The sequence below is a fragment of the Musa acuminata genome, chromosome BXJ3-7 (assembly GCF_036884655.1).
Source record: "Musa acuminata AAA Group cultivar baxijiao chromosome BXJ3-7, Cavendish_Baxijiao_AAA, whole genome shotgun sequence".
NCBI classification, from domain to species: Eukaryota; Viridiplantae; Streptophyta; class Magnoliopsida; order Zingiberales; family Musaceae; genus Musa; species Musa acuminata.
Genome location: NC_088355.1, coordinates 912,503 through 1,028,547, shown reverse-complemented (window position 1 = coordinate 1,028,547; position 116,045 = coordinate 912,503). Strand labels below are relative to the sequence as shown.

General features: G+C 39.1%; 13 protein-coding genes and 1 pseudogene across 19 annotated transcripts; 8 read left to right on the top strand and 6 right to left on the bottom strand.

Annotated features, from left to right (window-relative positions):
- Window positions 1-2,543: 2,543 nt before the first annotated feature.
- LOC103990942 (cullin-4) lies at window positions 2,544-15,100 on the bottom strand. Its single transcript, XM_009410250.3, has 17 exons — window positions 14,534-15,100; window positions 11,250-11,365; window positions 10,813-11,159; window positions 7,802-7,982; window positions 7,577-7,699; window positions 7,184-7,471; window positions 5,928-6,053; window positions 5,705-5,806; window positions 5,573-5,626; window positions 5,186-5,292; window positions 5,009-5,069; window positions 4,789-4,920; window positions 4,561-4,698; window positions 4,409-4,489; window positions 4,256-4,336; window positions 3,014-3,094; window positions 2,544-2,935 (listed from the first exon to the last, which is right to left on the bottom strand). The coding sequence occupies exons 1-17, from the start codon at window positions 14,940-14,942 to the stop codon at window positions 2,822-2,824; spliced, it is 2,541 nt and encodes an 846-aa protein (XP_009408525.2). The 5' UTR covers window positions 14,943-15,100; the 3' UTR covers window positions 2,544-2,821.
- Window positions 15,101-19,212: 4,112 nt separating this feature from the next.
- Window positions 19,213-19,739, bottom strand: LOC103990943 (outer envelope membrane protein 7). The gene has a single exon (XM_009410252.3). The coding sequence runs from the start codon at window positions 19,610-19,612 to the stop codon at window positions 19,376-19,378; it is 237 nt and encodes a 78-aa protein (XP_009408527.2). The 5' UTR covers window positions 19,613-19,739; the 3' UTR covers window positions 19,213-19,375.
- Window positions 19,740-21,447: 1,708 nt separating this feature from the next.
- LOC103990944 (9-cis-epoxycarotenoid dioxygenase, chloroplastic-like) lies at window positions 21,448-23,979 on the bottom strand. The gene has a single exon (XM_009410253.3). It carries the CDS (start codon window positions 23,924-23,926, stop codon window positions 22,115-22,117), a length of 1,812 nt encoding a protein of 603 aa, XP_009408528.2. The 5' UTR covers window positions 23,927-23,979; the 3' UTR covers window positions 21,448-22,114.
- A 5,490-nt stretch (window positions 23,980-29,469) lies between these two features.
- On the top strand, window positions 29,470-45,711 carry LOC103990945 (uncharacterized). Of its 3 annotated transcripts, XR_010498247.1 has the most exons (9): window positions 29,470-30,097; window positions 34,024-34,164; window positions 38,369-38,742; window positions 39,324-40,068; window positions 40,175-40,271; window positions 40,350-40,404; window positions 42,083-42,174; window positions 45,469-45,558; window positions 45,642-45,711. XR_010498247.1 is itself a non-coding variant. In XM_009410255.3 (8 exons), exons 1-7 carry the CDS (start codon window positions 29,566-29,568, stop codon window positions 42,143-42,145), a joined length of 2,007 nt encoding a protein of 668 aa, XP_009408530.2. In that variant the 5' UTR covers window positions 29,470-29,565; the 3' UTR covers window positions 42,146-42,174; window positions 45,469-45,711. The 3 variants fall into 3 exon arrangements, 2 of the variants coding, with proteins under 2 accessions (XP_009408530.2, XP_009408529.2); XM_009410255.3 differs by having other exon boundaries at window positions 45,469-45,711; XM_009410254.3 differs by lacking the exons at window positions 45,469-45,558; window positions 45,642-45,711 and adding an exon at window positions 45,029-45,269.
- Window positions 45,712-45,870: 159 nt separating this feature from the next.
- On the top strand, window positions 45,871-47,972 carry LOC103990946 (zinc finger protein 6-like). Its single transcript, XM_065160371.1, has 3 exons — window positions 45,871-46,089; window positions 46,157-46,314; window positions 46,415-47,972. Exon 3 carries the CDS (start codon window positions 46,662-46,664, stop codon window positions 47,256-47,258), a length of 597 nt encoding a protein of 198 aa, XP_065016443.1. The 5' UTR covers window positions 45,871-46,089; window positions 46,157-46,314; window positions 46,415-46,661; the 3' UTR covers window positions 47,259-47,972.
- A 5,959-nt stretch (window positions 47,973-53,931) lies between these two features.
- LOC103991150 (protein TIFY 5A) lies at window positions 53,932-54,836 on the top strand. The gene is made up of 3 exons (XM_009410510.3): window positions 53,932-54,092; window positions 54,186-54,297; window positions 54,426-54,836. The coding sequence occupies exons 1-3, from the start codon at window positions 53,995-53,997 to the stop codon at window positions 54,693-54,695; spliced, it is 480 nt and encodes a 159-aa protein (XP_009408785.2). The 5' UTR covers window positions 53,932-53,994; the 3' UTR covers window positions 54,696-54,836.
- A 4,180-nt stretch (window positions 54,837-59,016) lies between these two features.
- On the top strand, window positions 59,017-59,921 carry LOC103991151 (protein TIFY 5A). The gene is made up of 3 exons (XM_009410511.3): window positions 59,017-59,195; window positions 59,267-59,366; window positions 59,467-59,921. The coding sequence occupies exons 1-3, from the start codon at window positions 59,089-59,091 to the stop codon at window positions 59,692-59,694; spliced, it is 435 nt and encodes a 144-aa protein (XP_009408786.2). The 5' UTR covers window positions 59,017-59,088; the 3' UTR covers window positions 59,695-59,921.
- Window positions 59,922-60,225: 304 nt separating this feature from the next.
- LOC103991152 (uncharacterized) lies at window positions 60,226-66,109 on the bottom strand (annotated as a pseudogene).
- Window positions 66,110-67,288: 1,179 nt separating this feature from the next.
- On the top strand, window positions 67,289-71,712 carry LOC135643441 (uncharacterized). Its single transcript, XM_065160395.1, has 4 exons — window positions 67,289-67,722; window positions 67,845-68,015; window positions 68,778-68,849; window positions 70,972-71,712. The coding sequence occupies exons 1-4, from the start codon at window positions 67,495-67,497 to the stop codon at window positions 71,638-71,640; spliced, it is 1,140 nt and encodes a 379-aa protein (XP_065016467.1). The 5' UTR covers window positions 67,289-67,494; the 3' UTR covers window positions 71,641-71,712.
- A 3,207-nt stretch (window positions 71,713-74,919) lies between these two features.
- Window positions 74,920-78,034, top strand: LOC103990948 (F-box protein At5g46170). The gene is made up of 2 exons (XM_009410258.3): window positions 74,920-76,344; window positions 77,585-78,034. Exon 1 carries the CDS (start codon window positions 74,935-74,937, stop codon window positions 76,306-76,308), a length of 1,374 nt encoding a protein of 457 aa, XP_009408533.2. The 5' UTR covers window positions 74,920-74,934; the 3' UTR covers window positions 76,309-76,344; window positions 77,585-78,034.
- A 3,408-nt stretch (window positions 78,035-81,442) lies between these two features.
- Window positions 81,443-93,389, bottom strand: LOC135586466 (transcription factor PCF6-like). Of its 3 annotated transcripts, XM_065159133.1 has the most exons (4): window positions 92,826-93,389; window positions 92,385-92,563; window positions 90,771-92,268; window positions 81,443-81,736 (listed from the first exon to the last, which is right to left on the bottom strand). In XM_065159133.1, exon 3 carries the CDS (start codon window positions 92,134-92,136, stop codon window positions 90,817-90,819), a length of 1,320 nt encoding a protein of 439 aa, XP_065015205.1. In that variant the 5' UTR covers window positions 92,137-92,268; window positions 92,385-92,563; window positions 92,826-93,389; the 3' UTR covers window positions 81,443-81,736; window positions 90,771-90,816. The 3 variants fall into 3 exon arrangements, with proteins under 3 accessions (XP_065015205.1, XP_065015203.1, XP_065015204.1); XM_065159131.1 differs by having other exon boundaries at window positions 90,771-92,563; XM_065159132.1 differs by having other exon boundaries at window positions 90,771-92,528.
- Window positions 93,390-100,460: 7,071 nt separating this feature from the next.
- LOC135642737 (glutaredoxin-C9-like) lies at window positions 100,461-100,970 on the top strand. Its single transcript, XM_065159134.1, has one exon. It carries the CDS (start codon window positions 100,539-100,541, stop codon window positions 100,938-100,940), a length of 402 nt encoding a protein of 133 aa, XP_065015206.1. The 5' UTR covers window positions 100,461-100,538; the 3' UTR covers window positions 100,941-100,970.
- A 1,462-nt stretch (window positions 100,971-102,432) lies between these two features.
- On the bottom strand, window positions 102,433-106,853 carry LOC135642371 (putative ALA-interacting subunit 2). 2 transcript variants are annotated; one of them, XM_065158482.1, is made up of 9 exons: window positions 106,623-106,853; window positions 105,395-105,456; window positions 105,239-105,313; window positions 105,013-105,129; window positions 104,088-104,158; window positions 103,690-103,987; window positions 103,246-103,535; window positions 102,905-102,967; window positions 102,433-102,795 (listed from the first exon to the last, which is right to left on the bottom strand). In XM_065158482.1, the coding sequence occupies exons 1-8, from the start codon at window positions 106,699-106,701 to the stop codon at window positions 102,913-102,915; spliced, it is 1,047 nt and encodes a 348-aa protein (XP_065014554.1). In that variant the 5' UTR covers window positions 106,702-106,853; the 3' UTR covers window positions 102,433-102,795; window positions 102,905-102,912. The 2 variants fall into 2 exon arrangements, with proteins under 2 accessions (XP_065014554.1, XP_065014553.1); XM_065158481.1 differs by having other exon boundaries at window positions 102,433-102,752.
- Window positions 106,854-108,348: 1,495 nt separating this feature from the next.
- Window positions 108,349-114,723, top strand: LOC135643055 (kinesin-like protein KIN-14R). 2 transcript variants are annotated; one of them, XM_065159594.1, is made up of 17 exons: window positions 108,349-108,535; window positions 108,632-108,691; window positions 108,857-109,440; window positions 109,522-109,690; window positions 109,772-109,827; window positions 109,902-110,097; window positions 110,177-110,253; window positions 110,462-110,561; window positions 110,706-110,813; window positions 110,897-111,073; window positions 111,165-111,450; window positions 111,529-111,690; window positions 111,780-111,995; window positions 112,082-112,119; window positions 112,231-112,394; window positions 112,498-112,623; window positions 113,748-114,723. In XM_065159594.1, exons 2-17 carry the CDS (start codon window positions 108,676-108,678, stop codon window positions 114,582-114,584), a joined length of 3,312 nt encoding a protein of 1,103 aa, XP_065015666.1. In that variant the 5' UTR covers window positions 108,349-108,535; window positions 108,632-108,675; the 3' UTR covers window positions 114,585-114,723. The 2 variants fall into 2 exon arrangements, with proteins under 2 accessions (XP_065015666.1, XP_065015665.1); XM_065159593.1 differs by having other exon boundaries at window positions 108,349-108,691.
- The last annotated feature ends 1,322 nt before the right edge of the window (window positions 114,724-116,045 follow it).

Genomic DNA, 116,045 nt, shown 5'->3' with positions numbered 1-116,045 from the left:
ACACTAAAATTATGGCAGTAAAATGTATAAAATAAATGAGTCTGGATGCATATACAGCAACCAAATTAATTATTTATAATTAGAAATTTGTAAGATGACATTTAAAAGCTACAACCTACTACTATATAGTAAGTACATTATGGATTCTCTTGAAGTTCTCATTAATATCTCCCTTAGGATGATTGAAGAAAAAGTGGAAGGTGGGGCCATTGGATGGATCACTTCCATCTTTTGGAATGAGAGCAAACAAAAAGGGTGTGTGTGACTTTTGATCCCTATCTGATTCAGGGGGACATTCAACTTGCACTCTTCCAATGGATATTTTTGCTCTTGCTGTTGTTGGCTTGTTGAGCAATGGAGTGAGGTAGATTTCTCCTTGAATGATCAATAAATGTGAGGCCGGAAGCCAATCTGGTCATATAAATCTTATATGAAGGGCTATGCAGTTGAGTGCAGATGGCACAGTTCTTTACAGCATAAAAACTTGGGCATATCTTTGTCATTTACTACCAGTTGAAATTAATTTATATTTATATTCATTAAGAACTCATTATGATGTTAAAAATTAATTTATGGCTACTCTTAATATTTTATATTATATATAACTCAAATAAATAAATGCTAATCATGTTTAGAAGCGGATACATAGAGATTATTGTGATACAAGATATAAAGATTTAAGTTTTTTGCACTAACTAATAACTAAATGTTTCCTATGCATGCTTGTGCTGCTCATCCAATTGATGTACAAAAGCTGCTTACTATATAACAGTGAGAAGTTCCCAACAATGGTGGAGGGATATTATTACACCATGTTTGTTCTTTGGGAAGCATTCACAATGAAATCTGAGCCTGTCTTCATGCCAAGATCAGCTAAAACTAGTCTTGGTATCCCTCACCAAGAACAACTGGCTCTTTCTTTGAGGCTTTGTCCACCTACCGACTAATCTTTGTTGGCCAAAGAGGAGGACTTTGGGGAATAAGTAATGGCCGATGGATCACTCCAACGCCACTAGTTTGGTACTACATCATCATCTAGTCAAAGGATGAAAGCTGAAACAACTGGTAGAGGAATCAAATTGGACTCGAAGGAACCACTTGGCAAGTGCCAAATTAATATGTTTCCACTTCTATCAAGAACATGTTCTGAATTCAGACTTGGATCTAGTTTAACAAAAAATATATTATGATGATGTAAGCGGGATAAATGTCTCTTGTGTGCACCTCATTCGGCACGCGATTCGATCGATCGGCCGGTTTATTCTACTTAATGAGTTGGCAGGTTCATGATCTGGAGATGTTTTGATATGCTTCCATGAAGTAAATGTCAATGAGTTCCAAGCTGTTTGGAGTACTTAAGCCTGTCCTGTCTTCTTTTGGCCAACTTAGTTTTGTGTTGGCTGCAAGAAGAAAGAAAAGAAAGTGATGTCTGCCAAGCAACTCTTGATGGAGCAAAGGCAATTGCTGGGAATGAAATGTTAGAAGAAAAGTTTCAGCATTTGGAAACTAAACTTTGTTGTGGAAATATGGGAATGAGGGTGGAGGTTTTAAAGAAGAAGAAGAGTGTTTGATTTAGTTTATTCATAGTGTTTTTTTTTTCTTTCTTTCTTTCATGTAAATTTTGTCTTGTGATTTATTTAGTATTTTATCATTAATCTGATTGATATGTATGGTTAAATTATTTATGATATATTTAATGTTAAATTATATTTTATTTGATTCATAAAAAAAAAATTATGGTATTTATTTATCACTTTCATATATTCAAGATTTTATCCAACGAACAAACGCTATATGTCTCGAGGTTACATGTGATATGTCGGCTTCCCTTCAAGTCACCAACGAGAGGGTGATACTTACAGTTCTCGAGGACTTGGGAGTCATCGACTGCCAACAGATGGAGATTAATGGCGGCCTGAAACGTAGCTCGAGGCCATGGCTGCTGCTCTTGCTCTTGCTCTTGCCGACCACCACATGGACAAGCAATTCGCCATCTTCATCAACAGCTAGCCTTGTGGAAGATGGATGGATTGATCACATATGCCGATACCGTGAATCATTCTCCTTTCGCTTTGAGGTCGAAGAAAACGAAAGGCTGCAAAGTCGACGAGCAATTCAGCATCTCCATCGACAGCCTTTCGGAAGATTCGAGTACTGATCATGCGATGCAGGTAGCGGTCGACTTCGTTGCCGCGGTTGCACGCTGAGCTCCTTCTTCTGCGACCTCAAAGTGCCGTGGCATCGATCATTTCTCTTCAGGAAAGAAGAGAAGAAATTGCTGATCCTCTTCGGCAATCGCAATCGGGAGTAGAAGAAATCAATTATAATGAGCCTCATGTGCATGATCATGATAACATGATACCTTCAAAAAATAAATTGTTCCCAAGGGTTCATTTTGGCAGTCTCACTTCCGCAAACAAAGAGATTATTTTGGACTTTTGACTCCGATAACCTAAATCACAAAGGATATATTCATGCATCAGATAGAAGCCCAGGAAAAAAAGACACGTTTGACTGATCCTGTTGATACTAAGGATTCCATCTGCAATATACAACTGTATATTCTCCCCAAATATAGGCTGCAAAACTGTAAATGGATCACCTCATTATTCTGGAGTGATTAATCCCAAAGAAGAAATGGAACATGATAATTTCTAGTAAGTTATCACAGCTGATCGAAAAAAATGAAAAGAAAAGAAAAGAAAATATGACGGTTTTCTGTACAAAGTTGGTATTTGGGATATGGTAAAAGAAGCCTCTCCCGAACATGTTTCTAAAGGAAAAGTTCCCTAACCGTAGACACAACCGGCCAAATGATGGATCATGCCAGATAGTTGTAAATCTGGGGATTGTTCTTGTCCCTGTCCAAGTACTCCCTGTCGATCAGGCTCTCTATCCTTTTCTTCAGGTCCACAGGTTTTATTGGAAATTTAAGCTACAAGAGACGACATGCAGAAGAATTAGATAATTTAACAGGCAAAGATACATGAATGCAGGATGGTCTGTCAGTCACCTGCTGAAATAGTTCAGTTATCAAAAGTGTGTGGCTTAGCACTTTCCTCGTCTTCATAATACGCACAATAGCCGCATCAACCTGCGATGAAAACGGGAGGCCATCAAGGAATATTGCTACTTGGAAGACCTTCTTGATCTAGGTCTCTTGGGACCTACCACCTACTATAGATAACTAAGAAAGTATAGGCATTCAGGTGATAGATCAAACAAAGAAATGCTGACTGGCAAAATTATCGGCAACTTAAAAAGATATGGATTATCACAAACATCATCCAAGTTGATGATAACAAAAGATTTTTCACTAGATTGGTGCCCAAATTCCATCTGCCATGTGATCTCGCAACCTGTAAACATGACTATAACCTCCCACCGACTCTAATCTCTATTCCCTAACTTCCTCCAATTGCAACTCTACCCTCATTGACCGTGCAATTTTAGATTAATATCCTTTACCATGTGAATGTTTGCTTGCCAGCTATCTTGCCAACCAAATTTCAGACATGAAACCAAGTAACATTACAATATCCAAAATCTTGACACATTGAGGATCAGTCATGGTCTTATAGACTCCACCAATGGTCAGGACAAATTTGTTGAGTCCCCATATATTCTGAACATGGCATTGTTTCACTTTGTCAACAACACTTGTAGGCCAGCTTGGCCAGCAATCTAGGTTCAGTCAGTGAACGGACTAACATTTTAACATGTGAACCTCATCTACTTGATCCATATTAGTTCACTGGTGGTTTAATTGAAGATTCAGTTAATGCTCAAAGGAGCATTAACTTGGATATAGCTTGTAAAATAACACATCTATGCAAATAGAACAAGTGGTGGGTAACACTATTGTAGCTACCACTGCCAGATACAGTTGGAAAAGGGGCATTCTCCTAAACATGTACTCCTGGCAACACTATTTTACCCCTTCAATATTCATCTCTTTCGACCCCAGTATTGTTTCAAGGCATTCATCTTCAATTTCACTACTCCCATACTCCAAATCTGATAATCTTTCAAGCATGAATGCAAATTGCTAAAGTAAAGTGCCCTTATAATTTTTTTTCCTCCATTACTATGCATTTTTTAATCATAAGGCCAACTTTAGATCTTGTATGAAACCAATTGCAAATACTACCAGCTATTACATAAGAATTATTCATTTGATTCAGGAGCTAAAATCTTCACTCATTTGTTTGGTTAAGAACAGTGAGATGGTTGGCAATCTGCATATAGAACAGACCTGATACTGACGATCCTGGAATACTCTTTCAGTGGTGCTTGTGTTCTCCTCCACTGTCTCCTTCATCTGGATTGCATTGACCTGTAAAAAGCACATCTCAGCTCTACTGCTGGTAACCAAAATTTATTTTGATTTCCCAAAGGCAAAGTTTACCTTTATACGATACAGAGGAGCTGTGAATTCTTCATTGAATACAAAAGAATCCTCATCTTCTATCTCTCTTCCTTTTGGGGTCTGCAGAGCAAAGAGCATTTAAAAATAAATAGATGTACCAATAAGAAGGAACATTTGCCACAAGGATTTACCTTCTGTAAAACTCGAACTTTGCCGCATGCAAGTGACTGTAAAGTCCTCCTCAGCTCTCTATCATCAATGCCAGTAGAGTCCTTAATATCTTGCAAACTAAGCCTTTGAGTGTCATTGAAAAGCATTAAAACAACAGCCTGAAGACATGAAAAACCCCAAAAGAAATTCAGGTGCAGGTTAACTTCGATCAGCACTGGAATTTATCGATAAATCAGTGAGAGACCCACCTGGAATAACGATACTGATAATTCTTTTTTACCTCTCGGAAATTCTGCTTTTAGAACACAGTGACCTAATGAACTTTGCCACATCAAACGCCTCCCATGGTACTTACTCAAATAGAACTCTTTAAATATATCCTATTATGATTTAAACAAAAAGAACAATATTACAAGCAACAGGATGCAGGTAAACATAATTTTATTGTACTAATTGTCATGATCAAACCTGATAAACATTCAGCTCATGCGGAAGCCGGACATCCATAGGTGGATATGTTGGCCAATACCTATACGCACCAGGAGAGGGGAAGTTAATGTTAAAAGGCACAATCTAGTCTAACCCAAAGCACAGACTCAAAACCTAAATGATTAAACTGAGACAAAAGAAACAGGCAACACCCACCCGGTTGTCAGGACATGAACACTCATTTCGATACCAGTTGGAAGTTTTGTCCTGGCTTGGGACGATTGTTTAAAAGAGTCATTAATTTCTTTGGATAACTCGATATCCTGAGCAAAATCAGCATGAAACAATTACTTGAAACCAAAGAAGAAAGTGATGGATAATTTGTCATACTAAATCAAGAAACTCAAATGCTTAAAAAACTAATCTGTCATCAAGTACTTGCACTTCTTTAACAGGAAAATTTATTAAATTTAATTGCAATAACCATGTACAAATGAAAAATATGCTATGTACCAATTTTCTTCCAAGAATAACAGAATTTAGGGTTTGTATCTTCAAAAAAAATTGGAATCACTAAACAATTATATATATGTGATTACATACCTTAAACATCCCTTCGAGTTTATTTGTAAATTGACTACCACACTCGGTTTTCAGCTGAAAAGGCAAGAAAAATTTTAGATGTAAAATTTTAGATGAAATATAGCAGCAAGCTTTGGCAATATTTATTATTACCTTTGTGATCATTGACTTCTCAGCATCTATTGATGCACTCTTCCCCAACAACAGCCTCTTTGCAAGATCTTTCTTGTAAAATGCCTCAAAAACATCTTTCCCCTGAATCAATATAAAAGAGAAGAATGCTTATAATAGAACTTCTATAAATATTCTCTAACATGTATCCTTAAGCAGAGAACCAAAGAAGAAGAGCATTTACTGGTAGATATGCATAGCTTACTTGTATAAATCTGAATAATACCAAAACTTTGTCAAGCATGCTCTCCAACTCTTCTTCAGATGTACCCTTGTTGCCAGCACGAAGCTTCTCGTCCACAAACTTGGCAATCAATTCGGCTGGTCTATTCTGTTTTTTGACAATGGAAAGGAAAATTCTATATTAAAAAATCAAGCAGTCTGTTTCTCTCCAACAACATATCCCCCAGATCGAAATCTTATGAAGAAAAAAGGTTTAAAATAAGAACAGTTCATGGAAGAAAGTTTTCTTTTTTCTGGGAACTTGTAATAGCATAAGTCCACCTAAAAAAGCGTCTGAAACTCATTGAAATTTTACTAAATAAACTCCCAACCCAAGAAATACTTAAATTTCGGAATCTTATCAAGCCAAAAGATTTAAAATAAGAAAATTTCATGGAATACAATTTTCCTTTTCAGGGAAGTCGCACTAGCACAAGTCCACCAAAAAAAAGCATCCAAAACTCATTGAAATTTTACTAAATAAATCCCAACCCAAGAAATACTCAAATTTCAAAATCTTGTCAAGTCAAAAGGTTTAAAATAAGAAAAGTTCATGGAATACAATTTTCTTTTTCAGGGAACTCATAATAGCACAAGTCCACCAAAAAAAGCATCTGAAACTCATTGAAATTTAACTAAATAAACTCCCAACCAAAAACTATTTAAATTAGAAAAAAAGTACTTAAATGAGGACTTATAAGCACCAATAGGACTCCAAAAAACTCACAAAAACAGGTACTAAAAAAGTTTGACCAAAGTTTACTTACCTTGGACTTGTAATCCACACAAAATGCATTCTATACAATCACCTTATCTTGGAAAACTTGGTGTTTGTCTTTTGAATTGTGCTATACAATCACCTTTTCTTGATACTTTCAAAATCCCAAATTTGAAATGGTAAAAAAGAGTCCAGTAGACCAAGGACACCAAAAGAAAAAGAAACTTGCGCATCCAGAACCCTTACCAGTCTGGGCTGAGACCCGGACTGATCCGGTATCTGAAACTAAAACCCTTGTCTTTAACAGTATCTTCTTCCACAATAATGGAAGTGATCAACCAATAAAACAAAAGACAAATTAATATATTTTACTTATGCACCAATACTGATGGTCTTCAAGATTGACCAAGGTATTTGGGGATTCGAGAATATGCAAATACAATAGTTTCAGTAATAAATTTTCATGCCTATAAAGATAAAGCACCTAAATGCTGCAATCAACCTAGAAATTATAGCATTACCTGACGAAGATTAATGAGATGCTCAAACGAATCCTTTATGGTATTTGAAAAAGCTTCATTTTTGAAGAAACTTTCTTCCAATATCTTGTCAAGAGATGCTTTAAACTCTAGGAGAAATGAAACCAGATCTTTGTCTTTCTCTTCATCCATGATAATTACTTGCCCAGTACCACGAATATATGAGCTAAGAGCTTGCCTTATTAGCTCGAGAGCATTAACCCTTTGAAAAAGGGTATACATTCTTTGAAGGTCATCAACACGATTGGCTTCCATGAGCATTGTGAATCCCTGGTCAATGAGATCAGAACAGTACACTAAGTACTGATTAGTGATTATGAGATTAGTAAACTAGATGTTGCAACATAATTAAGCAGGATGTATGAACAAAGTCACCTTGTCAAGAATTGCAGATGTATGGCGCTCAAGAAGTTGCTTTTCTGCAGTTGCTACAAGTGGCTTCCTTGTATTCACATCCAAATATAGAAAGCATCTTTCATTCTCCTCGTGTAACCTTGACTGCAAGTTTAAACCAAAGAAAATATGAAAATATAGAAAGAAATCAGAAACACAAACAAAATAGAACAAATCGTAGTGGAATGCAGGGGAAAAGGATCTCACCTCCACATGTTTCAAATAATCTGGAACATCTGACTGCTGCATATATTTAACACCTTCAGCAGCATAAAACTCAGAAGTGCATTCAAGAAAGAGTTTCTCAAAGCTCTCCATGTAAATTCCAAGTGCAGTAAACATCTTTAAAAGATGGCTTAGGACAGTCTTATCAATAGCTTCACCTTGTCTGGTCAGCAAATAAACAGTTCAATTAAAAAAATTCCATAAAGATCCACATATTTAAGTAGGATGGTACACTATCATCATGAATTATGCTTTATTTGATATACCTGGGGCTTCCACATAGTAAATTCATTGTTTTGTGTTTCAATCCATGCAAGGATGATACTAGCACAAGGTTTGCAGCATATCAGAGCACACCGACACACCCTATGCAATTGTTTTGGCATATGCTGGCCAGCACACACCACAATAGCAAGCACAAAAAAAAAATATTTTTTGTTTCAAGAAAGAAGTATTATATAGTCATGTTACATGCATGATATCTGCATTCGTGCTATTGTGTAAAAGTTCACAATTTGAAATAGAAAAAGACAGCTAACAAGAAATTAATATGATACTCTAGTCTACAAGATACAATATCCTAGTCTAACTTATGTGATTTACTTTTAAAAAAACAATATAGCATCGAGACAATGCCAGAAAAACATAAAGGGATAACTATATCTCATGTTAGACAACATAAACGGACAACTAAGACGACGTATTCTTATGCTTAATGCCCTTGTAATGGACATTGGCATGATACCTTTGTTCAGGAAAACACATTCATCTACATCAATTGTCATGTCTACCAGCACTTCCCAATGTCCAAACAACTGCCTTTAACAATGATAAAAGAAGCAATTTTCAATTTTGTGCAAATAACTAGTTAGCTAAATATGAGCCACCAGTTGTGCATCATTAACTACTGTATATTTATAGGACAAAAGAGTATTGAAATCTATCAGAAAATATGACACAAGATTTAAGAGTTCTATAATTAAAATGTGTGGTAAATGGAATCTCTGCCTGCACTTAGATTGTGATGAATTATAAATCTGAGGGTAGAAAACTAACTAGAAAGGGTGCAAATTAATCTAACAACCAAAGATTTAAATTTAGCATGCTGAATACTGACAAAATTGAAAACCGAAAGAAAAAGAATAGTAACTGTAGCAGCAGCTCTGGTAGGGTTTTGAATGTGCTATGATGCAAGCTATGGCTAGTATGAAAGGAAAGGTACAAATTAAAAAGAATTCAAGATTATGTACAAGGGAACAAATGTCTACAAAAGTTTTTCCAATAATCACCTTTTTCATCTCTCATAAAAGAAGGAAAAAAAGCAGGGATTTTAAAGAGGTACTTAATTCCTCATTCTACATCACAAATAACGAGTAATCAAAATGTGACCACTCTATGAACAAAACACTAAAAAGAATAACAAGGAACTCATTTAAATTGGAAATAGGAGAAAAAAATATAGCTAGCAAATTTAGTTTGTTCTCAATTTCGATCAGTATAGGTCGTAGTCTAAATTACTAAAGTATTATCAGTTAGTCTTCATCATTCTTCTTAGTGTGGTTTTGGAGTCATATTCATCTGGAAACCATATGGGTGAACTTATTTTTATTTCAAATGGGGCTAGGAAGTTCTAAGTTATTAGGATTTGATTAGGGTATATGTACACGTCTGTAGGATTATGTAGGGCAACAATTTTCTAATTTAAACTACTCCTCAACTTCTCATAGGCTTCATAATTATACGTTAACCAATGTACCTTCAATGCCCGATTTATTCTCTAATCTCTATATACCACTTCCACAGTATAATTTGAATGAACTTGCAGGGTCTTCATTGCTATATGTCAATCATTGGATCATGAGTTCAAGAGACGAATTGGCTAATCGCTTTAAAGGGACATGAACTAACTGATCTCTGAAATCTCAGCGACCCAGTTTGCAACCAATTATGGCCAATCCAAGGGTAATTTCATCTCATCCAAATCCAATTGAAGATCCCAGACAGATTCCAGCTGATGCGAGGTGACTCAAATGCATTAAGTCCAAATAGAGAGATACTGTCAGTCCGGACGGAATTCCACCGATCCAGATAGATAATATGGATCCTAGACCATTTTAGCCAATTCCAATTTGACAATTTGCTTCGATATGATCTTATTAATATGGTCCAAGCCGGATACCTGAGTTTTTGAACCTTGTTTTAAACAGAGGGTGATCAGAGATTGAATGTGAATCTCCTTTCTTCAATGGCCCTACCTCTAAATCCTCTTTCTGTTATCTCATATGCTATTGTTCTTCTGCATACATCAAAATAATGAAAATTCATTCAATGGTTGCTTATCTCCTATTTCAACCAAAATCAAGACACAAATGTATTAAGATTGATTTATATCCTTCTGGTGTAAACTCCAGATGGTAAGGTTATGTCAAAAATCTTACATGTGCAGGCCTCAGCTATCATTTCTATGTTCCAGGACAATGTCTTTTCTTAAAGCTTAAGTCATCTCCTGAGAATCTCGGAACTAACGCATGAAAAAATCAGGCATTTTATGCCATATACCATGTTTACTCTACTACTGAAGCTAGTATTTTCAAACTTAGTTAATATTTTTCAAATGTTATTCCGAAAACAGTTAAATGTATCACAGATGATTTAAGGCATTAAACAACCTCTGTTCAAACACTCGAGTCCAAATGCAACAGAAAGATACCAACATAGAAATCAACAAGAGCCATTTTCCATTTATAGCTTTAACCCGATATTCTCAGTTGCTGGTTCTCAGTCTTAAGGATGATAAATTGTTGATGCTACACATGGTAAAAGCTAACAGGTAAACTCAAGAAATCAGAACACGAGAAACCAGACACAAAGATGTAAATGAATCAAATAAAAAAAGAATCATAGTGGGTTTCAAACACATCGAAGTAAACAAATGAATATTCTAAAGATAAGAATCTATCATAGTGATTTAAAATACAAAACATAAAACACACCTCTCCTTTTCAATTAGTCTCAGAAGTCCTGTGACAACTTTGTGCTCTACTTCTGAAGATAAAGCAAGATGCTTTCGGAAAAGCTGCAATCCCATGTCCCACAGCGAGCGAACATTTGGAGTTTGCTTAACATATGTTCTATCAAGAACCAAAGCTATACCACGTATTGTTAACATCTGGTCACAAAAATCCTGCCAGCATTTCTCTACCAATGACAAAAATACCACCAAATCAGGGCTCTGGCCAACTAATGATGACAATGCCCTAGATATATGTATTTCACATTCTCTCTGTACACGCTGGTAAAGATTCCCTCCCATCTTGTGCAGGCAAAGATCATCGACAGCCTGTAGGCCAAAAAAATAGTACTCTCATAATCCATCAAATTAATCACAACTGGAGGCACCAAGGCTTAGAAATTGATTAGCAAAAAACACCTGATAGAGCTTTTCAGAGTCACAGGGATCTCGTCGCTTCAAAAATATAGCATTAATAGCAGACTTCAATGTTGCCCATGTATCCTCCTCAAAGTTTGCAGGAACTGAAGGTTTACCTAAGGAAGGAACAGGAGAACAAGTAACATGTAACTGCTTTATTTTAAGAACTAACTTTCTTAATTTTTTCTATGAAGAAAATTCTAAGCCTGTGCTAGAAAAGCAAGATAAAACTTGAAAGTTGATAGTTTATGTAAAAGAATAAGTCCTCGATATTCTTTTTATCTATAACTTTCTTTGTAAAGTTTGCTTCCTCTGTTACCATCATTGATATAATTGACAGGAAACATCACATGGACAATTGATAAGACAAAAGCCAATTTCTTAGTATATATATCAGTCACAAATGAAAGGTGATGGCCAGTGAACTACACATAAACTCCGGTATTTATGTTTCTTGCAGGACATCAATACTAGGATTCATCGCATCGACAATTGATAAGACAAAAGCCGATTTCTTAGTAAATACATCAATTGCTAGTGAAGTACATGTAAATTCTGGAATTTATGTTTCTTGCAGGACATTAGTACTAGGTACATGTATTATATGTGTATATATATCTATGTTTGTTACATGTAGCCATGTACGTACATTTGAAAATTTTCGAATGTCTAAACTTCACCAGCCATTTTACGTGACTTTCAGTCTTAAGAGAAAAAAAATGCTTTCTCTTATGACTAAATTCAATACCATGTTTCTACATATATAAATAAATATAGCACAATTATGTAAATACCTAGGCAGCATGCCTTACTCCAACATTTTAGGTGCGCTGCGTCGTTCTTTTCTACATATGTTCTTGACATGATATCTTTTCTTTAATAACTTAATTTTGCACTGAAGTAATGCATAATAATCTTTCATATAAAAAAATGATAATTGCACAATAAAATAAAGGCTAACAATAGTTTACACATATAGACATTTACATTGGATCCACAAACCAATTCACAAATATATTATGACATGACCTCAAAAGCCACCGAGCAACTATCTCTAGTTTCTCTAAAAGAATCATACTTTTTGTGCTTATCTTTGGAGCAGATTATTGAGGTAGGTTACATGCCCATATTTCACATATTAAGATTTGATCTAAGTGTTCTTAAAAATACCCCCTTTCTGTGCAAATGTACCAAAAAACTGATAAAAGCAATTTTTTAAGGAAAAAAAAAAAGCAAACACATGATGTTACATATCATATATATGTGGGCCTTCTCCAGCTTAAGCTTTAAATGAATTAGTAGCGTTCAAAAATTACATGGTAGTGAAGCAAGTAGTGTTTGAATCCTGGCTCCTTTTTCTCTCACCCCATTCCTTTAAGCTGCACCCAGTGTCTTACCTCATATGCGTCTTTCTGCAGAGACCGTTCAACTTTGGCTTGCACCATGGTCTTATGCTTAGAACAATGCGCCAAGCACACCAATCTTTCAACAAGCATCATGTGGGTGAGGTAGAGTCATTATAGACCATATCTATTGTTGGGACCCTTCCTACTTGCTTGGTATTTAGATGAGTTAGCAGCCACTAAAAAGTTTAAAACAATAAGTACCATAATTTCACACTTGATCATATTTTAACTATGCAGAGATAGAGTTTGGTCTAATGCACCAAAACTAAAATATTCATACATGATGGTTATCTATAATCTGATAGAGAAAATAATGGTCAGAAGCAAGCACTTGTGCATTGGAATACTTAGGCAACATGCCTTGCTCCAACAGTTTCTTTTCCACACATGTTTAAAATGATGGCCTAAAGAATGATTATTGATGATATGGAAAAAGGATAAAATAATAGATATTAAAAAAAATGAAATGTTTATCATATGTAATATGTAATATATATGGTGCAGGAACAGGCAGTTGCCTATGCAATGCTTATTGCTAACATGGAAAAAAAGATAAAAAAGTAAAATAATAGATTAAAAAAATCAAATAAATAAAATGCAGAAAGATCATATTGAACCATAGGGAACCAGTCAGGACTCGGGATTCATTTCCTAAATTTCAAATTTCATTATGCAGTTTAGCAAAATTATACTTCCATACTGAGCTTCTTCAGAGTATACTAGAACCACCAAATGGTGCTCTATCAGTATGGCAAGTTACAGCAGTTGGACTTCCCATAAAAGCCCATTCAAAAGAAAAAGTTTATCAATATATATTTTTCCTTTCAATTGCATTATCAATTGGGATAGTAATGAAAATAGGATAATCACATGCAATAGCATCATTGATCATAGTGTACAAACAGTGACAAGCTACAATAAGGAAAAACTTATTCTCTAGATCTTGAGATTCACAATGGTTGGGTTTGCATTTTCTTTTATTTGGAACTACATTGCCGAAATAAACCTGCTCCCAAAACTTGAGAGACATGTCCTGAAAAGTCCAGTATGAGGATCTGCAACATTTGTGTTAAGATATCACACCAGATTTAACTGTGAATCATCATAGAGAACGGGTAATCTGATTCAAGTTAATTAAATCAACTTATGCACTTGAAGTAACCATAATGGTTGACCTCCTTCGACCAGTACAATAAGTTCTCTGAATAACCTAAACACTAAGCAAACCATTTTCAACTCCTTTGATTTATTTAAACCAAATTTACATGTTCAGGGAAAACCATTTACATCTGACAATACACATTAGGGCAATAAGCCTGTGCCATAAAAATTTCTCCTAAAATCAACTAATTGAAAATAAATCTAACAGCATCAAGCAAAAGTCCAATCAATTAATCAATTTTATTATTGATATAATGACTTATATCTGGAAGAATGGAACCACTGTTCCTTTGATGAGAAGGATGTAACACTGTTAATAATCCAACCCTAAGGTGGAAAAAGTTTTGACCACTTTTCATGACGTGGGTGGAGTACAGTGAATCAATTTCATTGAATAATATTCTCATTTGCTAAAGAAAGACAGAAGGAAAGGGATGATGAAGATGGCAGTATGATTCTTGATAAACATTGGAAATGAGTCATGCAATCCTCTAAGTGCCGACACAATGATAAATCAGTGATGACACCAAGACTTTCGGTATCATGATTCCATGACAAATTGGTCTTTAGCAATAAATGAAAGCATTGAAGGAAACTCAGGAATCAACCAAAGACTAACCACGATGATATGACCACGAGGGCTACAACCAAGAAATTTGCATATCGTGCCCAACCCAGACAGCAATTTAACAGAGGAAAATTGCAAAACGGAGGTACCTTTAACAAATTTGATGACGAGTTGCTTCTTGGCTGACGGCTGCGGCGGTGTGGCCTTCTTCCTGGACAGGTTGGCAGCAACCCCCGTCATGGCGACGGGGACGGACGCCCCAGGTTTCAGCTCCTCCTGGTCCACGAGCATCGCGTCTTCCTCCTTCCCAGGTCGAGCAGCCACGGCCGCCGCCGCCGCGGTGTCGAAGTGGTGGTGGAGGCCGTTCTTCTCCTTTTCCAAGGAGCAAGCGGCCGCCGGCAGGGGCTTCGCCTTCTTCATGGAGGAGGATGAATCGGGGGAGAGAAGGGTGGATCCTCCGGATGCGCCGCTGCTGTTGCTGTTGGTGGTGGTGGTCCCACCGTCGCCGCCGCCGCCGCCGCTTCTGCTGCAGGAAAAGGGCCGCTTGTGTTGAGTCATCAATCGATATCAATCGGAGAAGTGCATGGCGGAGGCGAAGGGAATTGGGGGGAGATCGGGCGGCTATTGAGAAGCGGCAATGGGAGGAGAGGGAGCGGAGAACGCAGGGCACAGAAGGGGGGGGGGGAGAGCGAGCGAGAGGCAAGTAGGCGAGATGGATTCGATCTCGGTTTTATTGGAGTCAATTTAGGGGAAAGCGTCGAAGATTTGAGCCGGCCCGGGTTCACGGCACGGTCCGGTCCAATGGATTCGGATCGTCTCCATCTCCTTCCAGTCGAGCCGTCCATTAGCGCGGGTTCCACCAATCGTTGCGGGGCCTGGACGATACCGGCCATTGATTCATGTCCCGGCTCGAGGATATCTGGAAACGGGATGGGTCCAAGGATGGTGATTGGGTTTAGATGACTCAAGACATGATTTTTCTGCAGGTAATTTATTGATGTTAAGACATGGTCGGCGTGCAGGAATTGTCAGGATGAGAAAACGATGCTTATTGCCTTGTAATTACTCTCTATTGGATTATGCTGGATATAAAGACTTTTGTGTTAGTAACTAACAAAAAGTCATAATTAACGAGCAAAACGACATATATTCTTTTAATATATTAAAAATAAATATATTATTATAGTTAATATTATAATAAAATATAACAATGATGATAATTCAAGTTTTAAATGAATATAATGAATAGAAAAGTATTCATATCGCAATTTGGACTAAAAATATATTTTAAAAAATAGTTGAATTTTCATTCAAATAGAGTGAAATTCGAAATCACATATTCCGCGCCGCTGCCATCACCGCATCCAAGGCAGCGCCAAAGCGAGCGAGGAGGAGGCGAACGAGATGGCGACGATCGGCACGCGCCGCGATGGTTGCTCCGCTTGCAGAGCCGCATGCACCATCCGCGACCCTCACGGCGGCTTCCGTCCCTTCCCTGCTCAATCCCTCCCCCCAGCCGGTCGGTGATTTCCCCTTTCTCATCCCCTTCCACCCGCCATTTTCTGTTATTCAACGAGGGTCAGACTAGTTTATTTTCTTGATCCAGGGTTTCGATTCCAGCATATCGTCGCCCTAAAAGAGGCTTGGCTCGGATATCCAATCTCGGTTTCTGCAGCGATAATGGCGATGTGTCACTGAAGGGCGATACCTCATTATAAACCAGTTTAGGTGGCTGATGAAGACCCCTCTCCGTATTACCTCCCCAGTTGCACAAGGAGATTGTTGGCTCTCTCCCTGACTTCACTGGGGATCAGAGCAATCGCACACTGGTTGCTGCTCTCGTTGCTGTAGGCCTTCGAGGTCACTGTGCCTATGTCGGATTCCTTCTCCAACTTGAACTTGGTGAGTTGAATGGTTACATCGTTTTTTTTCTGTAGTAATTTTTTTAGAGTTTCAAAAATTTTCAAAAAAACATATTATATAATTGCTTAGATCCTCGATAGCATTAATATGTTGCAAGTAATTCTAATTGGAGGGCTCCTTTCATAACATTATAAAATGGATGTGTTTTTAGAGTTGCTCTCATGTAATTGCTTAGATCATAGATAGCACTAATATGTTGCAAGTAATTCTAATTAGAGGGCTCCTTTCATAACATCATACCTAACATTATATAATGGATGCGTTCGTAGAGTTGAGTGGTTGTACCACATGTATTTTTTTTTCTGTAGTAATTATCTTAGAGTTATTATGTTTGCTTCATGTCATATTATGTAAGGTATGTGCTTTTAGAGTTACTCTCATATAATTGCTTAGATCACAGATGGCATTAATATTTTGCAAGTAATTCTAGCTGGAGTGCTCCTTTCATAACATCATATCTAAAAGTACTGCAGCATAATCCTGCCATAAGAGATCTACCGGAGGCTTAGAGTAGCATCAAGAATGTTTTAGGAATAGTTGACAGTGAAGATGTTTCACCTATGAAACTCCTTGATCTTTTAAAGATAAATCTTCATGCTAGTGGATGATATTATTTTTCCTTTCTTCATTGGTCTTTCAGAAGAGTTCAGAAGAACCACACCTTAGATCAAGTCTACTCCACTAAACATACATGCTTTGCATACTTGCTTTGGACAACTGAACTTTTGAAGATGTTACTGAAATTGATAATGTTGATTTTTTTTCACTTTAAATTTTCTCCAACAATATAAGTGTATGGCCCTTAAAAATAAATTCACATCAAATGGTGGTCAGGGCTAGAATTTAATGGGTAGAGAAAGGGGATGAAAATGCTTAATATGGTCAGAGTGAGGAAAAGATTAAACACGATTAGGATCCTAAAATTGGACAATGGAAACATATTCATGATCAAAAAAATTTTAGTATTTTACTTTTCCAACTGGATTTTGATATATCATTGTGCCAGCAATTGCCGTACAATATTGATTAGTCTATTTGCCTTATTGTTTTTCAAATAATAAAAGATGAGATTGTTTGACTGAAGAGTTCTCCTGATGAATGTACAATGGAATTTTATCTTCACTTCCGGGAAACTCATAGGTAGTCGATTTCCAGAAGTATGTCATTCTGCCTAAGGGCTGGAAGAAAACTATTCTTATCTTTATCGTTAACAAACATAATCCTGCTAAAATCCCTTATTTTCGACCCATAACCTTATGTAATGGGGGTTTTTTTGTCTTTCTAATGCAATGTTATATATAAGTTACTGACTAAAGCCTTCTGCTTGTGCGGTCTAAACCATCTCTTCATTTCTTCTTTAAGCTAGCTGTCATGAAACATTGAAAATAAATAGGTCATGCAATTTTCCTGGCTACATGTTTTTCTATTAAAATAGAGTGCTTCACTCAGTCATATCTTCACTTTTGGAATGGAATTTGAACTTCACTTTTGCCCAACTCTTAGGAATGTCTTTCTCAGAGTTGGAACAAAACCAATTTTATCTTATCCTCCAGATAATCCTTATCCATCTAATCTACCCATAAGCATGTCATATACAAGCTACTGACCAAAGTTCTTTCCTTGTGTGACTTGAACCATCTCTTCATTTTGGGACGGAATTTTGAGATGTTTTTCTATTAAAATAGAGTACTGCACTTGGCCTTATCTTCACTTTTGAGATGAAATTCTATTTTCAGTTTTGGTAAACTCTTAGCCTGTCTTTGTCGTACGATTTTCATAATTTCCATGAAAATGTCTTTCTGAGATTTGGAAGAAACCACTCTTATCTTACTGATCATAGATCTCCAGTTTTTCTTTAAACTAGCTGTCATGAAACATTGAAAATAAATAGGTTATGCATTTTTCCTAAACTAGAGATGGATACATGTGTTTTTCTATCAGATTACAGGACTGCACTCGGTCTTTCATGCAACGAGAACAGATGGAAGTGTTTGCATTTTCCTTCGTATGAAGTTTGTTGTTTTATATGTTCATAAGATTGATGCATCTACCAATTTTTTTGGAGCCTTTTCCTAACAACTGATCTTAAAAGGTCCAAATGTATGATTAGAGGTTCCATCTAATGATATTTCATTACCGATAAGCTCCATCCAAGTTCGTTTCTGGTTGACTTAAATCAATCTTCTATTGTAAGTTCTCTTATTAACTCCTAATTATTGATCAACTTAGATTGACCAATAATTACTCTCCATTTTGACCAATTAACTCCTCGTCGTTTAGGGTTTATGGATTGCTTCTTGTTCCATGCTAATGCTCTTCTTAACATTAGGTGCTTTGTGCTTCTCAAGAACTCCAGTAATATGTCTTCCTCAGTGGACTTTCTCTGCCGAGTTCGAGTAAGCTGCTGCAGCTTGACCGTTCTAAATCCTAACAGGATCTGAAACACAGGGAACTTGGATCTTGGAGAGGATGACATGGGTCGAGAACTCAGCGCACAAACCCTTGGAAGGTTGAAGATGTTGATGAGTGCCGACCGCGGTGTGCTTTGTTCTGCTCCAGGTACAAATCTATCCAAATAATTGCTCACCATACATGCTGGGCCTTAACCACTGGAATTTCTCCTTAGAGATGAAACCCATGGATTGATAGGGATATAGAAATCCTTGGCACTCCAATGGGAACCCTGGTGATGCCAAATGGATTTCAAGGAAAAAGAATCTCGTCTTTAACATAGTTTTCTAAAGTAGAAAGAAGATTTCGAAGAGATGCACCCACACAATAAAAACACAATCTTGGATTCTTGCTTGTGCGCCAGCAACACCGTGTTTCTTAATACAAACTCATAGGAAATAGTGACAGATAAAATTCAGAATAGAGAACAAGTAAGGATAAAAGAAGAAGAAGATAGATCAACACCCAGCTATTATAATTCATTAGGCAGAACGCCTGTCAATCCTCGAGAAGAAAGAAAAGGGGCAACAAACATGTAGAACAGATGGGTACAAAGACGGTCATCCAAAGATCGATCGGCAACGTTACCCGGTCAAGAAGGAGAGGCGAGGCGCGGATCACTTGATACTCGAGGCGGGCGTGGCGGAAGGGGCGGGGCCGAGGAGGGGTTCTTCGGTGGCGGCGGTGGGGCGGTTCTGGGACACGAGGGAGGAGTCCGGATCGTAGTTGGGGTCGAGGGCGCGGTCGATGGCTTCGCGGCCCTGCTCGAGGCAGGGCTTGCAGGCGATCTCGATGGTGATCCACCCCAGGATCACCACCACCATGGCCACCACCGCGCTCGTTATTGCTCCCATCTCAACCCTCTGCTGCTTTCCCTTGCGAACTGGGAATATGAGAAAGGAAGCTATTGGGTCGGATCGAAAACAGCTAGGTCATGATCCTGTCATATGTTTGATGGATCCCATTCTTATGGCAACCGGGAATATTCATCCAAGGAAGACGCAACTAGGTACCCTCGTCCACGATCGATGATTTCGGTTTTTATTTCGACAGTTAATTAAATTAGAATTATTTATTTTAATTTTAAAAAATTAGGAATCATAATTGAATTGTCTAGATTCAGATCCGATTCGATTTGAAATCGTCAGATTAATTCAATTTTGATTCAAGATTAATTCGGTTTGATTCTAATTCGAATCGAACCTTGGTTCGACAAGTCTTAAATCATAATCGGAGAGAATCCTCGAACCTGGACCTTAATGAAAAGTGCAACATTGACATGTGTGCTATTTAATTTTTTTTAATAGTTGTTTCGCATCTTATGTCCCTACCTAATAATTTTTTTATTTTTAAAAATAAAAAATTAGAAATTATAATGACATAATCATTTTACGATATTAGCGAGAAGGTTTCATCTTAATCATTTACGTGATTTTTGAAAATTAAAAATTATATTGACATGATTATTATCACGACTTGTGTTTGACATAAGTCACTAGTCATTTAAACTGAAGTTGATAGTAATACATTCAATAAATTTTTATAAGTTAATTTTAATTTTATTCATTTGTGATATGAGGTTAATCTCAATCTTATTTATTTTTGATGTGAAATTAATTAGGATGTTATAATCTTACCTAGTAAGATTATGTACGTGATTTTTTTCCTCAAAAGATATAAGATTTGAGTGAGAGTAGATAATTATAAGGTAGACATATTGATAAAATTCATATGATTTTATAATTATTTTGCTGATCATCCAACATTTCAAGCTTTAATTCACTTTTTTATTTTTTTTTTCCCTCTTTCAATGATGAAAGATGTAAGACTTGGATGCAAAATCTATATTCCTAAGCATTTTGTGTGATGTTTGTCTAACGGCTTCTTCTTCTTTAAATTTTAAAAATGGATATTTAAAAAAAAATGACAAGAAAAGTGGAGCAAAGTAATAAAAGCATTCGTATTCTTTATATTTTTAAGGATTTAAAAAAAATGAAGAACAAATATTGTTAAAATTCACTTGCATTGCTTCACTTACTTATCATGTCACTGCTTTTTTTTCTTTAATTTCTATTTTTTAAAAATAGAATCAATCCAATTCATTGCGTGTAGCTTCCTGCATACGAGATGTAAGTGACTTTGAAAGCTCTTAGAAAGAAATGCAACATGAAGGCTACATAAGTGATCCCAGGATAACATCCATCAAGAATCTGATCTATCGTGATCAACGTGTGACCCAAAGAGTTACATGTCCCCTATGTCTTCAATTTATAATCACATTTCAAATCTCCATCATATCACTTTAAGGATTTGATCGGATGGCTGTTGCACAAATATTTTAAACCAAACATGAGAAGCTCATGGCGTATTCTGATATCATCTTCAACATTGGGTTAGCACAGATCCCAAAAGCCTAAATTATTAGGCAATGTTGATCGAAACCTATGAACTACCATACAACAAAAGAGGAATCCTGGTGATTAGAACTTCTCTGTCGATTTGAAGAAGCAATATCTTCGGGCAGCTTCGGTTTGTGATCATGGATTTGAAGTTAGACGAGGAGATTGGTTCCGAGGAATGTTCCTTTTTACGTAATTTACAGTGATGAATGCGACACATTTCCATCTCTGCGAGGAGGAATCCCCTACTATATGGGGAGGTCACCAACCATGCGTCGGTGGCACTTCATTGTCGGCTGGGAAAATGGTTTCTCCACAGTGTTATATATGGCAGGTTGTGCCCATAAGGGCCACCATCAGATAGAGAGAGAGAGAGAGAGAGAGAGAGAGCTCCATGCCATCCTCACTGCAGGCCTCGCCGTTGTTGCCATGGAGGCAACAGTTGTTTTCTGTTCTCTTCCTCGGAGTCCTTTTCCATTCGCGAAGGTAAGAGAAAGGAAATGGATTGCGTGCAGGAACGGTAGACACTCATGCATACATCCAGTACAGCATCCAAAACAGAGGAAACATATCAACGTATGAATCCCTCACACGGTGGACAAGGGCATGTTGGTGTGGGGAATTATGGTAGCAGGTCGAGTGGTGTATGTTTGCTGTTGTCTGCGAAGGAGAAAAGGTAAAGGAGACAAGTCAATGACAGAAGAAACCAGCTGAGCTTGACAGAAGAAACCAGCTGAGCTTGACACTATACCGACAGTCTCAGAAGCTCCGAGCTTCTCTCTTCCCTCTCTCTCTCTCTCTCTCTCTCTCTCTCTTTCATGTCTTATCTACCACTAACTGAGAGTACATCAAATATGTATGTGAAGAAGCAACAGCAGGGGAGGGAGGAGATATCTCCCACCAACCGTGGGCGGGGATGAAGAAGAAGAAGAAGGAGAAGAAGAAGAAGTGCGCTTGCTAGGCCTGTGACTCCAAGTCGCTTGAGGTGATGAAGGTGCCATGGAAGCCGTAGGGAACACGCGACGGCAGCTTCACCGTGGCCTCCAGCCGCATGTTGGCCGCGTTCACTATCAGCAGCTCCGACTCCAACGTCTCCTCGTCATGCATGAAGGTAAGCACGTAGCCGTCGTCCTCGCTGCATGCGTCGGAGTCGTTGCTCGGCACGAAGTAGGGCTCGCCGCCGTACCGCCCGTCGCCGAAGATGAACTGCTTTGTCTCTCCCGTGAACAGGTCGATCTTGGTGAAGCCGGACACCTTCGGCCATGGCTCGGCGACGGCCAGATAGGCATACCGTGTCTTCCTCCCCAGCATGTTCCGGTTCGCCGTTCCGGCTTCGAGGTTGACTTGGTCGGCCGGGGACAAAATCGGGCGCCGTCTGGACTCCCCGGTGTGGAGATCGAGCCGGATCTCGGAGAGGACGCTCCTGAGGTTCTCCTCGCGTTCGTTGAACACGGAGTCCGGCGGCGTCATGCAGGAGCCTATCACCACCACCTCGCCGGTCGCCGGCTCCTCCCACGCGTTCCACAGGTGGAAGCAGAAGCAGTCGGGCACGTCGACCCACCTCATCTCGGATGCGTCGGCAGCGTACTTGGGCAGCACGCCGAAGCGGGCGGTCTTGGCCGTGTCGTAGACGACGGGGGAGCCACCCCGGACCATCTCCTGCAGCTTGAACACCACCTGTTGGTCCGGCACCACCACGTAGTTCTCGGTGATGGCGAAGTCGTGCGTCATGGTGGGCTGCTCCAGGGGGATCTCCACGTCGGCGGACTTCTCTCCGTCGGGGGAGAAGTAGAAGTACTTGAGGTAAGGCCTGTGGATGACGTCGTAGCTGAGCGCGAAGAGCTCTCGCGAGACCGGGTCGAGCTTCGGGTGCGCAATCATGGATGACCCAAGCTGGCCGCCGAAGTCGTACCGTTCGACCGTCTCGAGATCGCCGGAGGGAGTGATGCGGACGTGGTAGGGGACGTCGTCCTCGGACATGGCGAGGAGGCGGTCGTTGAAGTACACGAGGCCGGCGTTGGCGACGCCCATCCCGCGGCTTCCGTCGACGAGGCCGAACAGGCTCCGCGCGTAGAACAGCAGCAGGCGCGCCACGCCCGAGTGGCCGTGGAGCTCGCCTATCGCCTTGGGGAAGACGGGCTTCCCGATGGCGCGCTCCTGCCGGAGCCGCTCCGTTTCAGTGTACCGGCAGGAATAAGCGGCGGCGCCGTTGCAGAGGCGGACGGCGTGCACCATGCCGTCGCCGTCGAAGAAGTGGTGCCCGGCCACCGGTTCAAACAGGGGATTCGCTCCGTTGCGAACGTACACCCCATCGATTGACACCGGGATGCGGCCTTCGACAGGGAGGCCATGACAAGGCGGCCGCTCGTCGACGGGGGCAAAATTTCCGGCGATCTGGACGGCGGGGTCAGCAGTCTTCGGCAAAGGGTGACCACGCTCAAGCACGTTCGACACGAACGCCTGCTCGACTGTGTCCAGCGCCGCGGCGGCAACCCACTGGAGCAAGTTCCACGAGGTCCTCGCTGCGCCGTCGTCCCCGCCGCTTTGCGCGGGCCGACGGGACTTGCTCGCGACGGAAGTCGCGGCCTCTTTGTGAAAAGGTATCGGGAAGTATGCCGGGGTAGCGTTGGTGGCCAAATTAAGCAGCGAGTTGGAGGAGGCAGAGCAGTGCACTCTCGTGGTGGTCGCAGAAGCCTGCTTCCTCGTAAGCTTCACGGGATTAGGCGGCAATTGCAGAGTAGAAGTCATGGCGGTGGTGGCAGAAGCCATATATCCTTCTCTGCTACTGCTGTCGAAGCTTGGAGATGAAGAGAGCGAGAGAGAGAGAGAGGGGGGGGGGGGGGGGGGGCGAATGTGACGAAGTGTTTGATCCGAGACCTGCGTGTTTGTGTTGGGGTGGGGGGGGAGAGAGGGATGAGGGGCTATATATGGTAAGCGAGACAGGGAGGAGGCAGACTCCGCGCCTGGAGGGAGCCCACGTGGTCGATGGTCGCATGAGGACACCACGTGGTGACATTGAATTCGTCGGCTCATGGAGCCCGTCGGAAGAGAAGGGAGATCATATGCTGTGTCTCCAAACTCCACAAGCGACAGTGTCCGTTTTGTAGGAGGCAAAAATACTCGTGTCTATATCACTTCATGAATTCTTATGTTGGGATCTTTCCATGGGAGTCCGATTAGGTGTGAAAGGAAGAACTGTGGGCAGTGTCTTCACCACGTAATCCTTGTCAACACCTTTGCTGATGAGTCCGTGTTTCAACGCGGTGTTGACCTTAAGTCAACGGAAGGTAGAGAGACATAGGAATCACACCAGTCTCGTTAGAGGGTAGGAATCAACGAGCCATGCAAGCTAATGTTCCTTTCCTCTTGGTAGAACCTCAACGCATCCCCAACCACTGGTCTGTTGGCCGTGAGAAGGGGCCGCCTCGGCGAGACACGGCACCGCCCACCCACCCGCGCACAGACCACACGATGGGTGGAGTGCACATGAATCCATGGGCGAGCAAAAGCCAAGCCGAGTCTGGGCTTTTGGTCCATGCCGGCGGAGCCACCGCACGATGGGCGGGCAACGGCCGACAGACCACCGACTGGCCGGTCCACCCGGCCGTGGCGGACGCCGAGCACGTGGGCCACTGCCGCGTCCTCGCCCGGGTCGTGGTGGTCGCTGCGCGGCGGAGCAGGTGGGGGCCTGCCCATGCACACCTGCCGGAAAACGGTACCCGACCCACCGCACGGCCATGACCATGTTGATAAGGCCAATCCCCCCGCCCCCACTCCGCTTACACTACACGACAGCGTGCATCAAAATCCCCAACGCCGCCGGACACCGCCGTGAGTCTCCCAGGCGTCTCGGCGCGCACGTGGCGGCGCCTGTCGGAGCTCCGCAGAGACTATGGCGGGTTCTGATCTTTCCGATCCGTTTATACGGATGACGACATCATCAATCGGAGCATTAAAAAGAATTATAGAATAATTCTATATTGCTGAAGATTTAAAGACTCTGATACTATCTATATATTAAGTTTTTTAAGTAATAATTTAATAGTTTAATATTTTAGAATGCATTTTTTGTCTCATATATGCTAGTAATGATTCATGAGACTTTTTATTTGTGATATAGTAATTTATCACAATAATAATGTATTTGTCAAAAATAAGTTCTGATCTCCAACACGTTGGATCTAACAATCCACTCTCTCTCTCTCTCTCGCTCCTAATTTGAGGTTAAGATAGAAGTTGATTTAGTAGAATATCCTACGTTTGATTAGATATCTATGGTAGAATCTTAATAATCGTTGGATTTAAATAAAAGAGTTAATTCATTAAAATAGTTTTATGAGATTATTATCCATTATTAGGATACAAGAAATCATCTTACGATTCAAGCATTACTAACAATACTATGCTAATCATATCGATCACTCGATCGATCGATGTGTGTGGTATTTGACTAGACATCGAGTGTCAGGCTAACGAAGGTATATCCGAATAAGTGTCAAGTTGATAATAATATATGGTCTTTCATTTCATATTAATTATATATTAGTTTTCATAACTATAAGTTATCAGAGAATATTTACGTGTTTATTTTAAATAATAATAATAAAAATAATAAATATAAAGGTATCGAGATTGATGTAAATAGCAAGATGGAATATCATATAGCAACACTAAATTTTACTTTCACTTAACACTAAATTCATTAAGTCATTTTCTATTCGAACCCTTCGTCATACTCAAATACCAAATGTCATCACTCAGGTTTAATCGGTTAATTGGCTTATCAATTTTATTTGACCCAAATTATTGATTAAAATATTTAAGTTAAAATTATTATTATTATTATTAATCGGGATATTATTATTATTAATATATATAACAAAATCTTTATTTTGATCGGAAGCTTATGGCTTTACTTCTTCTTTCCCATATAACATATTTTTATTAAAAAATCAAAATATTTAGTTCTTTTAAAATGTATAATTTTAATTGGGTGTCGCTTCTTATTATTTTTTATAAAAAAAGATATTTCTTTTCCCTCGTAACTCTTTAAAACGAATTTACTTTAAAAGATTATGGATCCTAAGTTGGCCATCCATACACGAGTAAAGCATTTGGCAATTCCTACATGCATATTTCATGCGCTTTCTTTTCTTTTAATTACCATCATCATGTTTCATTGCACATTCCTACTTTCCTAGGAAAGTAAATGTTTGATCATATGCTTTGTGTTTTGTGTCACAATCAAATGCGTCAACAACACCTGTTTTTAAATATGTTTCTCATTCTTTAAACCAAACACCTAAAATGTTATTCTCGTGTTTTTTACCATTCTTTAAACCATATCAAATCAAATCAAATCCCAAACACATCCCATCTTAAATTTGTATTCGAATATAAGAACTTAATGGGCTTGCGCATGATACATATTGTTAGGCCTAATTCATTCTTAATATCATGAATAATGGATACAAATTTATATATTTTTTTAATATTAGTAACATTATGAATAACTAAAATAAATTTTATTATAAGAAATTTGAAAAAAGTACCATCTTACTAAATTATTTTATAAAAAGATGAATCATGGTAAACTGAAATATTTTTTTTTCGATCGAAGAATCTCTTTTTTTTTTTTTTAAATATTATCGGGTGGTGGTTTCGCTTATAGAGTCAAATCAATACGTCGTAAGAAAAAAATATTTAAATACCAATCTCATTAATATCATAAGTATCTATCATACCAAATCTCATAAATATTATACGAAATCTCATCAATCAAATTATTTTTTTGAGAAATAACTAGTGATCTAGATAACCAATATTTAAATTATGAAAATAAACATCTACATTAAAGAATAAAGCCTTCCTAATGTGTTTAATGTCAATTCATGTCTTAGTCATCACATATGTGGGACATCGATTTGAAAGTGACTTTGATAAGGGTCGTCATTGATTCTTTGACAACCTTATGTTAGTTTTGGCACATTGGCAATGTGAAGGCCATGCTTAAGCATGCACTAACTACTTTAGAGAGGATAAGATAAGTGTCCATGTCGGAAAGTTGGATTTCATGAAAAGCAAGCAAGTAGCCACCAAGTCATCATACATAGCAATTCAAACAGTCGATGGGTAGGTAAGAGAAACATCGATGACAATTTGGATGGCATCGATGGAAAAGATGGAGCAATATATTTATGATTCCTACATGTAATCGAGTAGTGGATATTGAGTGGGTGGAATTCATCTTTCAATGCCTAACATTCCACCTTTGACGTCGCATGTGATAAAAGCAATGCAAAGATCTACCTATAGCCATTGCCACTCAATGGCCAAGCAATATGTTGTCTTAGGGTTTTAGTTGTTTTACCCATTCTTGTTCTAAAAGGTTAAATGTGAAGTTGTTTGATGGCTCATAAAAATATAAGTCGATATTTTTCGTCACTAAATGATGAAGATTCTCTCTCTCTCTCTCTCTATCTATCTATCTATGATTGTCATATGTGCCATTTTTTTTGTGAGTTTTTTAGTTACTCACAAAAAAATTGGCTTTGAACAGCACTTCTTCTCATTAGTCTTCTTATTCTCATCATTTTCCTTGATTTTGAGTGTAACTGTTGACTTCTAGCTAAAGAAAGACTTTGTAAACATGTTTTTTTCTAGAAAATGAGATTAAAAATTTTTTTTTTTTCTTTTTGCCCTGTTTTTACTTTTTGACCTATCTTTCATGAACGTAGAATTTTGAACGTAATAACTTGAATTATCTCATAGTTATTAGGGGTGTGATGACATTATAAATACTTTTGTAAGTGATTGATTGATACCTTAGTACTAGAAGATCGATGCCTCGATATCATATGGTTAATATCTCAGCGTAAGATGATCGACTTCTTGGTGCAAATATCTGAGCCTCAAGTAGTCGACTCGTCACCATCCGATTAATACTATGTGATCGAATGTTATCACGTTTTGAGTTCGATGTGATACGATAAAACTCAAGAGAGACTTACGATATTCTTTGTGATTAGCATTCACTACGAAGGTTAAATATCACTATAAAAGAGTTCCGAAAGTATATTCCTAATACACAACAACTTTTTATATAAGAAGCTAGTTGAATTGTTCGAAACTCTTATTAACTTCAGCATCAAAAAGGTATTATCGGAACGACGTAATCTTTTTAATCTTTCATGGATCGTTATGGATTCACTAGTAACTTAGTTCAGAATCAATTCTCAGCTAGTATGACCAAAATCTTACGTAGCAATAGTGACTTAGTTGACTTTGACTTTTTTCCTTTACATCTCAAAATTTATTAGTTGTATAATGAAACATGCGTGATGGTTTTTCTTTGTTCTAACATCAATAGTCTAATGTATGCTTGAATTATACATACTTGTGACGCAGTTGACACTCCAAAAGTGTGTTGACTTTTGGTTAAAGTTGATGAAACCTAATCCATTAAGTCGTACTAGATTCTAATGTCAATCATTTTGAGTATGATGGCATGAGTTGTGAATTTATCTCAATTCCTATATAGGAATAACATCAACATCATGTAATTGAGCTTATCCACTAATTCTTTTTTGTTTTTAACACTAATTAAAAATAAAAAAAACCATGACACCCCAATTGACCTCTCTCTCTCTCTATCTCTTACAATTTGTTTACCTCCCAATAATTAATTGCTCATTAGTCATTGCTACCTTATCAATCCAGTCGATATTCTTCGATCTCATTCTCCTTCTATTTTTTTCTTTTATTGCTACCTAAACATGTTATGAGTTCTAATCCATTATTTGTCTCTCCCTCTAATTTCATCCAATATTTGATTAATATTTACTCAATAACTTTCTCTCAATTTCAATCTAATTAGAAGATAAATATGATAGAAAGATCTACAGTGACATTGGATCTCAACTTATTGGGCCGGCCCAACCCACAACACAATTTTTCGTATTTTTTTTATTTATTTTTATTAAAAATATAAATATGTTTTCATCTATTACAATACCTTTTATGAAGAAATGTGTAACATTATAATGTAATCTAATATATATTTTTATTAATTATGTTAGTAAAATAATAGAATAAATTAATTAAATGATTTTTCTTTAGATTTATTGATATGTAGTCTTATTTTTAAATATTTTTTTTTTAAAAAATAATTATTCGAATGTCTCTCACCGATAATTTTACGAAAATTATTAAATTATATATATATATATATTAAAAAAATTGTAAAAAAAAAAGAAAAAAAAATGTCATTTATTCGTGATGCGGCTCGCCACCCCATCGCGTTGCCCATCGCCGGAAGACCTTAAAAACCTAGCAAACCCCACATCCCTCCCTCTCGCCCTCATCCCCCATCCCCCATCCCCCATCCGCTGCCCGTCGTCGGCGTTAGGATGGACAACCGACGGCCACCCCGGACGGTCAGCGACCCCAAGGTCCGGCAAGTGGGCTTCGTCACCCCTGGCGCCGCCCCGCCCGCCCGCTACCTCTCCGAAGCCCCCACCGCCGCGGCTGCCTCTTCCCCTCCCTCCGGAGACATCGGCCCCCCTGCTATCTCCACCTCCCCGGTCATGATCCCCCCGCCACGCCACTCCCCCTCCGCTCCCCTCGCCGTCCCCAACCCCGCCCGCCGCGACAGCCTTCAGATCCAGGTCGGCGGATATAACCCGCCGGAAGTCCTCCTTGAGTCGCCCCCCTTGACGTCGCCGTCCAGCCGGATGGACGACGCGGTCTCCCAGTTCTCCGAGGATCCTTCTATGTCTCCATGTAATGGTCGGAGTGAGGCGGCAAAGGTTGCGTCTTCCTTCCCTGGGAGTAGCGGTGAAATGATGGTGACGAAGGCTGGTATTGTTGGTGGCGGCAGCAATACTCCGAAGAGCTCGTGGACGACTGCATCGGTGGCGAAGACACGGCCCGGTATTTCAGGTACGACGTTATTGTTTAGTGATACCTTTTATTTAGCCTGGCTCCTACATAGTTCACTTCGACGATTGAGCAATATATATGTACAACATGCAATTGGCTTTTAATTTCATCTGTAATTTGCAAGGAAGTTCTTGTCAAGTGGCCAGGAATAAAATCTGATGGTATCTTCTTGTTTTGGATGTTGTTTATGATTGTTTCATGGAATTAGCATGTAAGGAATTAGATTTTAGAGCATCTCGGGATTGGTGTGCGGAGGAAGACTTGGAGTGTGTTTGTTGGATTAAATATTCTGCATGGTGGTGCTACTTGTGAGAAGGTGAAAACAATGCAATAAGTCTGCGCATCATAATGATGAACCCTACATATTTAACGCTTGTTAATGGACATGAACATCAAACAGAGTTGTATTATCCTTTTTAGATTCAGCCAAATAGCCTTTACGGGAAGCTGGCTGAAATCAGAGCCTCTCAGATTGAGTTGATGGGTGGATGTTGAAATGGAGGGATGTGTGGACGCTTATGTCAGGTGTATACATCACATGTGTGGTTTAGATTACATATCTTTTTACTGGTGGATTTCTCAATTTAACTATGAATTCTACGCACTGGGAGAAGTTTCCTAAATTTGTCTACCTCTGTATGACACCATTATAAAATGTCATCTTGCACCTTCTATTCATTAAGATTTTGTGTATATGCTTCCTTCATTTGAACCAATGGCTAAAATATGTCATCCATAATCTGTTTGTTCAAAAAAATTTCACAAAGGCAGAAGCACTACGTGGTCTATGATTTACCAATGGAAGCACTACATATGGTGTATGATTTACCTCTAGAATTGATGTTTAATGAATGATTCTTAAAGATTTAGATCATTGATCCTCAAGAGATATGGGTACTTCTGAAAGCGGAACGTAGTGCTCTGTATTATATCTCCGTTATCATAGCAATTTTGTGAATGTACCTGTTATGTCTAAAGTGTCATATCAGATGATTTAAGGTTGTGTGCCCTTGTTCTAGCAAAGGCAGTAGAGTCTACATTTTACAATTTTAGTATTGTGGTAGGGTGAAATCCACATTTAATAGGTACTATATGTGAATCCTGTCTATAGACGGTGCAATTATGCCTTGAAATTTAAGGTACTTCTTTGGGATTCAGTAGTGAATGGCTAGTGTTGGGTTATGTATTGTATAATAGATTTTTTTTATATCAATAATTTTATTTTCTTTCGGTTGTCTAAGTTTTTTCCGACCATATGAACAAGTGGAATTCATCTTTCTTATTGAAATTGAGAGTGATCAGTATTATACTGGATTGGTATTGTGTGCAACCAAACAAAACTAATTGGCTAGTTTTTGGTCTCCTTTAATAATTCTTCAAAAAATTGAATAAAACCAACTGAACAAATATAATAACAAAGTTGTTCGACAATGTCATATTTAATCGTAACAGCAATCAGACGCATTTCAAAAAAGAAAGAAAATTCTAAAACTAAAAATGGCCAGACCTAAACATTCATGGCTTTATTTTATACCTTAGCTAATTCATCTTGAATATAGTTTGAAACATTGTTTGCATCAATCACTTTGATTCTTTGATAGTGTTGCCCATACATATTCAGGTTGAAAGTGTTTTATCAGTTTTTAGCGCTTTAGGATTTGATGATGTGTATAACCTTGTGGTCTATTTTCTCCTCTAATAAAATTATTTTGTGATTTTTAATATTTGAAGGATACTACACATATGAAGCATGGTCACACAAACGGGATGTGGACAAACACAATATGTGGACATACATGGAAAGTTTTTTAAAAGTAGGGGCAACATAATTTGGGCATGACAATTAATGTACAAAACATTGTATAGTAGGATTAAAGGCTAAATTATGTACATATTTGCAACATTCAGTGTGTCTTGAAGATGTTATGCATATAAATTAATATGGAAAAAAAACAAATGCTAGCATGAATATGTAGATGTTCATATGTCCTGGTTTATTTTTAAGTGTATGTGTTTGACATGACAAGCCTTTTAAAGTATCTGTGTTTCGTAGCTTATGGAAAGGGTTTGCACATTTGAATTCACAAAATTTGCAAAAAGACAAGCATCACAAGAACCTAACATTTTTTAACTTGAGGAAAAATTTCAAAAGATGATGATCGGTATGTAGGCTTCTAATATTGTTCAGAACCTTCTTCAGCATGGTGACTATGACGATCTTCAGTTTCTGAACTTCCGACTATAGGCCTTTGGATGCACAAGATATTTGTGTCATAGTAATTTATGAATGATTGTCATGTCCTTAATTTGAAATTGCATTGGCTTTGCTCCTAAAAACTGTTCAATATTTGTTGTTGGGGCACATAATGACCTTAACAGTAGAGGAAAACAGATAAAGAACACAATTGTAAAGAAAAAAAGATTAACTGTTTCATGGGTTTTAAGCTTCCACTTCCATTGACCCAATTGGATGCATAATACTTGTTTTGTAAGATATTTTATCTGATGTAGCAAACTACCTACATAAATGATCTTTTGTTTCGTGAGCCAACAAAATAATGAAGCAACTATCATGAACTAAGAGATATGGTGTTCCCAGTGCTGTGATCTTGAATATTTCATGTTCCCAGTGTCATGATTTTGAATGTTTCAGCTATTTTAATTACAAAACCTTCTCTGATGTGTCATGATGGGTACTATCTCTTCAGTTATTATAAAAATCAAATATCTTGGTTGTTTTCGTGGACTAGGTTAGAGATGAGTATATAAATAAATGTTGGAAAATGTCCTGCTTTTTGTGAACCAATGAGAATATCTTTCCCATTTTATTTGCTAAAGCTTTTGATAATTTATCTGTATCTATAGGGACCGAATATACCATTAGTTGAAAAGTAACTATATGCTATAAACTTGTTAAGAAAAATGACTTGGTATTAGATTCTTGTTCGTGGAACTTCTGAAGTCATGTTTAAAGCATTGATTTGATATTAAATATCTAGCTTGTAGTCTTTCTTAAAAATCATAAATGAAGATAAAGACAGCTAATTGTTCTATATACAATAAATTTGTGTCTGGTTCATTTGTGGAAACTCATATCATGTGTTCAATTGAAGAGAACTTCTCAAATAGATGGTGCAGCTTCTACTTGCTTATCATTGTATTAGATAATCAGATGTGTATGGATCAGCTTTATGATTACTTTTGTAGTACTGAAATATGGGACAGTAGGCTTTTGATGTAGTATTGTTATCATACTGATAGATTGAAAGCTTTAATTTATCTTGTGGAACTGCTGGATAACTTTTGCAGTTTGCTCTTTTAAGCTTCTATGGTATCATTTGACATAAGAAATAATTTTGGCATGGAAATATTCCAATAATTTATAATCATGTACTCATGGATGCAACTTCTTAAGTAATAACTGCTCAGCTTCCGATTGGTTCTCTAGGAGGTAAAATTTAAAAGAATGGCTTTTGTATAACTTTACTGAATCCTATTTCAATTGTCTGTGTATTTCTAAGTTGTCATGTTGATGAAATGAGAGAAAGCACTATAAAATTATAAATTTTAGAATTGTAATTATAATTTGAGTCTGCACCAAAACTTTTTAGAAAACCTTACTATGTTGATCTGTGATTCTCCAAGTTAATCTTCTTTAGATTGAGTGGCATCTTGCAGAAAAAGAAAGAGGAGCTGTTGTGGGGATGCAAAAGAATGGCTTTTGTATAACTTTACTGAATCCTATTTCAATTGTCTGTGTATTTCCAAGTTGTCATGTTGATGAAATGAGAGAAAGCACTATAAAATTATAAATTTTAGAATTGTAATTATAATTTGAGTCTGCACCAAAACTTTTTAGAAAACCTTACTATGTTGATCTGTGATTCTCCAAGTTAATCTTCTTTAGATTGAGTGGCATCTTGCAGAAAAAGAAAGAGGAGCTGTTGTGGGGATGCAAAATGATGGGGCAGGGGTATCAAAGACACTCAAGGAGAAAACAACAAAAGCTGAGAGGCGTGCCCTCCAAGAGGCCCAACGTTCTGCAAAAGCTGCAGCAAAGGAATCTGGTAAAGAATTAGTTCATCTTTCTTGAATGTGTAGTGACTAATGTGTAAATAAAATTTATATTTATTGCTGTAAATTGCTTTTCAATATCATGTTATTTTGTGCAGCAAGGTGTTCTCTCTCTAGGAAGTGGTTTATGCAGCAAGATAGTCTCTCTCAAGTTTACGCTTTGTGCTTATTGTGATTTATTGCTTAATGATTCTTTAACATCAAGACCTGTTCGTAAGATGCCCTTTTTATGGTAAATGATGCATGAGTCATTAAAAATCCATAACTTATCAACTTCTATCCCTGTTTGAGAAATTGTTTGAGAAATGAGGACTAGTGTAGTCGAGGTGAGGATCAACCTTTGTGGCTGTAGTTGTAGTTGTGGCCTGTTGCCGAGGATGTTGATTGAGTGAAATGTGACAATATGTGATTGGTTGAGTGAAAGAAGCCATTCCTCTACCCTATCAATACTAAGTTAGATCATTTTTTTATTATTTTAAATTGTGGATTGTTGATTTGTTTTAACCTTACGTGATGGCCAATTTAAGGGGCAAGGGCCAATAAGATGCACTTAATGACATATTTTGGTGTTTTAATGAATGTTATTATTGCAAAATTCTATGAAAATATTTTTATGGTCTTATTTTCCTATTTTTTATTTTTTTATTACTCTCCTAATTTCTGTTTTTATGATTATTATTTTAATATATTTTCGTGCTAATTACATATTACCCTATATAGTTAGTTATGTTTAGTATTTCAGTCCATATACTTTCAAAAGTTACTTTGGGATCCCTATACTTACGAAAGTGAAACATTTAACCTTGTTGCTCCTCATGCCGTCAATTTTATTGACAGAAATATCGCATGTGCTGTCACGTGTGAAAAATAACCCAAAAATAGGGTTAAAAAGGTAATTTCACAACCCTTGTGTGCCATTGCCAACTTTTCCCTACTTACCGACATCTCCCTACACCTAATATCTATCCGATATAGCTTCCCACCACTAACATGAGACGGTTGCGCCTTTGCCGCCTCTCCCGCAACCCAAACGACGACTGTCGACGAACACCACCAGAAGGACGTGGAGGAGCATCATGTAGTTGGTTGTTAGCCTTGCGATCTCGAATTTTGCAGCAAGTTTGATTTCCACGATGTAGTAGGCGTCGCCCTTGGCGATCACGTCGATGTACTTGTTGTAACTGCTAGGGAATCTGTCAGGTCTCACCGACCCGCCATCGAGTCACCCTTCGACTCGGCCGGCATGGCCTCAAGTGAGCGCCACTAATCTTCGCCCCGGAGGCCCTTCTCCCTCCACGATCGCAACCTACTCCAATTTGATCATGGCTTTCGATCGTCCCTCGCTTCCGGATCCTGCTCGACGTCGTAGAACGAGTCAACGAGGTTGGCCAGCACGGCGGCTGAGTCGAGGACTCAACCGGCTCCCCTCCTGCTGAATCCCAAAGTCGCGCCCTGGTTGTCTCGTCCAGTGGCGCTATTGCCTCCTGTCCAATTGCCACCAGTCTTTGCCCTGGCTGGACGTGATCCAAGTGTTGTTGTCGGGGCGGAGACTGGTGGCGATTCAGCAGGAGGTGATAACGTCGCTAGATGAGACAACCAGGACGCGACTTTGAGATTCAACGGGAGGCGAGTCGGCAAAGGAGTCCCCCAACTCGGTCGTCGAGTTGGCTGACCTCGTTGACTCGTTCTATGACGTCAAGTAGGATTCGAAAGCGAGGGATGACCAAAAGCCACGATCATATGGGAGTAGGTTGCGGTCGTGGAGGGAGGAAGGGCTCCGGGGCGGAGACTGGTGGCGCTCGCTCAAGGTCGTGCTAGTCGAGTCGGAGAGCGACTCAATGGCGAGTTGGTGAGAGCTGACAAAGTCCATGGCGGCTACCACGAGTACATCGATGTGATCGCTAGGGGCGACGCTTGCTACATTGTGGACATCAACCTTGTCGTAGAATTCAAGATTCCTAGGCCAATCATCGACTACGTGATAGTCCTCATCGTCCTTCCAGCGGTGTTCGTCGGTAGTCGAGACTTGCTTGAGCGCATCGTGAAGCTAATTTGTGCCGCCATAGTGGAGTCATCAGAGGCGCGAGCATGCATGTGCCGTCGCGGAGGTGGAGGGAGTATATGCGAGCAAAATGGTTTAGCTCCTACGGGAGGAACGTCGGCGGCATGCTCACAAAGGAGGGTGCTGTTTGGGTTGTGGGAGAGGCGGCAGGGGCGCAACGGTCTCATGTTGGTTGTGGGAAGCTATGTAGGGTAGATGTTGGGTGCAGGGAGATACCGATGAGCAAGGAAATGTTGGCAATAACATATAGGGGGATGAAATTATTTTTTTAACCTTATTTTAGGGTCATTTTTTGCATGTGAAAACACGTGCAGTATTTTCGTAACAGAATTAACTGTGTGAGGAGAAACAGGGTTAAATGTTTCACTTTCGTAAGTATAAGGATTCTAATGTATTTTTTGAAAGTGTAAGGACCGAAATACTAAACATAATTAGCTACAGAGGTAATATGTAATTAGCCCTGTATTTTCTCAATTTATTTCTATATTGTTGGTCCAGTTTAGTTGAACCCTCTTCTCCTGATTCGATCTTCATAGGATAATCTTGATACCAATTCTGGTCTTACAAGCTACAGAATATAAGTGATTGTCATTGTCTTTTTAATGCTTAGCATCAGTGTTTAGTGAATTTTAGGCAGCCTCACAGTTCAGGTAGTTGACATATGCCGGTCCATAGGTGGATTGGTATGGGCCCAGTTCATATCAGCATATGACACTGTATGCTAGTATATGTACCGTGATACCAGTACATAGAGAGGAGGAGGAGAAGAAGAAAAGGAAACAGCAAAGGACGAAGGGGAGAAGAGTACCGGTCATACCAACATGCTGACAAGAGTGGGCGACGGGCGGCTAGCGCTAAAGAATTCGTGAGAGTAAGGCATATGGGAGACATAGGGCATTAGGATTTTTTCCTTACTAAAAATTAAAAGAGACAGAAGCAGTTCTTTTTCAATATTAGGATAAAAAAAAAGTGGGCTTTCCTTCTAGTTCACAAGGCTTACTAGGTTTTAAGCCTTGTACTACACCTTAACCCTGTAAAAGGAGTGGATTCGTGTTCTGATCCAGTCTATGGCAGATATGTACCATCTGGTACATTTCGACATGGAATTAAATGTTGAATAGGTACTAACTGGTCTGGGCGTCAACCCCTATGTGGACCACCTCATTTTGGGTGGTCCAGTTTTAAAAAATAACATCTTTTTGTTAACCCTTATATCGCTCCATGTCAGCATGAAATGTGAACCCGATCTGCATGGCTTGACCACTGCTGCTTGTTGCTTCCTGTGAACTCGTTGGCTACTGCCCACCTCTTTGTTGACACCTCTCCTTTTCCTCCTCTTCCTTCTTCCTCCCCCTCTCCCTCCCCCAGCAAATGGGTACAGCAGTACATCTCAGTGTACCCACACAGTATGTCGGAATGAACAAAAACCTTGATTTAAGTCTTGTTTCTTTATATTAAAAACTTTACTTGGAACTGGCTTTTGGATAACTTGATTGACAGTTTGCTATCTGCTTGGGATATTGCATGAAAGCCTCCTGTTTCTTCAGTTGTTAACTTCAGCATGTCTATTGTATATATCAGTCCAAAGAATTCTTTGATAGTCAAATTTCTACTGTAGATCTGGAACTTGTGGAGAGTTAAGTGCAGATTTTTAGGCTAATGCCAAAGAACAGAGAGCTAAATGTGTGACAGTGGTTTGGATAGTTGTTGCATTCCCCTGAAAAACGTCATGCATTTATCCAACATTCTTAGGCCTTATCCTCCCATAATCAAAATTGATTCCTGTATCTTAGTATTCGAGTTTGCCTGCCTTGATAAATGAATAATGTGAGTCAATTTCTTTTAGGAGCTCTCCTATAATTCTTGATAGTCAGTGTTACCATTTTTTTACTTTTAATTAGAACTGCCAAAATTTATACACCAGGAATTCTTTATCTTTGTACTGCCATAACTTTGTTCTTTAACCATATCTCTTTGGTTTTTTCTTATCTGTCACTATTTGGCTGCCTAAAATCACAATTTCTTGTTAGAAAACACTTTCTGTATTGGATTGTATACATATTCATTTTGTTATGACCTGTACCTCAGATTCAGTTAATATAGTATTGCATTGGTTTGCATGATTATATTTATAGGTGCTGGAGTCAAGCTTTCAGCTGCACCAGGAGGTGCAGTTCCTGCAAACACAAAGCAGGGTAAAGTTGTCAAGCCTCCTGCACAAAAGAAAGATGGGCCTCAAGTTGCAAATCCATCTGTATCTTCCGAAAAGAAGGTCGTTGATCGACCTCCTGAAAAGGATCGGAAGAAGGACGTTCCTCCTCCACGTATGCAATTTGATGATATCCATAGGGTTGAAAAGGCAAAACGACGTGCAGTGGTTTATCAATTTGAAGCTAAAAACAGAGTTGAATTGTTCCGGCATTTACCTCAATATATACATGGAACTCAGCTTCCAGATCTTGAAACAAAGTTCTTTCAACTTGATCCAATGCATCCTTCTGTTTACAAGGTGCCTATCGATGATGCTATTTTTTCCCCCTTAACTTGGTCTGCAAGCATTATATCCCTTATCGTTGGTTTTGATGCTTTGGCACATATATGAAATATGTTCCACTATGCTGGTTTAGAAAACTAACAGATATTCTCCTGGTCTGATGGTCTGATATACCTATAGTCAGGTAACAAAGCCTATTTTGGTAGGAGACATCAGGAATTATTTGGGCAAAGGTTTCTGAAACAGGCTTGTGTTAAGTCGACCAATGATATGCAAATTAGATCTTATGTAGGTGGATCTCGAGTTTGATCATGAGTAACCAAGTAACAGGGTGACCAAGTAATGGACTTATTGCATCTACTGCAAGTTCTGTACTATGTTCTCTGCAGATATGTTCAGATATGCATAAATTCAAAGAAGAATTATTTGCGTCCAACACAACAATGTGAATCTTTTAATTAATTATGCCGAGTTTATGTAATTGTCTCCTGTTTAAGTCAAAATGATCAAAGATTTTGATTTCTATTATCTGCTACGAACATATTATGTGTTAAAATATCATTTTGTCTAATGTGACTGCTTGATCTTGTCATCAGGTTGGACTTCAGTACTTGTCTGGTAATATATCAGGTGGCAATGCTCGTTGTATTGCAATGCTTCTTGCATTCCGAGAGGCAATCCGAGATTACTCTACACCCCCTGAAAAGGCACTTGTTCGAGATTTGACTGCAAAAATAAGTAGTTATGTGTCATTTCTAATTGAGTGTAGACCTCTTTCAATTAGCATGGGAAATGCTATCAGGTTTTTAAAAAATAGAATTGCTAAATTACCAGATACAATGCCGGAATCAGAAGTGAAATCTAGTCTTCAATCTGACATTGATCGTTTCATAAATGAGAAAATAGTGATTGCTGATAAGGTTATAATTAGGCATGCTGTTACCAAGATCAGAGATGGGGATGTTCTCCTAACATATGGATTATCTTGTGTTGTTGAGATGCTATTAGTATACGCCCACGAGGTTGGGAAACAGTTCCGTGTTGTTATAGTTGATTCTCGCCCAAAGCTTGAAGGGCAGGTATTGCTCCATAGATTGGTGGCCAAGGGCATTAACTGCACATACACACATGTAAATGCAATTTCATACATCATGCATGAAGTCACACTGGTTTTTCTAGGAGCTGCATCAGTGCTGTCCAATGGAACTGTTTACTCAAGAGTTGGTACAGCTTGTGTAGCTATGGTTGCAAATGCTTTCCGGGTTCCCGTTCTAATATGCTGTGAGGCTTATAAGTTTCATGAAAGGGTACAACTTGATTCTATATGTTCAAACGAGCTAGGTATACATGTAGTGCTGTGTATTTAATTTTTTTTACCTTCTTTTTTTTTTTGCTAGGCAACCTTCTGCCACATATCTTATAAAATTGTGTTTGTGCTACTTTTCAGGTGATCCAGATGTCATTTCAAAAGTTCCTGGACGGAAAGATTTAAACCATCTGGATAATCGGGCTGACATTGAGAATCTGCAGCTTTTAAATCTTACGTAAGAGTGCTCTTTGTGATAAACAATCGATCATCTGTTATTTCCAGATTGATAAATTTTGATTTCCTGCATTTACAGTTATGATGCAACACCTTCTGATTTTGTGTCAATGATTATCACGGATTATGGGATGGTGAGTTGTGAAATTGACTGCTAAGTTTTTGGTGTTAGTTTCTTTAAATTAGTGCGAGCAATGCAAGAACTTTATGTTTGTTTCTTTCACGTTGATTTCATTTTCCCCATTTAGTTGCTGCTATCACAAGTTGCAGGTTACATATCTCATACATGCCTAAAGCAAAAAAGTTTTATATATTTGCTATATGAAATTACCACTAGGTTTGATTGGATAATGCTTTAGTTTGTTTTGTTTTCCTATGTTCAACACTTCCAGTAAATCTAGAGGATTTGAAATGGGTCTAAGACTCTTTTCTTTCTAGACTTCCTTTTAATACCATTATAACTTCTTTTGGCTCTTTCTGAACTTTCTAAAAGTGGTTGGGAACATTTCCCTCGGTACATGCTTTCCGGGCATAAGTTCACCGATGACACTGTGTTGTCTTGCACAGCATAAGCTGACCGTTTACCATGGTCATGCCATCCACCTTTTGATCAATCAATGCCTAAAAGTGATTGTAAGACATCTACTCTTCCATCTACCTTTGATCAATCAATGCCTAACAAAATTCTTGGGCTGTATTGACCTCCTTTCTTTTATTGGGAGAGTAAATTGTGCTTCAGTGTCACAAACTTTTAGTGGTGATTGTCATCAAAAAGTACATCATGGAGGAATGTAATGAATCATCATGTTTTCTTTTGCTTATGTGGATTTAACTTGCCATTTAATTCATCTGGCATCATGCATTTAGTTTAAGTATGTGACTTTCAGTCGAGTATGGGGCTGATACCAGTTTAGGTAAGCAAATGATCTTTATGAAACTGGTCATTTGAGTAATGGAACCATGATTTATTTTCCGTGGTTGCACGACTTTTAATACATTTTGTTTTAACCAAACCAAGACCTCAGTAACTTTTGAATTTTATCATCTGTGGCAAGAACTTTCATAGTAAAGTACTTTATGGCCTTGTGGCACAGAGTTTTCAGCATACACTATTCAGATATAATAAACTTTCCTCAGGGCTCCTCAGAAGATCTGCAACCCTGAAATGTTTCCAAGGATTTTCTTCTCATGTTTTCAGACAGTTTAATATGTATTGAGGCACAGCCAAGCTGCAATTTTTATATTCTTTTATTCATATTTTTAATATTTTTTATATATACTATTAGTAGATTTACTTTTGGTTCCATCTAACTAACTTTTTCTCTTTTGCAAGTTAAAAGATGCATTTTTGTTCTTTTTTATTATTGGTTGGAGAACTCTATAATCATTTTGAACTTTCTAAGCATCCTTTGATTCCTTTCTGTGCATTGTTCTGATTCCATTAATGTTCTCTCTGTTATAAGATTGAACTTTTAGATCCTGAATCCTTGCATTTTCTACTACACTAACAGTTTTGATGACTTTCAAGATGCCTGCATTTTCTAAATTGTTGTATTATTATATGATTTTATGCCAGTGTCTTTGAGATAATAATTGGGTTTTACATGATTGTATTTCTATGATTTCTGCAACCATGAAGGATACTTCTTTATATGTTTGCCTCATTTTATGTGTGGAAGATATGTTGGGTTCAATTTTGCTTTCATTGGAACAAGCTGGGTGGTGATGATCTACCTTTTATCTTTGCTTCCAATTGTAATTTGAAAACATTTTATTTTTTGGCCATCTGTTACTAGTGGTTGTTTATTGCAGCTCCCACCTTCCAGTGTGCCAGTCATCGTGCGAGAATACCGCAGGGAGAACTTATGGATTTAGAGGCCTCCTCATTCCAATTGCCAATGCAGGTTGGAAACTGCTTAGTTTGGAGTATGCTGTTTTTTTGGTGTTCGTTTCTTCTCAACAGTTTATACTTGTGGGAAAATATTAGTCAAAGTCGGCTTGACTGGGCTGATATTTTTAGTTTCCAAGGTTTTGCTCATTCAGTTACGTGACTTGTTTCTCCTTTTCATTTTATTTGCTGGTCATTGATATCATGCTAATATGAATCTGTGAAGAGTACAATCTCTCTCCTCTCCAAATACAGTAGAGGTTTTTTCGCTTTTTTTTTTGTGGGATTTTTGAGTCTTTGGAAATGTTGGAGCTGAGAGGGATACATACACACAAGGTATATTACTGAAAATTATACTGGTTTTGACTGGAATTATTTGAAGTAAGACTGGTCATGAAACAAGTTAGAAAGACTCATTTCTATGATATTTGTTGTTCACTATTGACCATGGCTATTTCTGTGCTGTGATGTTTGATTTTAGTGGTAATAATTGTACATTGGAAAGAATATTATATATGGCTTACATGGTTCAGTCCATATGGCTAGGCTCATTCAAGAAAAGGGTAATTGGTTACTTTGGTCATTACATAGTTCACTGACATTTGCCATGCTGATGCTCAAAATTTATACTGGCCACACCATTTGCTGTAATGAACTTACTGTTATATTGTTAGGAATCTTCTTACTAGCATGAATTAGCTAAGTTATGCAATTGCAACAACAAAATGTAACAGCTCAACTATGTGAGGTTGGCTACATAAATTTTGCCCCATCATTGAGCTTTGTTGAGGGCAATATCAGTAAAAATAAGAACCAACAAATCACATTATGAATCCTAATTGACTTATCTCACTTAAACAGTGGATCTATAATTCTCTCTTAAATATGTGATCATACCATCTTAAATATTTTAAGTTTTATCATAATCAAAAGCTATTCCTACTTATTCACATATACAAATATTTCTTATTCTATCTTTTCCAGAAATTTCATACATTTATCTCTATGCTTGTTAGGAAATTTTCTGTCACATGGACGGTACCCAATTTTGTACTTGTAAATTAAATGATTTTCAAACTCTGAGGATAACCACGATCAAAGTTGGAGCATTGTATCCTGCCTTTTGACATATTGTTTGTTTGACAAGGAGCCCGTTTATGGCTCTTATAGGTTATTTCTTTTATGTTGTACCTAGAGGCAGTGAGACTAACAACCTCTTGGACAGATGTATGAAGTGAAATTATGAATTAGACTGTGCACCCTTGTTCGGTTGAGATCGTTTCTTGAGTGGATTGGCTAGGTTGAGTGGATTGTGACTGCAATGAGGAGGGGCCAACTTTTGGAAGCAGAAAGTATATAGGTTATGGTATGCTGATGTAAATAGTTATCCGGATAGGAAACCAATTTAAGAAATGATACATGCCGGAAGATGACAGCTAAAAACTGTTTGAAACAAGAAATGAGAAATTAATACAAGTAGATAAACATCTATGCATTTTTAAATGTGATAAAAATGTTGGATGACGTTATTCTCATGTGATGATTCATCTCTCCCCTGTAAATCAATAATCACAGAATTATATATGTGAAAGAGGAAGGTACACATTTGCAACATGTTAGCTATTGGATTTCCGGATACTATTGGAATCTGGATTGAACAAGTGTCAAGTTTCCTACAAGTCTTGGAAAATGAATTGAATGGTTACTAAATTGGGTTCCTGGAGAAATGGCAAGTTTTGGGAGAACAGGCTCTTTGTGACTTGGCTTATCTGGAGGCTAGTGTATATTCTAAATGTCTGGACAACAAGGACTAAAATCTGAAAGGGTCATAGTGGCTATGGTTAACAAAGTATTACAGTTCTGTGAACTTACCTCATCAAAATGCCTAATCTCAGGCAGGAAAGTTCTCTATTAGGTTAGTAGTTATGATTCACAGCTAACTCTGTGTAGATTGGCACTTGTCTTTCTGGATTCATTGCCACATTATGTCAATAATGCTATTGCTTATTCATTTTGGAAAGGTACTGGTATTTAGAACATAGTTCTTATTGTGACATGCTATTGATCCAGTTGATTTTTGGATCTGCTTACATCAATTATCTATTGCCTCATTAATATAGTTGACATTTCATTACCTCTTGGTACTGTGACTTAAAGTTTGTCTTTTTATCATCCACATGGTTTGCCCAATTAGTGTGTTCCTGTTGTGGAGGCACCTCCATAGTTGAGATGGTTGTTTCTTGTTGGATCCTTTTTTGTGTTTTTTGGAAATCAAAGATGCAGTCTATGGAATATTTAATGATTAGACCATTTTCCTTATCAGCTATTGCCCCTGTTCATCGTCTCGTTTTTCATATTTCCTCGGTGTGGATTTTGTTGCCAATAATTTTTTTCTTATTTGTTGGCCAATAAGAGTATTTGCTGCCTGCCACCCCTTGGTATAGTGGTCACCATGTTTGTTTACTAATTTTTTTTGTTGTTGGTGTGCTTAGCATATACAACAACAACAAAATCGTGAGTCCCAACTATTTGGGATCGGCTATATGGATCTTTTATCATTATTGAGATTTGTAAGAAATTATATGTTTAATTAAATTCAAAATATTTAAATCTTTATTTATAGTTTCTATTAAATTTTTTTAGATTTTTCTTTTTCTCTTTTCATGCCATTAATAATAATTTTATCTCTTTTGATTATCGCATCCGGATGTCTCCTAAGTACATTGATATGTTTTGCATATGCTGGTAGTTATTTCTGTGGATAAGCTGCCACAAACAATTAAAATAGACTGCCTTTAGAAATTTTTTGCTGGAATATAGACAGAGAACCAGCTCATCTGTAAACAGTAGTTCCATTGTTTGCCTTCCAGATGCAGTTGCCTATATCCATGATGAGGATCTTGGGGAAGCAAGTAGAAGATAGTCTATTGAACAATTTGTGCCCCCTCAAATTTTTACCAAATTGCGTCTCAAATATCTCTGTTAACTTGTGGCTGTGTAATAAAAGATGCAAGCTTATTTGTTCACATAAAGCCTGGGATTTCATAGTTGGTAAATTGTCATTTGAATTTCATTTGGTGATATAAATATGCAGAATGCTTTAGACTTTTATTTTGTCAGTATAATTTTTATAGACTAGTTTTGGGTTGGTACTTGAAGAAACGGTCTGAAGACCTTCACATTTCCATAATCCAATTGATATTTTCCCTTCTCTTAAAAGAACTTGTGATGCACAGCATACTTACAGATATTGTTTAGAGGTGCAATGTCTATCTGGGCCGTGTCTGATGGTTCCAGTTCATCTTTACAGATCGAACAGAGACTCCGCAAAGATCTGCAAAAGCATTATTATTGTTCAAGCAGGACCACCTGTTGCAGTAAAATAGCGACAAAGTGTTTGGTGTGTTTGCAGCTAGTGTCCTCTTTAAGTACTGCAATAGCTTTTTCCTGCTATATAATGGCCATAGTCAATCTAATTTACAGATCCATCTTAATCTTCATAGCTGAGAATCCGACTGCAGCATATTGATCAATTATTGGGGTTTCAGTAGTCGATCGTACTCTTGAAGTTCCAACATGTTCCAATATGTTCGATGTTACATAATTCTGGTGTGGTGTAGTTTCAGCATGTTGATTGTTTTATTACCTCTTGGAATCATTATGATGGTACGACGTAAAGAATCAACTTGTGATTGCTCTGCCCCCCATCCAGGCAATATTTACTCACAGGTGACTGTTGTCCCACCGAAGACTGGACATTTGTTGGTGGGCAACTTTTGTCCGAACACGAAGGGTGGGTCCATAGCCATCAAATGTTGCCGTCTCTCAAGTTCTCATCCTACTTGTGGGGTTCACTGTAACCTATACTGTTGCAGGTCTGACTTGGTATAGCTGAGTCCCACTCCCCAATAGCTTTTAACCCAATGACAAGGTACTCATTCTCTCTCTCTCTCTCTCTCTCTCTCTCAACTCATTTGGTATACTCACTGTTGTTTAAGGAACATGGTGAAATTGAAGAATAATGGAAAGTTATATTGAGTGCTGCTACAAACCTTCAAGGGCTTTCAGGTACTTGAAAAGCTACATGTATGCAAGAATCCAACGGTAGAGTTTGTTGGCTACAACTCAAGGTTTCTAATGGCCACCCCAGGAGAAGGTACATTCCTTATTCCTTTCTCCTTCGTTGCTCACTTGCTTTCGTTTCCTTAAATGCTTGGGAATAAAGCGGGTGTTCTTATCCTGATGACCTATTTCAGCCTCTTTGAGATGCACAGCATGTGTTTGTTGGAAAGTTCAGCAACTGTTGCCCCTCAGAAAAGGCATTTTGGCCGTGTAGATGTCATCATCTTTTGACACGATTGTCCAACCCATGAGTGACCCCTTTGGCATTTTAGGAAGCGGCTTGCTCTTCTGTCGCTCGCTTGCCTTAAAAACTGATAAGAGAGCGTGCCGACTCCCATCCCAACAAGACTTGGAAGCTGAAAGCTGAAGAAGAAGAAGAAGATGGAAACTCCTCCGTCAGAGCTGCTGCCGCCGCAACCTGGTGTCGATCTCTCCCTCACCTTGGCTCAGTCTTCGACCAGCGGCGCTGACAGTGGCAGTGGCAGTGGCAGTGGCCATGACCGTGACGCAAGGGACGTCAGGCTCTTCCCTTGCCTCTTCTGCAACAAGAAGTTCCTCAAGTCCCAGGCTCTTGGCGGCCACCAGAACGCCCACAAGAAGGAGCGAAGCGTGGGGTGGAGCTCCCACCTCTACCTCCCACCCCCCGCCACCGTCGCCGTCCCTCCTCACCACCTTAACCCCTATTCCTTCCCCATCGCCTCCCACTCGTGCAAGCCTGCTGCCTGCACCAGCCACGGCCTGTCTGACGGCTATGGTGCCCCCCGCTTGGTGGCCGACCGCGGTGGCCTCGCGTTCCCACCGCCACCGATGAGCTGCTCCGCCTGGTGCAACGAGACCATCGACCTCCTGAATTGGCAGCGGGCTTCCCACCCCCACCGGCCATCATCACCACACCTCCCTTCTCCTCCTCCTCCTACTCCTCCCGTTTCATCCCATGGTGACGACAAGGCCATGCTCGATCTCTCCCTAAAGCTCTAATCCTTAAGGACAGTGTTTGCTGCAGTACGAAGTCAGTAGCCGATTACTACTTGTTTTCTGCTCCGTGTCGTCTTCCGTAAGTGGCTCTGCTGCAGCCCATGGAAAGAAGTCTGTGCATGATACGTCCATAAGCTTCTTCTGTGCATGGTGGGTGGTGGGACGTCGACACAACGTGGAGGTCACATCATGTTCCCTTCCACTCAAGTTATTCATCACCTTTGTTTGAAAAGTTAAGCCCATCAATCAACCTGCGTTTGGGCCATCCTGCGTCTTTTCAAGAGCATGATGGAGCTGACGACATGATTGGGATCCCCTCTCTTTCTCTCTCTCTCTCTCCCTCCCTCGATGGACGTGCAGTTTGGGCGCCCTGCCATGGCCGTGTGGTGTGGGATTAGCACATTACCGAGTGTTTTGATGTAACACCGAGTGATTGATTTGAGGTCTCAAACAGTGTGATGCATCATGCCTAACACGGTTGATTGCCATTCCAAACTCGAGGAATCTTCTGCTGTTGTTGCTAAACCCTGTGCTTGTGATTTGATCGCTTTGTGTTGCGTCGTCGGAGTAGCCCAAGTTTAGGTATCTAATCTACATTTAGCAAGTCCCTAGATATACCTCGGTAGCATGTATTTAATGATGTTGAAACCTATATTTATATTGGTCAAATATAAGAAATCATTTACTCCATAAGAATGATAGAACATATATTTTAGATATTTCAAATTTTAGTGCTTTTCATATTCAGTGAAAACATATGCAGTTCCCCAACTTCAAGAGCATACATGTGTTCCTTCTCTCTTGGTTCCCATGCAGTCTCGCCGTTGACTCATGCGGTCCACACATGTCCATCTTGGTCGACACAGCGACCTATGGACCGCGAGTTACTGTGTTGGCTGTGGAATTGGAAGTGGCCATCATCGACAACTCCTAACAGGATAGAAGCACAACCCGATGTTGTTGTTGGTGTAAAGGTTGGATCTTTCCGCACCACCGAAGGCCGTGGAATTGCAAGTGGCTCCAACCTATAACCCCTTCTGAGAGAGAGAGAGAGAGAGAGAGAGAGAGAGAGAGAGGTTGTGCTAGCTACAGGAGATGGAGGAACATGAGTGCGTTTCGGATATGCTGTGCCGGTGAAGGTGGACGACATGTTACAGAATAGTGGACAGTCTCGAGTGGGGGAGGAGAGGAGCGCAGAAGAAAAGAAAGCTGCAGACGTGGTGGGCTTTGGATTTGGATAATATCTAAAGCACTGGCGATAGATTCTCATGTCGTACGTACCCCATCTTCGTTACCACCGCGCAACTCCACAATCTCTCACAATCCCACCCACCCTCCTTTTCCTGACTCACCAAATTAAACTTATTTAATTGTTTACTTACTTTCAATGATGCAACAAAGTACACCTCTATTTGTTCTATTTAAATCAGTTTCATTCATCTCAGTTCCTCATCATAGCTAGTCGAGTTAAGAACATTAATCTCGTGTCACCTCTGTTTAAAATCGACTTGTTCTCACAACTTCCTTTTCAGTGGCACAGACAGCCACAGGAAAAAAAGATAAATGGTTTGAGAGATGGAAAGAGAGGTTAGAACACTTGTTTTATATGATATAGGTGTCCAATATGGGTGAATAGTTCTCGTGCATCAGATGTGGGTGGGATGAAGTGAATTGGACACCAATGCATCAACAAACAATTGGGCATCTATTACTCTGCACAAACAAGACATAGAAGAAGCTATCAATGGGTCACCTAACATAGAAGAAGTGCAATCGGTCACATAAGAGTACAATGTCTTATCAACCAAAACCTCACCGTATCTGAAGAACACATCGAGAACTGCTGTGATGAACCTCTTCCACAGTACCTCACCCTCCCTGTCTCAGCTTCTGCTCCTGATGCAATTGTCTGTCGGCAAGCTTTTCCCACATCTTTATCCTCAAACCATTGTCCTCTTACCAAACATTAGCATCCACGTTGTGCTTTCTCTAATGAATTAGTGGTCTTTAATCGTTGGACCCCCGCGCCCCCCCAACCCTTGCTTTCAGCATCGACTCTTCTTCGAACACACACTTCTTCTCTCTCAGCAGTGACACAGACTCTTCTGCTTTGGTCCTTGTGCATGATGTTGTGTCGATTGTCATGTCTCATCATGTTGATGGTTCCTTTTCTTTCGTGACAGATGCAGATGAGAGGAATATTTGGTACATTACGGTGTTCGTGTGGTTAATCCTGGTTTTGCCAGTGTTAATGGTGGATTCTGAGTGGTAGGACCTTAAAACCTTGTCCTGTGATTAGATTAGCTTTATGATACTATTAAGTTTGATTAATCATGAAATAGACTGCCTCGTTTAGCATATATAATTAGTTCATCTGACAGTTCTTGGATCCAATCGAGTGATGAGATCAATGAGAGCAGACTTGAAACAGTAAGAAATCTACATAGATAGATAGAGAGATAGAGAGAGAGAGAGAGAGGAAGTTTGAAGTTTGGGTATAGGGGTCTGTAGATTTAGGACATGGATGATCATAATTCCAAGATTTTGTAGGAACATGAGACAAATATTTCTAAGTTGTCTTTGGAAGTCCAACAATTCTAGAAGACCACCCTCCTCTGATGGAGCTCAAGGCACTGAAACTCCCATACAAGTCCAATAAGGAACACCATTGTTGTCAGTGTTTTAGCTTACTTCAGGTATACAGCGAAGACCTGAAAGGATACATTTGGAGCCATTGCCTCATCAAACAAAGGTCAACCATTGATGCTCTTCTCTCTGAGCTCTTGATCCAATCCTCAATGCCAACCACCATCTTACAGTCAAAGCATTATTAATAGAGCATGCATCCAGAAAAAAAGCAACAGCAAAGGAGAAACATAGCAAGAGAGACGATCTTAATATGATATATCATTTCAAAGTTTTGGATTGAAATAGTGTGATTTTGATCTAGCATATGTATATATATATATATATATATATATATATATATATATATATACAACAGCAAAGTATAATCGAAAAATTCGAAGAAAATAAGTGACAGCTCTCACTAGAACTAATTAATGTAGGTGATAAGGAAACGATCTTAATATGATATATCATTTCAAAGTTTTGGATTGAAATAGTGTGATTTTGATATAGCATATGTATATATATATATATATATATATATATATATATATATATATATATATATATATATATATACACACTCCTTCAAATATATAACTTCTCCATATTGTCACTTGCAATAGTATTATTCCAATAAACTTAACCACTACTAATTGTGTAGATGCTTGATTTAAAAAAAAATTAATATTTTAAATATCTAAAAATATTTCTTATCATTTTATTTGATTATTTGACTCCCCAATTCATAAACTTAAATTTAGAGTAACAAATATGAAAAAAAATATACTATTTCAAAAGATATACAATGTTTTCTAAAGTTCAATAATATCAATTGAAAATTTAACATTATTATAGTATGCAGCAATTATCAGGAAAATTTTTAGTTTTTAAAAATTCTTGTAGAGCATCTTATTACTAAATTTTTTTTGTAATATACTCCTTTTCAAAAAAATAATTTTTTCCCGTACTTCTATCAGGAAAAATTTTTCCCCTACCCACCTCCACCCACACCCTCGACCGCCCTCTTATTAGCCACCTTCAGGCATGGGCCTTTGGTTGCCTTCACACTCAAGGTTTTCATCCTTTACCTATCACCCTCATCCTCTCTTGGCTATGTCCACCTCCACCGTATTAGTTCCCTCGACAAATGGGGGAAAGAGGTGCACATCCTCACCCTGATCTATAATGCCCTTTGTTGAGATGACAAAGAGGACAATAAAGATGGCGAGACGAGGATAACGATCGATGGGGGTGGGATCAGTTATGTGAAGCTTATCAACGATAGAAAAGAGTTGAGTGAAGTTTAGGGTAAAATCACTTTTTAAAAAATAAAATATATTTTGTACGAATTTTTTAAAAATTAAAGACTTTTGTAAAAATTAAGAATTTTTTTCAAAAATTTTACATATATATACATATTTGTGTAGCAATTATTAAGACAATTTTTAGTTTTTAAAAATTATTATAGAGTGTCTTATTGATTAAAATTTTTGTAATAGCATTTCTTTCCTAAAAGATAATTTTTCCCTTGTGCCTCCACCCTTGGTTGCCTAAGCCTATGCTCATACTCACCTCCACCCCCACGCTTGAGTGTCCTCGTGCATAGGTTATTGGTCACCTTTATGCATGGGCCTTTGGTTGCCTTTGCACTCGAGACCGTTACCCTTTGCCCATCACCCTCATCCACTCGGTAATGTCTGTCTTCGCCCTATTGTCCTCATATTTTATTGACAACTGTCTTCACTTTGCGTTGCCATCCTCACCTCTCTTCCCCTCTTTCTCTAGCCTTATCGTCATCCTCACTTGTAGCCCCCTCAAGCAAAGTCGACGACAAGGAAGATAGAGACGATGAGTGGAGAAGGGGAGGTGCACATCCTCGCCCTGAACTATAATCCTCATTATTAAGGTGACAAATAGGATAATAGATATGACGATACATGGATAGCGATTGATGGAGGTGGGATCAGTGGTGCAAAGCTTATCGATGATAGAGAATAGTGGAGTGAAGTTTAGGGTAAAATGATATTTTAAAAAAGAAAATATGTTTTGTATGAATTTTTAGAAAATTAAAGACTTTTGCAAAAAATTAAGAATTTTTTTCTTCAAAAATTTACCTATATATATGTATATATATACATATATAAAAATATATACATATATATATACATATATATACATATACATACATACATACATATATATATACATATATATATACATATATTTATACATATATATATATATATATATACATATATATATATATATACATATACATATATATATATATATATACATACATATATATACATATATATATATACATATATATATATATATATACATACATATATATATATACATACATATATATATATACATACATATATATATACATACATATATATATATATACATACATATATATATATATACATATATATATTCCTCCCCCTTAAAAGACATATAGAAGACTTTGACTGAAGCACTGAGTTAGGGGTAAACCTGAAGACTTTGACCGAAACAATCAGACCAAACACGTTGCGGGGTAATCCAGGGACACTTTGACTCGTCGTGCTAAATTCGGTTGACCTTTGCTTGCAGCTGCATGTGGCGGCGGCGCAGCTATGGTCTTCGTCCCCCACTCTCAAGCACGTGTTACTTGTGTTTATTTTGCCAGGAAGTCAATTTCCAAATTAATTTGAGCTCTTGTCTCTAATTTTCTTTTCGAAAAGAACCTAACTTCAGAGGATGAAGTCATTTAAGGGAATGTTTGGTTAGCCAATTTTGTATTTATCAAACAATTTTGAGTTCTTTGACGAAGTTGTTGGCTTATGTATTAGAATCACTTTATAATATTATTTATTATAAATCATTCATGAGTGACCAACCAATTAGAGATGAGATCGATAATAAAGATGAAATAAAAAAATATTTATATGCAAGTTAAAATTATAATTATGCAATAGATAAGTATTAAAATATCAAGATGTTGTTCGATAGAATAATTGGTCTATTAACTTTGTTAAGCTCTATGTTACAATTTCATTCGTCTAAGGACTTGATATACTCTTTAAAGATCAATATAATATTAGAATAAAACTTTAATATGATGTATGTAAGACATAGTTCGATGATATCATACCTCGATATTAGGTTAACTTTTGATATTATTTGTCAAGATTAATTCTAACGGGATAATTGATCTATTAACTTCGTTGACTTATTAATTGATCTATAAAGGTATTTCGATTAGTGATCTATTAACTATTTAATATTATCTCTTTTATCGATAATAAAATTAATTTTGTTTCCACGCTCTTTTTCTATTATCTCTCAATCTTTTCTTAAACGGATTTGATCGTGGAAGAAAAAAATAATAAGATATTCTCGATGATACCTCTCTACAATGTGCCGACCTCTATTTCAACACACATTATTCAATCGAAGCCCATATTACCAAAACTAGACGACATCGCCCGTCGGTCGGCGACACCGACGTCAAACCCACACCAATCGAATCCTAAGATGCATGAATGGATGCTAAGCTTAGTCGGATGTCATGTTTCATATTGATGAAATGATAGCCGGCGAGTTACATTGAATCATGTCTCCCCTCGACACGTGTTCAATCGATTGGTCCTCCGCTATTCTTAAAGAATCCTAAAATAGAAAATAAAATATGATCACATATCTATAATTATATATATATATATATATATATATCATAATTAAAAATAGAGGGATAAATATGAAAAAGAATTTGCATGGAAGCATGATTTTAGTGTGGCTGACCCATTCAAACCACCGGCAACTTTTGAATGTTCCAGCTAATAATGGCCACCCTTGTCGGCTGGCCCACCCCTCTCCGCCAATAGCAACGCGTACCCTGCCGACGAAGCAACCGTACCCACACGACGAGCAGATGTTTCACGTGGTGAGACGCAGTCGGCCTTCCGCCAACCCACAGCCGACCCGTCTTCATACATCTCCTCGCCTCTCTTCTCCGTTGGAATATAAGGCCCTCAGTCCAAGCTTCCTTCCTTGCTCCACCAGCTTCAAACACCATACACTTCCTGTGATCTTCCAGCCTTCTTCTCGAGAAGAAATGGTGGGGAGTCGTTGCGATCCCGACCTTCGTCTTCGCCTCGGCATTAATGGAGGTGGCGATGGCGGCCACTGCAGCACCGAGTCCAGCCCTAGCAGGTATTTGATTCTACTGTGTCCTTGCTGCTTGCATTTCTGGCTTTGTTATCGAGCATGGGTATTCATTCATTCATCTCCGGATGCACTACGTAGGGTGGAGGAAGCATCAGGCAGCTCAAGATCAGAGTACCGGCAGCAGCAGCAGCAGCAGCTTACCATCTGTTACAACGGAAGAATCTGCGTGTGCGACGTAACTGAGATTGAGGTTTGTCTTCTTCCCTTTTGTTCTGTGCATATTTGACTGGTTCTTCCTCTGTCATCCCATTACAACCATCGTCTTCTGTTGATATATTCCTCTGCGAATTGCTCCTTATATATGTTTGCAAACTGCAGGCAGAAGCCATAATCGCCATGGCCAGGCAAGAGACGGATGATCAAACGAGGAAGAAGAGGCAAGAACAGCAGCCAAAGGAGTCATCCACAACTTCATCATCATCACCACCACCTCTGCCTCCTCCTCGTTTTCTGCAGCATCTCCACATCGATCCGGAGCTCTCAAGGAAGCGATCGCTGCAGCGATTCCTTCAGAAGCGCAAGTCCAGAATGAACGCCGTCTCCCCTTACTGTCACCCACCGCAACTCTTCTTCTCTATCAAATCATAGTCCTTCCTTCTCGTTTCTAAGCCACACTGTGGTGTTGCTGCATGCGTGCGTGCATGCATGCATGCAGCAATCTGTGGTGGACGCTTCTTTGATGTAATTGCTTTAGAGTTTCCTTCCGAGAACAATTCCAATGTATACGGATAATGTTAATTACCGATTAAAATTTGAGTTAATTAGGGTATTGGACAACCAAAATCTTGTGCCCTGAGATCCTCGTAAGTACATCTAACTAAGCATCGCTTCTTTAATTACTCAAATTGCACTCTTCCAATCAAGCAAGCGGGTTTGAACCACTTTGATCGGGTAATAATGTCTTCAACACTCGTTATTCCATGCTTACCTTTGCCACCCCTCAAAAACCTATAAATATTTTTATCATATTACAAATACAATTGATGTGGATGAATAATTTATGCCTAATAGAATGTTGACACGTGGATGACACCTCATTCCTTTAATCAGCTCGGCATCAATTCAGTCCGAGAAACATGATCTAAGTCGACGTGATTTCACCAAGATGCAAATCGAAAATGTAATTCAACTTAAAGACAAGTGTCTCTTCTACTCAACAAAATCGAGCTTAGCGGCATGATTGGCTTACCTCCAACTTGGTAGACTCTAGTGGCATGACTGATATTAGTGAATCTCTACGCCATGGTCGAGGAGTCAACTCAGCTCAATTCGATCACTGATGTATAAGGTCGCTAACGTAGAGACTCGGGCAACGAAAGTTTGCGTCGGGTTAGGTTGAGCCATGAGTCTTGTTGCTTGTTTCTTCGTCGCCAACCCCTGCACACAGATCGAGGTCGGGGGGGTATTTCCCGACTCAACCCCTCCGAAGCTTAAGTTAGCGTTGAGTGAAATAAGAGTAAGCTGAATGTGTGAAAGTTCTCTCCCTTCTAACTAAGGAGGGTTAGCTTTTATACCTGCAAGGATGAATTGATAGTACAGGGTCAATTAATTGTGGTCGGATCCTTGGGCGGTCGGCTTAAGCTTTTGTGAGAGCGTTAACTGACCTGCAAGGATCGACGTCGTGTGACGTCGCCCCAAGCTTTATGGGACGACTGTATTGTAATGATGTCATTCGTACGGAGGGGACGACGAGTGGCTGCCTGCTACGTGTGTGTTACGCGTCATATCAGACTTAAAGTACCACGTCTATATCGTCATGTCTGCTTGTCTAAGTCCACATGAGCGACACCGAAATGTGCCCTATCAATTGACAATGAGTTTAGGAATACATTAATATTTTTAATATATAATTTGAGAAGTGAACATACAATTATGATAAATCTCTAGGATAGTTTGATCGTGAGTTTCTAAGAAAATCACAAGTTGACATTGGAGACATTTGTGACACTTGTGATATTCTATTCCATCAATTACTAAGACATATATTGATGGCTTTATATATGTCATAATTTATTGACACGCAGATGACAATAAAATAAGCTAATGTAATCAGAGGTTTGTATGGATCAGAAATAGTGTTATATTTCTGGAATTGATGCGAGGTTAAGAAAAGACAGCGGATTGCAGCCCACAGAATGCATTGGACGTTCCCTGGTGAAGCGTCCGGTTCGCCCGCATGCATGGGGCGACGGGCGGCGGTCAACGCCACGTTAAGGGCTCAGTCGTCACGTTTGCTTCGTCACTTAGGTTTACGTACTCGTCACTCTTCTCGCACACACGCGAAACACTCGCGGAGAGAGAGACAGAGAGAGAGAGAGAGAGAGAGAGACACACACACAGATTAAACATGCCTTAATTTATCTGGAGCTATGGTATTGCCAGGTTCATCTTCTAATTCAATATGAATTCGAATACGTGCATATTGTGGAACATTATTGTTCTTTTCATCATTTCGAGACATTTTCCAATCAATCATCAGTTTGCAGGATATGTATATATGTTATGCAATGTATCTAGCAAATATGGAAACAAAAGTTCTTAACACACCAATTAGCAGTGCATTAGACAGTAACACTAAATAATTCATCTTCATCCCAAAAACTTTTCCACATCTCTCATAAATACACCAACAATTGAGATTGCAACATGTCAGGATTCTTAGGGTATCTAAATCAATCTAATATGCTTAAACTGAATTTAGATATTCTTTAATTACATTTTCAGATATAATGTTTGAATTCATTATTTTATTTTATTTTATGTAAGTGGACCTTATTACCAATATAGTTCTAATTATTAAGTACATCTTAAACATTGGTTTGGTGAAAATATACTAGATCTACTTACCAAAAATTGAGAGTTTGAAATCTCATTCGATATATTTTGAAAGTATCAATTAACTTAGCAAGTAAAGATATCGATAATTTATCGCAAGATCCGAATTTATCCTTTGTAAAAAAAAGAAGAAAAACATAGTACTTAAATTAAATGTCGAATCTATAAGAACATAATAATATTAAAAAGTCTCATCATGCAACATAGAATCCGAAAAACACTAGGTAATACTACATGGTCGATTATACGGGACTAAATCGACCTTCTCGTTAGGGTAACGTTAGCTTCCACGTCCAGTGAAGTTGATGTATGAGAGAGATGATGTAACATCTTTGATTAGTCCCACATTGAAAGTGGACAGGATTAAGATTGACTTATAAGGGTCTGATGAGTGTATTACTATCAACTTCAGCTTAAGCATTTTGGTGTGTCAGACGGCCATCTTTACTTATTATTATATATTATTAAATAATTTCAATAAAAGATTTAGTGTTTTTCATATATTTGTCTATCCTTTATTCAACTAATGTCCAGTGTTTATTGAGAGCTTTTGGCATTTGACTCCTTAAGAAGTTTGGTCCATGAGCTCTTCGGTATCAAAATGGAATCTGAATTCCCAGTGTAGTAGTAGCCGTGTGCTGTTGTCATTTGACCCATTGAAGTACGTACTACACAACCATCAGTCAAGTCTCACCAACTGGTGGGTTGACCTGCCAACAACGTTCCACGGTGGGCAGGCCGCCGACTGTTGACTTGGAATTATCTACGACTAATTCCCACAACCATCCTAAAGCACTTACGAGGAAGTCAGCTCCCATCGAACAGTTCTTTACTATCGATCGAATCGGATCGGACAATTCACTTAAGAAACTAAAAAACCAGACTGATTCGATAACTAAAAAATGATAGATAAAAACACTAAATTAAATTAGACTCAAAAGAGTTGGTTTTTGATAAATCATAGACTCGATGAAATTTAAAACGATCTTAGGATGTTTAAAAAATTATTCTAATGACATGTGATAATATAAAAGAAGAGAACACATGTTTTGCATTTTTTTCTTCGAAGGGGAAAAAAACCATTGACCATTAGCACAACACTTTGATCAGTGAACTTGTAGTCAAAATTTTTGTGACCATTATCATTATTATTATTAGATAATTTTGTGTAAACAGTAGTTTCATGATCAATTGTGTTCACAAGTCAATTTTTGACGGAGACCGGATGAGATATAATTCAAATCCTTTTAATTCAAACTTGGATCTTTGATTTGTTCAAATCTTACCCATTGAACTAGACTTAGTCTAGATGAAATAAAGCTTTAAATTTCGTAAATGAATGAGGAATTTTAAGTGGCATTTCCTCTATTTTTTCAAATATTAAAAATTAGAGATTGGTTGTCAAGCATAAAATATCAAACCTTTCCTTTTTTTTTTCTCTTTTTTTTTGGGTTTTAATACATCAATCTTTGCAAAGTTTGGAAATAACATTTTTCCTCAAGTTTTTTAATTTGCTAACTATTTATATGATCTAAAATGGTACAGTTATAAAGAGTTTTAATATCAATTACAATTAATTTGAATGTATATATATATATATATATATATATATATATATATATATATATATATATATATATATATATATATATATATATATATATATATATACTTTTTGTAGGATACATAAAAATAAATATGGGAAATCACATACTACATAGGTACATGTATTTATTTTTATATAAAAAAATCCTCTTTGTTGAGTATATTAATTCGAGATAAAAGTGATATTATCAAAGAGAGTTTTGTGCTGTGTGTGATGTTGTGTTAGGAACTAATGTAATGCAATAGATGGAAGGGAGAAGACAGAGTGGAAGAAAGCAAATCGGAAAGGCGTATTGTCTCGTTCATGGCTACCATCTCCGCCGCCATGGCGTGGATGCTGACGAAGGAATTTTACGTGCATGAGGACCACCTGCTACACGTTGTGGCGTCCATCACCTACTCTTCTCTTCCTCCATCTTCTTATCTTGTGTCGTGGAGAACACAAAGGCCTACTGCATCCTCTCTCTATCTCTCTCTCTCTCTCTCTCTCGCTCGCTCACCAAGCTTCTTCCCAGCTCGCTTTACCAGTTCTCGAAAAAGAATGAAAGAGTTGATGGAGATCAGCTGTGATCTCGACCTTCGACTCCGTCTCAGCAGCAGCGGGACCGATGTCTGTCCGACCGATTTCGGCACCGTCGGATCCAACGGGTATTCTAGTCTCGATGTGGTCAAGGAAACCTCATGGATTACTTACCTTTCTTGTGGTATGCTTTATGCAGGTTGGTGGAGTTCCTGGGCAAGTCGAAGGAGTCCCAGCAGCAACAGATCACCCTATTCTACAATGGTCGAATCTGTGTCTCCAATCTCACGGATACCAAGGTCTGTAATGACCTCATCTCTTTTCTCCTCTGTAAGTTTCCGCTTCAAGCATTACTCGGTTGTTGTGCATGAATGATGATCTTGTGTTTCGTGTTCATAGGCAAGAGCCATCATCTCCATGGCCAGGAGACAGATGGATGAACAACAAGCGAAGGGCTCATCATTCCTGCCTCGAGATCCGCCACCATCTCCTCACCCTCATCCTCAACCTGCGGAGCAGCTCCTGATCAATCCTGGGCTTGCCATGAAGCGATCACTGCAGCTGTTCCTTCAGAAAAGGAAGTCCAGATTGCATTCCCTCTCTCCCTACGCCCCTTGTCCTCTGTGAAGTCAACCTAGCAAGAACAGTATTGATGACGTGGTGTTTCTTATGGTGATAGCAGTAGCATGGATTGTTTTCTTTCTTTTCTGAGATTTCCCCTCATTTCTTCAGCAAGTCAAACTTCCGGATTGTAAAGTCAGCGTACAGATAAATAAATTGTGATATGATCTCCGACATTTGCTATTAATCCGAGCTTAAATATCTTAGATCACAGGTTTTTAGACTAATCAAATCAAAGATTTTAGACCAAGAAACTCAACAATGTCTGCCGCAGCAATAAGAACATGGTGCACATGGAGTTATACCTCACATCTTCCATTTGATTGTCTCTGATTGCTCTCCATCAATGGATTAAAAGCCTTTTTTGTGTTCATCAACAAATGATAAAGGCTTCTTTTTCAAAGTTTAATGGATAAAAAGATCTCCTTCAAGCTTTTAACAATAGTATGAATATACATCAAAGACATTAAGAGGTACTATGCAACTGCATTCTAAAGCTGATATGTAAGCTCTGTTCTTGCCGAAGGAGATTGGCAATCACCTCAGCAGCAGCAGCAGTACAACCTTGAAACCATGTGATTGATTGGTGGTGTCTGCCTCAGTCACCATGCGACTGCGGCTAATTCCTCTGAGCGAAGTGCACCCACTCAGTGCCATTGTCGGTTCAAACTCATCCCTTACATCTGCAGCGCATTCCTCACACCAGCTTCACCTTCAGCTGCCAAGGCAAACACCACAGGCCTCCCAGTCTGCAGTAAATCACAACAAACGACATTGACTCGATTTGATTTGATTGAATTCACAGTAAATCTCTAGTTCAGGATTGTAGGATCATTGTTAGTTCGTGTTACAATCGCATGCAAGCTATGATACGTACTTGGAAGAGACTGAAACATCATTTTTACTTGCAAATACTCCAGAGGCACCCAATGCTAAAGCCTTGAACACATCGGTGCCACCGCAAACGCCGCCTTCGAGAAGACGGGAACACGACCCTGTGCAGCCTTGACAACCTAAATCTGCCATCATATGATATCAAGTCGTAATTGACTTGTGAAAAAGGAGGATATTTGATCCATAAAGAAGTAGAATGGCCAAAGAGAAAAGCTTGATTTCATGTTGCAGATGTACCTCTTCCAGTGCACCGATGGTGGCTGGAACATAGTCGAGCTGACCAGCTCCGTGGTTGGAGACAATGGCACCGGCTGCACCAGCTTGTATGGCAAGTCTGGCTGCAATTTGAAGTCAAGGTTGGTGTTGGACTGTGTTCAGCACAAGTAAATGGAAGGTTAGAAGTGAAACAGTGGTTGCTGTCTTCTGCAGTGAGGACTCCTTTCACAAAAATGGGCATGGTAGTGATTGTCTGCAACCACTTCACATCCTGTTGGCATCAAATCAGTTTGTAATCTGATAGAATTTGAATTCATTATATGCTGAACTCGTTTGATGATTCAGAACATTCTTCATGATTTCCATTGTGCTCCAAATCAAGACAGCAAAACTTCTCTGTTTTGCATCCTAATACGCATTTGCAAGAGACAATAACTACAAAGATGAATCGGTTGTCTTATGCAGTCAGATGTTAAGTATGAAAGTTATTATTCACCATGTCCATTTTCCCAAGGTCCAAAGTGAATCTGCAATACATTTTGAGTGTCAAGAAAGGCAGCAAAGTGAATCTGCAAGACATTTTAAAGTAGAACAGCAAAAACACTATGAACTATGAATCAATGATATGCTCAAGCGTCAGTCAAGTAATTGTCAAAATAGAGTTCAGGTCAATGAGCATTGCTTAATAAGCAACTCAGGATCAAGGTGTTCATGTACCTGTACTTGATGGCTGCTTTCGCCAACCAAGTCTTGGAGTATCAACTGTAAGGGCTATTGCCTTGAATCCTGCTCTTCAGCTCTTCTGACGAGCTGAGCAACTACATTCCGGTCTTTATATACCTAAAAAGATAACATTGAAGGCTTCCTGACATCAATTTTTTAGCTCAAACATTAAAGGAACATAATCAATATCAGAAGATAATGCTTACATAGAGCTGGAAGAATCGAGTTCCTGGTCCTGTTGAGGCAACTTCTTCGATGCTGGAAGTAGCCCATGATGACAGTGTCCAGCGAAGAAATATTTGATATGTTTAGTCTCTTTGATCACCATGATTTGTTAGCTACTGAAGTCAGTCTAATTACTTACGCAGCAATATCTGTTAACAATAGCAATCTTGAGATTCTGTGAAGTTGACATCTGCTTCTTATCAGTCTTAGAATCAAATTAGTAGACCATAAGAAATCCAATACAATAATCACCAACCATACTGGTATCGGCTGCTGGTGCTGCTCTCGCGGTTGCATACTCTCCTGAGGAACAATGAGAGACTCAACATTAGAAGATTCAGTTGTAAGTTGCAGCAACAAAAAGGACTATATGGTAGATAGCTTGACACTTTTGCCTAAATTTAAGCATATGCATCCAAAGCAGAAGAAAGATCATACTAAATTCCAACATCGGGTCGTATGGATCTTAGAAGTTGAACAGATATCCAAAGAATTGGAGCAAAAGCAACCAAATCTTTGCACATTCCTGAAACTTTGCAGAGGTAAGACAACCAAATTCCAGAAACATCATAACTTCACGGTGAGCCATCTTCTGCATGGCTGTTGGAGCAATCATGATTGGCATTGATATCTTTGTGGTGGTCATATTGACCTTGGATACATCGATGAGTATGCGTGGTCGAAACCTAGCCCAGAATCAATGAAAAAATTTCAGTGACATGAACATAAGAGCACTCTGGTCATTCAAAGAAGATGAAGAAAATGACATTTCTAATAAGGTACAGAATGCAGAGTTATCAAGTTGCAGCATCCTGTCATGCTGCATAAAGATGAACATGCTTGTTTGACTGTAAGACAAGTGACTGTTTCCAATATTTCAATATTATTAGCAAGATTACTAAAACCAAAAACAGAATCCCTCAAAAAGACTTGGAAAAAGAAAAAGAAATTGAAGACAAACAGGAAATTCTAGAATCTTTCAGATATTCTATCTGCATAATTTGAAGGAAAAGTAAATGTCAGAGGATCACTTTGTAAAACATACAAGTCTATCGATCTTATCGACATGCTAAAAAATTATCATCACACAATATCATAGGAACCAAATTAGGAACTTTAGTGCTTAAAAAGATGATCGATATTTGACATGGTATTGATTATAAAGGTTTACATAATTCCTATCAGTAAAATGTCAAGAACCATGGAAGATGGAGCATCTGAATCATTGTAACTCTTGTTTCCCTCAAGAAAAGAAAAAGAGAAGCTGAAAATTATAGATGAAGAGCAAATTGAGCATCCTAAAGTGGTAGCACACTAGGGGAAGAATAGAATGAGGGAGAGTGCTCACAGAATCCTCGAAAAGGCCTCCCTGTTCTCCTTCAAAGCCCACTGGTTCTCTGCACCTGAGTTATAGCAGTCAAACACCATCTTGGGCAACTTCTGCTTGGCAATTGCCTCATACTCCATAACGTTAGTGATCTCTATGTCTCTGTTGAGACATTCGAGATAGTTAGTGCATCGTTGCATGATTAATAGGTCTCAGGTTTAAATCCATGTGTGAACGTTTTGCACGTTTATAATAAAAATTTCTTCTAATTTCAAAAAAGGAAAACGTTGGTGAACTCCATGCTCATTTTCCTTTACAACATGCTTTCGAAACCTCACCCAATCTTTGCCCACAGTAAATCCACAAACTTCACAACAAGAGCAGAAAACAAACAAAGCCTACACGTCAACTGCTATCAAGAAAGGCACAATAGATCGAACACTTTGTGTGTAGTGTTGCATCAAACTCAGTGTAGTGAAGTGTTCGAGACTGAAGATGATCACATACAGAAGGATGCATCAAACTAAAGCATAACTGGACTGATCAGTTAGCTAATACGATCTAACACAAGAGCAAATACCCCAATTGATGACCTTACGTGAAGCTCAAACACAACCAATCAGGAAAAAGAAGAACCAACCTGATTCCCTGAAAGCAGGAGAATAAAGGGACTGAAACCAGAAGGCAAGGGTGGTGGTGAGGAGTAAACCAATGACTGGGCTGCAGATTTGAGATGGTCATTGGTTTATTTGTTTGCGATCATGCTCTCTGCATGAAGACAAACTCCAGGAAAAATATTTATGTTGGATTAGCTTGTGGAGGTGGAAGTGAAGACTGACATCTCCCACACTGCTTCCTCATCCACCAAGCAAAAAATTCTGCTTCATTTATCCAATGCCATCGGAAAGCTCCATAGAATGGATGAACAGAGTAACTATAGTAGAAGTCTTATGAGCTAAATTTTCATTGCAACAACTGTGGGTTTGATCAAAGTCAGGTCTTACTAGACTTGAGCTCTTTCTGTTCAATTTAATGGCCTTGTGGTGCCTAGTGTTTGTGCATATGCAGATAATATGAAGATGCCAAAGGTTACTTTGTTCATAGATTTGGATTCTACATTTAGCAATTCCTTAAAAAAGTGAAAAGGTGTACTATTTTCTTATGTGATGGGACTTTTGGTGCAGGAAAACACATTGGGCACTGCAGGTGTACTATCTATTCTCCATACGATCGATCAAGCATGCTCCACATAAGGAATCCCCCCAAGACTGGTAACAGAATTAGGGAATGAGGAAGAGAGCATGTGAAGAAATAGTAAAAGCTTGGAGGCTTTTGAATCATGGTCAAAACAAGATGTCCTTTGAGCAGCAATGGCAACTGAAATCTTCCCTCTCCCTTGTAATGAATACAAGAAAAAGAAGGCAGAGTACATTTACAGCACAACAGAGCTTCTTGCAGAGTGCATCATAAGCATCACAGACCCATCAAACACCTGACCGTCACCAGCACCAAGCTCATGCTCCCCTTCCCATGGCTCCAAGATGGCCTCACCCTCACAGCACTGGACTCCGGTGGAGGAGACTCGGGCCATGATGACCTCTCGCCAGAGTTGATAGGAGGGCACAGGCAAGGTGGAGCTTCCAAGTAGGAGAGGTTTTGAGTTCTGAGTGGGTTTATGCACAGTCCCTGGTTGTCCCTGACATCCAGTCTCTCCCCAAGTCTGCTCACGAACTCCTCAGAGAAAGCCATCTCCCCACTCAGCTGGTTTTGGCTCAGGTTGAGCTGACCAAGGTTTGGGATTGCCTCTAAACTGGCAGGGATTGTCCCATTGAGTCTGTTCCTGTCCAAGGATATGGTGGTGAGGTTGGTGAGAGAGCCAAAGAACGTGGGTATTGGACCTGAGAGCCCGCAGCCTGAGAGACCAAGCACCACCATGTTCTTAAGGGCACCAAGAAAGAGAGGGATGCTTGTTCCTATAGGATTGTGCTCTAAAAGAAAGTACTGCAGTTCTCTCAGATCCGAGAGTGCATCTGGCATTGGCCCTGTCAGGGAGTTGTGGCTCAGATCCAGCAAGATCAGACTCTGTAGCTTGCTTGCATCTGTTGGAATCCTACCAGAGATTTTGTTGAAGCTAAGGTCCATCTTTCGGAGGGACTGGAGCTGACCTACCGACCAAGGGATCTCCCCTTCCAGCCCGTTCCAGCTGAGGTCTAAGATGGACAAACTAGCCAACCCACCAATGCCCACAGGGATGATGCCAGTGAGATGGTTGTAGCTGAGGTCCAACTGCTCCAGCTTCCCAAGTTCTCCCACCTCGTTTGGGATTTCTCCTTGTAGGTTGTTCTGTGAGAGGCTGAGAACTCTCAGGTTCTGCAGTCTGCCTATGGTATGTGGGATGGCTCCGGAGAGGCCCGGGTTGGACTTGATGACCAGCTGCTCTAAGGAGGAGGAGGCATTGGCGAAGAGAGATGGAGAGAGGGAGACCGTGTCCGGGACGAGGAAGCAGCCGAAGAGTGAGAGGGACTTGAGGTAAGGGAGCTTGAGCATGGACTCGGAGAGCTTTGCAGAGGCCTTACATGGCGGTGAAGCGACGTCGGGGCCGATGTGAATCTTTGTGACATGAAGATAAGGATCCTGCTGCTGTCCCTGAACTCCATCACCGAGCACCATCTCGCATTGGATCCCCAGCCATGGCGTCTCGGTGCAAGGGCGTGGGTGGAGCTGCGCCCAGCTTGGGTCGTTCAGGAGAGCACCCAACACCTCGAAGAGACCCAGAAGCTCCTCACTTCGCATCCCGACTCCGCCGCCATCGTCCGTGGCTTGAGCCAGCACAAAGAGGCAGCAGCAACCTGCAACGGCAAGGAGCCTCGCGAGGCGTTCGACAGTGGTGGAGGCCATGGTAGCATGGAGGAACAGAGCAAGGAGAGATCAAGCGGAGCTCCTGTTATATGGATCTGGAGAAAGCCTGGAAAGCTGACTGCATGTCACTGTTCCGCTAATGTGTCGGTCTTCTCTTCTTCTGAGGAGGGTTTGACGTGAAACGTCTCGACCGAAGCAGCCATCACCACCACGACCCGATGCTTCTGCTTTCCATGCAAGCTAAGGAACATCTCCTCTGCTCCCTCTCGGCCTCACTCTTACCTCTCTCTAGCTAGAGCTAAATGCCTCGTCCATGCAAACACATTCCGCATTGGTGATTCCACTCCCACAAAAAGCAACTCTTGAATTGAAAGTTGAAGCAGGGATTCTTCTCTCTCCTCTCGCTCTCTCTGTCTCGAGTCTTGTCAGCCTGGTGGCGTTCAAGGGACACCAAAATATAGCACACAGATCCTGTCCACAACAGGTGCAGTTGATATCATCCTACTACAACATTTATACATTAGCTTCGTATTACCTAATACACTAGGAAAGTGAATCATGATGCAACTATAGAATGATCAAAGTGATGGGAGGTGATGAACTGGAATGTCTTGAACGGCTGCAAGAGTTGTCTCAGCAGCAGAGCAGGATCTGACAAGGAGTAAATGACAGACATGTGAGATGGTTGCATTCAATATGGAGTACTCAGGTTAAGGAAAACTTGGAGGGAGGAAAGTGATGGTTGTTGACAGTCAAACTGCAGGTACTCAAAATATGGTGTATGGATGGAGATCATGAAAGGGATATGTGCATTTCACACTTCAAGAAGGTGAGTCCATGAATCAGGAAGCATATAAGTAGGAGGATAGGTTATGATGCCTACCTACCATATGAACCTGACAGATTCTGAAGGAGCATCAACAGGGTTTTGATTGGAGGTTTGTCCTGTTGATAATTTTCTTAACATAAAAAAAGTATGAAGCTTATTGTTTAATGTATCAATAATTGTTATAAAAAATAAATATTTAGCTGTCAATATTTAGAAAAATAAATGGACAAACATTCAGTGTTTTTCTATATTGAGTACCAGTTTTAACTGCATGTACTCAATATTTACAAAATGAACAACTAAATATATCTTTATTTATTCAAAGTATAAGAGAGAGAAAATTTTATTGAAAGCCAAACATTTTTTTGTTCAAAATTTCATTTTTTGCTTGCAAGAAGTCTGAAAAAGAAGAAAAGAGTATATATATATATATATATATATATAACCCTTCCCAGAAAAGCCCATTTAGTGTTATTTGGGCTGCGTAGTGATATAACTTAGTGAGGGCAAATAAGAAAAGCCGATGAGACCCTTTGATTGCCTGACACAGTGTGGCGTTTGTTCTCGTGGCAGGATGAGGAGGTCGGGTTGACCGGCTCGCATAGGCATCTCCTCATAGCCATTGGCCGATGGATTCCTGGTGCCATCCCATGGTGGCCGCAGGACGAGCGCAGCGGCACCGTCATCCGTGGCGTCTTCCTCCCGTCCTCTAGCTCGTGTGCACCGGAGGATTATGGGTTTCGCCTTCGGCGAGGGGTCTAGGGTTTTGAATTCCTCTTCCTCCAATTTGAGACCCCTCACAATGTCTTCCGCTTGTCGCTCCCTTGCCCTTCCCCCGCTGACTCCCCTTCCCTCGCCATCTAGAGCTCGGTCTTCCTCAAGAACCGCCTTTTCTCCCCCTTCGACATCTCTTGGCTTCCGCGGCGTTCGATCGTTATCATCTCGCAGAGCTCCCAAGAAGGTTGGTTTAATTCTTGAATCCTTTCAGTTAAACTAAAATAGTTGATTTTTTTAGAGTTTTCCCATGTAAAATTGATATCTTTATCATAAAAAGTTTGGTTCCGTTCTGTCCCGTTTGTGTAGAGATGGAGGCTTGGTGATGTATCGTGTTTTATGCACGAAGAGGAGGAGGGAACGTCGTCCAGCGAGAGGGGATTCGGGTTTATGGAAATTAAGGGAGGCGAAGAATCCGGCGAGATTAAGTTGGACGAGACAAGCAAGGAAAACAGGGGCTGGATTTCAAGAATTCAAAAGGTTTCCTTCTCTCTCATTTATAGGTTGAATTTGACATGGTATTATTTGATTCTCCTATATTAGTTGTCATGTGCGTTGTGAAACAACACCCGTAAAACAAGCTGCTTAACATATCTCAGACCAATGCATGCAATATAATTTGTTGGTATATGAAGAAGCATTGAAGGCACATTCTCATTATTCCATGGAGATCAATTGGCATTGAGAACTTTGCAAAACATACAAATACTTAGAAAGTTGGGAATGGAGCATTAGATGAGACTGAGGATGTATCTTACAGTGATCTGCGAGATAAATTAATTAAAGGGTATGTAAAGGATTAGTAGGAGGGAAACTAATGATATCATGATCAAACATATATGGGAACCTATGGGGATACGGACATATATTGAAAATATTTATGTGTGTAAACCTATCCAGAAATTATTGTAAACAATGTAGATCATTTGGATGAAGAATATATGCTAGAAGTTAATCTTATTACTTCCTTTTTTAAAATTGATGCTATGTAATAAATTGATCTTATTATTTCATGGCTTGCAACATAAACTTTTTCTTCTTTTTTTTTTATATTTTGTTATAGATTTAGATTCAGTTCCATTTGGTATATAAGTTGTTCTGCTTTGTCACCGAATAAGCTTTTTCTTTTTTATATATAAATGGGCATGAGAAGCTTAGGATTGAAGGAAAAAACAAGGCTTTGACTTAGATTTTTCTTTAATGCATTCAATCATCTCTATCTAACAGTCTATGTTCTTTCAGGTATCACACAGGATTTTTATTTTTAATGGTAATTCTTGGACGGTACCATGGACGGTGGAGACGATTGTCCAGGTTAGTGCATTTTATATTAGTCTTTTGACCAACCTTTTTTAGTTAAAGTAAAATATTCTAAGATGATGGTATGCCTTCCTTTGCTTGCAACATGTTACTTTTTTTGTTTTACTTTGTGATGAATTATGCTTTCTTTTATGATTTACTGTCCTTTGGTATAGAGAAATTTTGAAGTTTTCTCCATATACACGAGCTTAAATTGAGTTAAATAAGGTAGCTCTTTTTTCAATGCTCTTCCCCCTAGAACTAGCTGTTTTTGTTTTTAAATTTTTCTCGTCGTTGATGGTTGTGTCACCTAAAAAGTGGTTTAATGGATTGACTCTGACAGTCAGTCATAAAATTTAAGAAAAACTTATGATAAGTCCTCCTACATTCGAGTTGTGCTCTGATCAGACTGATCCCATATATTTGATATATGTTGGCAATAGGCCTTGAAGTTCTGCAATTTTTTAGGAGGTCTTATTGTTTTTGAGTTGTTCTCTATGTAATACTGACTTGTTGCATTCTCATCTACCTTAATTTGTTCATATTCTGTGGATATATAAATATGTATATATATCATTTTTTTTATTTTTAAGTTTTCAAAGAGTAATTTATCATACTGAATATTATTTCAGTTGGCCATAGTCTTTTTCTTTTCTAAGTAAGCAGAAGAAATTGAAGCATACCTTTCTGAGAACCAAATATATTCTTGAACATATGACCTTTCTGTGTAGCTAAGCTGCCAAGCCTCTTGTGAGATTCAAGACCAAAACAACTGCTTGCATCTCAATGTGTCTTGATAGAAGTACCACATACAATTTCCTTGTTTTTTACTAGCCTAGCTATTGCCAGTACTACTAATGCTTCTCATATTTTCAGCTTCATGCATCCAGGTGTTCTGGGAAAAAATTTTTACTGACATCCATGTCATTTCTGTGAATGGCTTTTGGGTTTCCCACATAGGAACTCTGCTTGAGATTCAAAATTTTAAGTGAAATATGTTATACTTTAGCATCAGGACCTATATTATTTTATATTTAGTTGAAACCATCCTTTCAGATTTTCTTGGTTTTGAGGGTATTTAAATTGAAGACAGGGCAAAACTTAAGAAGTCAAATTATTTCAACCAGAATAGACACACTGTTCATATGATTTTTTAACATTCATCTTCCAAAGTGTGTGTAAGTGTTTCTTAACGGAAACTAATACCAGCAAACATTGAAAAATTGACACATTGCACAGTGGCAAACAAACATTAAGAAACACAGGATTTATGTGGAAAACCGATTTTTGCAAAAAAGAATACCAATCATTTATTATTACTGAGTTCACAGTGGTCTAAGTGGACTTGCAGATCCTCGACTCTGATATACCTAAGTCATGCATGCCACCTTTTGATCCTAATCAAGATTTCAAGTGATCTCGAGTTGCCTCATGTGCTGTCTATCAATCTACTCTTGTCGAATCACTCATCAAATGATTTTTTTTTCACCTATTGGAATCACTTACAAGAACTTTCAAGAAGATGGTTGTGTTGTTTTCTCTTTGTTATTCAGACATAGTTAGCTTCACTAAAATTCTGAGCATCATTAAAATAACCCTTGTTCATCGAGGTACTAGTTCTTATGAAAATATAAAGTTGTCTTTCCAATTGGGTCAGTCAATTGATCAGATAAAGAAGCTGATTTATCAAGCTTTATTTGTGTGACCATAGACCAATGATGCAAATTCAATGGATTTATATGATTGATTTACTTTTTCAGTCTTCTGATTTGATAAGTCTAAAGTAGGTCCAACTGATCAGGCTAGGTCCCAATTGATTGACCATCTATGTATTCTTATTTTGACACACTTGTTGGCATGAATTTGACTAATCTACGTAAATGGACATGGGAAGTAACACATAAGATTGTTCCTTGATTTTCTTCCCTGCTTGTTTCCACTTCTTTGGTGCTTCAGGATGGGGCAGGTATCAACATTGTCAACACCCATGAAGAAATAACAAATGGCTTGTTCTGTTTGTATCATGCTTTATTTTAATCAATTTTCTGCTTAAACTGTGGCTTTATATTTTTGAATCGAAGTCAATATTACAGTTCCTGTTTCATGAGTAAAATTGGTAAAAGCAATAAATTTGCAGGTTATGCTTCTTTGGATTGCTTCATTCTGGTTTGTGGGATCCTGGATAATTCCATTCTTGGCTCATGCTGCTGGTTTCAGCAAGGAGTCATTGACACACCGAGGTCAGGCCTTATATAGCCTTCTTACTGATGTAGCCGAAGGTTTAGCTGGAATTGCGATCCTCCACCGATGTCTTGCTAGATTCCGTCCCCTTCCATCAGGCTGGTTTCAGTTCAGTTTGAAAGGTTGCTGGCACTTTGATGTCGCTCTGGGGTGCCTACTCTTTCCATTGGTCAATTTTCTATCCCAGATCAACATCAACTTGGTTCCAGTTCTCCCTGCCCCTCCAGTAGGAGTCTCCAGTGTTGAGCAATCAATTTTGGCTCGTGATCCTGTGGCCATGGCTCTTTATGCTGTTGTGGTCTCGGTCTGTGCACCTGTCTGGGAGGAAATTGTATTCCGTGGCTTTCTTCTCCCTTCACTCACCAGGTACATGCCACTGTGGGGGTCAATTTTGGTAAGTGCAGTTGCTTTTGCACTTGCACATTTTAATGCACAGAGACTACTTCCATTGGTATTCCTTGGGGTAGTGATGGGAGCTGTATTTGCAAGATCAAGGAACTTGCTGGCTTCAATGCTATTACATAGCCTATGGAATGGCTTTGTCTTCTTGGACCTTATGAAATGATTAAACCATTTTGTACCATTAATGACATCTGATATCTTTTCAATTCAATCCATGATGTTTAATTTGATGGCACGAGTAAGCATCTTATCCTCTTAAGAACTATACACTTAGCTGATCTTATTCTTATAAAATATTTTGTAGCATGTTAATCCCTTGTGCATTTACTTTTATCCTCTTAAGACACATTGTGTGTTTATTCTCATATTGGGTTGGGTATTATAGATACATTGTGTGTTTATTCTCATATTAGGTTGGGTATTGTACATAAGAGCTTTTGGTGATGCTAACTCATCTCCTTTTATAACGTTACACAATCGTGACACCTTGTGATTTATATCATTTATACTTTTATAGTCTCCTTTTCTCCCTTTCTAGGAATCACTTATTGTACTTTTAGATTAAGAGAATGACAATTTGATATCTTTTTCTTAGAAAATGTATGTGAATAATATTTAGCCAGTAAGTTATGGCAAATTTCATGTATTTAGACTTCACTCTACATACCATTGACTTCGCAACAGTTTGTAGATGAAAATATCTGTTAGATGAGTGCTAATTAGAAGACCATTTTTAAATATGAAGTTTGATCTATTGTGCAGTACTTAAGTCATGGTAACTTCTTATGTTGTCTCAATCATATGAGAAATATTTTATATGCTTCCAGGTATAGTAGCAAATTGGTAACTAGGTATCAGGTAGAGACTTATTTTATTACGTTGTCTGATTTTTCAACATGATATGGGGATCCTTTTTAAGTAAAACTGAAGCATGATGTGGGAGATAAAAATTTTGCATTGAGGAAGAACTCTTGGAAGGATTTGATTACATTTGCCAGTGATAGCATTCTTTGGCTGCATTCCTCATCTCATATGATTCTTGATGTGTTCTCCCAGTACAGGCATACGGTCTCAGAGTTTTTCTTCTTGATGGAGAACATGTAAGGAAGTCTTCTCACTCTGTCCTTTTATTTTCTAAGCAAAACTTGCATTTTGAAGGTTGATTCTCCAGATTCTTATCAATAAACACTAGCTTAAAAAGTATGATTCCTTTACCATTTCCTCTTAAACATTATAATGATCAAGGTGAGGCTGCATGGATCATGATGCTGAGATATGATTGCTGTGATAGAAACTTTGACGGCATTGATCTTGTTGCATGAGACATATCTCCATATGCAGAATAAGGCTGCATACATTTTTAATCCAATCATTCCATGATCCTTGGCTGCCTTTCAAGCATTTTAACTGAGTTTTCTTCCTTTTAAACTGATGTTGGGCATGATAAAAGAACAGGTGCTCCCCAATCAATGGAATTTGTTGATCCATCCTTGTCATCAGTACTCATCCAAGGTCCTTGTCCCTTGTCAGCAAGAACACTTTGTTAGTGCTGTCTTGGCTGAAGAGTTCTGTACAATGAATGATTAGTCAGGAAACATTGAACATATGCCACATGCATGGGACATGGCAATCATTAGAACCAAAGATATTTGGCTGCATATGATCATAAATCTTAAACTCTCTTAGTTGACTTAATTTTTCATCCAGTGTACATTAGAAACTTTTTTCTTTCTTTTTGTGTAAATGAAAACATGTCTGTACCAATCAATCTTTCTTTTTTGCTTCCTTTTTGTGCAAATGAAAACATATCTGTACCAATCAATCTTTCTGTTCCATAACATTGAGCAGATGAATCAATGCAAGAGAAACTACCTATAAGGAGGAATAAAAAACACTACAGAAAATATTCTGCATTGTAGAGTACAAGAACAGAGCAGGATTATCCAACACCAGATGTAAGTAAATTCTCCCAGGTTTGGCACATAAGAACTTTCTCATTTCAGATGGTTAAGAACAATTTTCGTCAGTACTTGCTATTTACTAGTTTGAAGGGTCAATTGAATTAGAAAATTAGTCCTTATGAAGTTGGTAGATGTAGTAGTTTTTTTTCTGGTCTGCTAAAGTGTATGGCCTAATTCTGATCTCAATGTTTGAATTGTTTCCGCTTACTGATAAATCTTTTTACAAGCATTATCTCAAAGTTATCAAACAATGTGTGGTAAGTGCTTTCATAAAACAGGCCATAATTATCCATTATAATGAATGACAAACTATTATTGCACATGATTTCAAGAACATCCATCTCTTGGTGTCTTGTTGATTGTCTCAACACAAAAGTCCATGTCATTAGAATCAAATGTGAAATGTAGCTATCTGATCCCTATCCTGACACTTAGCCAACCAAGGAACCAATCTTGGAAACTTTTTGATACAACATTAAGTTGCACACATTGTGGCTGACAAATAGACCCTACATGTTGATATTTGATGTGATGCATGTTCCACATAGAGACACTAGTGCTTTATAAGGTAGCTTTCCAAGTTTTGATAATTGAGAACTAGAAGAAAAAAAAAGGAAAAATTTCTAATTTTATTCCTGTGAAATTTTTGATTGAACACAACTGGATGGTGACTTCAAACTTATCCTCGCCCTAATCTTTTGTCTATACAACCAATTTTTTTGTTCTTGGCAAAGAGTTTTAGTAAGTAGCTTTCCAATTGTTTTTAATGATAAATCATATTATATACTCTTATTTCTAACAATACGTTGATAAGCTTGATTAGGTTATCGCTGATTCGAAAAGATTAAATGGCTAGGAAAAGCTTCAATTTCTGTCTTAAATACTATCTCTGTCATGTGGAAATCATATCAAATTAGGGTTTGTAATCTCATCATCAATATAAATATATATGTGTATTTCAGATGAAATTAATTACTGAGTGAAAAAAGAAGGCTTTTCTGATGTTTGAATAGATTATCATTCATTTTAATCTATAACTCATCTCCAACATATAATGTGATTGAATAAATGCATTCGTTGGACGACCAAATGTGTTCCATCAAACTTTCTCATTCATAAAATTATATGGATGTTCACATAAATATCAAAATAAATTAGTAAATTAAAATCAAATATAAAGTGATAATAAAATATCTAAGTAGTTAATCAGCGTGTATATACAATAATAATTGTTTAGAAAAATATAAGTGATGAAAATTAGATACAAATCGAGAATTTTAGAATGATTTATCAAAGTATTTATCAACTATATTGATATCCTTAAACTCTAATAATAATTTAATTGGAGAGTGAGAAAGGAAAGGAGGTAATTAATTATATTCAAATATTTTTCTCAATGCAAAGGAAAATTTATTTGGAAGTATGTTTTTTTTTTTCCTTTTATTTGTTAAATAGAATTATACGTTAAAAAAAATTGTAAGAAACAGCAGACGCCAATGCAAAACCTTTCCTCCTTCCTCATCACACCCTTTAAAAGTCGTGCTCCCGGAAAACCTACGGTTAGGGTTTGGGTTTCTCTCCGATCCCGTCACCTCTGCTTTTCCACTGTTGCTGGGAGTCAGCTCTGCTTTTCCATCCCACTAGTTGAATTCTCCGATCCGATGTCCTCCGGCGGCCTAGCCGCGGCCGATCTGGACGGATTGCGACCGCGCCGCTGGGATCCGGCGGCGGCGGAGGAGGGGATTGACCACTTCGACCGGCTGCCGGACTCGGTGCTTCTTGTGGTATTCAACCGGGTAGGCGACATCAAGGCCTTGGGGCGGTGCTGTATCGTGTCCCGCCGCTTCCACGCCCTCGTCCGCCTCGTTGACGACATCGTCGTCCGCGTCGACTGCGTCGTCTCCGACGAGCCCTCCCTCTTCCCCGACACCGAGGCGGACTCCGCTGCTGCCGGGCCCGACAAGCCCCGCGGCGTCTTCTTCCACCTCGCCCGCGTCGTCCTAGGCGGCCTCGTCAAGCCCCTCCACGCCCTCGGTCAATTGTTCTCCTCTTCCTCATCCTCCTTGGCGACAGCTGATGCCGTCTCCGCTGCGGCCAGGAAGTCCGCGTCACCGTCCTCTTCATCCTCAACACCATCGTCCGATGTCTCCCACCATTCCCCAGCGGAGGTCTTAAAGAATTTCAAGGAAATCCGGCGCCTCCGCATCGAGCTTCCCGACAGCGAGCTCGGCGTCGACGACGGCGTCCTGTTGAAGTGGAGGGCCGACTTCGGGTCCACCCTCGAAAGCTGTGTCATCCTTGGCGCCTCCTCCGTTGCCTTATCATCTTTAGTTCCCCCCAATTCCTCAAACGTTTGTGGTGGTGATGATTGCCGGAGCATCCCGGAGTCATTCTACAACGACGGAAGCTTGAAGCGCAGAGTAGTGTGGACTATCAGCTCGCTGATTGCTGCTTCAGCGCGGCATTACCTTCTCCATCCTATCGTGGCAGACCATGAGACGTTAGAGAGCTTAGATCTGATAGATGCGGATGGGCAGGGGTTGCTGACCATGGACCGGCGGCAGCTGCAGGAATTAAAGATGAAGCCATGGATGGCTTCGAGGAGCTCGCAACGAACACTTCTGCCAGCACTAAGCATGCGTCTATGGTATGCTGACCAGTTGGAACTGCCCAATGGAATGGTGCTGAGGGGTGCGACGCTGTTGGCTATCAGACCAAGTGAGGAGCAGATGAGTGAGGCTGGTTTCAGTGGATCCATTGGGTCCTCGGACAATTGCTGGGTTTCAGATGCCTTTGAAGAGCCGTACAAGTCTGCGACAAGCACACTCATGAAGAGAAGGACTTACTGTCTTGAGATGAATTCCTTCTGAGCCTGGAAAAACTACTCCAAACATGGTCTTCAATAGGTAAAAATCAAATCTTGTTCGAGTAATGTAGCTGCAACACCATCCATATTGAAAGTGGAGGATATATAGAACTACAAGAATTTACTACTCTTAATTTGAGTTTAAACATTTAGGATCTATTATGCATAATGAGGGACACTCTATTAGGGAAAAGCTAATCATGTATGAGGTTGGAGGCATTTGTGAAACCACCATCAAACTTTGCCTCATGCCATACTAGGATAATTATGAGCTTTATGTTAGTTTAGCCTTTGAATTGAAGCATTTCAGATCGCATGATTTAGCCTTATATCAAGTTAATGAGTCAGTTATGCTTCATGACAGTAGCTCTCCAAATTGAAGTTACATGATATTTTATAATGGTAATTAAGAGCTATTCTGAGGTATGCATCAGTTTGGGTTTTAGACACCGTGAGAAGAGCTCTCAAACTTGAAGTTGCATATATATGATACGTTATGAGATTCAATCCTCTATCAAGTTAATGAATCAATTATCTGTGGCCATATATATATAATGTGGCCATACAGTTTTAGACACCATGTGATTCAATCCTCTATCAAGTTAATGAATCAATTATCTGATACGCTATGAGAAGAGCTCTCAAACTTGAAGTTGCATATATATATATATATATATATATATATATATATATATATATATGTTTTTTTAAATTAGTAGTAGTGAGGGTTATAATGTGGCCATACAGTTTTAAGGGGAACCTAAACTTGCTTGCAAGTTACAGCCAATACAAAGACATGGTGCTTTTAATGCTCCTCTGTTTTTGCTGCGTATAAGTATACATGCTACAATCACGGAAAGTATGTTTGATAATACATAGGCCAACTCATAATTAATCAGAGGCCATCAATTAGTGTATTTGTTTGCGCCTTTTTCTTCGACAATTTTTCGGACGATTTTGGATCTGTAGGTAAACTATCTATTTGTCAGTTCTTTATGGTATATGGTATTTTATAGATATTGAAGTATTGGTCAAACCCATGAGAGGTCATAGTTACCAGCAGTTGCTTTGTTTCATGCATCACCTATAATCTAGTTGTTCTTTTTCTTTTTCTTTGTTGACATTCAATGGGCATCTGGCTGTGATTTTAATATCTAACATGGTAAATATAAATAGAAGCTAAATGAGAGTTTCAAGTATGATACTATGACTTGCTCTTACATTTTGGTTCTTTAGGTCTAACATGAATTGTTAACATATCTTACTGTGCAATTTTTTAGGTTTCATGAACCTCTCTTTTGAAAGACGACAGGCACATCTAAAGGGTCCCTACTGGTGGGCTTTGCCTACAAGTGGTAGCCTGTAACTCGTCACCATCGACTGCAGTGATTACATGGTGCAAATGTTGTGCTGCAATACCCAGATGTCTCTGTGTCTCCTTTGGGCTTCCTCCACTTTCAAGATCCGTTGAGGCACACTTGTGATCGGCGTGTCCACCATCTTCATCTTTGCTTGTAAATTTTTGAATGGCGAATGGCTGGCTGAACGGAGCCTTCAGTAATGGAGTTGTAATTGTAGCTTGCTCAATGTCGATAACCTTCGGTAATGGAGTTGTAATTGTAGTATTAAGCTTTGCTTCTGCACCTTAGATTGCAATTTCAGGCCGCAAGTAACCGTATATTTGATCTTCTCATTAAGTCCAATAAAGGATTGCCAGAATCTTGAAATCATCGGTGATGTTGTATGTTTCTCTTGTAGTATGTTCGGAATTTTTTTTTTTTTTTCAATGGTGTTGCCAACCATATGGATTTAGTTGGTTTTGTTTAAGTTATGTGATACCCTTAATTGTTTGTGGTTGATCTCTTCAAAATCTCTTGTAGTCATTTAAGAATCTGCAAAGAGAATATGAGTCAGAAAAAAAATTTAAATCGGGATATCATAAACAGTTATCTTAATAGACTTCATAAGTTTTGAATGGTTGTGCGATAAAGGGTTCAAGGTGATTCATTATGACAAAATAAGTCTTCACGAGTACTTATATGATACCGCTACGAAATAAGATAGCGAACCAACTCGACACACTACCTTAAAGACTTATCTTGTCATATGCCACTCAGGTAGCTTTCGGGTATAATATTGGTTAACACTCTGCATCATTTTATGAAGTTAAAAAATCTCAAAATGATTGTCTAGATGGCTTATTTCTAAGTAGTCTTGCTTCTACGCAACGATTGCATAACCAATATTTACAAGCTTGAAATGACTACAAAAGCCAATCAAATAGGATTACGCAGTTTAATGCAAGCCCTTTACATGTTGTATAAAGTATGAACAAAATCAAAAGACATAGACATACACGAGCATTACATTGAACATCATATTTATACCTTTGTTTGTGACATTCTCCCCTGTTAATTCCATTAATGTTCTCGTCGAAGCCTTTGCAGATGCTGTATCTCTTTGCCTTTGTTTATTTTTCAATATTTTGCTCCAATTGTAACACACCTCCTAGCTCTTAGCTGCTCTCCACCTCTGTTGTTGAATAGTCGAACTTTGATCTGTCATGCTGCTTTAACTCACCAATAACCCTGACTTTGGTGTGGGGTCGATTAAGTCGTGTTGATCTTTGTTAGTTCTTACAATTCTTTCATATGAAGAAAATGACATTCCTTATTATGCGCTGGTCTCTAAAATGTCTCGTGCTGCTTAAATTGGTTGGATGTTTATTAGAGCTTTAACATGCATCGCCTCATCGACTTTGAAGTTTTTGAGGTCTTTCCTTCGTAAAATTTGTCCATCGATTCATCTTTTACTTAGTTGTCACCTCCAAGTATATTCGCATTACTCTCGCTTTCGATTAACATTATATTAAAAAATGAAGCGAATAATCTACTCTTGATAGAATCGATCACCATTAGTACCCTCTCGAGTAACCTATGACCGGGATTATTTAAGATATGTGTTTAAAGGTGAATCGATCTCATTATCGTGATCTCATCACAATCCGATTCCCATTGCACAAATCCAAGGACATCACAATATATATATATGCATATATGCAATAGTTATAAAGTGATATACGCCAAAATATAACAAGAAAAAAGATTCTGTATCAAGTCACACGTGTCATCACTCACGTGATTGGCTTGCTGGGCACCTATAACTAGCACCTTGCACCTACCATTCCACAGGTCAACCCTCTATTGAGTCCAATCTCCAGATTGACTCTAAGTATGCCTTGGTTTGGTATTGTCGTAAGTCGCTCCCCCACTTAATCTTGCAATGTGTCCACTAATGTATTACCTCGTGCGAGATCATGTGATAACTCCTCGTTGCTCATTCGGTCCGTTGAAGTATCTCATCTTAACATGTGCGATTCATTACAAATAATTCTTTCTCTTAAAAATCAGGACATATCCCTCTTGGATATATGTCTCGTTGAAGCAATATTTCTCTTTGCATCATTCTCTTTGTAAGTTTCAGAAACCACCATTCCCTTAGACTAGTTCACCTTACTAAACAAACTATTCATTATTCTACCCCCATGAACGCACTTGCTAGATTGTGACTCTTTATCAATACAACCCCCACTATGCCCCTCAAGGCCTAGCAATATGTTAAACTTACTACACACTTTAGCCTCTTACGAATGTATTCTTCCAATGCCAATAAGAAATTTTCAATGCTCCATGGTGTCGAGTTTCGATCGCCTTAGGATAGTCCATCATCCATATATAAGCCGAGTATCAAATTCGTCGAGTTAGCAACTCTCTTAATCTCTATGAGTTTTGCACAACTCTTTCGGTTGCTGAGTAACCCATCCCTCCTTGCATGATTTCATCCTTTCCCAAGTATCTTGTTTGCCTTAAGTACTGTCAAGTTTGATTGTCAATGTCAAATTATGGCTTGAACTCAGCAATCGCAACCTTTGTTCACTATATGTTTTTCCCAGCTCGCTTATCCTCATGGTATCTTTATATTTGTATGCTAATTATTTCTATGTATACTTGTTTTACTGTGATATTATCTATCACGGACTTAACTGGTTTTATCGAAGTCATGCGATACACTTACATGTTCATTCACAAAGGGTCAATCTCCCAGAAGACCTACAAAAAAAAGAAAACAAATTGAAGGAAGCATTTAACTCAAAATCTCATAAGCAGTCATTTCAGTAAACACTTAATAATCAATACAAATTACAAATATATACTTCGCAATTTCTAAACGGTTGCACAACAAGAGGTCTATATTAATTCGTCATGACCAAGAATCTTCACAAGTGCCCACATAATACTATTGCAAACTAAGACAACAAACCAGCCTTAAACACTACCCCAAAGGCTCATCCAATTATGTGTCACCTAGGTCGTTAACACTACCCTAAAGACTCATCCAAATATGTCTCACCTAGGTCGTTGACACTCCGTACCGCTCCATGAAGCTAAAAAACCTACGTTTATAAGTATGAAACAACTAAAAGAGTCAACCAAAATAAAACGATCAAACTTGTTGTACAAGACATTAGCAAAATCAAAAGTAAACATACACAAATATTATATATTTGTGACAATAAGTAACCAGGATATTATATATTTGCCATTATCTTGTAATCATCCATGTAGTATGTTTTACTCTTATAGCAAGCATGCATGCTCACAAACATTTCTCTTTTCACTTATGTTGCTGTAGCATTGGATGAATAATGTAAACCCTTCTTTTTTTTTCCTTAGCTGTCTTGAATGCTGGGGGTGTTTCTTTTGGCAGTACAGCAATGAAGAGCTAATTTTACCTCTGTTTATGAAGGTACCAAACCAAATGCTTTTTGTGTTAGTGTGCATGTCACAAGGGAACTGGCCATACTATTTCAAGTGGCCTTTTACCCTTTTTGTCATTTGTGTTAGAGTTGGCAGAGAACATTGTTTCATCTGTTCAGGGACCAAAGTGGTGTTGCTGCTCATTGACACCTAAATGTGTTCCTTCACATTCTCTCTGTGGAGCATCACAGGGGACATTCAACAAACACCATCTCTGCAAGCACAAAGCATTACTTGCAATTTATCTCCAGCAAACACACTGGAAATAATTGCAGTGAATGGAAACAACTGCCACATTCTACAACTTAAAAGCAGAGTTAATTGAAGTGAACAAGCATCTCATTTAAAGGACTTCAATTTGCCTAGCTGTTCCCATATCCACACAAAAGCTATAAAGATGAGATTGTTTGCCATTATATGATGAGGTTTATCCTTCAAACCAGACAAGGATAAAAGCCCATCTGATGCTGCACGATATGAATGAGAACAGAGAACAAAATAATCATAGTAGCGATAACAGTTGCTATTAGAGTTGTCGACAAGAAACGAAACAATAAATGTGCTGCAGGAGCTGATCCCAGGTTGCATTTAGCATTCTTTTGTTGTTCTTGATTCCTGCATTATCCATCCATGTGTTGTTAGTAAGTGCATATAATTGGAGAGAACACAAAATGAGGCTAACATAGAGTACAACTTCATGTAACTTCTACTGGATCTAGTTTTAAGGAAATCCAATCTTGGTTCTGGTATATCTCAGGAAAACTTGTTCTAGGCAAGGTCGTGCCTATAAATGGAGAGGACACAATTATTAGGCTATTGTAGAGTACAGAGCTTCATTTAACTCTTATTCGAATCTAGTTTTAAGGAAATCCAACCTCTATTCTGGCAATTACTCATAGTTCTAGATGAACTTGTCCACAATAATAAGCACCAAGTCTAAGTGCTGCAGAATTCTAGAAATTTAGAAAATGAAAGTCTTACCAAGTCTCTTCATTGAACTTTGGATCTTTGCATAGCTTTGAAATGAATGGTTTGATGTTCTTTGAGCATGAAAGAGCAGAAGTTACAGCATAAAGTAACCATTGCATAGTAAAGAATGCAATGCTATGTTATCTCAAAATATTCAATGGTGGCATAGTTTCATACAGAGCTACATTAAGAACAGCATCTCAAGGAGCACCAAATAACAATCATCAGGAGCCAAGATAATAGAAAAAACACCATGCAAGTGAAGAAAGTAGAGCTAAAAATATGTGGAAGCGATGACCAAAGATTGCATCCAAATGTAACTATTTTCTACATAGAAGACAGGATGTTGGTCACTATGTCGATCGATGATAGTAATTTGAAGCTAAAGCCCTTATAGACATGAAGCAGCAAACACTGGAGTTCTAAAGGATCCGATGGAAGATTAAGTACAGAAGTCATGATCTCAATTATTTCAGTATGTTGAAGAGTGTCACAAGGTTTAAGAAAAGATTGGAAACCACACATAAATTCCTATATACAAGGCAAAATCCTAAAAAACAGTGGTCTGTTGTCACAAATTTCAAATCAGAAAGCATAATCTCAGGTTTTGCAAATTTTCTATTACTAACAAAAGCACCACACTTTAGTGCAAAGAATGATGTTAACATGAAACTTCAATTGCTTGTATGCTAAGAAATGTAACGCTCAAACCACAATCCTATCTATGACTCCTTGCTCCCTGGCTTGAGATGTAATAGTACTTGGCTCCCATATCAGTGTCGTGCCGCTAGGCTTGTCTTAGCACCATTGTTAATTGATACTTTGGCAGGACAAATGTTGGTCAACAAAATACAGAAAAAAATAGGAGCTGCGATTTGATATTTGAATCGAAAAGAATTGTAACTATCAGTCGTCAGGGTATATTCTGTACATCTTAATGGAAACACAAAACAGTCTATAAGAAATGTTATTTAATCTCTCAGTCTATCAAGCATAATGAATTCTCCATAATTTGCTCACTTTCTCCAACCAGTTCAACTGATATAGGAAGCTTAATTATATTTTCATTGATCATATCTCCAACATTCGGGTGTTCCCATTCCTCTCAATCTTACAAAGCTCTCCTATGAAAAATTTGTCTGTTGATTATTATCTTGCTGGAATCTGCTCTTCAATTGTTTCTATGCATCATTATAAGAAATTTACTGTCTAGAACAGAAAAATTCCAATTTAAAATCACATTCTCAAAGCAAATCTAAGCTATTTCTTGGGTCATGTTTTCTCAGACCAGCAAGTTAATGCCTTGTTCGTCCCTACAATTGATGCTTCCTTGGGCCTAAGTGATTAACATTAATCATACCAATTGACCAAACAAACAATCTTTTGATTACTAGCAAAAGTTATTTACCACCTAATCATGTTACTACGTACACAAAGGGGGAGATCTTGACATGTGCATGTTGGGTTAAAGTGAAAAAAGGTTATTAAACGTGCAACTCGACTCAACCTTATGATATCAACATGGCAGAGTCTGGTCAAGCAATCTAATCCAGTAGCAGGACAAGCTGAGCTTCAACTAAGCAGTGTTTGATTGGTGAAGCTCAAGCCGTCCTTTCCCAGAACTCTGAAGTCAGAACTCACCTCAACTTCAAACCACCACTGGTCCTTATTTGCTTAACGTAGGTCATTTTTATTTGCAATACAAGATCAGCCTCACTCAACAATTGTTCTTATGATTCCAACTTGGCAGAAAACCAAACCTCACTTAAGCCAACCCACTACAGCTCTGGTAAAGCCAAGAAAAATGACGGAAAAACTAGCAGTTGACAACCTAAAATCAAGTCTCTACTAACTGTACCCTTGTTTTTGACTTGTTTCTTGACATCTTTCTTTTCTGTTTCTTGACATCTTTCTCTTATGAGTCAATCGTGTCCCTAGGCCGGACAATTTTGTAAGTCATTCCTTTGCTAATTTTGGTAGATCACAGTCCTCTAGCTTTATGTTTTCTGCTGCTGAACCATCAGCTTTATTGTTTGTAACACAGGCCTGAAATAATAGACAGATATCTTCTTTCAAAAAAAGTCTGTACTACCTCTTTTTCTCCCTTTAATTCATATTACTCGTTAGATACTACGAACAAGGTTTTAACAAGGCATTAGTCTTTGGTTGAGATATAATAGCTAAGATTTTCTCTCGTATGAGCTTCAGTGCTACTTTTTTTTTTAGAAAGTATAAATTATGAAAGTAGAATTCGATCCCAGGACTTTGCGATTAAACTATCAAGGTGTTTATTAACTAGACTAGTTGACACTTTCAAATATGTCAATTGAGGTCTTGAATCCTGAACCTTTGGTAAGGGAGTCTAGTACGCCAGCACACAACTAATATTTAAAGTCTTTTAATACTTCTCCATCTTCTATATAATTACTTAATATTAGAATCCATTGATTCATTTAGTGTCATATTACAGTAAATCCTAAACAGTTGGGTATTAGGACTTCTTGTTGTTATTGTAATTAACAGATATGTAAGTCAAAAAGACCCTAAAACTGTTTGAACCTAAAACCAACTCAATAAACCCTAAGACTGTCTGAACCTAATTTTTCCATAATGTGTCCTCGTAGAAGCAACCAAAGTTTCTTCATTTTTCTTGATCCAGCACTTTTGGCTCACAAACTTTAACCGATCAAGCCTGACATCGGTTTCATCAATGTTTCATCATAAAAAAAAAAAAAAAGAATAACAGAACTGGTTTCAGAAAGGTAATTTTGATAATTCTACATCTTCATACACATTAAACACAGGAGTAGAAATAGAGAAGAAAGTATAAAACTAAGTATCCAGAGCTTCTCATTTATTTATTCCACAAGTGAAGGTGGCATGATCCACAATTTACCTCAGATAAAAAAGGTTCTAAAGCTTAAGCTCATACAACAAAATTAAAGATACAGGACAAATGATACGATTCAAAATTGGAGAACATTGAATATTTTTTTAAAAGGTGAGGAAGATAAGATTTGAACTCGGCACCTTGTGATATTCTTTTAAAATCATTATCAACTAAGCTATCTGACACTCTTAAACATTAAATACTAAGAATACAATGACTAAGCGTAAAATGATAAAATAATTCTATCACCTCAACCCAATTAAAAGAAAAATTGCGAGACATACAAGAAAAAATGAGCAATGTTCTCCATGTTGAATGGAAAGGAATTAAAAAGGTACAGGATCAAACTAGGAACAAATGTAAAAATATTTTTATCCTGTGTTATTTTTCCATATATATTCAGCCAAATTATCATAAACCTGCCATAGTAATGTTCAGTTTTCCATGAGACCTCCTAATCAGTTTTTTACGTTGTCTGATACATGGTCACTAAGATGCACTAAACAATTTAAGGTCCAGCATAGTTTTTACGACTGAAGCAAAATCATTTTCGAACACCACTCAAGACCACTCCAAAGATGTCAATGCAACATCAGTGCATGGTTTTCTCAATATATTGAGTTACACAGTTTCTGAAACTATCTCCACATAAACTGGTGGGTCATAGAGAATATGTAAGACTCCTAGTAATTCCAATTTTTAAGTTGAGGATTTCTTTCTTTTATTAGACTCTTAGAAAATCCAGACACTACTGCATTTGGTGAACAAAAATGATTTCAGAAATCTTATATAAAAAAATATCCTAATATTAAAATTATTATTCTCTTAATTCAGTACTGTAGATCTGTTGTCAGTATACCAAATATAACACTCCTATTTAATCCCATATAGAAAGTAGATCAAGATTAAGTATTTTGAGTTAATGATTCAGACTTACAAATTTAATTTATCCTATCAAAACTGATTGTAATAATTAGTATCAAAACCGACATGATAAAAGATTTGAGCAGAAAATATTACAACATCCATTTTTAATCTCACATTAGAAATGAGCTAACACTAATATTAAATTTAATCGATATAGTACTATTAACTTCAGTTTAGACATGAATCGCTTAACTTAATTATATTCTCCACATTATCAGAGCGGAGAATTGCTTTTTTTATTGTTTGAATTTTTTACTCTTAGCAAAATCATAAAAGAGTAAACCCCACTTCTGTTTATCTTTCATATCTGGCAGTCTACCCTGCTCACAACTTTTATTGCACCACATGGACAAGCATAGTTTAGATTCAACTCCAAGATGTTGTAGCTCTAATACCACTAATTATAAAAGAGTTGCTCATTTAGTTGGCTGGAAACAAACTGTACGCTATATCATAAAAAAGAACTACTTAACAAAGATGAAGACAACTCAACACTTTCCTACATGTGTGGCTATAAAAGCCCAGATACTTAGACTTACCGTATGGCCATTTTCTTCTTGTCACTCGTCACTATGTTATCCTCATCATCAATATATAGTAGACTTCGGCTTCAGAAATTGAATATTAACTGATGACTCTTAATCATAATACAAGATTCTTTGATTACTTTAGGGTGGTGGCATTGTTTTTCAGAAGTCAGAACTACTTTCAACAATACTAATCCCATGTGTTTATATAATGGTATAATAAGTGTAGATTGATTTACTATTATTAGTTCAGATTTAAATATTTTGTATCATACCGTTTAAATTAAATAAAATTAATAGGCTAGTTTTCTTGTTGGGCCAGATTGTGACAATACTACGCTGAATCTCTTAAACATCAATGCCCAGAGATGAATAGGAGATTCAAGTTTATGGTTGATTATTCATCTCAAATTAATTGCCATGATCATGAAATAAAAATCTCACTTAAAAACCGTAGCAGTGAATGGCTGTCATGTGCTGAAATCTCTAACGTAGGTGATTATAGTAATGCAAATTTTAGACTTTGAAAATCAATGAGAAACAAATACAGCAAATCCTATCAAGATATGTAGTTAAAAGATTAAAAAAAATATTTTTGATGATAAAAGAATATTATCGACTAATTATTATCTGATATGTGGTCATCATATGACGACCAAGTTGGCAAAGGGGAGACAAGACCTACCCCTTTAGTCTGCTTGTATGGACATAAGCTCAAAGTAGGCGATTATGAGCTGCCTCTTCTCTTGTTGCCTATGTAAACAAAAGGACAAAGGTAGGTTGATAGAAGCGATTGAGGGCTGCCTTCCCATAAAATATTTTACCCCTTTAGTCCCCTCTATGACCAAGTAATAAAGACTCACTTTTAGCACAATTACCAAAGAAGGATTACTTTTATCACTCATGACCACACTCACCTACCTATGGTTACTAAATCAAATATCAAAGGGATCAAATTGAAAAAAACTCTTTCAGCCTCAATCTTTGTGCAAGTGGCACTTCAGGAACTCAGCATTTTTACTTTAGAGGCATCTTGGCCACACTTCAAGTAACCATGTGCACACGAGTTAGAACCACATCAAGTTGACCAAGACATCAACGACATCTTCTCATAATATTTTTAGTGCTAGGAGAGCTTGATATTATAAGAATGTCTGCCAACTAATCCTCTGAATGAATACTCAAGTGAAGAGGCTTTGTCCCTAAGCCATAGTACTTTCACCCAAAAGGGATAGTAACCACCCTTTTCGCACATCGGTGCATCCACCCCGACATAGACATTGATGAGATACTGGCACCTGTTCAACGACTTGAGTCTCTCATGCTTGCAGATGGCCCCGAGCCATCTACTTGTCCCCGTTAAGGTATTCTTTAGCCTCACTCAGTAAGCAGCAATCCCTAGCTCCACCGCCACTAGCATTTGTTGATATTCCCTAACACAACATGGTGTTATCATACTAGGAGCGCTCGAGGCCAATCGAATTGTCAGCCAAGGGAGCACTTTGGTCCCAAACTATGGAATTTAGTGAACTACACCATCTTTGTTCCTTCTCGAGAAGAGCAAGATCTACGAGCCATGGGAGGAGTTGAGGTGGACTCCTCCTATAGTTGGCCTCATTAATGAGTGAAAGGAGAGATCCTCCCATAGCCCCCATCAGTAATAAGTAGAGGAGCCCACCATGACTCCTCCCATAACTCACCACGATGATAAGCAAAAAGGGAGAAGGGGCAAGTCAGTGACATGGGATCTTTATAGCATCCCACTGCAGCCCTACATAGGTTCCTCAGTGGTCACATAACGGACTAGTCGCATGACATAGGTCCCTCGACGATAAGCAAAGGAGATGCTTTCCTTAGCTCTTCCCACAGCCTGCCTTGGTGACAAATAATATAGGAGCATTCCTCGATTCATACAACAAGTTACTTGAGAGCAAGCTTCCTCTACTCGAAGTTGTCTCTCAACAGATCAAGCAGGCAACCAAAATATAATCTCCATATCAGCATGCAACAACACAAATTGGATGACGATAAGGGTCGCAGATCTCCACTATTGGTAGACAACCGACCCATGGCCCAACAAGGACCTCGGAGTATCCCTGCTACAGATCGGGTGATGACATGAGCAAGATTAGGTTAAGGTGCTATAGGTCACCTCGACAAGCAGAGGAGTCCATGTCGACTCCTCTCATAGCTTGCCTTGATAAACGGACTTGTCACGGCCTTCTTCAAGTGCCTCCACGAGGATAGGATTGAAGTCCTACTTGAGCTAGAAGAAGAGAAGAGGGAAAAGGAGCAGGTTGATGATGATCAGCTCCCACCTCCCAATACAAGCACCTCGACGTTGTTATAGCACATCATGCAACGATAAAATGATATCCATGTAGCAAATAAAGTAGGTCAATCATATCCTCTATTACCCAAAACAAGCATCTCGATGGATCCTTCCCTCACCTCTACATGACACACGTGTCAGATAAGCTGATAGTTGCACTTCAGGGTCTCTCTGAAAGTGATCTTAGAAACGCACCTTCGAGAGGTACAAATAATAGAGGAATATCATCAACCAATTATCAGATGACACATGACTTCTACGTGATGACCAAGATAGCATAGGGGAGATAAGACCTGCCCCCTTGGTCTATCCAGATGGATATAAGTCCGAAGCAGGTACTTGTGGGGTGCCTCCTCCCTTGTCGCCTACGTAGATAAAAGTAGGTTGTTAGAGATGGTTGAGGGCTGCCTCTCCATAGAATGTTTTGCCCCTCTATTGCCCTCTATGATAAAGTATAAAAATATACTTTTAACACACTACGACAAAAGGATCACTTTGACTACTCATAATAATACTCACTTACTTCTGATTACTGACTTAGACATCAAAGGGATCGAGTCAATAAAATTCTTTCGACCATGATCTTTGTGTATGTGACACCTCGAGAGCTCGACATATCCACTTCGGAGGTATCTCGATCACACTTCAAATATTCCTACACACATGGGCCATAATCACATCGAGTTGACCAAATGCAAATTCTATGAGTATCCTAGCTTGATAGTGCCATGTAATCATCGACATGACAGCAAAAGCAACTAATGCTATTATTGAGGACTATAAAGTTCTTCTACGGTACGAATATCAAATAATGTGTTCTTCATAAACCTCAAAAATTATCTCAAGCTTTTCACTACGATTCATTACCAAGCTCCAAGAATAAAGACCCATTATCAACATACAATGCAATATACAATACAGCTCATTATTAACATCAGCTTTTTCATGAACTAGAAACCAAATATACCTTACGTTTGGTCACCTTATCAAACTCACTGATAAACTCGAACATGGAGTTGTTCTCACATCTTGTTTCTCCTAGTTAAGTGTCAAATCTTGTTTTTATTTCTGGGTTGTATCGTCATCAAACCTTTGAATCTATTTTCAATGGGTGCTGAAGATTTTCACAAGTAAAAAAGAACAACTATTTTAATAACAACAGATGATCTACAAGGAAAAGTAAAATTAGTACATCTAGATCATATTAGCGTGGAATGATAAGGAAATTGTTCTATTTTCACCCAGCAAAATTACGCCAGTAAATTTAACTAATACAAGCTACAATTGCTATTTACCCAAATTATAACTGTCAACAAAATATTCAACTGGCTTATTTGTTAATTTTACACTAATTTTTAATCTTTTACTAACAATGTCAAAGCATGAGATTCATGTCATTCTGGTGTCATATGTGAAGTTTGCAATAATGGTTCCGTCTGCTAGGAAAAGTTTGTTAAATGACAAACAACTATCTAAAAGTTGGCAATCTCCAACTTTCCAATCATGTTCTGTTGCATGCACCAATTTCTGATTCTAGCTTTCCAGGCCCCAAGATATAAAAGAACAGAAAGGACAGGTACAATGCAAACCATAATACCATAAGAGTGCCAGGCTACAGTGGATGTTGTATTAATGGCTGGCAGCGACAAAATTACCCTTTAATGGGGTTCAAACGTTGTAACTACTAACATTTTGACACCTGTTCTAGCCAACACAATGAGAGAACTATAGGCGGATATAAAATTCCAACATGGCCATCATCAACGCACCATTGAAATCTCAACCAATGGTAGGCTGCACAATCATTCCGTTGCAAAAGCTAAGGAGATCAAACAAAGGAATGCAACCTCGAGAAAAGCATACTTGGATGACAATGACACACACAAAAGTCCAAAAAGCTCACCAAAAAAAAGGACAGACGCAAGCAGAGATCTTTTGATTAAACTAATACATCAAAGCAATAATCATTCATATAAAAAGAAAAGCACTAGGAGAACTTCTTACCAGCAATGGAATATGCACAAAAAAAGCCATCATTTTTGTGATGATTTCAGCTCTTTCCTTTCCCTTTCAGATCTGATTGCCGATAGCCATCCCCATAGCAAAGCTGCAGGCGGCCGTCGAACCCAGACTGAAATTGATTCTCCGTGTTGGTGGCGGCCGCAGCTGAACCGGCCGCAGCACCGAAGAAGAACTGCAGGTTCGATCCGTCAACCGTAGAAGAGAGCCTCTGTAGGTGGTTGTGACTGTGGTGTTGCTGCTGAGGCAACTGAGCTGGTGAATTGGACTGAAGGGTCCCCCTATTGAAACCCGCAAGACCCGACGAGATGGAGAAGTTGAGATTGTGGTCCCCTGTCGCTGCCACAGCCGAGACGGGGAAGAAATGTTCGTGCAAGAAAGGGAACTGCTGCATCTCTTGATGGTCGCCGGCGGCAGCAATGTTGAAAGGCAAAATTCCCATAGGAGAGCTATTTCCGAAGTGGGGTTGGGAAGAAAACCCTGAGGGCAGCTGGTGACTCTTTTGAGACTGGGTAAAGAGACCAGCTTGGCCGAAGTAATCCGCTGTGGAGATTTGCTTCTGAATGCAATTGTGCCCCGGATTCTCCCCTCCTGCGGCAACAGCAGAGATGTTGCTGCCTCCGTTGTTGCCGCTGCCGCCGGTAAGAAGCTCCGTGAAAGACGGGGTCTGCGGGTTCAGCCTAGGGTTCAGGTTCTGGTGATGGGAGGCCATGATGTGGCCGCTGTCGTCTCTGTCCTTCTCTTTATCCTTCGCTGCTCGCTCTCGAGCTCGCTCTCTGGCCATGACACGGCTCTCCGAGCGCGAGAGAGACGAGACTGAGCCTTTGCTGGTGTCCGAGTTGCTGCTGCAGCCGGATTTGGTCGGCGGATGCTGCTGCTGGTTGTAGGCCGGCTCAACAACAGGATCGGCCTTCATCTGATCATCTCCGCTAGGTTGAAGCAGCTTGGGGAAGCCATCGAGTGGAGGGAGCTCATTGATGGCAGCCGTGGCGGCCTTGATCAGCCACTCGATGGCCTTGCTCGGCTGGTCGTAGCCGAGGCGATCCTGGAGGTCATAGAACTGGATGGCGGTGGAGACCGAGAGGCGGACTCTCCGGTCGCGGAGGCCCTTCGCCGTATAGACCTTGCTGTGCCGATCCTTCCCACCGGAGGCACGCGAAACACGAAAGATCCTGGACGACGGGTGGTGCTGCCAGGGGGCGACGCGGCCGACGTCGGCCCCTCCACCCTTCCTTTCTCCATCATCTTCGTCCTCATCCTGGTGCTCCTTGCGACCTATCTTGGCCGCCTGGCTGCCGTTACCCACCACCCGTGACCGCTTGCAAGCGTGGTTGTTCTCCTCAAATTCCATCTCACTCTCATGCCTCTTTGGGGCCCAAATCGGATCTTTATCGCCTTCTCCGCCACTGCCTTCTTATCTCCACCCCTGATCTCCTTTTTGGGAAGCGGTGGGTGACTGTGTCAGCTCGGGAGCTTAGGGTTGCTGAGAGTCAGCGGTAGGCTGTCCTTTAGCATTGATGACGAGTTCGTAGTCCGCAGTCCGCAGTACAAGGGGAGAAATAAAAGTGAGCAAGGAAATGGAGTGGAGAAAGGCGAGACCTTTGGACGCTCCGGATCGTGTTCGTGGCCGGAGATGACAGCTCGCGACCTTGCTTTTCTCGCAGGAGGAATCGGATGTTATTGACTTCCTCCTCTCTTCCCGCTGCTCGAGCTCGCCAGGCTGCCAGAAATCAGCACTGCGGCCTGCAAGGCGGTATCAGCAGCTGCAGCATCACTGACTGCAACGATGGCAGCATGAGACACCGAATTCTGACGGATTATTGAGAGCGAAGAAGACATAAAAAGACGAAAGAAAAGGCAGCGACACCTTTAATCCTCGCTGCAGCTTTAAAGACGAAACCAAACGGGACACAGAAAAGAGCCAGCAAAAGGAGTAACCAGACAAGGCAAAGCGAAGAAAAATACAAAGGCTCGCTTAGACGATCGAACCTGGCGGTAATCTCAGCGATTAATCATCAGTACTACGCACAAAAATCTCACCTTCCTTCGAGCTAATGCCTCCGCGTTCAAGACCTCCCAGATCTACCCACTCAAACTCCAGGAACCCAGAAACCCCGCCCTGAAAGCCACTCCTTCACTCCAGATTCCAAGCATCCGAACCCCAGCCGGCCTGCATTCCTCCAATTCTCATCAAGATCTCAGCGCGCGCCAAGCAGCTGCCTCCACAAATGCCAACGCCGCTACGCCCGCTTCGGACAAGAATCCTCCATTTCCGTACCTCGATCTCTTCCTCTCCTCGCGCAATCCCCTCGGCGCGCAAGAAAAGGGTTAGCGGAGAGAAGAAAGAGAGTACAGTTGTGGAGGCAGGGCAGAGAAGGAGCTAACGGATGGCGCGAGGGCTTAGGGTCTTCGGGGAACCCGACTCCTAGTTGAGCGAAATCCTAGTGCAATCCATCCAAGAAAAAGATGAGTGAGGAAGCAAAGAGGGAGAGGGATTGGCGAGGGCTCGGGGATCGAAACCCTAGGCGTTCGCATTCGAGCAATCGCCGAGCTTATCGGGAAAGGTCACGACACACCGCCGTCCCTCCTCTCTCACTCTCTCCCTCCCCATCCTTTTATATGGCGGACTCCCCTCTTCCCGTTTACCATCCCCACCGTCCCGCCTTCGTGCGCAGACCCGACACCAAACATCTTTCCACCAAATCACTTCTGGACACGGTTAACAAGTCACCTGAGTTTGCACACGTGGCCTCTTATTATTGGAGCACATTTGCAGTGGAGAGCCTCTTGATGGCACGGAACTTTTATTTGTTTACTGTATTACCCTTCTCCTCAGCTGCTCCCGTGGATTTTTCTTGGCGCAGTACTTGGTACAATCAGAATTTACTCGTCTCGTCTACCTGCCACGGTACGATCCGGTGCCCACACCTCCTTCCACTCGTAAAGCAGGTGATGCAGCGGGTAGAGAATTTTCTCCTTTGTTCTTCCTTTCCTACGTGTTGTCAGCATGGCATTGGGTAGAATGGACTTTGTAAAGGAAACATAAAAGCCAATTTAATGAAGTGTTTTCTGGTTAAATTGCTAGGGATATTTTTGGTTAACAATGACACAAAGCGTAGATCAAACTTTGCAGACTGCATATGGATGACAACAAAATTATCAGAGGATTATGTTATATGTTTAGGAATGAATAGATGGCAGTGATAAAGCAAAAGATTTGTGTGATGTCAAGACTCCTTAGGAGATCATAAATATGGTGCTTTCAACGATGGCTCTTTCCTGTAGTATTTATGATCAAGATGCTTACTTGTGTCATCACTGGAAAAGTATATTATGTACTGAAGATGCTGCACTGTTTCTGCCAATTCATTCGATAACCTTTATGCCTCACTTCCTGTACTGAATTTTCACCATGCAAGTGAATGTTCTTCTGCAAGAAATGCTCCTTTCTCTATTGCTGATTTGCTATATATCCACTCCTCGTGTAGTTTAGTGTACTTCCATCATACGAAGAATTAGGTCCTTGAACGATGATAGCGTGTAAATGTTTGAGAATACTAGAGACAAACAAAAGGCAAAGTGCTGCTGCTGCTGCTACCTCCAGAGTTGTGTTTCTGTTGATGTGTGAGCTGCTATGGGTTTCTTTTTCTCCAAGCAAATTGGATAAGCTTTTGCTTTGCATATGTTCTTATAAAATGAAGATTCGAAAGAACAAGACAACCTAAAAAGAAAATGCAGCTTCTAACATGGCATGTTACTACTGACTTGGCAATCCATAAATGAAATTAATTAGAAGACATCAACTTCTATCTAAGGAAAAAATATATATATACTGTTCCAAGTTATGTTAATTAAATTTCAAGCGTGACAAATTCAATTATGCTCCGACATATTAAATGAAACTCCATGATTGCACAGTTATTATATTGGTCATGTTTAGCATGAGATATTTCTTCCTCCAAATGTTAGACAGCCAGGAGAAGGCTTCTTTACGAGTATTAGCATGACATCATTCTTGACAACTGCTACTTTCGATCTTATAGATATTGATACCAATCAACCAGCCTCTGAAGCCAAATTTGTCTTTGGATTAAGATATCCTTCTCGAGAAGTACTTAATTATTGTTTGTCATGAACGTGTTGATCTTTCATCACTTGGAGTGCTGTTTCATGTTTCATGAGGTGCAAGAAGACTTTCAACTATAATGGCAACATTCATAGGCAGCCTTTAAAATAGTATCCATTTGACAACAATAACGATAAAATTATAATTATTTGGGATCGGTTAGATGATTTTTTTTATCGTCGCTGAGCTTTATAAGAAGTTTATTTTTAACTAAATAAATGAAAGAAAAAAAGAAAAAAAACACTCTGGCAGCAGAACTGTGTGTCTAAAGAGAATTGGAGTTGTTTCTTATCTTGCCCTTGTGAAAGATCGTATTGCATTTAGTTTTATGAAGGACAATAAGTCCTGCTAAAGTCCTCCATACATGATGTCAAACCACTCCTCCACTGATATGATCAAGTTCAGCTGCACCACCTCATCATACCAACCTCATCCATTGTTATCATGCATGCAAAGACTCCTCGCCATCATGCTTTTGGCAGATCACACCCCTTAGGCCCCAAACCCTCATCTTTTGATTTGTTTTTAGGAAACAGCAAATGGTTGGTGGGTCAGTGGATGATTATATGGTTCCTTGCTCACTAAAGCGACTGTCAGAAACAACCCATGCAATCTTTATTTATGAAACATTGTATAGGGGTGGCATGTTACCTGCTGCCTTCTTTTTGAAGCTGCACTGAAAAGAAGAAACATAAGCAGTGATCTCCACACACTCATATCAAACTTAGTCACGAGTAATCATAAAGCTCGGATCCTTAAGAATGCTACACTTTTTTTTATTTTTTCTGATGATGGCACAAGATGGATATCAGTAGAATAAGGTGGGAGGCTTTTGGTGGTGCTTTGAGCATGCACTGTCTAATGCTGCAAGCAATAGGATGATTCCTATGCAGAGAATGGAGATCTGAGAGTAGACAGCATACGTGTCTTGCTGTCTCCCCATCTTTAATCATGAATTCTTAAGCCTATGGCGACTAAACATCTGTAGCTCCTTGGCTTTTTGTTGCAATTTATGGCCTTTGTCCCCTGACCTTGGGGGGATCCCACACCAAAACCATGGACCTCTCTTCAATGTCACTAATGGAGTGTGTACGGCGGAAAAGGACAGCGAGGAACTGGTGAGCCTGATCTTGTGAAACTTGCAACAGTGAGTCCCAATACTTTGGTCACTGTTTGTTCAGAAAGGCAGGTGGCCTTGGTGTCCTATGACCTCGATGTGTAGTTGTCATCTATGGATTGACTCGACTCGTGGCCCTTCCGAATGAGTAGGTAGAGTAAAAAGCTCCAATGTCCGGGTGAGCATGGCTGATGTAACTCCTAAAGGTCATGGAAAAGCTCACAATTAGACTACCAGTGTTTCTTTCTTTACTTTACTTTACTTTACTTTACTTGTGAAACAAGTGGGGAATCATTGAACTGAATTGCAAAAATAGATACTAATCAGAAGCAGAATGGATACAGGTTTCATAACTGCCTCTCCAAACTGGGAGGTCACATTGCTCTTTTGGACAGGGAGAAACTGGAGCTGAATAAAATAGTGAGAAGTACTTCTTTCATTATATATTGATTTTGATTTATGCAGCATTGCAAGGTTGATTCAAACATGACATCTTCATGCTTCTATGCTGTATTATATAATACTAGTTTGCATGCAAAGAAGATTTCCAAGGGATATATATGTCAGCACTCCTCATTTTCCACTGCAACAAGAAGAAGATGAAGATGAAGATGAAGAGGAGGAGGAGGAGGAGAGGCATGTGTGTCACGATCACCCACCAAAAACTAGAAAGAGCAGACATCAAGCTGCAACTACCAGTTTCTGGACCACCCTGCATAATGTTTGCACCCACTCCTGGTGCATAAATCTTGAGTTATGCACATGTACAGGAAGGAGCAGGCCATATCCAATTCCGCATCCTCGTTTGGTGGTCTCGGTGGATCATAATTCTCTCCTCAAAACTAATGCCCTGGACCTCGAACCAAGCAGCTACACCTCTACTTAAATCCCTACACCTATCGTCCTAAGTTGTACGGCCAAGTCACCCTCATGTGGAGCCTAGTGTTCCATTTGTAGAGCATCAAGGAGAAGATGAAAGCTTCCTTATCTCAGCATGGGAAGAGGTGATTAAAGTAAGATTGGGATCAAGCAGAGAAAGAGAGAGAGAGAGAAAGAGGAGCTCTTGGATTGATGAGATGAGAAGAGGAGCTTTGGCACATATCAATGGCGACTGGACTTTGTTAATGGTGGGTGGATTCAGGCAGCCACGCTTTTGCAGCAGCTGCAGTTGCATGTGGTGTGGACACGTTTCGCGACCTGAGTGGGTGCACGCTGTGCTAGGAGATCTAACATGATGCTGTGCTTTCTGCCTGCAAACGTGGGATTGTCGAGAAATCATAGGCATCCTTTTCTTCAGGGACATCAACTGGTCAACACATTTGCATCATTTTAGCTACGTGAGATTTCTGCAGGAAGTGTATGATTGGTTTCAGTGATTGATTGCTCGACGTAAAGGAGAAGAAGTAGTAGTCAACATTGTCGTTCGACAGATCACTTCACCATTCTCTCACTTGGCCGGAGCTCGAAGAAAGCATGGCCGGTGTAAGTAAACTCTTCTTTCCTGGAAACAAGAAGACTAATTACATGAATCATACGAGAGAAGAGGTCTGGAGATGCCAAACTTGGCAGCTAAACTCCTGAAAGTTCCAACCCGAGTTTGATGCTGAAGATCTAAACAGTCTTCTTCCCAAAAAACATCTGCTCTTCGAGTCACTTCTAGAGCAAGTTTATGGGCTGAGTTCCATTCGAATCAGTTAGTTCTTCTGCAGCAACTTTCCATGACAATGTGAATCAGATAGTTCATTCGGGATGACTTGATTCAAATAATAAGACGCTCATCAAATGCATATATAATTGAGATGTTACTGATCTAATAACAGTCATATCTTTGTTTCTTCCTCTGCCTGATTCGGATGCAAATCCGATATCGTTGTTATCAGTTTGCATGATTTGTTACAGTGGGATCCGCATCCGATTAGCAGGTGACCCTGTTCCCAAAAACTGCTCATTCGCGGCCCCTTCGTCGCATTATGGCAACCGCATAGCCAACGTTTGCGGGCAATTCCATGTTCCGGTCGTCGTGTCTCTGCTTGATTTCAACTTATCAGGGAAGAACAGTATGTTCCTTGGTATTTCTTCCCCGTGTCCACTCGAGTTGTTGAAGAGAATGAGCGGATTCTTCACCTCGAAATTTGATTGCTAAAAAGGCTGAGAAGGAAGTCAAGGGTAGAAGAGCGTAGGAGTATTTGACAACTTGATTCTAGATTTCAAAATGTCAACTGCATATTAAATATTGTTTGTCGTTTCTTTCTAGATATTGGAGGAGGCATATTATGGTAGCTAGGAATTCTTTTATTTAACAGATATTTTGTAGGCAATTTTTTCTTTCCTTCAACTGACTTGAAGATATTGTAAAGGTTTACTTAAATTTTCTATTTTATTGGGCCAGTAATTCTAGTGTTCCTTTTCCTGTTTTATTGATTTGAAAATCTCTGCATAGTTCAGGTGCTTCAGACTTACAGTTTAATCATTAAAGAAAAATCCAAGGAAGAAACATTTTGTTGTGTACAAATTCTGGGTGAACTAAGACAAGCTGAATTTGCACACTGTGTTGCAGCAAAAATAACTTTCGTCGAGGTGAGAAAAATATAAGTGGTAGACAACTCTGGTGCAAAATTTGTTGTGTGTATACAAGCTTTGAGAGGAAGGAGAGAAGCATGATTGAGTGAGAGCATAACCACAATAAAGGAAGCACAACCTTGCGGTGAAGTAAAGAAGGGGCACAAGCAGATGGAGCCGTTTGGCACTCTTGTTTTCTCAGCCAATGCCTCATGAGATTAGGAAGAAGAAGCATGTCAAGGTTCCAACTTTGTCTGAACATATGTTGAGTGACCAACTTCCACGGGATGTTTTACCTCTATTTAGGATTCTTCTGCTGGCTAAGTCTATCACTGAGATTTTTTTGGTTGGATATACTACTAAATACTTGTGAAGTGCTACATGATTCTGGATGCAAATATCTTTTTTTCGTATGTCTTCATCAGACATTTTCATATGGTTTGTTTGTGAAAAATATTTATGCAACCAAGATTTTTATTGAAGTCCTACTTTGATATTAACTTGTCATGTTCATCAGTGACAACTTGATAGCATCTGTTAAGAGTCATTGGGTGATGCACATCCCAAACTTGCTGTAAAACCTTACTGGTCAGATGTCAAGAACTCTTTTCTTGTGACACGGCACTGAGAATTGATGTGATTCAGTAAGAATGGACCAAACTGAAACCATTCTCTATCTTTCCCATGTAGAACGAGTTTTACTAGTCTCAGAAACACACATGGACTTTTCCTCCACACATGATAGAAGAAGCACTTGCTCAAAGCTGGTCACAGAGTGGCGTAGAGGGCAAGTCCTTCCAGACACTGAATTGTTAGAGGAACTACTGAGAGAGAGAGCAATGTTATCATTCTTAGCTTCATGAAGCAAATGAGAAGATTCTGGTGAAGCAGGCTTTGGCCTTTGTTCTTCCCCTTTATACTGTCAACAGTTGATGACTCTGAAATCATGATGACCTTTGCAAATTGGCCATTGTGAGAAGCTTACATCTACCAAACGTGATGTCACCAAGAAAAATGGAATCACATGGATTGATGCATCAAAAACTATTTAAGTGCATACCCCAATTAATAATCACTTTGGTTGGTCTTAATCATGTAGAAATAGTAAGTTAAGGTTGAGTTATCAGCAGCTGATACTAACTTCAATTACAAGCATCGTCTTCCTCTCTCTCATCTCTACCAAACCTTGACACTTCTTCGTCCCTGACTATGAAATAAGCAAGTAATTCCATGTGTATACTCTCAACTATTCCTATCATAATCATCAACATTATTATTATTATTATTATTATTATGCCTTAAAGTTCAAAAAAATAAAAAGGAAAAAGGGGGGCTAAAAGTAGAATACGCGAACTGAGTCACGAGCTCGCGAGTTCGGAATCGAAGGCGAATCGAGACTCACTGAGCTGACTCGGTGAGCGAGAGGAGGGAGAAGGGGAAGCCGAAGCCCGAGGGAGTTGGAGGTTTGGGCACGGGTCAAACGGCGGCGGGAGGACGTTAGCTGTCGGGTTGTCGGTTACCCATCCGTGACGGACGTTTCCCATTTGAAGGCCACGCTGTCCCCCTTCCGTTTATTCCCCGTACTACTCCCCCTAGCCTTCCCTTTTACAGCACCTCTGTCTCTCTCTCTCTCTCTGTCTCCGTGCATGAGAGAGAAGGGATGGAGGTCAGAGATTGCCGGGCAACAGGGGCCACCGTCGCCTGCAAAGGCTACCGAATCGTGTTGCTTTGACTCATCCTTCTCCCTCCTCTGCTTCTCTCTCTCTCTCTCTCTCTCTCTCTCTCTCTCTCTCTCTATCTATCTATCTATATATATGTATATATGTTTATACTTGTAGCAGGACACCCCAACCCAATTCCACTCCACCTTCAGCCCAGCTCTCTCTCTTGCTCTCTGCTATCTATACGAGCAAAAGGAGGAGGAGGAGGAGGAAGAAGAAGAAGGTTTCGGATGAGGATGGTGGAAGAGGAAGCGGAGGGAATGGTGATGATGAGGCGAAGCGGACCGTACGAGAGGGTGGCGAGAATGGCGAGCGGGAACGCGGTGGTGGTGTTCAGCGTCAGCGGCTGCTGCATGTGCCACGTGGTGAAGCACCTGTTGCTGGGGCTCGGCGTCGGCCCCACCGTGTACGAGCTCGACCAGCTGGGGAAGGGCGGCCGCGAGATCCAGGCGGTCCTCTCCCACCTCCTCTCCGCCGCCTCCCCCTCCCCCTCCACCTCCGTCTCCGCCGCAGCCGTTCCCGCCGTCTTCATCGGCGGACAGCTCCTCGGCGGCGTCGAGAAGGTGATGTCGTGCCACATCAACGGCTCCCTCGTCCCGCTACTCAAGCAAGCCGGTGCTCTCTGGCTCTGAACGCCTCCATCACCTCTCTCTCTCTCTCTCTCCCACTGTACATATACGTGTGTTTCGAATTCTATCAAGTATTTGCCATGACAAGGCAAATTCTATGCCTGCTTATGCCGCATACGTTAATTGTCACACCAAAAAGCATGAGTTATCCCAACATTTTGTTCTTCCATGCATGCATACAGCTTTCCAATGCCAATGTATGCCATTAATAACAGTAAGAATGCATACGAAAGGCAAAGTGCATTTTTGCATGGACAAACATGAAGAAGGAATCTTTAGAGCCGGCAAAGAAGGGTGCGGACATGATGATGGTGGTGGTGGTATGCCTATAATTGGAGACGAGAGCGAGTGCAGTCTTCCCCATGTGAAGTGTTGTGTTTGCTGCACAGAGGAGAGAGAGAGAGAGAGAGAGAGAGAGAGAGAGAGAGAGAGAGATTAGGTTGATAATACGTTTGCATGTGAAGAAGAAGGTGGTCTCTGGGAGAGGCTGTGTGCCTGCAACGCTCACAGCAGCGGATGACGTTTCATTTCAACAAACAGTTAGGGTTGGGTGCAGAGAGGGGTCTGACCATGACCACCACCTTTTCCCATTCAAAGCCTCATACAAAAACAAATAGGAAATGCCCACTTAGAACTCACAAGAAAGAGTGGCTAAACAACAAATTCTAAGAATATAATATGCCCTTACTTTTACTGGAAACTGAAGAAAGAACAGATGAATATATCACTAATTTAAATTAATTATTTTGGATTAGTGATATGGGCTCATGAGATTAAGTATTTTCGATCAATTGATTTATCCGTTAATTCACATGATAGAAGAATGTTCATGTGGATTCCTGAATAGTTCTAAGAATACCAACTTGTTTAAGATGAAATGGATATACTTTTAATTAAACATCTGTAACAGTTAATACTAAAAATTTTGCTAAAATATTATGATTTAACTGAGCATATTATAAAATAGAAATAAGATGCAAATAGACGACCTCAAATGGAACATCATCAAGTCTTGAACACAATAAACTTTCAGTACTTACATCTTCACAGAACGACAGCACTGCAGATGCACTAAGAAGACCATGACAACTTGCAGATGATTCAAATGACATTTCACAGAACCAGCAAAGAAGAGAAGAAAATATACACATTAGGTAATCCTCACGATCAAACATTCTGACAAAGGTGATGAGACTGATCACAGGTTGTTGCTAGTGATTCTAGCTGGCTGGTTTACACAAAATGCAAGCATCTAATCTCCATGATAAACAAAAGAATGCATACCATTTCCATTCTGCAAACAATACCTAAAACAGAGTTCCAGGTGTTGTTGGTCACATTTTGCTTTCATCATCAAAGAAATGGAAAAAACAGGGGGGGCAAATCTTGAGCTCTGCTAACAGTGTAGTTTCTGGCAGCACCAATCAGTTTACTATCATTCCTAGATACCTTCATAAATTTCACCAGACAATCTGCAAGTTGGCAACCAGGGTCATGAAGAAACACCACCCAGCTTTGACTATATGTGATATCAACATTTAAAGAGAAGAAAAACAAGAAAAAAAAATCTTTTGACAATTTTTTCTCCAAGATGAGAGAAAACATCAGTTACAATCCGTGTACTAATTTCCTGAAATAAAATCCTGATATTCTGATAGGCACAAGAGTTCTGATGTATACATACACGAGTAACCAAATAGGCCACCACAAAATTTACAAGTATAACTTGCAACTATCAGCCATGATTGCGCCGGGAGCAGCATTTGCTCGATCAGTGGAAGCAGGAGCCACAAGTTGATCTTGACATAATCTATCCTGTACAGCCACAGCATAGTTTATAATGGTAAGAATGGTTCACCTGGTTTAATACAAATGCAACTTTCAAACAACTATTTCAATCTGATATCTGATGACTTCACAGATAAGCATAAGCAATGGAACTTTTCACGTTGTCATCATCAACCTACCGCAAGATTCAGCTAGTGGTGCTTTTCCTGTTCCCATAAGAGTAAGTAGGATCGCCATGAGGCCTGCAGACAGAAATTAACAAGGGAGACATAAGCATGGACCTCAATAGTCCAAAAAGTAACGTATTACATCAAAATATTGTTAATGTCTTTACATAAGAATCACTTGATTCATCAGAAGAAAACAAATGTAATAAGCACCAGAAAGAGCATCAACAAGAAGTGAAATTTAATAAAGATCATAGCACAAAGCATAATCTCGTCAACATTTTTTCACTCACCACATTTGATGTGTGCAATGTCATTCATCAGAAGTATTGTCATGTCGAAAAAAAAATTACCTTGGATTTTTCACATGAATGAGTGCGAACAAGATGGACAGGAAAATGCAAAAGCCTCCAGTTGCCATGTAAGCTATCCCAAGGAAATCATTTTTGCCCCCGAGCCAGTTTTTAGTTGTAAGAACAAGCTTCTTCTTTCCCCCAAAGCTGTAAGTGTTGTAGTTATTAACAAGGTGTACTTCAATAATCTCATCAGCTTGTAGATCTTCTTCAATTACACCATACAGCTTTCTGAACTTTGGAAGAGCAGCAGTACGCATCCAAACTATGAGATCTTCTTGTTCACTCAGCTAGTTGGAGGTAAAAATTTAATGATTAAACACTTCAGGATACATATACTAGAACCATATATTTCAAGATAGGCTAGCGAACTTTGGATGTAAGATCCCTCCCCATGGTACAAACAAGTACTACATACAGAATTTGAACAATCAAAATACTCACAGGAACATCTGGGTCAAGGGTTCCTCCCCCGATTAGGCTTCCATTTTGAAAATTGAAGGGATATACATTTCTACCAAACTTGTGCTCTCGGTCACTCTTCCAAGCAATGTTTCTCCTGTTGATTCTTAATTCTACAGTCTCACGCACGAAGGTGTAAGAATCATTGAACAAGCTCCATGCGACTAACCCACAAGGAACAATTGAGAGACCATTGTTATACTCTTCAGGTCTGCATGAACTAGTGTCCTTGTACTCCAATCCATGTAGAAGCTGCTTATCACTTCTACTTTTTATATACCTGGGCAAATTTCCAAAACTTATCATGCATCAACAGAAACCAATTTGAGGAACTGAACTAGTAAGATTAAAAAAAAACACAAGGCCAACAAGATGATTACCGTCGATGATTCTGATAGTAATTATCAAGTTCATAATAGACATAAATTGGTGCTTTCATATGCTTCTGAATCTGCAGAGAAATTTAAATATTTTATGTCACATAGTTCTAGATAAAGAAGACAAGTAAGATAAAACAGAATGTCATATATAGAAACAAGTAACTCAAATACTATCTAGACATAGAAGATCATTGATATCAAAATAACAAAATTCCCTAGTTCTCTGGTTACAAAATGACAAAAAGAGGAAGAGTGCTGGCATATGTTATATACACCAATAACTTCCCTAACTATTTTGACACATTCGAGCATCATAGAGCATTATGCACAAATGGATTTCTTTATCAGAGGCCAAAGATGAGTTGTAAATAGCAACGAACACTTCATTTTTAAGTCTTACAATTTTTTTCCTCTTAGGGGATCTATACTATCACATCTAAATTTAATATCACCTCAAAACTGTTAAGAAAATATTGAACATTTGTGCAGTACATAGCTAAAAGAGAAACAAGATAAACCAATGGCACCCTGAAAAAGAGAAGCTACGGCAAAAAGATATAAGAAACCATATCATGGAACATCATAGGGATACTAAAAGAATAGTTGTGTGGTTGTTCCATCAATGAAAATATATATGCCTTTCCTGTGGACTTAGTTGTTGGAATAGATTGCAGTGCAGTCACAGCAATGCAGGTTGACACTATGTTTTGATAGTCATGGATATCATCGGGCCACAGATAGGGTACCACATGAGTTCATGTGAATGTACGAAAAGATAAAATCCTTGAATCCAACTAATTGTTGTTCTCACTAGAAATGGCTGAATAATATTGATAGGAAGGTTAAATAAAAAGAGCTTCCAAGGATGTTCGTGTCTACCATGAGTGTTGAAACATTAGCATTGAGCATATAGCATAAACTTTACCTTTATTAGACGCTTACAATTCTTCGAAATTGAGCTATCCTTGATGTAAGCTACTTTGTTGTTTCTATAAGACTCAGGTACACATTCAATATCATAACGATCAAGAATCTCCACAACCTACATAATCAGAAGAAAATACCAACAGATACAATATAACCTCAGTCCAAGATGATACTTACATAAGGAACTTAAACTGACTGAACAGAGTTTTGAGTCCAAGGATTACACTTTCTGAAGCACGGAGACATACTAGACCAACAGGTATAAAAACAACACCAGCTAACAGAAATATTGCTATAACCTGCACAAGGATGAAATTAAGTAAAAGATCCAAGTGGCTATTGATAGATTCAGGACATTCAAAAAAAAAAAAAAATCTCACCCGTGCTGGTGTCAGATTTGGTTTGCAAGCTGGAAGATTCTGCTGGGTAAACTTATAGAATGCTGCCAAACAAAAAATCTTTTTAATAAAAACTATAAAAATATCAGTCCGTGAGGCAACTGCCTAAAATCGATAAAATGGTGATGCAAATAAACGAAAGTGGAATGAACTAAGCAATGATCCGAAGGGCACAACACATAAGCAGATAACACAGACATTTTATGAAGGGAACTATGAACAAGCAAGTCATGTTCCTCGTGCTTGCTCATCTAGAAACTTTTATGATAATCGAAGTTACCGATCTGGTAATAAAAAAATTTCATAACACTTGGTCCACTACTCAATAAAGCTCTTTTATTATTTCCATTTCCACAAACATATTTACTAGACACTCGATAGTAATAGTTCTAAAAGATATTGTGACCCTTAAAATAGCAAAATGAAGCAGAGGATTCATGTAGATGATCTCAGCTATTTGGAAACACGGGTTTTTCTTTCAAATTGTTTTGTAATCACAGAACATGACAGTGTTTTACTGTCTACATGAAACAAAACAAAAGCATGATTTTAGCAGCAAACATATGAGAGTTGAAAGGGTCAAAACCAACTTACAACTCTATCAGGAACAGTGACAATCCTTACAGCAATGTTAGTGTCTTGACATTGCTGAACTCACTAAGACACCTCAGAAGTTGTGGATTGCTTAACGTATATTTTCCTTCTTCTATGCTTTTGATCTTAAATGGCCAATAATGAATCGATGAGGATCATGACTTTATAACTATGCATTTAACTCAGATCCCACATGTCCAAGACCACTGATAACCTCTTACGTATGACATTTTCTACTTGTATTAGAATCAATTTCAAATTAAGTAATAGCACATGCCAACAAATAATTTCTCTGCAAAATAATAAAATAATGTCTGACTCCAAATTCTACATCATATCACATACAGGAAAAGAAAACAACGAAATTTCTAACGCGGTGCAAAACAATACTATCGAATGCTGTATCGAATGTATATGTTTGGAATTTGTGCCGCAAATTCACCACAAAATACGGCGATTGACTTCGCATCAAATATGCTAAAATAATAGACATGTAATTGGAACAAAGACTACAGATTTAAGGCATGACGAAGAGCAGAAAGCCTTCGCACATCGAAAACTCAATCATTTCACATCTAAATGGATCAGAATCCCGCAGATTTAACAGGAAGGATACCTTTGGACCGCAGTGGCGAATAGGAGTGGGCTTGCGTTCCTCCGCCGGACGCTGATGTGCTGCCAGCCTCCATTTCCATCAAATCACATACCGAATCCCTACCGACCCAAACTCCAATCACTCCCTAAATCAACCAATTTCATCGGAAATCAAGGTCTGATCGATATAATAGGAAACCCTAAGGATCCCTCTCCGTTTCGTGAGAGGCGATGCCCAAAGTGCTGGCCGACAAGCCAATATTGACGACGTAAAAGCCCCCGCGACGGGCCGCGCGGGCTGAGAATAAACTGGGTTGGACCGGGCTAAACCTTTGACTCAAGCGGTCCATGTCGCTCACCCAGATTGGACCGCGGGCTAAACCGGGTTTGGGTCAATTTGAAATTGTACTCAATCAGATTCAATTAGTAAGCATGCAAATCGATCCTTACCTAATTCTACTTAAATACTATATATATATATATATATATATATATATATATATATATGTCCCCAAGATCGATCTTTTTTTTCACATTAAGATATATAAAAAAAATCATAAGTCTCAATCATATTATTTTTCTCGTCATCTATAAAAAATATATATTTAATTAAATTTAAAATATTTTATTTTTTTTATATATAATTTCTATTAAGATCTTTTTTTTTCTTTCCTAACGCCTAACGTCTCTTTCTATCTTTAAATATTAATCAATTTATTTCTTCTAATTATCACATTCGTATGTTTGTTGTTAATATCATCTTACTTAATTCTCTTTCATCTTACCCTTCGAATAAATTTATTTTTATTATCTTTAAATATTTTATTTTAACATTATTATCTCAATAATATAATTTTTATATTATAAGAGTCATATTTATAAAGTTTCAAAGTTTCATTGGTGTTACAATTATTTTAAATTTTTTGAAATCTTAAAGTTATGATTGGACAAGCAATTCCACCTCAATACAACTCAACCAAAATATGAGACCTGCTGCTTTATATTCTTAATATCTCACAAATCTATCCTCAATGATGAGTGCTGAAGTAGAATGCACTAAAGTTAATCCCTTGAAGTGTAAGCTAATAATCTCTTCTTATGCATTAGTTGCAATCACCTAAGTAGAATTTTACTATGAACAATATCTAAATGACAAGATTTGCCCTTTTTTATTTTTGGTTGACTCCCAAGTCTCATGGCACAGAAATCAATCACTTGATGGAGAGATGCATGCAATAAGGCTTGGATTATATCCGCAGTTAAAGAGCTACTGCTACGTGAAGTACTTAATTTGGTAGCTATTAATCCTGCTTTAATTGCGACCGAAGCCTCCTCTTTGTGGCAACTATTCAAATTTCAAATAGAGATCATTGTTTTTTGCCCCTCGTATGCTACCTCACCTGCCTTCTGATTGGATGAAGGTATTAGTAACATGTGGGGTCCACGGATGGGTGGTTTGGGTATCAAATTAATGGGTAAATAAATGTTATTTCGAAATCTTGACGGAAACCAGAACTGGTTTTGCTACCCGCCAACGATATCCGTGCGACCACTTTGCGTATGGATGGATCACCAAGTTTATCCAATAACGACACAGGTAGATATCCGGGTATAAATGAATGAGTAAGTCACTTTTTCTTTTATTTCGAAAACATAACGGTCCTTCACCTCCCTCTCACGCAGCTTCTTTTTAGTCCCCCCCCCCCTCCCTCTCTCTTTCTCCCTCTCTCTCGCTCTCTCTAACTCTCTTCCCGATCAAAAAGCCATTCCTTTTCCTTTTCCTGATCCATTTCCCTCTTCTCCTCTTCAAAATCTCTCGTTCGTTCCCTACTTTAATTGGAAGCGCTTCGGCGCAAATCGCGACGGCGCTGCTGGGCGAATCTCCTCTCGCAAAAAAGAAGCGTGCTTGCGGTGGGAAGATCGAGATCCGCCGAGGTTCATTCTCTCCCTTCTTTCCTTGCTTTTGGGGGTTCAAGAATTCGTCAGGTTCCGATCACGCTTCGCTGCAAGAGCGCTGCTTGATCTTTGCAGGTGGTTCTTTAGAGGGAAAGAAACGATTTGGTTAAGCGGTGGCAATGGCTGATGATTTCGGTTAGTTCTCCTGTTCCTTTGACGTTCCATCTTGCCGACAGATCATCTGTTACGGGTTGGGGTTTTTCTTGGATGGGATTTATGTGCAGTTATATGCTGTTTCTGTGGGATTGGTCCGAAACTCCCCGTTCTAGGGTTTGTGATCTTGGGCCGTAATGTTTGCAGGTGGCCAGGCATTTGAATTCCAAGCAATATCTCCGCAGCAACTTGCCGGGTCCCCTTCGCCTGGCATTTTCCGCGAGGGGATTCAAGAATCGCCAGATTACATCAGAGAAACCCCTCAGCGGAACAAGGTCGCACCCGTTGAGCTCTTCCCTGGAAGTCGCTTCGACGGCTTCACCTCTGATAGCCGGACGGAATTAAGAACGGCAGAGGCATGCCCAGAAAAAGATAGAAAGTTGGACAAAGACGGTGCTTTTGAAGCTTCTATCGAGCTCGGGGTGATACCAGAAATCCAGGAGAGATCGTTGAGTATAAATGCAGGATGTGTGGATGAGTTCGTGGTCTGCGGTGGCATCGAATTTGAACTGGACAGGTTTTACTCTGGTGGAAATCCTGTAAAAACTGATGCTGTGGTTGGGGACGGCACACCGGAACTATACCAATCTGCTCGATTTGGGAATTTCTCATATCAATTTCCTGAACTAGAGGCAGGAGATTATCTTGTTGACCTTCATTTTGCTGAGATTGTGTTTACTGAAGGACCTGCAGGAATGAGAGTATTCGATGTTCTTATACAGGAAGATAAGGTAAGCGTGTCATGCTCCATGCTAATCCAATTGCGTTGATTGTTTATTTATGGAGGCTTTCTTATGGGAATATCATCTCAGGTAGTTGCCGGCCTAGATATATATGCTCGGGTGGGATCAAACCGGCCTCTGGTTTTGTCAGATTTGAGAGCTTCAGTTGTTCACGAGCAGGGATTATCGATCAGATTTGAAGGGGTGGTAGGACACGCTATTGTGTCTGGTATTTCAATTCGACAGGATTTTTCTGCAGGTAGATCTTGTTAAACCCTGTTCTGTATCTTCCTTTTGACTTAAACTTTCAATAATTGAAAGATATTCATTAACTTATCAGGCGAGACAATTAAGAGAACACCAGGGAAGCAGAAAGAAGTATCGGGCAGGGGACTGGTAAGAAGAATTAGTGGCACCTGAAAAATGAAATTACTGCTTATTTTTCTGAACCCAAGTCTCAAATTTTTCAGGAGGAATGTGTCAAATGCAGTAAACTTGAGGAAGACTATCAATTGCTCATTACTGAGCAAACAGAATACATAAGAGCACTGGAGAATCTCAAAAGGGATAATGAACTTAAGAATAAAGAATGCCATGAGGCAAGGCTGTTATTGCAGAAGCTTCAAATGGAGCTCATGCAGAAGTCAATGCATGTTGGTTCTTTAGGTATTGTAGTTATTTGAAATTATGGATCTTTTATTAGAACTTTTTTTATGAATAATTTATGTGGGTGTTTCTGAATCAGCTTTTGCAATAGAGGGACAAGTGAAGGAGAAGAGTCGGTGGTTTCAGTCCCTTGCTAACTTGAGTGAGAAATTTCATGTAATGTGTTTTCATACTAGTCATTCTGCCCTCACTTCCATTTTGCGATCTGCTTTCATCATGTATTACTTTTCAGTCCCTTGCTAACTTGAGTGAGAAATTTCATGTAATGTGTTTTCGTTCTAGTCATTCTGCCCTCACTTCCATTTTGCTCTCTGCTTTCATCATGTATTACTTTTCTAGAGCATAACATACTTGAAAAAATCAGTTGCTGAAGCTAGAGCATGTCAATCTATCGGGGGAGGCATTAGAATTTAAGAGGTGTCTTGCGGATATTAGCCATGCAACAACCATAATTCAAACCTCACGTAAGTTATCCAAGATATCTCACACATTCAGCATATGATGTTCATGGAATTGTTTGCTTGTCAATAACCTCTAATCTCATAAAGCTCCTTTTCATTTAAATTGATGAAACGGAATCTAACAAGCTGCAATTTTACCCCGGACAGTAGATCGTCATGTCAACCTAGAGAAGGAGATTGAAGATCTCAAGCTCAGGTTCAATGAGGAGTCGAAAGAAAAAAAAGACCTATACAACAAAGTTATAGAGCTGAAAGGTTAGCCTAGCATTTAATTTGATTAATATGTATAGAAACAAATGAGAAGCACAAAACTTTTCTTGAACTTAGCTGTATTTCAGGAAACATTAGAGTATTCTGTCGTTGTCGACCTCTTAACACGGAAGAAAAAACTGGAGGGGCCTCCATGGTTGTTGATTTTGAATCTGCAAACGATGGCGAGCTTATCGTCAAAGGTCATGTATCTTCCAGTAAGGCCTTTAAGTTTGACTCTGTGTTCAGTCCTGAAGATGATCAAGGTATTCAGCCAAACTTGCGCTCTATGCTTATATGCTTACTTGAGTCACCAAATTTTTTAGCTAAATATTGCTTTTATACCCCAAACACCAGAAACTGTTTTTCAGAAGACTGCACCTTTTGCAACATCGGTGTTGGATGGATACAATGTCTGCATATTTGCATATGGACAGACAGGGACAGGCAAAACCTTTACGATGGAAGGAAATGAAGAAGCTCGTGGAGTCAACTATAGAACACTTGAGGAAATATTTCGAATAATAAGAGAAAGACAAGGATTATATCATTATGAAGTCACTGTAAGTGTACTAGAGGTCTACAATGAGCAGATCCATGATTTGCTTCTTTCAGGATCTCAACCTACTGCAGCTGCAAAGAAGTAAGCAGAAGTTTAACTTCTACATTAATTTGACAGGTAGGATAGATGACCAGTCTGTGACTTGCTGGTTTTTTATAGGCTAGAAGTAAGACAAGTTACAGAGGGAGTTCACCATGTTCCAGGGCTAGTCGAAGCTCATGTGACCAACATGACCGAAGCTTGGGAAGTTCTACAAACTGGCAGCAAAGCAAGAGTTGTTGGTTCGACTAATGCAAATGAGCATAGCAGCCGATCACACTGGTTATTTTTTCTTTCTACAGATCCATTAACCTTATTATCTCTCAGAGTAGTAGCTTAATGTCAATATTTATCATTTCAATTTTCTTCAGTATTCACTGTGTGATGATACGAGGAGAGAATCTAGTGAATGGAGAATGCACAAGAAGCAAATTATGGCTCATTGATCTAGCTGGTAGTGAGAGAGTCGCAAAAACAGATGCTCAAGGAGAACGCCTAAAAGAGGCACAAAACATCAACAAGTCACTTTCTGCATTAGGCAATGTGATATCAGCTCTTGCAACTAAAAGCCCACATGTTCCTTTCAGGTTTCTGAAACATCTCTTTTGCATGCTGTTGTTATTAACATCTCTCTACCTTCATCATCTGAATCTTGGAATTTTCACCAATTCAGGAATTCAAAGCTTACCCACTTACTTCAAGACTCCCTAGGTATTCTTTATATCTTATTCTGCCTCCCCTTCACCACTTTTTTTTTTTTGTTATTTTTCTCATCATATACCACTACTACATGAAGTTACTTAACTAAGTAAATAAATTCAGGTGGGGACTCGAAGACTTTGATGTTTGTGCAGATTAGCCCAAATGAGGATGACGTAGGCGAGACACTTTGTTCTCTTAATTTTGCAAGCAGAGTCAGGGGAATTGAACTTGGTCCTGCCAAAAGACAAATTGACATGAGTGAAATATTCAGATACAAACAGTTGGTATGAATATCAATGAAAAATAAGACAATGTTTCGTAATGAGCCTTGGTATTGCCTATTCTTGTTAATCTTGAGTCTAAGATTTCTCCTGCTGCTCTTGCTAGGTTGGTAAGGTCAAGGAGGACAGCAAGCTGAAAGATTCTCAAATGAAGAAGATGGAAGAGACAATTCAATCTTTGGAAATCAAAAACAAGGCAAAAGATATGATCAATAAAAATCTTCAAGACAAAGTATGAACTAAAAACCTTCATATTCGGTTAATCCAATTAGAAAATTTATGATAATTATTTTGACTCTCTAAAAGTATACCGATCTGTCTTTCCAAGATAGAGTTGGATTTTGGCAGTTGTAGCTTAAATCTATCTATGTTTATGATTTATAATCATGAACTTAGGTGCCTTTTTATATATTAATCTTTCTCCTACATGGAAAGTAAGTTACAACGCAGCATTAGACACCTAACATTTGTTGACTTTGAAATATAAGATTATTACTATCACATTCCGATGTCCCACAGGGTGGATGTTAAATTGTGGTGGTTTTCAGGGTTAGATGAATGTAAAGCTAGTCATTTAGGCTTAACCAGTTTTTATGTTATTTAGAGAGTACAGGCCTAGAATTATGGATGCACATGAGTTGACTGAACAGAAACTGGTAGGCACAACTGACACATCACAGCATAGAGCCCCATCATGTCTCATATGTGTTTTTGTCACCTTATGTCAGTCTAGCACTATAAACAACAGTTGGGTAGTTTCTTATGTTCATCTAGCACTATGAGCCAATTAGAGTTCCTTAGGAGTTGAAACTTTGAAGGTTTCTATCAACCTTGTCAAATGCTGAGCCTTTTGTTTAGATATGGAACAAATACTTTGTTTTTCAAACACTAATGCAAGATTATTCAATGAAGAGAATATGATCCAAAATCCAAATACCATCTTTTTTGTATTTCACCTTTTTTTTTCAATACTTTTATTGATATATCTTTAGGTTCTCATAGGATAAGAGTTTCCATGTACAAAAAATTGCCAGAGAAATGTTATTTGTATTGGGAAGATGAACTGAAATTTATGTCTAAATTTTAGTTCATTGATTGTTGGCAGGAAAGTGAAACCTTTACTGCATAATAGTTTAAAATCTAGAACATTTGTTTCTCCTTTATGCAGAGGCATGTGCCCATTCAGATCACCGTTCCTGGCTAGTCGAATGAAATATATAGAGATCTGCAGTAAATGCTTATCTTTTTGTTCTTTCAAGACTGAGCTTTGGTTGCTTAAAGAGATTACCATTTTTTATTCTGTCTCTTTGGTACTTGAGAGCGTAAGGATGGTCTCTGATGAACTTCCATATACAGGTTAAGGAACTGGAATCACAACTATTGATTGAAAGAAAGTTGGCAAGACAGCATGTAGACAACAGAATAGCTGAAAATCAACTACAGCAGTTGCAGCAACAACAACGAAGGGAACAACATGAAGAAAACATCTCATCGGCTAAATCTTTTCTTGTCACTCGTCCACCAATCGAGAAAATCCACACTCATATCATAGAAAAAGAAACATGTAAAGAATTTGCAGATATGATGCGGCCACTTGCTGATAACAATTGCAACAGGCCTTTGCTGCAGTCTCCAAATGACCACATCATCTTCAAGAACTTCCTCCAGTTTAGAGACAAGGAAAACAAGCCAGAGATTGCTGAAGAGCCATTCCCGAGGAAAGCCAGCAGGGTTTCCCTTTGTCCTACCATCCGTGGTGGTCTACCTGTCACCACAGCACCACGCCGGAACTCCCTTATTCCCCTTCCAATGGCAAAAGCCCTGATCAATGCCATGGACAACCTTTCACCGCCATTACCTTCACAAGCTCAACCTACCCTCACAACTGTTGGTGCATGTGAAGGTGAAACTCGCAGCCAGCAGAGAAGTGCTAAGAAGATCAACAGCATTCTTCGAAGAAGCCTGCAGAAGAAGGTGATCATTAGGCCTCAACTGCCCCAGGCAATTAGAAGGGGAGGAACGCTTTCTGGGCTGGATAAGCTAAGACTTTCAGTAGGTCGCAGCGGGAGGAAGGCAAGGAGAATGGTTCTGGGTAATGCTGGCGATGGTGATCGAGTAATGCAGCAGAAACAGAAGAAAGAAAAGGAGAGAGGCTGGAACCATGGTGCAACAACAGCACGAACCATTTTCTGACAGTTGAACTGGTTTACCTCCATCAGTTATTATTAGCTCGGAGGGGAACTAACAGTTTGTAATTACTAGTGGTTCAGTTGATTCTGCTACATGCAGCCTCAGCATCTGAACTATGACCTCTAATGTCAACTTTGATAGAACTTGTTGTCATATTCTGAACATTTTCCTATGAGTAAAGTGAAGAGTTTGTCATAAATATGAATCCAACCTTGCAACAACAAGGAATAATTTCTGACAGTTGACTTGTTTACATCCATCAGTTACACAGTTTGGAGGGAAACTATCAATTTGTAATTTTGTTAGTCCAGTTGATTCTGCTACATGCAGCCTCAGCTTCTGAAACTATGGCAATCATGAATGTCAACTTTGATGGAACTTGTTCTGTCATATTCTGAATATTTCCTATGGTTTAAAGTGAACTGGATGCAGTTTGTCAATTCACCAGCAATCTCTAGCTGGAACTGAAGCTTCTCATTCGGAAAGAAATGTCCATCTTGCATCAGCAATCATTATGCACACACTACATGGAGAAAGACACATCTATGCTTTCTCTTTAATACAATGTAGGTACTTGGATTTTGTGATATTGGTGGGGAGTCTTGTTCATCCAATTATCTGTTTTTCTTAATATCGAACACAAGCCTTTCTGTAAACAATTGACTCTCTCTCTGAACACAGTTGAATCATAGTGGAAGAGACCATTAACTCTATTTTCATATTAAATCCTATTATTTTGGAATGCCAAACTGACTGCTCCACAAACAACTAAAAACAAAAAAGGACCCTTCTGAGGGAGGATTGAAAGGGGGTGTATGAAGCTACAAACCTTAAATCCTCATAAAGTGGATCTGGTACATCACCATGAGATTGGTGTTTCATCATATTATTGTAAAAAAAATCTTATATAAGAAATAACATATTGTGGCTATGATCCAACTTTGTTTGGATGAAATCTTAGGCACTAAATCTTAATCAACTATTCAAGTTTGTTTCAGAGTAAGAACAACTATTCAACTATTTTTCAGACATGATTCAACATAGAACAGCTATTCCCTTGCAGTGCTACAATCAAACATTGTTGATTCTGGAACCCTATTCTTGACCTCTGTTTCTCACAGGGAACACACCATTTCCTTTTTCAGATTCCTGAACTGTACACAGTACAGCTTTTGTTGTTTAATTAGGACTGTCAGTGTGCTGCTTAAGCTCCTCATCAGCTGGTAGCAGTTGCTGTGTTGAAGCCCCAACCTTGTCTTTGTGCAAACCGACAAGCATCTTTTTGATGAGTTGTTGGCATCCTTCTCATTGAGGAAGATGGCTTCTTGTGAGGGTTGGCTCCACTGTGTGTACTTTTGGTCGGCATTTGCCGAGACAGGGTTGCCATCACATACCTCATGGGGCCATTCTCATCTATAGGTTTCCACATCTGATCTAAGATATCATTGAACACTGCATGGTAAT

Excerpts from the sequence above, each read along its gene's own strand:
- LOC103990942 (XM_009410250.3), bottom strand. The coding sequence starts at position 14,942 with ATGACTCAACACAAGCGGCCCTTTTCCTGCAGCAGAAGCGGCGGCGGC. Across the intron at positions 11,366-14,533 it reads CGTCATCAAATTTGTTAAAG|GTAAACCTTCAGTTCCTGCA; the intron begins GTACCTCCGTTT and ends TTCCTTCCTTAG. Across the intron at positions 4,699-4,788 it reads TATCAGTATCGTTATTCCAG|GCTGTTGTTTTAATGCTTTT; the intron begins GTGGGTCTCTCA and ends TCATGTCTTCAG.
- LOC103990943 (XM_009410252.3), bottom strand. The coding sequence starts at position 19,612 with ATGGGAGCAATAACGAGCGCGGTGGTGGCCATGGTGGTGGTGATCCTG.
- LOC103990944 (XM_009410253.3), bottom strand. The coding sequence starts at position 23,926 with ATGGCTTCTGCCACCACCGCCATGACTTCTACTCTGCAATTGCCGCCT.
- LOC103990945 (XM_009410255.3), top strand. The coding sequence starts at position 29,566 with ATGGACAACCGACGGCCACCCCGGACGGTCAGCGACCCCAAGGTCCGG. Across the intron at positions 38,743-39,323 it reads TGCATCCTTCTGTTTACAAG|GTTGGACTTCAGTACTTGTC; the intron begins GTGCCTATCGAT and ends TCTTGTCATCAG. Across the intron at positions 40,272-40,349 it reads CTGCAGCTTTTAAATCTTAC|TTATGATGCAACACCTTCTG; the intron begins GTAAGAGTGCTC and ends CTGCATTTACAG.
- LOC103990946 (XM_065160371.1), top strand. The coding sequence starts at position 46,662 with ATGGAAACTCCTCCGTCAGAGCTGCTGCCGCCGCAACCTGGTGTCGAT.
- LOC103991150 (XM_009410510.3), top strand. The coding sequence starts at position 53,995 with ATGGTGGGGAGTCGTTGCGATCCCGACCTTCGTCTTCGCCTCGGCATT. Across the intron at positions 54,093-54,185 it reads ACCGAGTCCAGCCCTAGCAG|GGTGGAGGAAGCATCAGGCA; the intron begins GTATTTGATTCT and ends TGCACTACGTAG. Across the intron at positions 54,298-54,425 it reads GCGACGTAACTGAGATTGAG|GCAGAAGCCATAATCGCCAT; the intron begins GTTTGTCTTCTT and ends TGCAAACTGCAG.
- LOC103991151 (XM_009410511.3), top strand. The coding sequence starts at position 59,089 with ATGAAAGAGTTGATGGAGATCAGCTGTGATCTCGACCTTCGACTCCGT. Across the intron at positions 59,196-59,266 it reads GGCACCGTCGGATCCAACGG|GTTGGTGGAGTTCCTGGGCA; the intron begins GTATTCTAGTCT and ends TGCTTTATGCAG. Across the intron at positions 59,367-59,466 it reads CCAATCTCACGGATACCAAG|GCAAGAGCCATCATCTCCAT; the intron begins GTCTGTAATGAC and ends TCGTGTTCATAG.
- LOC135643441 (XM_065160395.1), top strand. The coding sequence starts at position 67,495 with ATGGGTTTCGCCTTCGGCGAGGGGTCTAGGGTTTTGAATTCCTCTTCC. Across the intron at positions 67,723-67,844 it reads CTCGCAGAGCTCCCAAGAAG|AGATGGAGGCTTGGTGATGT; the intron begins GTTGGTTTAATT and ends CCGTTTGTGTAG. Across the intron at positions 68,850-70,971 it reads CGGTGGAGACGATTGTCCAG|GTTATGCTTCTTTGGATTGC; the intron begins GTTAGTGCATTT and ends ATAAATTTGCAG.
- LOC103990948 (XM_009410258.3), top strand. The coding sequence starts at position 74,935 with ATGCAAAACCTTTCCTCCTTCCTCATCACACCCTTTAAAAGTCGTGCT.
- LOC135586466 (XM_065159131.1), bottom strand. The coding sequence starts at position 92,136 with ATGGAATTTGAGGAGAACAACCACGCTTGCAAGCGGTCACGGGTGGTG.
- LOC135642737 (XM_065159134.1), top strand. The coding sequence starts at position 100,539 with ATGAGGATGGTGGAAGAGGAAGCGGAGGGAATGGTGATGATGAGGCGA.
- LOC135642371 (XM_065158482.1), bottom strand. The coding sequence starts at position 106,701 with ATGGAAATGGAGGCTGGCAGCACATCAGCGTCCGGCGGAGGAACGCAA. Across the intron at positions 105,314-105,394 it reads CAAATCTGACACCAGCACGG|GTTATAGCAATATTTCTGTT; the intron begins GTGAGATTTTTT and ends ATCCTTGTGCAG. Across the intron at positions 103,536-103,689 it reads CCCTTGACCCAGATGTTCCT|CTGAGTGAACAAGAAGATCT; the intron begins GTGAGTATTTTG and ends ACCTCCAACTAG.
- LOC135643055 (XM_065159594.1), top strand. Across the intron at positions 111,074-111,164 it reads CAGTCCTGAAGATGATCAAG|AAACTGTTTTTCAGAAGACT; the intron begins GTATTCAGCCAA and ends CCCAAACACCAG. Across the intron at positions 111,996-112,081 it reads AGCCCACATGTTCCTTTCAG|GAATTCAAAGCTTACCCACT; the intron begins GTTTCTGAAACA and ends TCACCAATTCAG.